We start from the raw sequence: 144,179 nt of genomic DNA on the forward strand, positions 1-144,179 counted from the left end.
AGGGCAGGCACTTACCTTGTTCATCATTAACTCAGCAAATATTTTTAGTGCATACTATGTACAAGGCATAGTTTTGGGTGCTGTGTCTTTAACAGCAGTGCAGCATTCAGCACATGGTAGAGACAAATAAATATTGTCAGTATAAACCAATTTTTAAAGAATTAAATTTGATGTGGTGCTGTCTGCATCCCTCTCTCCTGCCCCCCTTACCCTGGCCCTATGTCAAGAGGACCAAATGTGATTTTCTTCTGTTTCTGATCCCTTTCCTCTCTTTCCATTGTCTCTCTTCCTTCTCCTTCCCTCACCTATTCCATGTCTGAATGTCTACTGACTGCAGGCACTGGGGATATGGATGTGTGTGTATCTTTTGACTAGAGATACACCATTTGAGAAATTGTGGCTCAGATTTGGCATAAATATTCAAAACAGAATGAGGAAGATTTTTACTACTGAGGACACAGACTTTTCTTTTAGCCAGAGAAATTTTTAGAGATGAACTTGATGGCTCTTGGAGAGCTGACCAATGAGTAACTGCTTTTTAGCTTTGGAAACTTTTTTTTTTTACCAACAGTTTCCTTGTCTATACATTTATGAGTCAGTAAACAGCCCCTGTGTGCATAATGAATTCTGACATCCTAGGTCTATGGCACTTAAAACAGCAAATTAGGCAGCAGTGCCAACAGCAGTACCCCCTGAGGCTGCATGGATAACCTTCCCTGCTCCAATGTTTTATAATGAGCCTTTCTATAAAACATTCCCTGGCTTTTTCTGTCTTTAGTGAGGCCTGTGCTTCATGGTCCAAGTCATTTCCTCCCCTGCCTCCCCAGGGTTATTAGAATGACATGCAGTTGAATTTTAAAAAACCACCTAGTTTAGACACCTATCTTCCATTTTGGCTGTGGGTGCAAGGTGTTTTTTAGAAGGAGTTTTGTAATCCTAATCTAATAGTATGACAGAGAATGGCTTTTTCCCCAGGTATCTGACAAAGCCTGGTGACTTCTTTCTTCCCTCTTGCTGTTTGTCACCCAACCTATGATCTATGAAATTTTGGAAATTTTATTTGAATGAGTGAAGAAAATATAAAAGATGGGTGGAGGAGGAAGAGCTGGGATTTAGTGATGAGTTTTTAATTCTTAGTCTTTATTCTTTCTTTTTTCGTAAAATTAAAAAGGTTTTGAACAGACGAGTATCAGAAATGAATGATTTTCCTGTGAGTGGAAGAATCCTTATTTTAGAGTTGACAATAATGAAAGCACAGGAGGAGTTGCAGTGATTAGATTTTCTATCATTAAGCTTGGCGTTCCAACCCCTAAGTCCTTCTGGAACAGTAATGAAGAGTTGGCATGGTGGATTGGAGTTTATAGAAGTGACTCTTATAGTGAGTCTTGTTGATATTTGTGTATTGATCACACAAAATATCTGACAGTTACATGTAAACCACTTAGAATATAAACATTGGTTTATTGTCAAATAAGCATAAACTCTCCTATTTTTTTCTGTCCAACTTGATAGTGCTTCTCACTTAAAATGTTATTCAGAAAGTCTCTGTTTTGCAAGTCTCTGTTTATAATTCCTAGATTATAAATTGGTCTTTTATCTTTCTTTGAAAATAGAAAAGTATGCCTAAGGGCCCATCCTTTAAAGCTGCAGGAATATCACAGCTTTGTGAGGTGGGGGTAGGTGTATAAGGGTAGGCTGGTTCAGGATTCCAGTTCCCCAGACATGGGAGGGGCAGGTGATAAGAATCTGAGCCCTGACCCCAATCAGTGATGGTGGCAGTACATTGGGCTGTTCTTGGGTTGACTGCTGGGTAGAGTCATGTCTTCTACACCTGTCCCTCTAGAGATGAACACCTGGCGAATCGAGGGGGTCAATGGCGATGGATTTCTATCACACAAAGGACAGCAGGGAGGAAGCTACTCCATCTTTTGTCTTGTTGTATTTGGCCCCCGAGGATGCAGCCAGTACTTCTTTGTCCAATGTCTGCTTTGTTCTCTCGTTGTCCTCATTTTTTACTGTAAATTGCTGTTTGGTAAAAAGACTTCTACAAAATTTTTGTTTCTCATTTTGAATTAGAGACAACACTGGCTCTAAGGTTGTTATTCTGAGGACCAGAGCCACACTAAAAACAAAGTGACTTTGTTTTTAATGTCTTGATGAAAGTTTGCTAAATTCCTTATTTTTAAAAGAATTTCCTTTGTATTAGGGACAAAGAGAAAAAAAACCCAACCAAACAAACAAAGAAATCAAAGGTTTCCTGCTTTTATAGGTTGTCACAATTTGAATGTGAAAATAAGATTTTCAAATACTTTTTGTTTTGAATGAAATTCAGATGAATGGTCATCTGGGCACTGGTGTTTCCCTGAAGCAGAGGGAGTCTTTCAGGACTTCACACATAGTTGAATTGCCTTCTCTTTTGCCCAGATCTGAGCATCTGTGGTCGGCACATATTAGGTAGGTTCTCTTCTTTCTCTAAGAATATGTTTTATCTTGGAAAGTCTGCCGGCTGCATACTAGTTTTCTTGGTGGTATCATTACTACTATTTATAGGGGGTGGGCAAACAATCTTGATCTGGAGCCTCACTGCTTCTCTGGGTGCTGTGCTGAGTTGGGTGGAAGGGGTTTTCTCACTTCAGAGCCACACTGTGAGCTTTCACTTCCTAGTTACTTATTTACTTTGGAAAAATCACCTAACCAAGGCTTCCAAACCAGAGCAGAGACCCTTAAAGCAGAAATCTGAAACATCTGAGATTTCATTGACTTAGTTCCTGAAATATGTAAACACTTTTCAAAAAAGCGTCTTTTCCCTTTTACTTTTCCAAAAGAATCTTCTTTTTCTCATGTTTCATTGTTCCTGAATAGGTTATCTCTAGGTCAGTGGGTTTCCAGGTTGTTTGCATTTCCTAAAATTGTGCCTTTCCCCAACTGTGGCGCAAGAGATTGCAGGCTTCTCTATGAAACAGGGCAGCCCACCAAGGCCAGCACAATGCTGCTATTTCTGTTTCAGATGCTCCCAATAGAGGTATTTTAGGACTCTATGGTGTTTTAAGGAGACAAAAATCAGTAGAGAAAAATCCTGCACTTTTCAGCTTCCAGCCAATTTTTTGGTGTTCAGAATAACTTAAGACTTTTTTCTATGACCTTTAAGAAGCTGGGTACATTTTGCAGTACTTTTCCTTTTGATGAATCATTTTCCAGATACAGTGTGAGTAGGACTTTCAGTTTAGATACACAGGCCATACAACTCCAGATGCTCATGCACATGCTAATGAGTTCATGGAACAGATGATTTAAATGTTCTGTCTTTGCTGGATGCCTTGACAAGATTCCTTTTTTCTTTTTCCTATAGAGAGGGAGATTTGCTTAATTTCCAGCTTTAAACACACTTTAAAGGAGTTAATTTACATATGAAATTGAATCATATGTGAAGAAACTTTGACCAAAAAACATTTTCTTTTAATCTGTGGATTAAAAAATGTGTACCCACATGCAAACTTATTTTTCATTGTAGAAGGCTTTAGTTCATGTAAGGCACCATTTAAAATAAACTTTATTCAAAGAATGATTCAGGAGAGTTCTGGCCAAGATGGAGATGTAGGTAGGAACCCTTTGCTTTCTTGCACAACCAAAGGAGGGTAACAACCAATCTAAAATCAATAAACAACCAAAAGCACCAAAAAATCAAACTGCATGGAACTCTGATAACCAAGGAATTAAAGAAAAATTAGCCAGAACAACCAGACTGGTAAGGCGGAGGACTGCTCAGGCTACCTCAGAAAAACTGAGGGACATCTTTGATCTTGGGGGTGAAGCTGGTTGCTGAGCTTGGGGAGTTGCATGGGACAGGCTGACTTAAGGGGAAAACTGAGACTCAGAGCTGACTGTGGACTACTACTGAGGTTGCCACGGTGGGAGTTTCTCCAAGTCTTACACAAGAGTTCCTTGAAAAGTGCACTAGAGACAAGCAGGCGAGGTGCACTGTTCCCTCACTGGTCCCTCCCCCCAAAGGCAGCACCGCAGCTCAGCAAGGAGGGTTACCTTTCCCTGGGTAAATGAAAACCAAAAGCCCCACTCCCTTACAACATACCAGCTGTGCCAAGACAAAGAAATATGGCCCAAATGAAAGAACAGAGCAAAATCTCAGAACTAAGCAGTGAGGAGGTTAAGCCCTGATGGAGAATCTAAAGCCCTGGTAATCAAAATACTCACAGATATGATTGAGCTTGGTTGAAAAGTGAAAAACAAATGAAGGATACCCAAAGTGAAATAAAGCAAAATATTCAGGGAACCAACAGTGGCAGGAAGGAAATCAGGACTCAAAGCAACGATTTGGAACAAAAGAAACAAATAAACCTCCATCCAGAAGAAAAGAAAGAAACAAGAATTCAAAAAACAAAGAGAGGCTTAGGAACCTCTGGGACAACTTCAGATGTTCCAATATCCGAATTATAGGAGTGCCAGAAGGAGAAGAACAACAGCAAGAAACTGAAAACTTATTTGAACAAATAATGAAGGAGAAATTCCCCAATCTGGCAAAGGAAATAGACTTCTAGGAAGTCCAGGAAGCTCAGAGAATACCAAAGAAGTTGGACTCAAGGAGGAACAAACCAAGGCATATCATCACTGAGTTACCCAAGATTAAAGACAAGAAGAAAAATCCTAAAAGCAGCAAGAAAAAAGGAAACAATCACCTACAAAGGAATTCCCATTAGACTGATTTCTCAGAAGAAACCTTGCAGGCAAGAAGGGGCTGGGGAGAAGTATTCCAAGTCATGAAAGGCAAGGACCTACATCCAAGATTACTCTATCCAGTGAACCTTTCATTATATTGGAAGGGCAAAATGCTTCCTAGATAAGGTCAAGTTAAAGGAGTTCATCATCACCAAGCCATTATTATATGAAATTTTAAAGGGACTTATCTAAGAAAAAGAAGATAAAAATATGAATAGTAAAATGACAACAAACTCACAACTGTCAACAAATGAACCTAAAAGAAAAGAAAAACAATGAACACAAAAACTAAGCAGACAACCAGAGCAGGAACAGAATCAGAGAAATGGACATCACATGGAGGGATTTCAGTGGGGAGAGGGAAGGGAGAAATAGGGGGAAAAGGTACAGAGAAGAAGAAGTATAATTGGTAGGTATAAAATAGGTGGGGAGAGAGAAAAACTGGTATAGGAAACAGAGGACTCAAAGAACTTATATGTACAACCCATGGACATGAACTAAGGGGGGATACTAGAGGGCTGGGGGACCAGGGTGGAAGGGGGATAAAAGGGGAAAAATTGGGACAACTGTAATAGCATAATCAATGAAACATATTTTAAAATAAAAATAAAATAAACTATACTCAACATTTAGCAACATTGTAAATTGGCCCTAGTCCTCATTCTGAAAATGATACTTTGAAAGTTTATTTATTTCTTTTATTTTTAAAATAAAAGTGAAAATGTTGAGTAAGTTCATAGAATAATTTCATCACAAAAATAACTTAAGGCTTAATAATTCCATCATATGATAATCTTTTGGCTCTAATGCTTTAAGGTGATTTATATGAGAATAAATTATTGTTATGCTGTTATAGAGCTGAGTCACTTCAAGATAAGATTTCTAGGTTTTACTAATTTTAATCTTTATGATGCTAGTGGCTCTATAAGTAAATATTTATAAAATTTAAGGAATATGCATTGAACCATTGCTATGTGCGAGGAAACTTTGCTAAGTGCTATAGACTCAGAGGTGAACAAGATGAAAAAAATTCAAGAGATCACAAATGGATAGCAGGAGAGATAATGGTCCTGGTTGAGTCATGTTCCCTCAAATTCCTATGTTGGAGTCCTAATCCCCAGTGCTTTAGAAGGTGACCATTTTTGGAGGTGGGACTGTTTAAGTAGTACACATATACAATGGAATACTACTCATTTATAAGAAAAGATGAAAACTGCCATTTGCAACAACATGAATAGATCTTGAGATTATCATGATGAGTGAAATAAATCAGACAAAAAAGGTCAAGAACCATATGATTTTACTCATCTGTGGGATATAAAACAAAAAGCAACAGCTCTGGCTGGTGTGGTTCAGTGGATTGAGTACTGGCCTGCAAACCAAAGGGTCGCTGGTTTGATTTCCAGTCAGGGTACTTGCCTGGGTTGTGGGCCAGGTTTCCTGGTGCAGGGCACATGAGAGGCAACCATACATGGATATTTCTCTCCCTCTGTTTCTACCTCCCTTCCCCTCTGTGTAGAAATAAATTAAAAAAAAAAACAGAAAGCAAATGGACAGACAAGAAAAATAAAGAAAACTTATAGACATGCTCTGGCTGGTGTGGCTCAGTGGATTGAGTGCTAGCCTGTGAACCAAAAGGTCACTGGTTTGATTTCCAGTCAGGGCACATGCCTGGGTTGCAGGTCCCCATTGTGGGTGCACTAGAGGCAACCACATATTGATGTTTCTCTCCTTCTTTTTCTCCCTCCCTTCTCCTCTGTCTAAAAAGAAAAATAAATAAAATCTTTAAAGAAAACTTATAGACACAGACAACTATATGGTAGTTACCAGAAGGGAACTGGGGGAGGTAGCAAAGGGTTAAATGGGGTCTGATATATGGTGATTGAAGGAGACTAGATTTTGGATGGTGATTACACAATGCAATATATGTCATATAACTGTACACTTGAAATCTATGTAATTTAATTAACTAGTGTTACCCCAATAAATTTAATAAAATTTTAAAAAGTGGTAATTCAGATAAATGAAGTCAAACAGAAACAAAAACTAACTAAGCAAATAACAAGAGCATGAACAGATTCACAGAAATAGAAATCACATGGAGGATTATCAGTGGGGAGGGGGAAAGGGAGGAATGGGGAAAAGGTACAGAGAATAAGAAGCATGAATTGTAGGTATGAAATAGACAGGGGGAGGTTAAGAATACAATGGGAAGTGGAGAAGCCAAAGAACTATATGTACGACCCATGCACATGAACTAAGGTGGGGTATGATGGTGGGATGGGGGTACAGGTTGGAGGGGAGAAAAAATGGGACAACTGTAATAGCATAATCAAAATATATTTAAAATATATAAAAATAAAGTCATGTAGTGGTCCCTAATCCAATCTGACTGGTTTCCTTAGAGAAGAGATTAGGACCCAAACACAGAGGGAAATTTGTGTGAACACAAAGAGAGAAACTCCCATGTACAAAACAAGGAGAGAAGCCTCAGAAGAAACAACCTTGTTGACACTTTGATCCTGGACTTCTAGCCTCCAGAACTCAGAGGAAATAACTTACTGTTATTTATGTGATCCAATCTGTGGTACTTTGTTATGGTAGCTCTAACAAAGTAATGCAGGTAGAAAGTTCCCTTATGAAACAGGCAAATAGTACTTAAAAATAATGACTCACATGTCAGTCTCTGTCATCTTTTGGATCAAATACAATGCTATAGAAAGTATGTGCTCAATTTAATGCTAACATTTGCCAATCAAGCCTGCACTTCATAAGGTGATGCATTACCCTTATTTTCACTACCATAATAAATAATTTATTAATATAATAATAATAATAATTTTAATTTTAATATTATTATTTGTAGAGCTCCTGAAGCATAGGACTGATGTCATATGCTGGACCTTATCTTTGTACTTTCCTGTTTAAGAGTAAGAAAGTAGAGGTGGCATTTGATACCAATGTTAAGAAAATCACTCTCAACACTGAAAAATTCTGTAAAGAACAATGGGAAGTTCTTTTCAAGTAAGGGAGGAAGGCAGATTTGTATTGTGAATACCATTCACACCATCTCTTTTACTGGGAAGAACTTGAAGTCCTTTTCAGGCATGTTTTTTTGTGTGTATGGTAAGTGGATAAGTGTGGTTTGTGTCACTCAGAGCCTTGGGTATGTCTTATAGGATATTTCTGAAATGTGCAAAGTTCAGCAGTCTGGAGCCACAGTGTCTCCATTATTGAGCCAATATAGTTCAAATGTTTATATTTCACCTCCAGCATGGTGTGCCTATGTGTGTTGTTGACAATGCAGTTGAACTGCCCCCAGAAACTGAAGGAAAGCTGCACAGAAGCAATAATAATATGTGGACTGCCCATGGATGTCTTTTATGTTTTGGAAGCCTAAAGTTTCAGAAGTCCCAACAGCACATGAACATTTATACTACTTTTCTTGTTCAGAGACTCAAGACCCTGAAGCCTGTTTAGAACCTCAAAGGCTGTAGGCAAGCCCAGGTATCCTATGCCTTGATTTTCTTCTATTCCTTGGATTTCACTTATAGGACCAGTTCAATCCAGTATCCCTGAAGCTTCTAAGGGAAGTCATTTCAAAATGTTCTCAAAATATGGTCTATGAATCTCTGGGGTCTCTGGGACCCTTTCGGGGGGTCTGGGAGGTCAAAATTATTTTCATAGTAATATTAAGACAATATTCAATCTTTTCACTGTCATCTTTGCATTACTATATGATGGCTTTTCTAGAGGACACATGGCCTGTGAAGACAACATTACTCAGATGTCTAATGGAATGTGTATTAATCTATTCTTATGTTTTCTAGAATGTTCTAAATTCATAGGGTTAATGTGTACATGTGTACATTTTCAGAGGCGAACTCAGTTCTTAGTAATTCTGTGTTTTTACTTACTACTTCTCTTTTATTGTACCTACCCAAATCTTCGTATTTTGTTGTTTTGAAATTTCAAGTTTTCTTTGACAAAAGCTGTCATTAAAATTATTTATATTGTGAAATATTAAGAATACCTCTCTTAAAATCAGTAATTAGATAGATACATTCTATAATTTATAATGTTAAATATTTTTAAAGATATATTAATAAAAATAGAATTTTAAATTTCAAATGAAATGCTTGTATACAAAGAAAATGCAAGAGATTTAGTAGCAAACCAATTAGTTTAGAAGAGGGTATTTAATATAAAAATAAGGAGAGAGAGTTCTTATTCACTGCAACAAAAAGTTTTAAATGTGTAAACAGGTCCTGAGACAAGATGTGAAAAACACAGCTCTAGGATTTTGATGAGACCAGATCAAATCAGTCCCACTAATTTCAAGAAATGGATTTATTCTTTGAGTAGTCACTAATCTGCCTTGACCCAAACCCGTTAATTCAATTCAATTGGCATTTCTTAAATTCTACTATGTTGGTAGCATGGTAAGTGATGACACAAAACCAGAAGTTTGAATTCAAATTTCAAGGAAATGGGAAAGGGTGGTCCTTGGATCACAAGAGAGGTTGACTACTTTGAAAACTGAAGCCACAGTGTACATAGGTACAGATTCAGGCAGGTTGGTGTATTTGGTAGTGAGATGAGGAAGACTGTCTTTTTGGATGGTTTGTATTTGCAGAATGAAAATAAGGAGATGGGAGGGTATGAAGGCTTAAGGAAGAGGAGGTATAAAATAGTCTTGCATATTTCTTGCTTTTACAAATTATTCAAGCCATATTGTAATAATGTACATTGACATTTAAAAATACAGATACTATAAAAAGGGGGTAAAATCTGTAAGCATAAGAGAGATAAAAGGCTAATACTCATATTTAACATGTACAAATAACTCTTATAAATACTAAAGACAAACTACCTGATAGAAACATAAGCAAAACACACAATTTGGCAATTCATAGTTAGGAAAATCCAAGTTACACATCGATATGAAAAGAAGCTCAATGAAATAGGGAAATGCAATTTAAATAGTGATATTGTTTTCACTAATCAGATTGGAAAAATTCAAAAAGAGTGAGACAGATAGAATTCAGAGAAATAAGTTCTCTAATACATTGTTGCTGGGAAAGTGAATGTACTACTTTTGGAAAACAATATGGCAATATCTAAAATTAGGGAATACACCCACATAACTTTGACACAACAATTCCATATTTGGGAATCTATCCTTAGAGAAAATTCATATTATGTAACAATACATGACATGCATAAAAATGTTCATTACTACATTTTTCATTTTATTGAGATACAATTCACATTCTATTCACATTCATTTAAAATGTACATTTCAGTGATTTTTTTGACTTTTAAGTATGTTTAACTTTTTAAAATTAAAATAAAAAACATTTAAATTATAGTTGACATTCAATATTACTTTAGTTTCAAATGTGCAGGTGATGTATGATTATGAAAATGTCTAGTGGTTAAACATTTATATAACTTATAAAGTGATCTCCCTGATAATTCAATATTGCAATAATATTATTATAATATGATTGACTATATTCCCTATGTTGTATATTATATCCCTTTGATTATTTGTAACTGCCAATTTGTACTTCTTAATCCTTTCACCTCTTTCACCTAGCCCTCAATTCTCCTTTCACCTGGCAACCACCAATTTGTTCTCTGTATTTATGACTCTGTTTCTCTTTTGTTTATTTTGTTTTGTAGATTCTATATGTAAGTGAAAATATGTGGTATTTGTCTTTTTCTGTTTGACTTGTTTCATTTAGTATAATACCCTCTAGGTCCATCCATATTATTGCAAATGGTAAGATTTTAGTCTTTTTCATGGCCAAGTAATATTCCATTGTGTATATGTTCTACATCTTCATCATCCATTTACCTACTGATGGACATTTGGGTTCTTTACATTTCTTGACCATTGTGAATAATGATGTAATGAACATAAGGATGCATATGTCTTTTCAAATTAGTGTTTGGAATTTCTTCAGATTAATACCCAGAAGTAGGATTGCTAGCTCATAAGGCATTTTTATTTTTTTATATTTTTGAAGAACTTCCATACTATTTTCCATAGTACCTATAACAATTTGCAATTCCCCCAACAGTTAACAAAGGTCCCCTTTCTCCACATCCTTATCAACATTTGTGGTTTTATTCATTGATGATAGTCATTCTAACAGAAGCAAGGTGACATCTCCTTGTGGTTTTAATTTGCATTTCTCTGGTGATTAGCAATGTTGAACATCTTTTCATATGTCTTTCAGCCATCTGTATGTCTCTTTGATGAAGTGTCTATTCAGATCCTCTGCCCATTTTGTAATTTTTTTGTGCTAACTTGTATGAGTTTTTAAAATAAATTTTAGATGTTAACCCCTTATCAGATATATCATCAGTGAATACCTTTACCCATTCTGTAAGTTGTGTTTTTGTTTCTACTGATGGTTTCTTCTTTTTTGTATAAAAACATTTTACTTTGATATAGTCCCGTTTGTTTATTTTGTTTCCCTTGCCTGAGGAGACATACGAAAAAAAATTCCTAAAAATAGTATCAAAGAGTTTGCTGCCTATATTTTCATCTTCTTCTTTTTTTGTTGTTGTTCAAGTACAGTTGCCTTCATTTTACCACCACCACTTTCGCCCACCACACCACCCACCCCCACCTCCCACCTGCCATTCTTCCTCCTCTGGCTTTGTCCATGAGTCCTTTATACCTGTTCCTTGATGACTCTTCCCTTTCTTTCCCTGTTTTCCTCTAAGAGTTTTATGGTTTCAGGTCTTATATTTAAGTCTTTTAAAAATGTTTTAATGTATTTTTTAAACATTTTTTATTGTTGTTCAAGTACAGTTGTCTGTATGGACCCTCACTACCACTCCCCCAACCCCAGCCACCCCCCACTTCCCACCCTTGATTCTACCCCCCTTTGCTTTTGTCCATGTGTCCTTTATACATGTTCCTGAAAACCCTTCTCCCTTTTTCACCCATTATCCCTTCCTATCTCCCCTCTGGTTACTGTCAGATTGTTCTTAATTTAAATGTCTCTAATTATATTTTTTGCTTGTTTGTTTTGTTGATTAGGTTACATTGATTGGTGAGATAATATAGTATTTGTCTTTCACCAACTGGCTTATTTCACTTAGCATAATGCTCTCCAGTTCCATCCACACTGTCCCAAAGATAGGAAGAGCTCCTTCTTTCCTTCTGCTGCATAGTATTCCATTGTATAAATGTACCATGTTTTTTTGACACACTAATTTACTGATGAGCACTTAGGTTGTTTCCAGCACTTGGCTATTATAAATTGGTGTGATATGAACATTGGGGTGCATAGGTTCTTTTGGATTGGTGTTTCAGAGTTCTTAGGGTATAATCCCAGCAATGGAATTGCCGGGACAAAAAGCAGTTCCATTATTAGTTTTCTGAGGAAATCCCATACTGTTTTTCTTTTTTTTTTTTAAATTTTATTTAGTTATTTTTCAAGTACAGTTTTTTGTCTATTTTTCCCATCCCAGCCTCCCCTGCCCCTTGCTCCCCACCTCCCTCCCATTTCCCCCCCCCCTTAGTTCTCGTCCCTGTGTCCTTCCTATTTGTTCCTCCAAGTCCCTCCCCCTTTTTCCCCTTAACTTCCCTTCCTTCTCCCCTCTGGTCACTATCCCCTTGTTCTCTATTTCAGTGTCTTTGTTTTTTGGGTTTTTTTTTTTCTGCTTACTTGTTTGTTTTGTTGTTTAGCTTCCTGTTAAAGGTGAGATCATATGGTATTTGTCTTTCAGCACCTGGCCTATTTCACTCAGCATAATGCTTTCCAGTTCCATCCATGTTGTTGCAAAGGGTAGTAGCTCCTTCTTTCTCTCTGCAGCATAGAATTCCATTGTGTATATGTACCACAATTTTTGGATCCATTCATTTACTGATGGGCACCTAGGTTGCTTCCAACTCTTGGCTATTGTAAATTGTGCTGCTATGAACATTGTGGTGCATAGGTTCTTTGATATTGATGTTTTAGGATTCTTAGGATATAATCCTAGCAGTGGAATTGCTGGGTCAAAAGGCAGGTCGATTTTTTATTTTTCTGAGAAAAATCCATACTGTTTTCCATAATGGTTGTACCAGTCTGCACTCCCACCAACAGTGAACTAAGGACCCCGTTTCCCCACAACCCCTCCAACATTTGTTGTTTGTTGCTTTGTTTATGATAGCCATCCTGACTGGTGTAAAGTGGTATCTCATTGTGGTTTTAATTTGCATCTCTCTGATAGCTAATGATATTGAGCATCTCTTCATGTGTCTCTGAATGTTCTGTATGTCCTCCTTGGAGAAGTGTTTGTTCAAGTCCTTTTCCCATTTTCTAATTGGGTTGGGTGTCTTCTTAGAGTGGAGTCGTGTAAGTTCTTTGTATATTTTAGAGATTAAACCTTTGTCTGAGGTATCATTGGCAAATATGTTTTCCCATACAGTTGGTTGTCTTGCTAATTTAATACTGTTTTCTTTAGCCATGCAGAAGCTTTTTATTTTGATGAGATCCCATTTGTTTATTCTTTCCTTTACATTCCTTGCTCTAGGGGACATATCAGTAAAGAAGTTGCTGCGTGAAATAGATGCTAAAATCCTCAGCAAAATATTGGCAAATCGCATCCGACAACATATCAAAAAGATCATACACCATGATCAAGTAGGATTCATCCCAGGAATGCAAGGATGGTTCAATATTCGCAAATCAGTAAATGTAATACATCATATAAACAAAAGCAAAGACAAAAATCACATGATCATATCAATAGATGCAGAAAAAGCTTTCGATAAGGTACAACACCCATTTATGATAAAAACACTCAGCAAAGTGGGAATACAAGGAGCATTTCTCAAAATAATAAAGGCCATATATGAGAGACCTACAGCCAATATCATACTCAACGGGAAAAAACTAAAAAGCTTTTCCACTAAGATCAGGAACAAGACAAGGTTGTCCACTTTCACCACTTCTATTCAATATAGTATTGGAAGTTTTAGCCACAGCGATCAGGCAAGAAAAGGAAATAAAAGGCATCCAAATAGGAAAGGAGGAAACAAAACTGTCACTGTTTGCAGATGACATGATAGTGTACATGGAAAATCCTATAGACTCTACCCATACTGTTTTTCATAGTGGTTGTACCAGTCTGCATTCCCACCAACAGTGCACTAGGGTTCCCTTTTCTCCACATCCATTCCAACACTTGATGTTCATTGATTTGTTATAATGGCCATTCTGACCAGTGTGAAGTGGTATCTCATTGTGGTTTTAATTTGCCTCTGTCTGATGTATGGTGATGCTGAGCATCTTTCCATATGTCTCTGGGCCCTCTATATGTTTTCTTTGGAGAAGTGTCTGTTCAGGTCCTTTGCCCATTTTTTAATTGGGTTGTTTGTTTTCCTGGGGTGAAGTCATGTGAGTTCTTTATATATTTTGGAGATCAAACCCTTGTCCTAATTATCATTTGAAAATATGTTTTCCCATATGGTTGGTTCTCCTTTCATTTTAATACTGTTTTTTTAGCTGTGCAGAAGCTTTTTATTTTGATGATATCACATTTGTTTATTCTTTCCTTTATGTCCCTTGCTCTGGGGGACATATTGGTGAAAATATTGCTGTGTGGAATATGTGAGATTTTCCTGCTGATGTTTTCCTCTAGGACTTTTATGGTGTCACAATTTACATTTAAGTATTTAATTCATTTTGAGTTTACTCTTTTTATAAATAAAAAGAAAATTTATTTATTTTAGAGAGAGATAGGGAGGAAGAAAGAGGGAGAGAGCCCTCAATGTGTGGTTGCCTCTTGATCGCCCCTTACTGAAGTCCTGGTCCACAATCCAGGCATGTGCCCTGACTGGAAATCAAACTGGTGACCCTTTGGTTTGCAGACTTGCACTCAATGCACTGAGCCACACCAGCCAGGGCTTGTCCAGGTTTTTCAACACCATTTATGGAATAGACTATTCTCACCCCATTGTCTGTTTTTGCTCCTCTGTGAAATGTTCATTGGCTGTAAAGCATGGGTTTATTTCTGGGCCTTTTATTTTGTTCTCTTGATCTGTATTTGTTTTTATGTCAGCCCATGCTGTTTTGATTGCTATAGCCTTGTAATGTAGTTTGATACGAGGTAGTAGAAGACCTCCAACTTTTTTCTACTTTCTCAAGATTGCTTTGTGCTTTCATATAACTTTTAGGATTATTTGCTCTCGTTTTGTGAAAAATGCCTCTAGTATTTAGGGATTGCATCAAATGTATAGATTGCTTTGGAAATTATGGGCAGTTTTATGAGGTTAGTTCTTCCTATACTTGAGCATGGTATATGGTTACATTTACTTGCTTTAAAAATTTTTTTTCTCCAGTGTCTTAAAATTTTCTGAGTACAGTTTTTTTTCTTCTCCTCAGTTAAATTTACTTTGAGGCATTTTTTGATGCAATTGTAAATGAGATTGTTTATCATTTGTCTTTCTGATAGTTCTTTATTGATATATAAAAATGCAGCCAATTTCTCAATATTAATTTTGTATCCTGTTACTTGACTAAATTCATTTATGTTTTTTATTGTTGTTCAGTTACAGTTGTTCTTACTTTTTCCCATTGCTCACCCTCATTCATCTGTTTTTTTTTTTAGTTTTTATTTATTTATTTTTAGAGAGAGGGGAAAGGAGGGAGAAGGAAAGGGAGAGAAACATGATGTGTGAGAGAAACAGTGATCGGTTGCCTGTGTTTGGCCCCCAGCTGGGGACCTGGCTTGCAACCCAGGCATGTGCCCTGGTTGGCAATTGAACTGACAACCTTTCCATGCACAGGCTGTCACTCAGTTCACTAAGCCATACCAGCCAGGGATCGTTTATCTCTTTTAATAATCTCTTTTTTTGGTGAAGTCTTAATGCTTCTCTCTTATAAAGTGTCATGTCTTCTGTAAATAGTAACAGTTTTACTTTTTCCTTTCCAATGTGGATGACTTTTATTTATTTATTTTCTATTTTCTGAATGCTGTGACTGAGATTTCCAATATTATGTCAGTAAAGTGGTAAAAGTGGACATCCTTGTTATGTTCCTAATCTTAAGGAAACTGCTTTTAGCTTTTCACTGTTGAGTATGGTATTACCAATGGGTATGTCATAGATGGCCTTTATTACACTGAGGTATTTTTTCCTCTATTCCCACTTTGCTGAGAGGTTTTTTCCTCATAAATGGATGTTGAAATTTGTTGGATGCTTTTTTTATATCTAGCAATATTATCATAAGGTTTTTAATCTTCATTTTTAATGTGGTATATCATAGCAACTGAGTTGTAGATATTGAAACAATCTTGCATCCAGAAAAAAATCTCATTTGATCATGGTGTATGATTTTTAAAACTTTTAATTTTAATATCTAATTTAAAATTATACTTTATTTATTATATTATTACAGTTGTCCCAATATTTCCACTTTGTCACCCTCCACCCAGCACCCCCCTCTCCCTCAGGCAGTCCCCACACCATTCATTGTTCATGTCCAGGAGTCATGCGTATAAGTTCTTTAGCTACTCCATTTCATATACTGTACTTTACATTCCATGGCTATTTTGTAACTACCTATTCGTACTTCTTAAGCCCCTCATCTCTTTACCCATTCCCTCACATCCACCTCCTTTCTGGGAACTGTGAAAACACTGTCCATATCCATAATTCTGTCTCTGTTCTTATTTGCTTAGTTTGTTTTTTAGATTTAATTGTTGATAAATATGTATTTTTGCTGTTTTGTTGTTCATAGTTTGATATTGTTTTTCCTAACTAAATCTCTTTGACATTTCATATAATGATGGTTTGGAGATATTGAAATCCTTTAGTTTTTCCTTGTCTGGGAAGATCTTTTTCTGCCCATTGATTCTAAATGATATCTTTGCTGGGTAGAGCAAACTTGGCTATAGGCCCCTGCTTTTCATGACTTTGAATATTTCTTGCCAGTCCTTTCAAGCCTGCAAAGTTAGGCCATGCTACTAAGACAGGGAGTCATAGCAGCTCTACCTAATACATAGAAACAAACACAGGGAGGTTGCCAAAATGAGACAAAGAAATATGGCCCAAATGAATGAACAGATCAAAAATCCAGAAAAAGAAATAAATGAATTGGAGATAAACAATCTATCAGATGTAGAGTTTAAAACACTGGTTATAAGGATGCTGAAGGAATGTAGTGAGGATCTTTTCAGCATAAAAAAGATACAGTCAGAAATGAAGGATACATTAATTGAAATAAAGAACAATTTACAGGGAATCTGTAATAGAGTGGATGAAGTTAAGAATAAAATCAGTGATTTGGAACATAAGGAAGCAAACCCCTCGCCTCCCCACCCCCCAAAACAAACCACACCCATGCAGAACAAGAAGAAGAAAATCTAATAAAAACCTAACAAGCTTATTGTAAGCAACTTTTGGGACAACTTCAAGTGCCCCAACATTCATGTCATGGAGCTGCCAGAAGGAGAAGAGAAAGAGCAAGAAATTGGAAATCTATTTGAAAAAAATAATGAAAGAAAACTTCCTTAATTTGGTAAAGGAAATAGACATGCAAGTCTAGGAAGCACAGAGAGTCCCAATTATGGTGGATGGAAAGAGGCCCACTGTAAGACATATCATCATTAAAATGCCAAAGTTTAAAGATAAAGAGAGAACCTTAAAAGTGTCAATAGAAAAGTGGTTAGTTACCTGTAGGTAAGTTCCCATAACACTGTCAGCTGATTTCTCAAAAGAAGCTTTGCAGATGTATGATATTTCTAATGTATTGCTGAATCCAGTTTGCTAATGTTGTGTTGAGGATTTTTGCATTTATGTTCATTGAGGATATTGGCTTATAATTTTCTCTTTTTTGAAATATCTTTGGTTTTGGAATCAGGATAATGCTAGCCTCATGAGATGAGCTGTGATCCTCACTTCTTGTGAATTTCATGAATTAGTTTGAGAAGAATAAGTATTAATTATTTTTTAATGTTTGATAAAATTCACATGAGAAATGATCTATTTCAGGAATTGTGCTTGTTGGTAGTTTATTGATTACTACTGTTAGCAGTAATCACTCTCTTTGGATTTTTTGTTTCTTTTTTATTCAGTCTTAGATGATTGTATGTTTCCTGAAATTTATACATTTCTTTCAGATTTTCCAATTTGTTAGCATATAATTGTTCATGGTATTTTCTTATTATCTTTCATATTTCTGTGGTGCCAGTTGTTACTTCTCTTTCATTTCTAATTTTATTTATTTGGGTCTTCTCTTTTTTCCCTTGATGTGGGTGGTTAAGGTTTTATTAACTGTTTATCTTTTCAAAGAACAAAGTCTTAGTTTTATTGATCTTTTTTCTCAGACTCTATTTAATTTATTTCTGTTGTAGTCTTTCTTACTTCCTTCTGTTTACTTTTGGCTTTGTTGTTCTTTTTCTTGTACTTTTAGGTATAAGCTTAAATTGTTTATTTGATCAATTTGGGAAGTATTGCCCTCTAAACAGTATTAAGTCTTCCAATCTATGAACATGGACTGTCTTTCTGTTTATTTGGGTCTTTAAAAAATTAAGCTAGTAATGTTTTTTAGTTTTGATTTTGTAAGACTTATGCTAGTTTAATCAAATTCAATAAAATTTTATTATTTTTGATACTATTGTGAATGGGATGGTTTTCTAGCCTCATTTTTAGATTGTGTAATGCTAGTGGACAAAAATGCAATTGATTTTTCTATGTTGATCTTGTATCCTTCAACATTGCTGAATTTGTTCTAGTAGTTTGTGTTTTTATGTACATTCATTTCTATATACAAGATAATGCCAAATGCAAATAGAGGTAACTACCTCTGTTTCTAATCCAACTACTTTTTAATTTCTCTTTCTTGCCTAATCGTTCTGGCTAGACATCCAGAACAATGTTGAATAGAAGTGGTAATAACTGGCATTCTCTTGGTTATGCCAGGTTATAACCCTATGGGAAAGCATTTTTTCTTTTGCCATTAAGTGTGATGTTATATCCGGGTTTTTTAAATGCCTTTAGTAGGTGGAGTTTACTCAGTTTTTTAGTGCTTTTATCATGAAAAGGCATTGGACTTTGTCAAATTGTTTTTCTTCATATATTGAGATGATCATGTGGCTTTTGTATTTTATTGTATTGATGAGGTGTCTTGCATTAATTGACTTTAGATGTTAAGTCAACTTTACATTTCTGGAATAAATACTACTTGGTCATGCTATATAATTCTTTGAATATGTTGCTGGATTCTATTGGCTAGTATTTTGTTGATGACTGCTGCTTCTATATCTATAAGAAATATTCATCTATAGTTTTCTTGTGTTGTCTTTGGTTTTGGTCTTCTAGAATGAGCTGGGAAGTGTTCCCTTCTTTTCCATATTTTGGGAAGAATTTGTGAAAAATTTGTACTAATTATTATTTAAATGTTTGGTAAAATTTACCAGTGAAGCTAACCTGTCCTGAGCCCTTGTTTGTGGGAAGTTTTTGATTACTAATTTTATCTCTTTGTTTCAATTTTATTTAGATTTTCTAAAATCAGTTTTGATAGTTTGTATTGTTCTATAATTTTCCCATCTTATCTAAGTCATCTGATTTTTTTTATTTTAAGATTTTATTTATTTATCTTTAGAGAGGAAGGGAAGGAGAGAGGGAGAGAAATATCAATGTATGGTTGCCTCTTGTGCGTCTCCTGCTGGGAACTGGCCTGCAACCCAGGTATGTGCCCTGACTGGGAATTGAACTGCGATCCTTTGGTTCACAGGCCTGCACTCAATCCACTGAGCTACACCAACCAGGGATGATTTTTCTGACATATAACTGACATTACCTTCTATTTCTTATTTTTGTAATATAGACAATAATATCTCCTCTTATATTTCTAATTTTGGTAACTGATTCTTTTCTGTTTTCTACTCAATCAATTTAGCTAAGTATCTGTCATCTTTGTTGATCTTTTCAAAAAAACAACTTTTGTTTTATTGACTTTGTCTATTGTTTTTCTGTTCTCTATTTCATTAATTTCTGCTGTAACCTTTATTATTTTCTTCCTTATATATTTTTTTAAAGATGGAAGGCTAGGTTATTGATTTGAGATGTTTTATTTTTAATACAGGTGTTTGCATGTATAAATTTTTCTATGAAAAATTATTTTGCTGCATTCCATAAGTTTTGGTATGTTTGGTTTTGAGTTTACTCATCTTAAAGAATTATATAATTTTTTGTATGTGATTTCTTTTTTGACTCATTGGTATCCAAGAATGAGTTATGTAATTTCCTCATATCTGTAAATTTCCTAAAACTCCTTTTGTTATTGATTTCTAATTTTATTCTATTTTGTTCAGAAAATATGTTTTGTATAATATAAATTCTTTTAAATATATTTATACTTGTTTTATAAACTAACATATGGTTAGTCCTGGAGAAAGTTCCATGTGTCCTTGAGAAGAAAAATAGGTATTCTGCTATTAGCTGGAATTTTCTAAAGATGTTGATTAGGTCCAATTTTTAATAGTGTTGTTTAATTCTTCTATTTCCTTACATTGGTTTTTCTACCTACTTTTGAAAGTGGGATATTGAAATCTCTCAATCTTATTGTTGAATTGTTTATTTCATCCTTTAATCCTCTCAGCTTTAGCTATACATATTTTGGGGCATAAATTAATGTCATATGAAGATATCATACATAGAATGCTCATCAACACAAATTTATATTTATTGCTTTATAGAATGTCTTTCAAATTAGGCAGGCAAAAAAGAATTACAATGAAGATACATTTATACTTTCTTCTATATTTACCTATGGTTTTACCAAATATGTACCAAATTTACATATGGTAAAAACATAGGTAAATATAGGTTACCATATTGGTTACTTGTGGTCTTTAGTTTTTCATGTGGATTTGAATTACCATCAAGTGTCCTTTCTTCCTTCCTTTGTCCCCAACCCTCCCTTTTTTCTTTCTTTCTCACCCCCTCCCTTCTTCCTTTCCTTTCTTCCTCCCTTCCTTCCTCTCCCTCTTTTACATTCCTGCCTGTGACAGAATGATCATAATTAAAAATGATCATGTAATAATGTGCTTTACAATTTATCCAGGGATACATAAACAGCTGAATGCTTTATGAACATGATTTAATTAAGCCTTTAAAAGTTCCATGAGGATAGCTGGGAAACTGAAAGACTGGCTTAATCTCTGAATGTAGATAAGAAGACCTGTCAGGAGGAGCAGGGCAATGGTGCAGATGCAGACAGGCTAAGAGGTTAAATTGAGAAGGGGGATTGATGGTAGATGTACACTGAAACTTTTCTAACCAGACACTAAGCATGTACCTGGAGGAAATGCTCATATCCGAATCCTTTGGAAATGTACCAGATAAGTTTTATGTGTGTCACTCTAAAATAATAGCAATATTTATGTAATTCAATGTTAATTGAATAAATGATAAACGATTAATTAATTGAATAATTAATGTATTTTACAACACTCTAATTGTCTTTATAACAACGTGGATTGAAGAGCTAGCTTGGTCTGGACGCTATCAGTTGCCTACCCAGAAATAGTTATTTTTTTCCTCTTCCTTATGAACAGAACCCTCATTTTACTCAGTGTTGGGAACCACTCTGCCTGGTTTCAGGAGTTGTAACTGCCCCCCATGGCTAAGTCTGAGTGTGCGGCCTCTGGAATGTGAGCCACTAAGGAGACAAAACTTGTCTCTAGTAGCAAATGTCGCTTTTTTCTTCACCCCCTGCCCCCAATGCATGGTTGGATAGTCAATGACGAGTAAGACCCCTCAGAGTGGGGGCAACCTAAGCCAGACGGGATCATTTGGGAGACCATTATGGAAGGACTTGGGTGGTTGCGACAAAGAGGGAGCCATGGACCCTTGCCCCCCAGCTATTCTGACATAGCCCAAGTCCCCATGTCCTCTGGGAGAAGCGCTTCCTGTCTCTAATCCACGTAAGCCTGAAAACCTCTGATGGGGAGGTGGTGCAGCTCCTTGCCTTGCTAGAGCAGTATCTGGGGTAAATCTGGCATAAGAAACAATTCCTAAAAGTCCTGTGAAGCCTGCTTTGCTAAGAGTACTTTCATTCATATGTTAAGGGTCTGAGCAGGAATTGAATATGTCTCCCAAAGTCCTGCAATCCCCTTTCCTGACAGGCACTGACTCAGACTAAGCCCTCAGATTTCTTTGAAATGTTATCTACTGTTTAATCCTTGCTGCCTGTATTCCTGTGTATTACAACCCAATAAAAGCCCCTGGAGGAAGGGTCTCCTGGCCTTTTTCCTCTGAGAAACTGGCCACCTCTCCTTCCTAAGCAGATCATGTCTTGGTAGTGTTTACTTTCATCTGTGGTGGATGGGGGGACTTGAGGGCAAAGTTGCCCCCACAACTCAGGTACTTGGCTGCCTTGTTTTTGTTTCTTCCCATCTCCATAAGCCTCCTCTCTGGCAAACATCAGCTTGTTCTTTATATCTATGGGTCTGTTTTTGTGTTGTTTATTCATTTTTTTGAAGATTTCCCTTATAAATGAACTTGTATAGTATTTGTCTTTCTTTGAATTATTTATTTTACTTAACATAATGTTTTCTAGGTCCATCTATGTTGTTGCAAATGACAATGTTTATTCTTTTTTTTATTGCTGAATAAGTGTCCTTTCATTTTAGCCTAAAGATGTTCCCATACTATTTGTTCTAAGGCAGGTCTTTTAACAATATATTCTCTTAATTTGTATTTACCTGAAAAGCGTTAACTTCTCTTTCATTTTTGAAGGACAATTTTGATGAATATGTAATTTTTGGTTAATTTTTTTTATTAAGCACTTTAAATGTATAATATCATTGCCTATGCCATTTTTTCATGATTTTTGATGAAAAATCAGCTGTTAATTTTATTCAGAAGTCCATATACACAGTGGGTTCCTTCTTTCCTGCTACTTACAGGATGATATTTTTTTAAGATTTTATTTACTTTTATAGAGAAGGAAAGGGAAGAAGAAAGAGAGGGAGAGAAACATCAATGTGTAATTTCCTCTCGCATACCTCCTACTAAGGACCTGGCCTGTGCCTTGACTGGGAATTGAACTGATGACTCCTTGGTTCCCAGGCCGACACTCATTCCACTGAGCCACAGCAGCCAGGGCTGATCTCTTTGTTTTTGACTTAAGAAAACTTGATTTTGATGTTTCTGGGTATTAATTTCTTCATTCTACTTGGAGTTCGTTGAGGTGGATGTGGAGATTAGTGTTTTTCATCAAATTTGGGAAGACTTTCGTCATTATTTTTTCAAATATCCCTTTTTGTCCTTTTACTTTCTTTTTTTGGATGCCCATTATGTGTATGCTCAGTTACTTGATGGTATTCCAGAGGTCTCTGAGGCACTGTTCATTTTTCTTCATTCTTTTGTTTTTCTATTTCTTCTTCCTATTCAAAAACTGTTGAACTCCTCTGGGAATTTTTTATTTTAGTTTTTGTTCTCTTTCCTACTGGATTTGAAAATTAGTCTTTTTAAAAACTAATTTCTCTTTATTGATATTCTGTATTTGGTAAGAAATCATTCTAATACTTTCCTTTCCTGCTTAGACATATTGCCTTTTATCTCCTTAGACATATTTAAAATTGCAGATTTAAAGCCTTTGTCTAAATACAATGTGGTAAAGACAATCTATTTAATAAGCAGTGTTGATAAAACTGGACAGATACATGCAAACAGAATGAAACTTCTTTTTTAAAAAATGTAAGACCACATTTTTTATACCATATATTCTTGTATACCATATACAAGAATAAACTCAAAATGGGTTAAAGACTTAAACGTAAGTCTTGAAATTATAAAACTCTTAGGAAAAAATACAGGCAGTAAACTCTCTGACATTTCTCTTAGTAATATTTTTAATATATTTCACCAAGCAAGGGAAACAAAAGAAAAAACAAACAAATCAAACTAAAATGTTTTTGCACAGCAAAGGAAAGTGTCAACAAAACAAAAAAATCAACTTACTGAATGGGAGAAGGTATTCACTAATGATACATCCAGTAAGGAGGAATTTATAAAGAACTCATACAACTTAACACCAAAAAAAGATAAAATCTAATTACAAAATTAGCAGAAGACATGAATAGACACTTCATCAAAGAGGATGTACAGATTACCAAAAGACACATATGTCTCAACATTGCTAATCATCAGAGAAATGCAAATGAAAACCACAAGATATTACATCATGCCCGTGAGAATGGCTGTCGTTAATAAATCAATAACCAATGAACGTTGGTGAGGATGTGGAGAAAAGGGAACCCTCATGCTCTGTCACTGGGATTGTAAATTGGAGAACCCACTACAAGAAACAGTATGGAAATTCCTCAAAAAATTAAAAATAGAACTGCCTTATTACTTATCAGTTTTATTTCTGGGAATATATCTGAAGACATCTAAAATACTAATTCAAAAAGATATATTTACCCCTATATTCATTGTAGCATTACTTACAGTAGCCAAGAAATGGCAGCAATTCAAGTATTGTGGTAAATGTATATAATGGGATATTGACCATAAAAAGAATGAAATATTACCATTTACAACAACATGGATGGGCCTAGAAGGTATTATGCTAAGTAAAATCAGTCAGAAATAGAAGAACAAATACCATATGATCTTACTTATAAGTGCAATCTAAAAAACAAAATAAACAAAACAGAAACAGACTCAGATACAGAGAACAAACTGATGGTTGTCAGATTGGAGAGTGGTTGGGAAGCCAGGTGGAAGGAATTAGGAAACACAAATTTGTAGTTATAAACTAGTCGTGAAGGTGTAAAGTACAACATAGAGAATATAGTCAATAATATTGTAATACTTATGTACAATGCCAGGTGGGCACTAGACTTATCAGGAGGTCATTTCATAAATTATATAACTGTCTAAACACTATGCTGAACATCTGATACTAATAAATGACAGATTAAATGTCAACTGCAATTAAAAATAAAATAAAGTGAAATAAAATAAAATAAAATAAGATATAAATAAAATATCTATCTGGTAATTGTAATGACTGGCCTTCCTCAGGTATTGTTTCTTTCGTTTGCTTTTTTCCCCTGTGCATAAACCCTAATATCTTGTTTTTTTCATGACTTGTTACTTTTTTTGCAAAACTGGACATTTTAAATGCAATATGGCAACTCTGTAAATAAAATTCTCCCCCCACCTACTGTTTGTTTTTGCTTTTGTTTGTTTAGTGGATTTTTGTGCTAATTCTGTAAAGTCTGTGTTCTTTGTCCTTTGCAGACACTGAAATCTCTGCTCAGTGATCAGGTCATGACTGAACAACAGTTTTTGATGCAGACACTGGCCTGCAGTGTCCTTGTCATTATGGATGAAATGAGACATTCACACGGACTACCAAGTCCTGTGGAGGAAAAGGGACAGCATGGCTTCTCTCTCAAGGGGAGCAAAAGCCTCAGCCTTTGCCATGTCTGGCCTTTATTGGGTTTCTCAGCACATTACATGATGGTCCTTATTTACTTTGCACAGGTTGGAGCCAATGCCACTAATCACATCACAAAAGAGGGATATTTGCAAATGAAAAGGGCAAAAGTGGTTGGACTGGTTACACTCCTCTTTGAAAGGTTTAGCATGGATTTTAGGAAGTTATTTTGCAGTAAATGTTTGTCACTGGGGGCTGGGCCCACGCCACACAGAATTGTCTCCTACAAATTTTCCTAAATGTCAGCAAGCAAGAATCTTCCAGTTTTTGTCAACTGGCTTTTTTGTTTGTGTTTGGGCATGTCTTTAACACTCAGTAAGGGAGATTACATCTCTGTATGAGCTATTGCTTGCTGCTTGCACAGAGTTTCAAGGTCAGCCAGTGGGGAGAACTTAGGAACTTCTCAGGTCTTTTCTGGGATATACAGAGAACCCTGCACACCCATTTGACTTTCTAGACTCTCAGGATATGTTAGAGTTTTAAAAGCCTCTACAGACATTTCAGTCTCCAGCTTTTCCCTTTTTAATCTTTTTTGGTTTGCCTGATTTTTGCTCCACTTTTTAAGCACTGTGTTAGGCAGTCATGATGTATTACAGTTGCTACTGATTTATCTTTCATAAATACCCTTAGGAAAAAGTTTTTAGCACTTTGAGTCAGGTCAAATAAAGCAAGGTCTTTCAGAGAACCACCTGATAAACCACATAATGACAATTTTCTGAGATTGGAACTGTGAAGAAGTTTAAACTGCCTTTCAACCCCCATCAGTGGTTGCTAGGATGCTTGTTTCGCTATGATTTGGGGCTTTTGATGATGACTTTTTTTTGCCAGAGTTTTTATTGCTGTTATGGAGGAGAGGATAGTTGGAGGTCATTACTCTGCCGTTTACAGTGATGTCTACATTATTTTAACTTTATTTTTTAAAAGATTTTATTTATTTATTTTTAGAGAGAGGGGAAGAGAGGAAGAAAGAGAAGGAGAGGAACATCAATGTGTGGTTGCCTCTCACATTGCCCCCACTGGGAACATGGCCTACAACCTAGGCATGTGCCCTTACTGCGAATTGAACTGGTGACCTTTTAGTTTGCAGCCCATGTTCAATCCATTGAGCTATACAAGCCAGGGCTCTACATTATTTTTAACAACAACAACAAAAAACAACCTTATAACATGATAGTTTAACATGCCATGGAATATCCATATCACAGGATATTGTGAAACCTTTCAGAAGAATTAGAAGTGTGTGTCTTGACTTGGAGTGATATGCATGGTGTTTTAAATAAGACAAGTTGGAGACAGAATGAGTCCATGTTTATCTTTGTGTATAGGTATGCATTTATTCTAGTTTAAAAAAACATAACCACCAAAAGCCCCTATGAATGCATCTGTATTTTCCTTTGAGTTTGGGGACAAGTGTGTAAGGATAATATTGAGAAGCCAAGATTGACTGCAGTGAGATTTTGGAAATAAGTGGAGAGAGGGTATGTAGGGTAGTTTATTAACTTTTTATTATTTTTGCATTCTTTCAGAGACTGTGATGAGCATGTGTTTACAATTTCCATTTCTAATGATATATTAAGAAATATTTATGAGAATAAAGTTATTGGCTATTATATAATTTTAAGGGGTCTTACATGTATAGTTTTCTCTGCTTTTTATATCCAAATTAATAATTTTTCACAGTTACATTATAATTTGTATCATTCTTTTTCATGCATACCCATAAACTTTATAGTTTAAAAAGCTAAATATTGTATTGACTCTCCATGTATGTTAAGACTGTTTTTTAAATTCAAGAAAGATGAGCTATTCAGTTGATTCCCAAACACCTAGCTGTGCTTTCAGTAAAGTAGAGATGGTCTGAAAAATTGGCAGGGTCCCTTGCAGCTTTGCTGCCTGCCAGCCACTTGAAATCTTCAGGATATAAGGAAAGGAAGGGGCAGCTTTTCATGGAGGCTGGGCTCTGTATTGCAGAAGTCTTGTTGGATTCCTGTAGGACTTTGTGTTGTTCTGAGTACTCAACCCTCAAGTGACCACTCTGAAAGCCTGTTACCCAAGACCTCAAACAGATGCAATTTACTCTTCAAAGGAGGTTACAGGAGAAATTCAAGGTTCTCCCCTGCCCTACCCCTGCTTTGCTGCATGGGGGCCACATCTGTCCTGTATGATTCTACAGGTTCCAAGAGAGTCAAAGAAGAGCTGAAAGTACTGCCCCACCTAGTGCCCAGCTGGGGCCTGTGCTGCACCTGCCTGTGGTCTCTGGTAAGCCTTTGAGCAACCTATAATTTCCCCCGATACCCTAACTGCTTCATAGAGCAGTATCATGTCCCTACCACATTGTGTCTATGGATTCATTACCTAGCAGGTGTGTATGGGTCATAACAGACACTGTAGTACTCACTGTCTCTCAAGACTACCGTGGCCACAGTGGTACGGCACAGCTGTTTGAGAACTGTCTTCCATGCTGTTGCTCTTTAGCATTGCTTCTCCTGTCTCTTTTTTGTATCCTTTTCCCCTTCTAAGTCACACTTCTTTTCTTTTGTTTACAGCAAATATATTATTTAAATGGCGCTACATTCAGGACAATTACACTGTTCATTCTGTTGCCTGGATTTCATTTTCCATTTGTAAACACTGTTGTGATCTTGTGAGGGGTGAGGTGGAGGATGGGTTGCAGGCTGCAGTGGCTGTGGCATGGCTACTGATAGAATGTGAATTAGGATCACATTCCAATTCGCCACTTCCCTGGAGAAATTCACAGTGTCAGCTATGTGAAGTCTGCAATGCAGATGTGAATTAGCTAGGATGTTGACTCAAGCCCATGTTGAACCTGGAAGACCACAAGCATGTCAGAACTGCCAACTATCTATCTGAAGAATTTGGCAGGTCACTGGAGACATAGCCAGGTTAGAAACCTTTGGGGGCAGAGTCTATGACATTTTCCCCTCTGAGTCCCAGCGGAGCTTCTGCCCTCTTTAGTTATTTCATGTGATGTTTTCTCTCATGACAGTGATCACTTTTCATAAAGCGTCAACAGGCAGACTCAGTTCCACATTTCTTATGAGCAGGGCTTTCCTCAGGATTTTTGGGATCCATGGGCAACACAACTATATATGCAGCTTATGATATCAGTGTCAATTTCAAACACTTTTCCTGTTATTTCTATAAGTACATTTGTACTTGTTGGCATATGTCTTAATTCTGAAACTCAGAATATATGGTTGGTTTTATGAATAGGATTTTTCTGGACACTGTTCTCCTAAATATCTTACCTTTTCTACTGGTTTGATAATGTTGGAGTATATATGTGGGTATGTATGTATGAGTAATGGAGGGGAGGGATGGACTCTGGAAGGAGCTAGCCAGAATTTTAGCATACAGTTTACCTGACTTTGAGTTTAGGGTTATCTTTGTTTTCTTCTTTATCATGTTCTACCATTTCTTATTTTACTTGAAACATTAGTATATTTATTACTAGGTGAGGAAACAATACATTTTCAGTCAGTTTCTTTTAAAAGGAATCATACATTGAAAAAATCTATGCATTTTACATTTTTTGTTTGAAGGAAAAAATCATATTTTATTCTGAGAGCAGATTTGGTGTGGGAAAATGGACAAGCCCTTCTGTGGCTCTTGAATGGGTAAGGGTGCAGAGTGAGACATGGGAGTTAACTTTGAGGAGCAATCAGGACTCCAATAAAAAGAGCATGGAACTCAGATGAAAAAACAAGAATTTATCTACAGTCCATCTTATTTATAAAAACACAACACTTTACCCTACATAGGATTCAAATTCAGCAAAAGCTTGTAGGCACAAAGTCAAATACATACTTATTCAGCAACTTCCAGCAGTCATTATTATAAGGATGATTTTGAAAGCTCATCACAAAGCTCTTCTAACATAATGTTTTCAGTATTTTATTATTTTATTAAGACAGTGTTTTCTCTGTGGTTGAACATGGTTTTGACTTTTCTTTAGTTTTCTTTTTTTTAATGTCTGTGTTCAAAATTGTTACCCATTTTTGTGGATTTTGAAGTCATTCTTCTCAGGCAATGGTTTTCATAATGTGAACTTTGGACCAGCATCATCTATATCACCTTGAGCTTATTTGAAATTCAAGTTTTTGGGCCTCACCCAAGACCTAATGAATTATAATTTTGGGAGTGAGGCCCAGAAACATGTGTTTTCACAAGCCCTCTAAGGGCTCTGGTGCAAGCCAGGGTTGAAGAACTAATGGTCTAGAAGTGAAAAGTAACAGTGTAGGTAACAGATAAATGATGTACTAACTATTCTGAATTTGTGAGATATACGTACATACATACATATGTATATTTATTACAGAGGTCTGTCCAGAAGGCTTGCAGCCATGTAATATGAAAAATAGAGACACTGGAGAAGGTATAAGATACAAGAAACACTGTACACAGGACAATGATGCCTCACTCTCATTCAAGGTAGGCACCTTGGGACCTCACACAGTTCTCCCAGTAGCTATCAGTTACTCTTGTCATATTTTCCTGAATCTCATCTATGGTCTGAAATCTCTTCCCTTTCAAAGGTGATTTTAATTTAGGAAAAAACCAGAAGTTGCAGGGTGCCAAACCTGTGCTGTAGGGGGGCTAAGTCATGCGAGTGATTTGATGTTTTGCCAAAAAACTTGGTACAAGACATGAGGCATGAGTGAATGAGCTGTTGTGATGAAACTGCCAATCACCAGTTGCCCATAGCTGCAGCCTTCTCAATCATCTGAATAGTTTCTGTGGAGGAATGTTCAAGCTTAATGACAAAATTTGATGCAGATTTATTGCTCTACTTGCTTAGTCATTTTGAATATAATGGCCATATAGTACACATGCTCACTCAGTGGCATCTACCTCCCCCACTGACTAGCACAGTGAAGTCATCATTATTCATGCATGTGTATTCCAGTTCACTGTTTGGTTGCCAGGTTATGTTGATGTCATGCAAACTGTTTTTATTATATTATCAATGGCTGGACTTTTTCTGGACAGACCTTGTATACACACACATAGAAAAAAGGAGAAATGAGAAATATCACTGCTGTTTCATAAACCTTTGGATATAATGGGTAAGCCTATCTTGGAAAAATCAGAACAGAAATGCATGAACAATATTGAGTAAATTTGTTTAGAAAAGTCACAGAATTCCAGTAGAGCTTCATCTGGGAAATAGATCTATGACAAAAGCGGATAGTTGTGAAGAATAACCCAATAATAATAATAATATCTTTAAAATTAATTAAAAGTTTGCGGCTTTAACAAATGGGTGATTTCACATGGTGCCAATAATGTGTTTATCATGCTTAATTTCCTGCTTTGAGAATTTCATTTTAACACTCATAAAGACATCAGGGAGGCTGATGGAGTAGAGGGGCAGAAGAAAGAGAATTGGTTAGAGGAGAATAGAAGTGTGCATATGACAGCGTGTCTACTCATTTGTGTTTCAGAACACAAGATGAACATGCACGCTATTTGCAGCCATGGGGGGTGTTGACTGGAACTTTCATATTTCACATGAGGTTCCCATTTTGTCTGTGGGGCAGAGATGGGTCTACGCTGCCACTTACATTACATTTTCCAAACATGCTAAGTTGATAGCTTTTGCTGAAATCTCTAGCATTTCCTTTAAGGAGCATCTTAGCCTCATGTCAGGGTTGGTAATTAGTAATGACTCACTCACTGGTGATTAGTACTTAAGATAATACTTTATACATATACAGATAATGATACAAGTCTCACCAGAGTTAGACTGTACACATAGTTAGAATTGGTTAGGTGTTGAAAAACAGACCTCCAGATGTGTTTTCTGGGTTGGGGTCATGTCCTAGTTATTCAGAATGTCTGAAGAATTGAGATAGTCCCTTTCTCTGGAGGTTATCTGCTTATGGGACCTTCAGGAAACTAGCTCTTAGTCCTGGTTAGATTGGCTAATACATGAAATCACTCAAGTAGCCTGTGCCAACAGCTTGCTAGGGACACTTCAGTGAACAACACAGAAGCTTGCATGCTGTCTAGCCATACTGAAGTTTCACAATAGCCTGAGTTCCATGCCTGCCCTGCACTGCTATCCTAGGCAGCAGGCATGGGTTTGGGATTCAGAAAGTCAAGTTGGTTCTTGGTGTACAGGGCCTTGGAAAAATTGTTTAATTTTCCTACATACAGTTTCCTATGTGTAAAGTGGAGATAATAGTAGTACTGAGAACTAGGGTTATTAAACTATGAAAAGAGATGATATATGTAAGAACTTAACACTGTGCTCAGCACCTAGTAACCTCTCAGTAAATATCAGGTATCATTATTTTTGGACAGAAGCCTGGGGGAGAAGGTGAAGATGAATTTTTGAAAATTCACCACTATTATTAAAAGAATAAAAAGTAATATTATTATTTTTTTCTTTTCTTTTTTTAAACATTTTTTATTGATTATGCCATTACATTTGTTCTATTCCCCCCTCTTTTCCCCTCCACCCTGCACACCCCTCTCCCACCACTTCCCCCCTTTAGTTCATGAACACGTGTCTCAAGTTCTTTAGATTCTGTATTTCCCATACTATTCTTACCCTCCCCCCTATCTATTTTCTATCTAATGTCTGTGCTACTTATTTTCTGTACCTTCTCCCCCCTTCTCCTTCTCCCACTCCCCTGTTGCTAACCCTCCTTGAGATCTTCATTTCTATGGTTCACTACTGATCTAGCTGTCTTCTTAATTTGCTTTTGTTTTAGGTGCGGTTGTTGATAACTGTGAGTTTGCTGTCCTTTCACTGTTCATCTTTTTTTTTTAATCTTCTTTTTCTTAGGTAAGTCCCTTTAACATTTCATATAATAAGGGCTTGGTGATGATGAACTCCTTGAATTTGCTCTTATCTGAGAAGCACTTTATCTGTCCTTCATTCTAAATGAAAACTTTGCTGGATAGAGCAATCTTGGTTGTAGGTCTTTGGTTTTCATGACTTGGAATACTTCTTTCCAGCCCCTTCTTGCCTGTAAGGTCTCTTTTGAGAAATCAGCTGACAGTCTCATGGGAACTCCTTTGTAGGTGACTGTCCCCTTCTCTCTTGCTGCTTCTAGGATTCTCTCCTTCATTTTAATCTTGGCTGATGTAATTATGATGTGCCTTGGTGTGTTTCTTCTTGGGTCCAACTTCTTTGGGACTCTCTGAGCTTCCTGGATTTCCTGGAAGTCTATTTCCTTTGCCAGACTGGGGAAGTTCTCTTTTATTATTTGTTCAAATAGGGTTTCCACTCATGATGGTTCCTCTTCCCCTTCTGGTACCCCTATAATTTGAATGTTGGAGCTTTTAAAGATGTCCTGGAGGTTCCTAAGCTTCTCCTCATTTTTTGAATTCTTCTTTCTTCATTCTTTTCTGTTTGGTCATTTTTTTCTTCCTTCTGGTCTACTCCCTTGATGTGAGTCCAAATTTCCTTTCCATTACTGTTGGTTTCCTGTGCATTACCATTCATTTAAATTAGTTTAGCCTTCATATGTTTCTCTAATTTGTGACTATAATCAACCAGTTCTGTGAGCATCCTGATCACCAGTGTTTTAAACTGTGCATCTGAAAGTTTAGCTATTTCTTCATCACTTAGATTTATTGGCTCTGGGGCTCTGAGTTGTTCTTGAGCCATTTTTGGTCTGTTCGCGCCGTTAAGTAAGCGGAGCAAAGCCTTAGTTGTTTACTAGGACGGGGCCACCCAGGTCGCTGGTTTGTGATGCTGTGTGGGGGGGCGGGGTCAGAGAGGGAGCAATGGCGGTCCTCTCTGCTCGCCAGTCCGTCCCACCGCGCCTGGCCTGTTTATCTGAGCGGAAATGTGCGAGCCCGCTGCCCTGCACCATGCGGTCTCAATGCTCACCTCTTCACTGGTTTATCTGCACCCAAATGCTCTACCAACCGCAGACAGCCAGTCACGCCTCTTCCCTGTGTCCGCCCATAGCTAGCCCGCAACTGGGATCTGCACCTTCGGCTGCTTGCGCACCACCCGTTCGGGGATCTTTTTTGCCAACCTGCTCCGCTGCTGGCTCTGCTCCTCTCACCGGTTTAGCTGAGCATTTCGTTGTCTTTGGACTCCGTATTGTCGATTTTCTGTGTGGTTTGGTTGTGTTTATTCTTGTTAAAACTTTGTTTTTAGATTTGGTTGTGCACGGATGCAAGGTGTTTCCACCTACATCTACATCTTGGCAGAAGTCAATATTACTAACTTTTTAAAAAATATATATTTACTTATTTTTAGATAGAGGGGAAGGGAGGGAGAAAGAGAGGGAAAGATACATTAATTGGTTGTCTCTTATATCCACCTGGATCTGGGACCAAACCCGCAACCCAGACATGTGCTCTAACTGGGAATTGAATTGGCAGGCAATCATTTGCTTTGTGGAACAATGTCCAAGCAACTAAGATACACTGGTCAAATTGCATGTTTGTTTTCTTACTGTTTAGTTTTAAGGGTTTTTTGGATTCCAGTTTCTTCTTGGATATTTGCTTTGCATATATTTTCCCTCAGTCTATGATTTTTCATTCTCTCAAGAGTGTTTTTCAGAGAACAAAGTTTTTAATTTTGAATAAGTCTGACTTATCATTTATTCATGGATAATATTATTATTGTTTGTATATAAGAAGTCATTGCTAAACCCAAGATGATTTAGATTTTCCCCTATGTTATCTTTTAGAAGTTTTTAAGTTTTGTGTCTTACATTTAAGTCTGTGATTGATTTTGAGTTAGTTATTGTGGGAAGTCTGGTAAAGTTTTATTTATTTTTTACATGTGGGTGTCCAGTTGTTCTAGTACATTAAAATTTTTAAATTAAATCTATTGGGGTGACATTGGCTAACAATATCATATAAATTTCAGGTGTACAACTTACAATATGACATCTTTATACTCCATTGTATGCTCACCACTTGAAGTCTAGTCTTCTTTTATCAACATGTGGTTGATCCCTTTTATTCTTTTTGTCCTGCCTCAACACCATTCTTCCCTTCTAACTACCACTCTGTTGTATCTATAAGTTTGTTTTGTTTGTTTATTTGTGGATTTTTTATATTTTCACAAATGTGCAAAATCATACTATTCTTGTACTGAACCATCTGAGTTAGTTAGCTTAGCATAATACTCTCAAGATTCATCCATGTTGTTGCAAATGGTAATATTTTATGGCTGTGTAGTATTCCATTGTACATATGTACTGCATCTTCTATATTAAATCACATGTTGAAAGACATTGGTTTTCTCCATATCTTAATTATTATAAATAATGGTGCAATGGGCACAGAGGTAGATTTATTTTTATAGATGTTTTCAAATTTTAGGGGTATATACCTAGAGGAGGAGTTGCTGGGTCATATGGTAGCTCTGTTCTTAATTTTTTGAGAAACTTCCATACTGTTTTCTATAGTGGCTGCACCACATTCCCACCAGTAGTATACTAGGATTTATACTAGTAAAACTTTTGCTCCTCATTCTCTCCAGCACTTGTTATTATTTGTCTTATTGACAATAGCACATTAAGAGGTATGAAGTAGAATCTCACTGTGGCTTCAATTTGCATTTTCTTTATAGCTAGTGATATTGAGCATCTTTTCATGTATCGTTACATATTTCTTTTTTAATTTTTATTTAATTATTTTTCAAGTACAGTTTTCTGTCTATTTCTCCCATCCCAGCCCACCCTGACCTGTGCTCCCCACCTCCCTCCCATTTCCACCCCCTTTGTTATTGTCCCTGTGTCCTTTAAACTTGTTCCTCTAAATTCCTCCCCCTTTTTCCCTTTAAATTCCCTCCCCTCGCCCCTCTGGTCATTGTCCCCTTGTTCTCTATTCAGTGTCCTTGTTTTTATTTTGCTTGCTTGTTTGTTTTGTTGCTTAGCTTCCTGTTAAAGGTGAGATCATATGGTATTTGTCTTTCAACACCTGGCTTATTCCACTCAGCATAATGCTTTCCAGTTCCATCCATGTTGTTGCAAAGGGTAGTAGCTCCTTCTTTCTCTCTGCTGCATAGAATTCCATTGTGTACATGTACCATAATTTTTTGATCCATTCATTTACTGATGGGCACCTAGGTTACTTCCAACTCTTGGCTATTGTAAATTGTGCTCCTATGAATGTTGTGGTGCATAGGTTCTTTGAAATTGATGTTTTAGGATTCTTAGGATATAATCCTAGCAGTGGACTTGCTGGGTGAAAAGGCAGGTCGATTTTTATTTTTCTGAGAAAATTCCATACTGTTTTCCATAATGGTTGTACCAGTCTGCAATCCCACCAACAGTGAACTAGGGTCCCCTTTCCCCACAACCTCTCCAACATTTGTTGTTTGTTGCTTTGTTTATGATATCCATCCTGAACTGTGTAAAGTGGTATCTCATTGTGATTTTAATTTCCATCTCTCTAATATCTAGCGATATTAAGCATCTCTTCATGTGTCTCTGGATCCTCTGTATGTCTTCCTTGGAGAATTGTCTGTTCAAGTCCTTTGCCCATCTTTTAATTGGGTTAGTTGTCTTCTTAGAGTGAAGTCGTGTAAGTTCTTATTATATTTTGGAGATTAAACCTTTGACTGAGGTACCATTGGCAAATATATTTTCCCATACAGTTGGTTGTCTTTTTAATTTAATACTGTTTTCTTGAGCCATGCAGAAGCTTTTTATTTTGAAGAGATCCTGTTTGTTTCTTCTTTCCTTTATATTCCTTGCTCTAGGGGACATATCAGTAAAAATGTTGCTGTGTGAAATATCTGAAAATTTCCTGCCTATGTTCTCCTCTAGGATTTTAAAGGTGTCACAGCTTATATTTAAGTCTTTTATCCATCTTGAATTTATTTTGGTGTATGGTGTAAGTCTGTGCTCAAGTTTTATTTTTTTTGCACGTAGCTGTCCAGTTCTCCCAACACCATTTGTTGAAGAGGCTATTTTTACTCCATTTTATATTACTGCCCCATTTGTCAAATATTAATTAACTGTAGAGAGTTGGGTTTATTTCTGGGCTCTCTGTTCTGTTCCATTGGTCTATGTGCCAGTTTTTGTGCCAGTACCAGGCCTTGTAATACACTTTGATATCAGGTATTGTGATCCCTCCTACTTTGTTCTTCTTTCTTAAAATTGCAGCTGCTAATTCAGGTTGTTTATAGTTCGATATAAATTTTTGAAGTGCTTGTTCTATGTCTATGAAATATGCCACTGGTACTTTAATAAGTATTGCATTCGATCTGTAAATTGCTTTGGGTAGTATGGACATTTTGATGATGTTAATTCTTCCAATCAATGAACAAGGTATATGTTTTTATTTGGTTGTGTCTTCCTTGATTTCTTTCTTCAGTGCTGTGTAGTTTTCTGCATATAGGTCTTTTACCTCCTTAGATAGGTTTATTCCCAGATATTTTATTTTTCTTTTTGCTATATTGAATGGGATTTCTTCCTTGATTTCTGCTTCTGCTTATTCATTGTTGGTATACAAAAATGCCTTTGATTTCCAGATATTGACTTTGTAACCTGCTGTTTTGCCAAATTCATTAATTAGTTTGGTAGAGTCTATAGGGTTTTCCATGTACACTATCATGTCATCTGCAAACAGTGACAGTTTTGTTTCCTCCTTTCTGATTTGGATGCCTTTTATTTCCTTTTCTTGCCTGATCGCTGTGGCTAAAACTTCCAATACTATATTGAATAGAAGTGGTGAAAGTGGACATCCTTGTCTTGTTCCTGATCTTAGTGGAAGAGCTTTTAGTTTTTGCCCATTGAGTATGATGTCGGCTGTAGGTCTCTCATATATGGCCTTTATTATATTGAGGAATGCTCCCTCTATTCCCAGTTTGCTGAGTGTTTTTTATCATAAATGGGTGTTGTACCTTATCAGAAGCTCTTTCCACATCTATTGATATGATCATGTGATTTTTGTCTTTGCTTATGTTTATGTGATGTATTACATTTACTGATTTGTGAATACTGAACCATCCTTGCATCCCTGGGATGAATCCCACTTGGTCATGGTGTATGATCTTTTTAATGTACTGTTGAATGCAATTTGCCAATATTTTGTTGAGGATTTTAGCATCTATGTTCATCAGCAATATTGGCCTGAAGTTTTCTTTCTTTGTTGTGTCTCTATCTGGTTTTGGATTTACATGATGCTGGCTTCATAAAAAAATTTGGAAGTTTTCCATCCTTCTGGATATTTTAAAATAGTCTGTGAAGAATAAGGGTTAGCTCTTTCTTAAATGCTTTGTAGAATTCTCTTGTAAAACCATCTGGTCCAGGGCTTTTGTGTGATGGGTTTTTTTATCACTGCTTTGATTTTTTTTTGCTATTATTGGTGTGTTCAGATTTTCTGCTTCTTTTTCATTGAGTTTTGGAAGATTCTATTTTTCTAGAAATGTGTCCATTTCCCCTAGGTTCTCAAATTTCTTGGCATACAGTTCTTCATAGTAATTTCTTACGATCCCTTCTATTTCTGTGCTATCAGTTGTAATCTCTCCTCTTTCATTTCTGATTGTGTTTATTTGAGTTCTTGCAGGCATAGGGTTAGGTTGTTTGTTTGAAACAAACAAACAATAGCAATACAGGTAGGCCTGTATTGCTATAAACTTCCCTCTCAGGACTGCCTTCGCTGTGTCCCATAAGTTTTGGGTTGTTGTGAATTCATTTTCATTTGTTTCCAAAAACGTTTTGATTTCTTCCCTAATTTCATTCTTGACCCATTCGTTTTTTAATAGCATACCATTCAGTCTCCATGATTTTGGGTTCTTTGGGTTTTTTCCTCTGGGGTTGGTTTCCAGTTTCTGTCCCTTGTGGTCAGAGAAAATGCTTGGGATGATTTCAATTTTCTTGAATTTGTTGAGGCTCATTTGTGTCCTATCATGTGGTCTATCTTTGAAAATGCTCCATGTGCATTTGAAAAGAATGTGTACTTAGCTTCATTGCGATGAAGGGCTCTATATATATCAGTTAAGTCCATTTCATCTAGGGTGTTGCTTAATGCCACAATATCTTTGTTGATATTTTGTTTGGAAGAGCTGTCCATTTTTGATAGTGGGGTGTTAAAATCCCCTGCTATAATTGTGTTGCTGTCAATATCATTCTTGAAGTCCTCTAAGATTTTCTTGATATATTTGGGTGCTCCTATGTTGGGTGCATATATATTTATGGTGTTAATGTCTTCTTGGTGGATTCTTTCCTTGAGTATTATGAAGTGACCTTCTGGGTCTCTCCTTATGGACCTTTTTTTGAAGTCTATTTTGTCTGATATGAGAATTGCTACCTCAGCTTTTTTTTCCTGTCCATTTGCTTGGAAAATTTGTTTCCAGCCTTTCACTTTTAGTCTGTGATGGTCTTTTGTCCTGAGGTGGGTCTCTTGTAGGCAGTATATGTGAGGGTCATGCTTTCTTATCCATGCAGGTATTCTGTGTCTTTTGATTGGAGCATTTAATCCATATACATTTAAGGTTATTATTTATAGGTCCTTATTCATTGCCATTTTTCTATCTGTTTTCCTCTCTGTCTCTTTTACTTCCTTTCCTTAAAGCAGTCCTTTTAGTATTTCTTATAGGACTGGTTTGGTGGAGGCATATTCTTTTAGACTTCTTTTGTCTTGGAAGCTCTTTATTTGGCCTTCTATCTTGATTGATAGCCTTGCTGGGTAAAGTAGCCTTGGTTGTAGGCCTCTGGTTCTCATTACTTGGAATATTTCTTGCCATTCTCTTCTTGCTTGGAGTGTTTCAATTGAGAAGTCAGTAGCTAACCTTATTGGGGCTCCCTTGTATGTTCCTTTCTTTTTCTCCCTTGCTGCCTTTAAGATTCTCTCTTTATCTTGGAATTTTGCCATTTTAATGATGATGTGTCTTGAAGTGGGCCTCCTTGGCTTCCTCTTGATTGGGACTCTGTGTTTCCTGGATTTGTGTGACTTTTTCTCTCATCAAATTAGAAAAAGTTTCTCTCATTACTCTTTCAGATAGGGTTTCTATCCCTTGTTCTTCTTCTTCTTTTCTGGTATTCATATTATTCAGATAATATTACATTTCATATTGTCTTGCATTTCTCTTAATCCCTTTTCATTCTTTCTGAGCCTCTTTTCATTTTCTTGCTCCTTCTGTGAGATGTTTTCTGCTTTGTCCTCCAATTTGCTAATCCTACCCTCTGCCTCATCTATTCTACTTTTGAAACTTTCTATTGTATTCTTCAATTAGGAAATTATATTCTTCATTTCCTCTTGTCCCTTGATGATAGTTTCTATTTTTTTTGATGTTGATATAGGTTGTGGTGAGTTAATTGTAGCTCCCCTGTAGTTTCTGGTAGCTCATTGTGAGCTCTTTGAACTTCTTGACAACCAGTGATTTGAATTCACTATCTGATAGTTGATTAGCCTCTATTTCATCTAACATTCTTTCTGAAGCTTCTGCTTTTTCTTTCATTTGGGGATTGTCTCTTTGTCTTCCCATTGTTTGTGGGGCTCTTCTTGTTAGCCTCAGCTTCTAAAATTTATCTGTTCTGACTCCCAGGGTTTATGGTGTGAACTTCTGTGGTATACTGCCTGTGAATTTCAGTGGTGCAGACTCCTTCAGGTATCTTGATGTTCTCCGTTTCCACCTACTCCTTTTTTCGTGTGTGTGTAATCAGTTGGAGGGGGAGGCAATATGGTATATTGACAGCAGAAGAGTAATTTATGATATTTACAGTCATAGCCAGTAGAGAGGAGATAGGCAATCTTTAGGCTATATATAGTGTTAACTGTATTCTTCAACCCAACTTGCCACTTTTACGAAAGGATGGACAAAAGATAAGCCTCTTGTTGGGAGGGAAGCCTTGTGAGTCGGAACTAGAAAGCAGTGAGGTTGCAGATGATCATATTTTGAGGTAAGGTTATAGTAAGGAACAGTAATGTGAACAAATAGAGCTAATCACTACATTAATAGAATTCAGGGACCTGTATAATGGGCTAAGATTTGGGAGATGGGTTGTGAAGTATTTGCAGTTATATAGAACAGCTATTATTTACACTAACATTAGAGCAGCAATCATGTAACGAACTCTATGTGATCTGTCTGAGTAGGGGGTATAGAGCTTTGGGTAGTGTGCTAAAGGAAAACAAGTGGCGTGGAGTATAGAGGATTAGCAAAACACTGTGGAGGAAAGAACAGGGGAAACCTGTCTAAAAATACAATGTAACTATTCAAGACTAAGAAGCCTATACAAAAAGAGGAGGAATACAGAGAGACTATTAAAATATAAAAGAAGTGAGAATAATGAAAAAATGCAGCAACTCATGGCTTCTCTGCTATAGCAAAGTGAAATTTGTCTCTCTGTCTCTACTCTTGAGATGCCCCCTCTTTGGGTCCCACTCTGGTCTTTTCGTAGTTACCAGTTGTTTGTGTCTCTTGTGGGTAAAAGGAAAAAAAGCAACAAACAAACAAAAAGGCAGGAGAAGGGAGGCAAAAGCTATACGTTTGAGAGGAAAGGAAGAAGGACTAAAAAGGGAAAAAGAGAGGAAGAGAGTATAGAAAGATAAAGCAATAATAAAATTAAAAAATATAGAAGATTACTTTAAAAAAGTTAATAAAAAAGGAGAAAAAAAACAATAACAAAAAACCCCCTTCCCTTGTTGGTTGCAGACTGTCCAGACCAGTTTTTCTGGTTGCAGCAGGATCTCTCTGTGGGCTGCGATGCCAGCATGAGTGCGCACCAGCCAGGCTACCGGACTGGGGTGTGGGAGCCCGTGTACAAGCCAGGTTGCTTAGATCCCTTGGGTTCTGGCAGGGTCCTTCCCAGTCCTGTGGCAGGACTCAATCGCTTCTGCACCTGTGTGCACCCACCAGGCTGCCTGGGTCGCATGAAGCTGGCAAAGTGCTTCCTAGTCCTGTGGCGGGGACTCAAATGCCTCCGCTTTCCCCCTGGATCACTGCAAGGCTGGGTGGGAAGCAAGCCAAAACTGCCATGGCAGGAGAACACCTCAGTCCACTTTTAAAAAAACAACAAAAACCTCTCCAGACAGCCTGCCTCTCAGCCCAGCCCAATCCCCAGCCAGACCAGTGACTATAATACGCCTCTAAATTCTCCCGGGCTGGCAACCACAGAGTCTGCAGTTGAACACGCCCTCTGTCTTTGTAACCCTATCTGTTAATGCAAGCAGGCAAGCAGACAGGTCTCTGCCCGGTGTTGTCCAGCCTTGCTTAGAAGGGGAGTGGAGGAGCTGCTGGCCCGTGCTGGTCACCCACTGGGGTCGCTGGGTGCCCAGGCTCCTGTGGCAGACACCTCTGGTGCTGGTCTCAGACTGTTACCTCTGGACCCTGACCACAGAGGCAGCACCAGGGCCGCCTGGCTGGGGGCGCGGGCCCCGTCCTCTGCTTTGTCTTTACTCCAGTCCCCGAGAACCCACTGACATGCCGCTGTCTGATGTTTCAGCATCTGTCACAATCTCTGGTCTTTTAATTTCATAAATGGTGTGTAACCAATGGTTTATTGTGCTATTTCTCTGTAGATCTGCCAGGATTTTCACCCACGAGTATAGGAGCTAGAATCCGCTGTGTCCTACTCTGTCGCCATCTTCCCAGCATATCTATATGTACTTCTCTGAAAAATATCTATTTAGCTCCTCTACCTATTTTTTTATCTGATGGTTTGGGGTTTTTTGTCATTGAATTTGTATGAGTTCTTTATACACTTTGGATATTAGCTCCATATCAGAGATATCATTTGCAAATATCTTCTCCCATTTAGTTTGTGAACTTTTTCTTTTTTGGTTTCTTGATGGTTTCTTCTGCTGTGCAGAAACTTTGTAGTTTGACATAGTTTCATTCATTTTTTATTTGCTTTTACTTTTCTTGCCTTTGAAGTCAAATTTATCAAATTATGTCTGAGACCAATGTCCATAAGTTTAGTACCTATGTGGTCATCTATTGTTTCAGGTCTTATATTTCAGTGTTTGTTCCATTTTGAGTTAATTTTTATGTGTGGTGTCAAATAGCAGTCCAGTTTCATTCTTTTGCATGAGGCTTACCAAGTTTCCCAGCACCCTTTATTAAAGAGAATTTCTTTCCTCTGTTATACATTTTTAGCTCCTTTGTTGAAAATTAGTTGTCCATATACATGTAAATTAATTTCTAAGCTTTCAGTTCTGTTCTTTTGGTCTGTGTATCTGTTTTCTTCCAACAACATACTGTTTTTATTATTGTAGCTTTGTAGTATAATTTGAAGTCAGGGAATGTGACACCTTTGGCTTTGTTCTCTTTCCTCAGGATTGCTTGACTGTTTGGTGTCTTTTGTGGTTCTATACAAATTTAATGACTTCTGGTTCTATTTCTTTGAAAGATGTGAGTGGGATTTTGTTGCATTAAATCTGTACACTGCTTTGGGTAATATGACAATTTTAACTATGCTGATTTTTTTCAACTCATGAGCACAGAATATCTTTCTACTTTTTTGTGTCTCCTTCAATTTTTTCAATAGTGCTTTGTCATTTTGTTTTTTCTTTTTTTTAATTTTTAATTGTTCAAGTACAGTTTTCTGTCTTTGCTCCCATCCCAGCCCACATCCCCATTCCTCCCTACCTCCCTTCCATTTCCACCCTCCCTCCTAGTTTTTGTCTATGTGTCTTTTACACTTGTTCCTGTAAACCCTTCCCCTTTCCCCCTGAAATTCCTTCCCCTCTCCCCTCTGGTCACTGTCAGCCTGTTCTCTATTTCAGCATCTTTGGTTATATTTTGTTTGTTTGTTTGTTTTGTTATTTAGGTTCCTGTTAAAGGTGAGATCATATGGTATTTGTCTTTTAGTGCCTGGCTTATTTCACTCAGCATAATGCTTTCCATATCCATCCATGCTGTTGCAAAGGGTAGTAGCTCCTTCTTTCTTTTTGATGCATAGAATTCTATTGTGTAAATATACCATAGTGTTTTGCTCCATTGATTTACTGATGAGCACCTAGGTTGCTTCCAGAACTTGACTATTGTAAATTGTGCTGCTATGAACATTGGGGTATGTAGGTTCTTTTGGATTGGTGTTTCTGGGTTCTTAGGATATTGCTTTGTCATTTTCAATGTAAAGATTGTTTACAATCTTTGTCAAGTTTATTCCTAGATATTTTAGCATTTTTGTTTCAGTTGTAAATGAAATTGTTTTTTCATTCTTTTCTGATATTTTATTGTTAGTGTATAGACTGTATATTGATTTTTGTATACTGATGCTGTATCCTGCAACTTTATTATATTTGTTAACTATTTCTAATAGTGTTTTATGAAGTCTTTAGGGTTTTCTTTTATTTTACATTATAATAATCTTATTTACTAGAAAAATGTACATTCACAAGGTAAAAAACATTAAATTACAAATAAGTCTGCAACTGTAGAAAATGGTACCCAAAATATCTTCTCAAAATAACTTAATTCTTGAACAGATGCTGATAAGTAATTTATCCTCTCCAAAAACACAAATTACATACAGATTTATTTTTCTTAATGCAAGAGAAAAGTTTTGTATGAACTGGAGTTTATTTTAAATGTAGCCAAGTTTAGCAAGATAGTATGAAGAAGCTGTGTAAAGTTATAAACCCCTACATATATGATAATCACCCTTTATTTTTAAAAATATTTTATTTATTTATCTTTTAGAGAGAGGAAAAGACAGGGAGAGAAACATTGACATGAGAGAGACACCTAGATTGGTTGCCTCTTGCACACCCCCAACTAGGGACCTGGCTCATAACCCAGGCATATGCCCTGACTGGAAATAAAACTGTCAACCTTTCAGTTTGTGGGATGACATCCAACCCACTGAGCTACACCAGTCAGGGCAATGATCACTATATCTTAACAAGTTTAAGTTTAGGTTTTCAAAACATCTTTTCTTAAATATAAAATATTCAATATATTTTAATATAAATATAAAATATAATATATAAATATATAAAATATATACTCTAAGTATTTTATTGATTATGCTATTACAGTTTTCCAATTTTTCTCCTTTATCCCCCCCACCTTGCACCCCCAATCCTCAAGCATTTCCCCCACCCTTAGTTCATGTCCATGGGTTGTACATATGAGTTCTTTGAGTTCTCTGTTTCCTATACCATTTTTATCTCTCCCCATCTATTTTATGCCTAGTAATTATGCTTCTTTTTCCGTGTACATTTTCCCCCTATTTCTCCCTTCTCCCTCTCCACTGAAATCTTTCTGTGTGATGTTTATTTCTCTGGTTCTGGTTGTTTGCTTAGTTTTTGTTTTTGTTTTATTGTCTTTATTTTCTTTTAGGTTCATTTGTTAGTAGTTGTGAGTTTGTTTTCATTTTACCGTTCAGATTTTTAATTTTCTTTTTCTTAGATAAGTACTTTCACATTTCATATAATAAGGGCTTGGTAATGATGGACTCTTTTAACTTAACCTCATCTGGGAAGCACTTTATCTGCTCTCCCATTTTAAATGAAAGCTTTGATGGATAGAACAATCTGGTATGAAGGTCCTTGCCTTTTATGACTTGGAATACTTTTTTCCAGCCCCCTCTTGCCTGCAAGGTTTTTTTTGAGAAATATGCTGATAGCCTAATGGGAACAACTTTGTAGGTTACTATCTCCTTTTCTCTGGCTTCTTTTAGGATTCTCTCCTTAACTTTAATATTGGGTAACTTAATGATGATGTGCTTTGGTGTGTTCCTCTTTGGGTCCAACTTCTTTGGGACTCTCTGGGCTTCCTGGACTTCCAGAAAGTCTATTTCCTTTGCCAAATTAGGGAAGTTTTCCTTCATTATTTGTTCAAATAAGTTTTCTATTTCTTCTTGTTGTTCTTCTCCTTCTGGAACACCTATAATTCTGATATTAGGATGCTTCAGGTTGTCCCAGAGGTTTGTAAGAGTCCCTTCACTTTTTCCAATTCTTGTTCCTTCATTTTCTTCTGGATGGATTTTTTTCCCTTTTGTTCCAAATTGTTGCTTTGAGCCCTGGTTTTCTTCCTGTCACTTTTGGTTCCTTGAATATTTTGCTTTATTCCTCTTTGTGTATCCTTCATTTGTGTTTTCATTTTTCAAAATTTGGAGGAAATTTGGAGATGTTGGTTGAAGAGTACAAACTTCCTGTTGTAAGATTAGTAAGTCCTGGGAATCTAAGGTGCAGCATGATGATTTTAGCCAATAGTACTGTGTTATATACTTAAAAGTTACTGGCAGAGTAGATCTTAAATGTTCTCACCACAGAAAGAAAATAGTAATTATGAGATAGGATGGAGCTTCTACTTAATGCTATGGTGGTGATCATATTACAAATATATACATGTGTCAAATCAACATGTTGTAAACTTACACAATGTTATATGTCAATTATACCTCAATAAATCTGGAAACAAACAATCAAAAGACACAGGGAGAAGATATCCATCCACAAGCCAAGGAAGGAGACCTCCAAAGAAACCAACCCTGCCAACACCTTGATCTTGGACATCTAACCTCCAGAATCCGTGAGAAATAAATTTCTGCTGTTCGAGCACAGGAAAGTACTACAAATTTAGTGTAAAATGCAGAATATACTGTTTAGTCCCAGATTTGAAAATATTTACCCCATAGAAAACATTTAGAAAAGTACTTTGAAATATTTTTACTTTTTAGGTAGTATTGATTACCCAGGCATAAATATGGATGGCTTGTGTCCTCACCCAACCACATCAAAACTACAACTAAACTGTAGAACAACCATCCCTCAGAACCATCAGAAATGTAGTTGAATGGAAGTCTGACAACTATGGAATTAAAGAAACTACATCTATCCAGACTACAGGGAGATGTGGAACAGGCTGGTCCCACACCCACACATGGTGGATTAATATTTGGGAGGGATGTTTAGGAGTGAGGAGTCCCATCCCCATACCAGATTCCCCAGCCCAGGGTTCCAAGGCCAGGAAGAAAAGTCCCCATAACTTCTGTTGCAAAAAGCAACAGGGATTAAATCAGTGGAAGAAACTTCTAGAGTCCCAAGCAATTCCCCTTAAAGAACCCACATGTGGACTTATTCAGACTCACTCCCTCTGAGCTCCAGCACCAGGGTGTCAACTGAAAGGTACCAGTAGCATACAGTGAGGAACTAAAGTGTCTGGAATGAAGGCGCGAGTTGGTGGACAGCTTCCTCTAAGATAGAAAGGCAGTCAGAGGCCATTGTGTCTTTTCTGAGCCCTCCTCCCACAGAGCCACAGAGTTGGCATGGCATGCCATATCTGAGTCTCCATGAAACTGGCTAACACTTTATGCTCTGCCCTGAAGGCTCTGTCCCACTTAACTTACAGCTGTTAACAGTGGCTTTTCTGTATGAATGACTGATCTTGGCTCATGCTTCACAACTTCCTAAATCTTTTTAAACAAGCAACATTTGGCCTCAGGGAGCCATCAGCCCCTGTACCTATTGCTAAGTGGCCCCAGGCATGACACTAGTAGCAGCCATCCTAGATTCACAGGTTGGCTTTATCTAGGTATCTCCAAGCTCTGCACAAGGAGCAGCCATCTCAGATTGCTTTATAGCTCAATCAGGTTGTCCACAGGCAAATCACAGGTGGGGGCTGACCTTGGCCTGCACCAGGCGAAACCCCAGGGTGTACAACCAGTGGACATCTACAGACTGTGTCAAGGCTGCCCCTTGACACATCTGCTGCCCCTGCCCCTGCACAGCTGATTCTCCATGAAGGGTGGATTTTGGTGGCCAGTTGTCACAGCCAGTGCTTGCAGCTGACAGGGCTGGATGGGTAAATACCTCCCATTGACCTGCCAACAGCAATCAAGGCTCAACTGTAAGAGAAAGATGTACTCAGCCTAAACAAAGGGAAAAGCTTGAGTACCCTGCTTGTGTGATAGGGGAGACTGTGTCCTGGACACTACAGGACACCTACTACATTGGACCATGCTATCAAGAAAGAGAGTTACAGAAGCTCTACCTAATATATAGAAACAAACACAGGGAGCCTACCAAAATGATATGAAGAAAAGGCTCATGAACCAAATGAAAGAACAGATCAAAACTCCAGAAAAAGAACAAAACAAAATGGAGAGAAGCCATCTATCAGAGGCAGATTTCAAAACACTGGTTATAGCATGCTCAGGGAATTCAGTGAGGACCTCAACAGCATAGAAAAGATCTAGTCAGAAATGAAGGATACACTAATTGAAATAAATAACAATTTACAGGGAAACAACAGAAGAGTGGATGAAGCCTAGAATCAAATCAATGATTTAGGACATAAGGAAGACAAAAATGAAAAAACCAAGAAACAACAAACCAAAGCAAAAAACAACCAGAACAAGAAGAAAAAAGCAATCCAAGAAGACGAGGGTAGTGTAAGGAGCCTCTGTGATAACTTCAGGTGTTCCAACATTCACATCATAGGAGTACCAGAAGAAGAGAAAATAGCAAGAAATTTGAAATCTATTTGAAAAAATAATGAAAGAAAACTTTCTTAATTTGGTGAAGTAAATAGATATCCAAGTTCAGGAAGCACGGAGAATCCAAAACAAGATAGATACAAAGAGGCCCACTCCAAGACACATCATAACTAAAATGCCAAAGGTTAAATATAAAGAGAGAATCTCAAAAACAGCAAGAGAAAAGCAGTTAGTTACTGCTTTTGGGACTGACAAGAAATATTGAGTCATGAAAAGCAGTGATACAAAACCAAGACTGCTTTACTCAGCAACAATATAATTTAGAATGGCAGGGAAGATAAAGAGTTTCCCAGACAAGAAAAAACTAAAGATGTATGTTAAAGGAGTATCACCAAACCATTATTACATGAAATATTAAAGGGGCTTATTTAAGAAAAAGATCAAAACTATGAGCAATAAAGTGTCAAAAATACATTAACTGTCAACAATTGAATCTAAAAAACAAACTAAGCAAACAAGAACAGAGACAGAATCATGGATTCTAAGAGCATTTGATGGTTGCCAGATGGGGGGTGGGTTTAGGAGAATGGGTGAAGAGGTATGGGGAATAAGAAGTACGAATAGGTAGTTACAGAATAGCCATGGGATATAAATTGCAGTATAGGAAATGGAGTAGCCAAAGAACTTACTCGTATGACTCATGGACATGAACAATGGCGTGGGCATTGCCTGAGGGAGTGGGGGTATTAGATGGGGGCAGGCAGGGGAGAAAAATTGAGATAAATGTAATAGCATAATCAATAAGTATAGTTAAAATATTGATTATCCATATACATAGCTTTGTACTAGTTCCTTTGATCATAATTCAACTTATGTAGATATAGAATGTATACATAGAGATGGTACACTCAAAAAAACTCAGCAAACTGATAGATTAAAGCCATTTTGCTTCAAATATATATTTACTTGTCTGTCTAGTCTAGGGGTGAATGGTCCATTCAAATGTAAAATTCTGCAGTTCTGAATAGCTATGAAGACAGCCTGAAAACTATTGTGTTTGCCATGCTACTACTAAGAGATGGGAAAGTAAATAAAGTGATAGGTTTTTCCCCAGAATTATGGGAGTTGAAAAATGCCATTAAGATATATAAAAAAAAAAAAAAAAAAAAAAAAAATATATATATATATATAATACCACATACTTGGCTTATGTTTTTAAGGTGCATTACTTCTTAGCACTTGAAAGAAAAAAGTAGTTGGCCCTACTAAAAATAGTGAAATCCAACTTGATCTCTTAATCCTCCTTATTGCTCAGACATTAGAATTATTCATACTCACCCATTAAGTAAGGGATTACTTAGGGAGATAGGACAGAAGGTGTAGTATTGAAAATAAAGAAAGTAAGGTAGGATGGCAGGCATGGTAAGTGGAAAAATTAAGGGCCACGCTATTTATTTCATAAGGAAACTTGATAGTAATAAAAAATGCATTTTAGGAGGACTTCCGCCAAGATGGAGGCATAGGTGGAGATGCCTTGCCTTCTCACACAACCAAGTTTAGAGACAACTATATATTAGCAATAGAAAACACAGCCAGAACACAGAAAATTGAACTTTTCAGAAGTCTGTTAACTACAAATTCTTCAACTTGACCAGTAAGGGGCGAAACCAGCAGCTGGTGGAGTGGGGTTGCACAGGAAAACTCAGTCAGACGGACTCAAGCACTTGGAATCCAGGCGCAGGGTTGGACCTAGTGAGAGACCCAGCAACCGCGGGGAAACAGCGAGGAAGCAAGGCTGTGGGTTGACTGCGGTCGCGCATTCGTGCCTGGATATAGACAAGCGAGGGAGTGGGCGATTGGACGGGACCTAGTGGGTCCCTGCGGTGAGCGGCAGCGGAGGGCACCACCATTTACCCTCTCTGACTCCACCTCCACATACAGCATCATAACCCAGCGACTCTGAGTGGCCGGGCCCTGGTGAACCACCCAAGACTCTGCCCCTCACCCAGTGGCGCAAAACAGCAGAGGGGGCCGCCATTTCCCTGCTCTGACCACACCCCCACATACAGCATCACAACCCAGTGACCTGGGAGTCCAAGGCTCTGCTCCTCACACTAAGGGGCACAAACAGACCAAAAATGGCTCAAAAAGAACTCAAAGCCCCAGAGCCTATAAATCTAAGCAATGAAGAAATAGCAAAACTCTCAGACGCACAGTTTAAAACACTGGTGATCAGGATCCTCACAGAACTGGTTGATTATAGCCACAAATTAGAGAAACATATGAGGGCGAAACTAATTGAAATTAATGGAATTGCACAGGAAACCAATAGCGGTGAAAAGGAAACTGTGACTCAAATCAATGGAGTGGACCAGAAGAAAGCAAATGATGGCTAAACAGAAAAGAGTGAAGAAGCAAGAATTCAAAAAAATGAGGAGAGTCTTAGGAACCTCCAGGACATCTTTAAATGCTCCAACATCCGAATGATAGGGGTACCAGAAGGGGGAAAGGCACAGCCACCAGTGGAAAACTTATTTGAACAAATAATAAAGGATAACTTCCCCAATCTGGCAAAGGAAATAGACTTCCAGGAAATCCAGGAAGCTCAGAGAGTCCCAAAGAAGTTGGACCCAAGAAGGAACACACCAAGGCACATCATCATTATATTAGCCAAGATTAAAATGAAGGAGAGAATCCTAGAAGCAGCAAGAGATAAGGGGACAGTCACCTACAAAGGAGTTCCCATCAGACTGTCAGCAGATTTCTCAAAAGAGACCTTACAGGCAAGAAGGGGCTGGAAAGAAGTATTCCAAGTCATGAAATCCAAAGACCTACAACCAAGATTGCTCTATCCAGCAAAACTTTCATTTAGAATGGAAGGACAGATAAAGTGCTTCTCAGATAAGAGCAAATTCAAGGAGTTCATCATCACCAAGCCCTTATTATATGAAATGTTAAAGGGACTTACCTAAGAAAAAGAAGTTAAAAAAACATGAACAGTGAAAGGACAGCAAACTCACAGTTATTAACAATCACACCTAAAACAAAAGCAAACTAAAAGGACAGCAAGATCAGGAGTGGAAACAAGAAATGAAGATCTCAAGGAGGGTTAGCAACAGGGGAGTGGGAGGAGGAGAAGGGGGGAGAAGGTACAGAAAATAAGTAGCATAGACAGTAGATAGAAAATAGATGGGGGGGCAAGAATAGTATGGGAAATATAGAATCTAAAGAACTTGAGACACATGGTCATAAACTAAAGGGGGGGTAATGGTGGGGACGGGGGGTAGGGTGGAGGGGAATGAAAGGGGGGAATAGAACAACTGTAATGGCATAATCAATAAAAATAAATAAATTTTAAAAAAAGAAAATGCATTTTAAATAAATAAGAAATAGGTATTTAAAAATAAATGTACCTCTATTTAGGTAAACAGTTTTCATAATTTCATTTGGTTATAGGTAATTCTTACAGAATTCTCCATATGGTTTTACTGAATAGTCTCTCATTTTTAATGACTCCTCTGCAGTTTGAATTAAAAATACAATTTCATATTTATAGACAATTCACTCATGAGCTCATGCAATCCTTCCAAAAGTTATTAAATGAAAAATATTTTTGAGATAAAGAAATTATAACCCAGAATGCTTTTATATTACCTTATTATTCATAATTACTCACATAATTTTATTATTCTATATACATTCTTGTTATTCAGAATGTACAATATCCAAAGCCTGATTTTTGGAAACTGACTCATAGCAATTGTTCAACCAAGCCTTAGTAAAAGAAGTCCCTTATAGCATGTACTTTCCATCTTAATGTTAGCAAAGTTGCTTTTGAATCCTTCCATGCCTTATAGGAAAAGCAACAAGTTTTTTGTAAACTACTCTCCAAAGTGGGTTGATGAGTACCACTATTTCACATACAAGGCTGAATGCCCATTGTTAAATATACACTTGACCGATGAACACAGGTCCAAGAATCCCTGCTGCACTACCAGAAGCTGTTAACCAGCCCTTGTACATACCCTTATGTTTTGGTCCCAGAATTTTTTAATATAGCGTACAGAATATAAAATTGCAGAATGGATAGCTTATTTCAGTCAGCACAGCTGATGCGAAGAACTGGGCCAGGTCTTCTCTTGGTGACCTCCAAGAGTAACAATAATTTCCCCATATGTGGTATTAGGGATTCAATTAAATGTGAGCCTTTCCATTGTATTTAGGCAAACTGATTTCCCTGGGTAACAAGACAAAGAAGCCAATTCATACAATGATGAGTCCTCTCAGTAGAATAGTATGTTAGTATGCTTGCCAATCTTTTTTAAAGTGATTTAATACCTATTAAAATAATAACTGCCCCAACTCCAAGAGCAGCAAGTGTCATTGGGTTGGCCAAAAAATCCATTACATTTTTCCCATAAATAAAATAGACATTTGGCCTGGCTGGTGTAGTTCAGTGGATTGGGCGCGGGCCTGTGAACCAAACAATCAGGGTTTGATTCCCAGTCAGGGCACATGCCTGGGTTGCGAGCCAGTTCCCAGATGGGGATAGGGGTGGGGGTGGTGGGGGTGGGGAGCAGGAGAGGCTGCCATACATTGATGTTTCTGTCCTTCCCTTACCCTCTAAAGATGAATAAATAGAGATCTTAAAAAAACAGAACATTTAAAAAAATAAAAGACACACTTTTCATTTTCACCAACAACTTTATTGATTTGGGTATTTTGAGTGTGTTGGCTCTCTCCTGCTATTGGCTTCTAGTGAACAGAGGCCAGGGGTGCTGCTAAACATCTTCCAATTTAAAAAAAACAAACCTCACAGCAAAGAATTATTTGGCCAAAATGTCAATAGTACCAAGAAACTTTGCAAACCACTTTTGACATGTTTGATCAGTCACAGGACCTTCTTTATACTGTGTATATTTTTCTTTTGCATTTCAGTTTCATTTTAACCTTTCTTTAAGTAATAAAGCATAATACACCAAAAATGTTGCATATGTTTTTCCATCTTCAATATTAAAATGGCTGCACAAAATTCACCACTTTTGATAAATTTTTAAAATTAAAATTTTTGTTGTTTAGTTTTTATTTCATAATCATAAACTTAACTCTGCAAACCAGCTAGACTTGGAAGGGGTAAGGAAGGCATGGAACCCAATGAACTGTGTCAAGAGCATGAAGTTTATAGAATATTCCAAGTAGATGAGGTGAAGGGGTGCTCTCCTGAGCTACAGAAGGAATGGTCTGGTGGTTAAGATAAAAAAAACACAAGTCAAATTTATGAGAGTTGTCCACAGTCAGTATTGTGATCTTCTTGCTGGTCTTGCCATTCCTGGATGCATAGAGCTCCACAGCTGTCATAACATCCATGCTGTCCTTCACCTGGCTGAAGACTACATGCTTGCCATTCAGCCACTCAGTCTTGGCAGTGCAGATGAAAACCTGGGAACTGTTTGTGTTAGGTCCAGGATTTGCCATAGACAAGATGTCAGGGCCTGTGTGCTTCAAAATAAAATTCTCATGATCAAATTTCTGCCCTTAGATGGACTTGCCACCTGTGCCATTGTGGTGTGTGAAGTCACCACACTGACACATAAATCCTGGACTAATTCTGTGAAAGTGTGAAACTTTATAATCTAATCCTCTCTCCCCAATGCTCAGAGCATGAATGTTTTCTGCTGCTTTTGGAACTTTGTCTGCAAACAGCTTGAAGGAGACATGGCCTGATGGCTCTCCCTCAGCAGTGATGTCAGAGAACACAGTGGGGTTGACTGTGGCTGGGCATGGGAAGGTCTGAGGCAGCACTGGCAAGTACAAGGCTGATAATGTTTTTAAATGCATGCTGATATGACAGCTGTCACAATAAAATCTAACAAAATTATTTTGAATAACGTTAAAGACAACTAAGCACTACTAGGAGCCATCATACAAAAAAAATGCAATGGGCTTTTTGGCCAGCCCAATAGTATTCCATCATATAACACAGTCAAGGCATGCATATCCATTGCTAATGGAGTAAGGATGGTTTCAAAGAAGGGCAAAGGTAGATAGGATCATGGAAAACAAAACACTGGTAGTTGTAACAGCAACTTGATCAGTATTTCCCTGGGGAACCTGAACTTCATCTGTATTTGCTTCTTCAAAATTAATATTTTTACACTATTGTCCTGAGTCATCCACATGGTATTCTGTTAATATTATAAGGATCAGAAAAATATTTAGAAGTCCCAGGAAAGTACTAGAAGTACTAGATAAAACTGGTTTTGTATACATGTTTATCTGCTGCTTTATAGTTTCTCCGTCATGCCCTTTTATCCCAAAGAGTACAAAATAATTCTGAAAATCTGGACCTAGAAAAAAACCCAATGCTTGGCATGCATTTGTGTTTGCCAAGGAACTTATTCTTTCCTGAAGGAAAGTAACACCAGCAATATATAATGTTGTAATGGCTTTCCTGCTCTGAACCCCACTAATTCATTAACAACCAAGAAATAGTATTTATTGACTTTTTAAGGAATTATGCTTTTAAAAAATATTTTATTGTTCAATTACATTTGTTGGCATTTTCCTCCCACTACTCCCCACCCCCAGCCAAATGGACTTCCCTCCCTTGCTTCCACCCTCCTTCTTGGTTTTGTCCGTGTGTCTGTTATAGTAGTTCCTCAAAACCATTTCCCACATTGTTTCCTCCCCCCTCCCCTCTAGTTATTGTTACATTGTCCTTAACATTGTCACATTGTCCCTAATTTCAATGTCTCTGGTTATATTTTGTTTGCTTTTTATTTTTGTTGATGATATTCCAGTTAAGGGTGAGATCATATGGTATTTGTCCCTCACCGCCTGGCTTATTTTACTTAGCATAATGCTCTCCAGTTCTATCCACAATGTCCCAAAGAAAGGAAGAGCTCCTTCTTTCCTTCTGCTGCACAGTATTCCATTGTGTAAATGTACCACAGTTTTTTGACACACTAATTTACTGATGAGCACCTAGGCTTCTTTTAGCACTCGGCTATTGCAAATTGGGCTGCTATGAACATTGGCGTGCATATGTTCTTCTGGATTGGTGTTTCAGAGCTCTTGGGATATAATCCTAGCAGTGGAATTGCTGAATAAAAAGGAGTTCCATTTTCAGTTTTCTGAGGAAATTCCATACTGTTTTCCATAGTGGCTGCACCAGTCTGAATTCCCACCAACAGTGCACTAGGGTTCCCTTTTCTCCACATCCTCTCCAATGCTTGCTGTTTGTTGATTTGTTTATGATGGCCATTCTGACCAGTGTGAAGTGGTATCTCACTGTGGTTTTAATTTGCATTTGTCTAATGGCTAGTGATGCTGAGCATCTCTGGGCCCTTTGTATGTCCTCCTTGGAGTAGTGTATGTTCAAGTCTTTTGTTGTCCACTTTTAAATTGGGTTGTTTGTTTTTCTGGAGTGGAGTCATGTGAGTTCTTTATATATTTTGGAGATCAAACCTTTGTCCAAGGTATCATTAGCAAATATGTGTTCTCATATGGTTGGTTCTCCTTTCATTTTAATGCTGTTTTCTGTGACCATGCAGAAACTTTTTAATTTGATGAAGTCCCATTTGTTTATTCTTTCCTTTATGTCCCTTGCTCTAGGGGACATATCAGTGAAGATATTGCTGCCTGGACTGTCTGAGATTTTTCTGCTGATGTTTTTCTCTAGGACTTTTATGGTGCTATGACTTATATTTAAGTCTTTTTTCACCTTGATTTTATTTTTGTGTATGGCGTAAGTTGGTGATTGAGTTTCAATTTTTCTCCCAACACCATTTGTTGAAGAGGCTATTTTTACTCCATTTTATCATTCTTTTCCCTTCGTTGAATATTAATTGACCGTAGAGACTTGGGTTTATTTCTGGTCTTTCTATTCTGTTCCATTGGTCCATGTGTCTGTTCTTATGCCAATACCAGGCTGTTTTGATTATAGTAGCCTTGTAATACAGTTTGATATCAGGTATTGTGGTCCCTACTACTTTTTCTTCTTTCTCAAAATTGCTACAACTATTCAGGGTCATTTGTGGTTCCATATAAATTTCTGAAATGTTTATTCTATATCTGTGAAATATGTGATCATTATTTTGATATATATTGCATTGAATGTATAAATTGCTCTGGATAGTATGGACATTTTGATGATGTTAATTCTTCCAATCCATGAACATCATACATGCTTCTATTTGTGTTTTCTTTAATTGCTTTCTTCAGTGTTGTATAGTTTTCTGAGTACAGGTCAATTACCTGCTTGGTTAGGTTTATTCCTAAGTATTTTATTTTTCTTGTTGCTGTATCAAATCAGATTTTTTTCCTGATTTCTGTTTCTGATATTTTATTGTTGGTTTACAAAAATGCCTTTGATTTCTGAATATTGACTTTGTATCCTGCTGTTTTGCCAAATTCACTTATTAGGTTGAGTAGTTTTTTGGTGGAGTCTAGAAGATGTTCTATGTACACTATCATGTCATCTGCAAAAAAATGACAGTTTTGCTTCCTCCTTTCCAATTTGGATGCCTTTTATTTCTTGTTCATGTCTGAATGCTGTGTCTAAGACTTCCAATACTATGTTGAATAGGAGTGGTGAAAGCGGGCATCCTTGTGTTATTTCTGATCTTAGTGGGAAAGCTCTTAAGATTTTTTGAGTATGATGTTGGCTGTAGATCTTTCATATATGGCCTTTATTTTGTTGAAGAATGCTCCCTCTGTTCCCACTTTGTTGACTGTTTTTTGTCATAAATAGGTGCTGTACCTTATCAAATGCTTTTTTCACATCTATTGATATGATCCTGTGATTTTTGTCTTTGCTTTTGTTTATGTGATGTATTACACTTACTGACTTGTGAATATTGTACCATCATTGCATCCCTGGGATGAATCCCACTTGATCATGGTGTATGATTTTTTTAACATATTGCTGGATGCAGTTTTCTAATATTTTGTTGAGGATTTTTAGCATGTATGTTAATCAGCGACATTGGTCTGAAGTTTTCTTTCTTTGTTGTAGCTTTATCTGGTTTTTGGATTAGGACGATGCTGTCTTCATAAAAAGAGTTTGGGAGTCTTCCATCATTCTGGATTTTTTGGAATAGTCTATGAAGGATAGGGGTTAGCTCTTCCTTAAATGCTTTGTAGAATTCTCCTGTGCAACTCCCTGGTCCAGGGCTTTTGTCAGGAGTTTTTTGATTACTGCTTCAATTTCTTCTGCTGTTATTGTTCTGTTCACACTTTCTGCTTCTTCTTCATTTTTCCAGAAATGTGTCCATTTCCCCTAGGTTTTCAAATTTCTTGGCATACAGTTCTTCATAGTAATTTCTTACAATGCTTTGTATTTCTGTGGTATCAATCATAATCTCTCTTCTTTCATTTCTGATTGTGTTTATTTGGGTCCTCTTTTTTCTTTTTTTTTCATTCTTCTATGATTATAAAAAACATTCATTCAGAGGACCATTTAGAAATTATAGAAAATAGAAAATCACGATTCTCATATCAAAAATAACTGTTGTTAGAATTCTATTATTTTTTTTGCTTTTGTAAAAGTATTTTTATTGATTATGCTATTAGTTTGTCCAATTTCTTCCCCTTCTATCCCCTCCACCCTGTCCCCCCATCCTCCAGCATTCCCCTGCTTAGTTCATGTCCATGTGTTGTACATAAAAGTTATTTGAATTCTCTGTTTCCTATATCTTTTTTATCTTCTCTCACCTAGGTTATGCCTAATAAGTATGCTTCTTCTTCCCTGTACCTTTTTCCCACTATTGCTGCCTTCCCCTCACCACTGAAATCCCTCCATGTCATGTCCATTTCTCTGATTCTGTACCTGTTCTGGTTATCTGGTTAGTTTTTGTTTTCATTGTTTTGCTTTTCTTTTAGGTTCATTTTTTAGTAGTTGATGAATTTGTATTCATTTTACTGTTCATGTTTTTTATCTTCTTTTTCTTAGGTAAGACCCTTTAACATTTCATTTAATAAGGGCTTGGTGATGATGAACTCCTTTAACTGAACCTTATCTGGGAAGCATTTTATCTACCCTTCCATTTTAAATGAAATCTTTTCTGAAGAGAGTAATCTTGGATGTAGGTCCTTTCCTTTCATGGTTGGAATACTTCTTTCCAGCCCCTTCTTGCCTGCCAGGTTTCTTTTGAGAAATCAGCTGATAGTCTTATGGGAACTCCTTTGTAGGTAACTGTCTCCTTCTCTCTTGCTGCTTTTAGGATTTTCTCTTTGTCTTTAATCTTGGGTAACTAAATGATGATGTGCTTTGGTGTGTTCCTCTTTGGGTCCAACTTCTTTGGGATTCTCTGAGCTTCCTGGACTTCCTGGAAGTCTATTTACTTTGCCAGATTGAGGGAGTTCTTCTTTATTATTTGTTCAAATAAATTTTCAGTTTCTTGCTGTTGTTGTTCTTCTTCTGGCACCACTATAATTTGGATATTGGAATGTTTCAAGTTGTCCCAGAGAATCCTCAGCCTTTCTTCATTTTTTTTGGATTCTTGTTTCTTCACTCATGTCCAGTTGGATGTTTATTTCATTCGTTTTTTCCAATCATCATTGATTTGACCACTGGTTTCCTTCTTGTCACTGTTGGTTCCCTGAGTATTTTGCTTTATTTCATTTTGGGTATCTTTCATTTGTTTTTTCATTTCTCAACCAAGCTCAATCAGTTCTGTGAGCATTTTGATTACCAGGGCTTTAAATTCTCCATCAATTAGTTTGGAAATCTCCTCACAACTTATTCCTGAGGTTTTGCTGTGTTCTTTCATTTGGGCCATATTTCTTATCAGGTGTCTTGGACACCTGACAAGTTTTAAGTTGCCCCTTTTTTTCTTGACAAGTCTGCTTAAAGGCTTGTTGATTTTTTTATATATTCAAAGAACCAGCTTCTGTATTTATTGATCCTAACAATTGTGTTTTTAGTCTCTATGTCATTAATTCTTCTCTGCTCTTTGTTATTTCCTTCCTCTACTTGCTCTGGGATGTCTTTGTTGTTGTTCCTAAACTTCTTGTAGGTGTAGGGTTAGGTTGTTTATTTCAAATGTTTCTTTCTTTTTTAGGTAGGCCTGTGATGCTATGGAGTGCTCTCTCAGGACTGCCTTTCCTGTGTCCCATTAATATAGATTGTTGTGAGTTCATTTTTATTTCTTTCCAGAAAGTTTTTGATTTGCTTCATCTCTTTCTTGACCCATTCATTGTTTAATAGCATGCTATTCTATCTCCATGATTTTGAATTTCTTTCTGAGGTTGCTTTCTTTTTTTCCCCAAATTATAGATGAATATATTTAAGGTAGAAAGCCATAAATACAATTAATAAAAAAATCTGGAAAAAAGGAATCAAGTGAAGCTAATCTTTGATTGATTTACAATATGATGTTACTGAAAGGAATAAGCCATGTAATTTGGAACTGAACAAGAAAAGTCAGCACTGGGAGTTTCAGAAAAGTGTAAAGAAAGAATAGGTGATTCAGAACAAGGGCAATGGAGTGACTGTGTCATTTAAGGGTGAATGTGCCTACTGGACAACATGAACACTATGGCCAATAGCTTGGTGAGATCAAACCTGAAGTAACACACAATTAACAATCACAATAAACAGGAAGGGAGAAGTTTCTAGTTTCAATCCTCTTTGGTGGCAGAAAATGCTTGATATGATTTTGATTTTCTTGAATTTGTTGGGACTTTTTTTTGTACTATCTCGTGGTCTATCTTTGAAAATGTTCCATGTGCATTTAAAAATGTGTATTTTGATTCTTTGGGATGAAGGGTTCTATATATATCAGTTAAGTCCATTTGATCTAGGGCATTGTTTATTGACATGATATCTTTGTTGATATTTTGTTTGGAAGATCTGTCCATTTTTGATAGGGGGTGTTAAATTTCCCTGCTATAATTGTGTTGCTGTCTATATCTTTCTTGAAGTCCTCAAAGATTTGCTTTATGTATTTGGATGCCCCTATGTTGGGTGCATATATATTTACAATGTTTATGTGTTCTTAATGGATTCTTCTCTTTAGTATTATGAAGTTACCTTCTGGGTCTCTTTATGGTTCTTTTTTCTGACGTCTATTTTGTCTGATATGAGTATTGCTATCCCGGCTTTTTTTTCCCTTTCCATATGTTTGAAATATTTGTTTTCAGCCCTTCACTTTCAGTCTGTGTGTGTCTTTTGTTCTGAGGTGGGTCTCCTGTAGGCAGTATATTTGTGGGTCATACTTTCTTATACATTCAGCTATTCTATGTCTTTTGACTGGGTCATTTAATTCATTTACATTTTAGGTTATTATTGATAGGTACTTATTCATTACCATTTTTTTTGCCAGTGTTCCCCTCTCTTTCACTGTTTTTCTTCCTGTTTGTAAAGCAGTCACTTTAGCATCTCTTGCAGAGCTAGTTTGGAGGACGTATGTTCTTTGAGACTTCTTTTGTCTGGAAACCTCATTATTTGGCCTTCCATTTTAATGAGAGCTTTGCTGGATACAGTAGTCTTGGTTGCAGGCCTGTGGTTTGCATTACTTGGCATATTGCTTTCTGTTCCCTTCTGGCTTGGAGTGTTTCCATGGAAAAGTCAGCTCTTAGTCCTATCAGGACCCCATTGTATGTTACTTTCCTTTTCTCCCTTTCTGCCTTTAAGATTCTTTCTTTGTCTTGGAATTTTACCATTTTAATTATGATATGTCTTGAAGTGGGCCTGTTTGAGTTCCTCTAGAGTGGTACTCTCTGTTTCATGGATTTGTGTGCCATTTTCTCTCATCAAATTAGAGAAGTTTTCCATCATTACTTTTTCAAACAGGTTTTCTATCCCTTGCTCTTCTTCTGGTATCCCTATTATACAGATATTACATTATGTTTCATGTTTACGTGAATTTCCCTTAACCTCTCTTCAGTTTTTCTGAGCCTCTTTTTGTTTCCTTGCTCATTCTGGGTGGTTTTTTTCCTACCAGATCGCTGATCTGGTCCTCTGTTTCATCTAGCCTACTTTCGATTCCTTCTACTGTGTTCTTCAGTTCAGAAAGTGTATTCTTCATTTCCTCCTGGTCCTTGTTGATAGTTTCTATTTCCTTTTTCTTGGCGATATAGTTTGCAGTGAGTTCATTGTAGTTTCCCTGTAGTTTTCAGTAATTATCACTGAGTTCATTGAGCTTCCTTATAACCATTGTTTTGATCTCAATATCTGATAGTTGGGTTGCCTCTATTTCATTTAGCATTCTTTCTGAGGCTTCCTACTTTCCTTTCATTTGGGGATTGTTTCTTAGTCTTCCCATTGTGAGACTTTTCTTTTTAGCCTCTGCTTGTTAAATTGATCTTTCTGTCTCCCTGGGTTTATAATGTGAAGTTCTATGGTAGAAAACCTGTGAGCTGCAGTGGTGTAGTCTTGATCTCTTGAGCTTGCTGGTCTTAGGCGCATTTATTTTGGCTCTCTGTATGTGTCTGGGTTTTTATTGTTGTCATGTCTTTCTTTGGTGGGTATTTTCCTCCAGATGGTTAACTGAGGGTCACTCCATCCAAGAAGGTAACATTTATTAAGAGAAGCTGGGACATGGACACATGTATAGAGGCAGTTTACTGCCACTGAAATGAAGGTGGACACAATGAGAAGTTCTTTAGTTCGTTTGTAATTACACCACAAACAACGTGTAGATGAAGCTACCATTTGGTCAAAGGTTAACTAAACAACAACCCAGTCCAAAAAACTTGTATCGGCTGTCTGATCAATCTTTTGAAGATTTAGTTGTATTGACATTATTGTAATAGTAAATCCTACACTACTCAGAAACATAGCAAGATACAGAATCCAGCAATGCTCTTCAGCATTGCAAGATGCTGTAATTTCCTATTCTCACCAGGTCTCATGTGAGAGGCTGTCAGCTTCCACTGTTCTGGGACCCTTTGTTCTGCCCAGTATGGTTAATGCCAATTAAGGGGTCAATTCCAGTAGTGCAAGAGGGTGAGGGTGACTCCAGCCCACACTCACTTGTAGGATTTACTATATAAAGAATCATGTCATCTATAAATAATGAGAATTTTATATCCCATTCCCAGTTTGGTTGGCTTTTATTTATTTATTTTTTGACTTATTGCTCTGGCTAGGACCTCCAGTACTATGTTGAATAAAAGTGGTTACAGTGTTCATCTTTCCTTGTTCCTGATCTTAGAGGAAAAGCTTTTGGTGTTTTATCGTTGAGATTAATATTAGCTAAGGGTTTGTCATCTATGGCCTTTATTATCTTGAAGTACTTTCCTTTTATATACATTTTATTGAGTGTTTTAATTATAAATGGATGTTGTACATTTTAAAATGTTTTTCTATACCTATTGATGTGATCATATTATTTAGTATTTTGTTAATGTGGTGTATCACATGATTGTTTGCATATGCGGAAAAATGCTTGCATCTTTGGAATGAATCCCACTTGATCAGAATGTGTTATCCTTTTAATATGTTGTATTTCATCTGCTAGTACTATGTTTAGAATTTACTTCTCTGTTCATCAGAGATATTGCCTTGTAATTTTCTTTTTGTGTGTGTTTCCTTGCCTGGTTTTGGTATCAAGGTAATGTTTACCCCGTAAAAGGATTTAAGAAGTAATCCCTCCTGTCCAAATTTTTGGAAGTGTTAGAGAAAGATAGATATTAATTTTTGAACATTTGGTAAAATTTACCAGTGATGCCATCTGGTCCTGAACTTTTTTGGGGAGGAATTTTAAAAAATATATTTTATTAATTATGCCATTAGAGTTGTTCTATTCCCCCTTCATTCCCCTCCACCCTGAACACCCTCTGCCCCACCATTCCCCCCTTTAGTTTATGACCACGTGTCTCAAGTTCTTTAGATTCTATATTTCCCATACTATTCTTGCCCTCCCCCTATCTATTTTCTACCTACTATCTATGCTACTTATTTTCTGTACCTTCTCCACCCTTCTCCTTCTCCTACTCCCCTGTTGCTAACCCTCCATATGATCTTCATTTCTATGGTTCTGCTCCTGATCTAGCTGTCCTCTTAGTTTGCTTTTGTTTTAGGTGTGGTTGTTAATAACTGTGAGTTTGCTGTCCTTTCACTGTTCATTCTTTTCCCCCTGTCTTCTTTTCCACCCCCCTCCCCCCTTAGGGTTAATAACTTATTTTTTTTTTTTATAAGTCCCTTTAACATTTCATATAATAAGGGCTTGGTGATGATGAACTCCTTGAATTTGCTCTTATCTGAGAAGCACCTTATCTGCCCTTCCATTCTAAATGAAAGCTTTGCTGGATAGAGAAATCTTGGTTGTAGGTCTTTAGATTTCATGACTTGGAATACTTCTTTCCAGCCCCTTCTTGCCTGTAAGGTCTCTTTTGAGAAATCTGCTGACAGCCTGATGGGGACTCCTTTGTAGGTGACAGTCCCCTTATCTCTTGTTGCTTCTAGGATTCTCTCCTTCATTTTAATCTTGGCTAATGTAATGATGATGTGCCTTGGTGTGTTTCTTCTTGGGTCCAACTTTTTTGGGACTCTCTGGGCTTCCTGGATTTCCTGGAAGTCTATTTCCTTTGCCAGATTGGGGAAGTTATCCTTTATTATTTGTTCAAATAAGTTTTCAACTCGTGGGTATTCCTCTTCCCCTTCTGGTACCCCTATAATTTGAATGTTGGAACGTTTAAAGATTTCCTGAAGGTTCCTAAGACTCTCCTCCTTTTTTTGAATTCTTGTTTCTTCATCCTTTTCTGTTTGGTCATTTTTTATTCCTTCTGGTCCACTCCTTTGATTTGAGTCTCAGTTTCCTTCACATTACTATTAGTTTCCTGTGAATTTTCCTTCATTTCAATTAGTTTGGCCTCCATACGTTCCTCTAATTTGTGACTAAAATCAGCCAGTTCTGTGAGCATCCTGATCACCAGTGTTTTGAACTGTGCATCTGAAAGTTTTGCTATTTCTTCATTGCTTAGATTTATGGGTTCTGGGGCTCTGAGTTGTTCTTGAGCCATGTTTTGATCAGTTCACACCTGTTATGTATGAGAAGCGGAGCCTTAGTTGTTCACCAGGATGGGGCCACCCAGGTCGCTGTTTTGTGAAGCTGTATGGGGGGGGGCGCAGTCAGAGAGGGACAATGGTGGTTCCCTCTGCTGTTTCCTGCCTCTGGGGCCTGCTCAGTCCATCTTACTGCTCGCTCCCTCACTGGTTTATCTGCACGCAAATATATGACCACGGTTCGCCCTCAGTGGGTCCACCGCCGTGCGCCCTCAGTAGGTCTGTCTGCTTCTCCACACCTGTGATCCGCCCATGGCTGCTGGCACACCTGGGTTGTGCGCCCTGGTTGGTCTGGTGGATCTTTCCTGCCCAACCTTGCTCTGCTGCTGGCTCTACCCCTCTTATCGGTTTGGCTGAAGGGTTTGTTGTTGTCAGATTTCCGTGTAGTTCAATTTTCTGTGGTTTGGCTGCATTTTTGTTGCTAAAACTTTGTTGTTTTTAAACTTGGTTGCGCAAGAAGGCACAGTGCTTCCACCTACGCCTCCATCTTAGCGGAAGTCTCCAAGAATGTGAGCTGAATCTAGAAAACACAATGCTTTTGTGAGGTTAGATGTTGCAATATACTGAGAATATGGGATAGAAACTAGGTATATAGAATGCGAGAGAATAGAGTTAACCACAACTGTAATAAAGCTGAGGAAGATAGTTAAATGGGCCAAGACCAGGGAGGGGTGCTGTGTAGTATTTACAATAATATGGAACAGCAATTATTTACAACAATACTGGAATAACAATAATATGACAAGAAATATATGATCTGAACAAAAAGAATAGAAAGCAAAAGACCAAGAGTAGTGTACTAATGGAATACCAGTGAAGTGAAAGAAGAAAAATTGAAGTGCAATAAGAAAGAGAGAATAAGGAAAACCAGTCAAACAATGCGATTGAGCAAACAAAAAAACAAAATAGAAAGAAGAAAACCAAACAGAAAGAAAATAAGTAAATAATAATAAAATAAATATTATGATAAAATAATAAAAGTAAACAATAAAGTGCAAGTTCTATAGGATAGCAAAGTGAAATTTGTCACAGTTGCTCAGTTGTTGGCATCAGCCTTGTGATCCCTCTCTGGATTTGTCTTTGGTTCTTCCAAAGCTTCAGATCTTATTGTCTCACATTTGGGAAAACAAAAACAAAAACAAAAAACTAAACAACAAAACAAAACAGAAAGGCCCCTTGCTTACTTAAAACCGGCTAAGCAAGTTCTGCTGTCTTCCTGGATTCTGCAGGCATATGGAGGCTAGGCTTTGATTTTTATCTTTCCTGTGGTTTTTCAAGGATGAAGGCCAGGTCTAGTCTGCAATATTCACAGTTGCCCAGCATCTAGCACAAAAAAAGCGTCTAGCACAGAGCCTTTTTTTAGTAAATTCTTCTTGTTTGTGCCTGCTGTTCTTAACAAATACCTGGCTTCTCATACAGCCTAACTCTCTAACCAATCTGGAGACTATCTGATTCAGGGTCTGTCATGGCCCAATACTTACCCTTTTTCCAGGTGTCACCAGGCCCCCCAGTTTCTCTGTGCATCTCCTACTAAGTCCTATCTCTGTGCATCTCCCACTAAGTCTTTATCTTCCCCAGCAACTTTAAGCATCCATGTCTATGCGGGGCTGCCTTCCCTGCTCTGGTAGTGGAGGGAGCTGAGAAATTACAATTACAATGGCTAATCTGGCTCTTCCAAAGCTTCTATGGTAGCTGCTGGCCCCAGCGCCAGGCACCAGGCTGGGGACCACAGTAGCTCTGGTCCCAGTGTAGGTCCCAGGGACCTTACTGTCTCAATATAATCTCTGTACTGTCTGTTTTTCAATGTCCTTTACAATTTTGGCTTCCAAACTTCATATAAGCTGGGATTCCATTGGTGGTTCACTCTGTTCTTCAGAAGATTGGCTAGGTGTCCCAGTTGGGTGCAAAAGCCAGTGGGTTCAGCTCACACCTACCCCACTACCATTTTCAGCCTCTCATCTTTGTGTATCTTTTGATCTCACCTTTTATTTCTTCTTTGACCCAATAGTCTTTCAGCATCATGTTGAACATATTTGTGGTTCTCCTTGCTTTCTTGCAGTTAATTTCAGTTTCATACAATTGTGGTGGAAAATAGATTGGTATGTTTTCAATCCACTGAAATTTATTGAGACTAGTTTTGTGCCCTGAAATAAGATATATACTTGAGAATGTCCCATGTGCATCTGAAAAAAATGTATATTTCCATCATTTGGGGATGGAACATTCTATAAATATTGATTATGTGTGATTTAAAGTCAGTACTTCCCTATCAACTTTCTGACCTTTCCATTGCCCTCAATGGAGTATTCATGTTCCCTACTATCATTTGTATTTTTGCCAGTTTCTCCCTTTAGGTATGTTATTGATTTATATTTTTGGTGCTTCCAGGTTGGGTGCATATATATTAATGTGTTATGTCTTCTTGATGAATTTTTCTTTTATCATTATAAAATGTCCAACTTTGTCTCATGTTTTTCCCCCTGAAATTTACTTTCTTTAACATAAGTATGTCTACACCCACTTTTCTCTTGATGCCATTTGCTTGAAGTGTTAGCTTCTACCCCTTCACTATGAGCCTCTTTGATTTTGTAGCTGAGATGGGTCTCCTGAAGGCAACATATAGCAGGGTATTTTATTCAATCCATTCTGCTACTCTGTGCCTTTTGGTTGGTGAGTTAAGTCCATTTACAATTAAGGTAATTACTAATATATAAAGACTTACCACAGCCATTTTATCTTTTGTTTTCTGGTTGCTTTGAATACCCATTGTTTCTTTTCCCTTGTGTTTCTCTATGCTATTCTAGTTGGGTGATTTTTCTTTGATTTTTTTTCTTTTTTATGTTATGTGTTCCAACTGTAGAGTTTTTTATGATTATCCTTAGGTTTATGTAAAAAATGTTTCATACATATAATAGTCAGTTTTCTTCTGATTGTATCTTATCTTTACTCACCTGTGCAAGTTCAGTCCTTTTCCTCCTCTGTGGGGGTGACTTTTTCCACAAGTCCCCCATCTGCCATGGATGAAAGTCAACACTACCAAGACATGATCTGCTTGGGAAGGAGAGGTGGCCGATGCCTCAAAAGGGAAGGGCCACGAGCAGTGGCCAGTTTCTTGGGGGGAAAAGGCCTCAAGCTCCTTCCTCCGAGGGCTTTTATTGGGTTGTAATACATAGGAATACAGGGTGGCAAGGATCAAACAGTAGGTAACATTTCACAGAAATCTGAGGGCTTAGTCTGAGTCAGAGTGTGTCAGGAAGGGAGTTTTGCAGAAACTTTTAGGGTTTCCTGCTCGAACCCTTAACATATGACTGAAAACACTCTTAGTAGAGTAGGTTTCACAGGTTTTTGAAGAATTCTTTGTGATGCTAGATTTTTTTCCCCCAGGATCCACTCTCAGCAAGGCAAGGAGCTGTACCCCTCCCCATCAGGACATGGGGACTCAGGCTATGTCACATGGGGGGGGCATGGGTTTATTGCTCCCTCTTTTTTGCAGCCCCTCCAGTCCTTCCACAATGGCCTCCCAGTGATCATGTCTGGCTTAGGTTGCTCCCTGCTGTGAGGATACTTTCCCCGTCAACAACAGAGACCATGCTTTGGGGGCAGGGAGAGAAAACTGAGTCAGCATTTGCTACCAGAGAAAAGCCTTGTCTCCTGTGGCTCGCATTCTGGAGGTCACTCATTCATCCTTAGCCATGGAGGTAGTTACAATTCCTGAAACCAGGCAGAGCAGTCCATGACACTCTTCCTGTTTTATGTATTTTTTTGTCAAAAATTATCCCTTTTATGCTGTGTATTCATTGCCCAATTGTAGAAGTTAGTCTTTTAAAATGCTTTCCCCCTTTGAGACTTCCGCCAAGATGGAGGTATAGGTGGAACCACCTTGCTTCCGTGCACAACCAAATCTAAGAACAACTATTTTTAACAACAATAAACACAACCAAGCCACACAGAAAATTGACAATACGGAGTCCAAAGACAACTAAATGCTCAGCTAAACCGGTAAGAGGAGCGAAGCCAGCAGCGGAGCAGGTTGGCAAAAAAAATCCCCAAATGGGTGGTGCACAAACAGCCGAAGGCGCGGATCTTGGGCTAGCTACGGGAGCACACAGGGAAGAGGCGCGGCTGGCTGTCTGCGGTTGGTTGCACATCTGCGTGCAGATAAACCAGTGAAGAGGGGAGCAGGCGTGGGGCAACAGGCTCGCACAATTCCTATTGGATAAACAGGCCCAGGGTGAGTGGTGGGACTGGACGGACTGGGCTAGCTGAGAGGACCGCCATTGCTCCCTCTCTGACCCCGCCCCCACACACAGCGTCACAAACCAGCCACCTGGGCGGCCCCGTCCTGGTAAACAACTAAGGCTTCGCCCCGCTTACTTAATGGCGCGAACAGACCAAAAATGGCTCAAGAACAACTCAGAGCCCCAGAGCCCATAAATCTAAGCAATGAAGAAATAGCCAAACTTTCAGATGCACAGTTCAAAACACTGGTTATCAGGATCCTCACAGAACTGGTTGATTTTAGTCACAAATTAGAGAAACATATGGAAGCTAAACTAATTGAAATGAATGGTAATACAAAGGAAACCAATAGTAATGGAAAGGAGATTGGGACTCAAATCAATGGAGTGGACCAGAAGGAAGAAAAAAAATGACCAAACAGAAAAGAATGAAGAAACAAGAATTCAAAAAAATGAGGAGAAGCTTAGGAACCTCCAGGACATATTTAAACGCTCCAACATTCGAATTATAGGGGTACCAGAAGGGGAAGAGTCACGAGTGGAAACCTTATTTGAACAAATAATAAAGGATAACTTCCCCATTCTGGCAGAGGAAATAGACTTCCAGGAAATCCAGGAAGCTCGGAGAGTCCCAAAGAAGTTGGACCCAAGAAGAAACACACCAAGGCACAACATCATTACATTAGCCAAGATTAAAATGAAGGAGAGAATCCTAGAAGCAGAAAGAGAGAAGGGGACTGTCACCTACAAAGGAGTTCCCATCAGACTGTCAGCAGATTTCTCAAAAGAGACCTTACAGGCAAGAAGGGGCTGGAAAGAGGTATTCCCAGTCATGAAATCCAAAGACCTACAACCAAGATTGCTCTATCCAGCAAAACTTTCATTTAGAATGAAAGGACAGATAAAGTGCTTCTCAAATAAGATCAAATTCAAGGAGTTCATCATCACCAAGCCCTTATTATATGAAATGTTAAAGGGACTTACCTAAGGAAAAGAAGACAAAAAGAATGAACAGTGAAAGGACAGCAAACTCACAGTTAGTAACAACCACACCTAAAACAAAAGCAAACTAAGAGGACAGCTAGATCAGGAGCAGAACCATAGAAATGAAGATCATATGGAGGGTTAGCAACAGGGGAGTGGGAGAAGGAGAAGGGGGGAGAAGGTACAGAAAATAAGTAGCATAGACAGTAGATAGAAAATAGATAGTGGGGAGGGTAAGAATAGTAGGGGAAATACAGAATCTAAAGAATTTGAGACAGGTGTTCATGAACTAAAGGGGGAAATGGTGGAGGAGGGGTATGCAGGGTGGAGGGGAACGGAGGGGGGGAATAGAACAAATGTAATGGCATAATCAATAAAAAAGCTTAAAAATAAATAAATAAAATGCTTTCCCCTTTAACCTTTATGTTATCATTATTTAATATCATATTCTGAAATAGAGTTGCAATTTTCTGCTTCAATTTTTCCATATGTAATCTTACTCAAAGTTTTGTATATGTGTGTCTTGTAGTTATAGGTAGCAGATCTCCTTTTTACATTTTTTGTAATGCAGATGGTAAATTTCCTCAGTTTTTGTTGGTGTGAGAAGGCCTTTATTACTCCTTCATATCTAAGTGATAATTTTACTGGATATATTATTCATGCCTGGTGATCTTAGTCTTCAAATACTTTAAATATTTCATTCCACTTTCTCCTAACTTGTAAGATTTCTTCCAAAAAGTCTGATAACCCATTGGAGTTTCCTTTGTGAGTTACAGTCTTTTTTCCTCTGGCTAGAATTCTTTCTTTGCCATTAATTTTTGACAGTTTTAATATGTGTTCTTGAAAACAACTTTTGGCATTGAGATAATTTGGCATTCTGTTAGCTTCTCGAACTTGAGGGTCCAGCTATTTCCCTAGGTTTTGGAAGTTATCATTAATTATTTGTTTGAATAAACTCTCTTTCTCTTCTCTCTCCTGGTATAGCCATTATTTTTATGTTGCTCTTTCTAATGGATTTCAGATAGTTCTCACAGAGTTTTATTATTTTTTTTAACTCTCAGTTCTTTCTCTTCTTCAGTTTAAGTAGTTTCTAGATTTTGAGTTTTGAGCTTGCTAATCCTCCCTTCCATCTAGCCTGCTTTATTACCAATGCTCTCTAATGCATTCTTCATCTTATTTTTTTATTTCTCAGCTTCCAAAATTTATTTTTGGCTCCTTTTTTATACTTTCAATCTCTTTGGTAAAGTACTCCTTTTGTTCAGTGGGTTTTTTGTCTATTGAACAGCCTTTTTGAGTTTTCTTGCATCTTGAGTTTTTTTCAGAAGTGCTGTCTTGTGTTGTTTGTCACTTAAATTATAGTTTTCTATGCATTGGGGTTTGGTTTCTGAAGACTTTATTCTCTTTATGAGGTATCTTGTTATTTTGTTTATTCATGATACTTGATGGATTGTTTCTCTGCGTGGGAATTTGAGGTTGCAAACTCATTTTTTTAAAGTACTGTTTTGCTCTTAACAACTCAGCAGGTTGGTAAATAGAGGGTCTTTCTTTCATTTTCCAGTAGATGGTGCTATGGTGCAAGTTTTTGTAATATTACTGGTACCTCTGGGATCTCAGTAGGGCAGTGTCACCTTGGCCGTGAAATATGCCCTGTGTCTCTGAAGGTGGTGGACATCCTCTCTGTGTCTATGTTGCCTCGGTCTCAGGTCCTACTCCCATGGTGGGATGTGGTATGTGATGGGGCATCAGATCTTCAAGTGTCCTGCCTTACCTCTTTGTAACCAGATACTGAAGACTGCTCTGAGACATCTCCACCGCCTCTACCAGGTTCTGCCTTGAAGGTTAGGTAAAGAGGGTGTGTGTGGGTGGATGGGGAAGCTGGTTCTTGAGTCTGTGGTTTTCCTTCTTGTCAATAATGCCTGCTGCTAGTTCATGGCAGCCATACCACTGTGCTGTATGTTGTCTGTCACCAGCTTTACCTGCAATGGCCTTTATCTATTTAGGCCAGAATGTTTGTCCTGCTCTTCCTACCCTCAGTTGCCATGTGAGGGCTGCAGCCCAACTCCTACACTGCTACTATGTCAGCTCAGGCAGCTGTGGGCACTGGACTGGGCAATTTGTGGATTTCATATTTGTTTTTTCTATCCTGCCTCCTCTACTCATTCTGATATGCTGACTTGCAGATGTCTGGATGCATGGATATCTCTGATGTGTTTGTGTGTTGATTAGGGGATCCTTGTGGAATTATACTTGTCTGTCTTCTAATTTGAAGGGCAGAAATGAAGTGGTCTTCTCACTCTGCCAAAATGCTGATTTCACCCCCCACCATTTGTTAAAAGGACACTACTTTCTTCATTTGATTATCTTTGTGTCTTTTTCAAACTTGACTATATTTGTGTTGGTCTATTTCTGGACTCTCTATTATGGTCCATTGCTCTATCTGTCTATTCTTTCACCAATACTATACTGTCTTGATTACTAGTGTAGCTTAATAATAAGTCTTTAAATTGAGTACTGTCAGTCCTCTTACTTTGTTCTTTTCTTTCAACATTTTGTTGGTTATTTGGGATCTTAAGCTTTTTCAAATAAACTTTAAAATCAATTTGTTGATACCCCAAAATAACTTGTTTTGATATTGATTGAGATTGCATTGGCTCTATAGATCAAGTTGAGAAGAACTAATATTTTAATAATATTAAGTCTTTCTATCACTTCACATGGCATTTCTCTTCATTTAGATATTCTTTGATTTCTTTATTAGAGTTTTCCTCATAGAAAATTTGGATATATTTGTTGGGTTTGTAACTATTTTATTCTTTTTTGTGTTGATATAACTGATGTTTTAATATGAAGTCCCAATCATTTGTCATTGGTGTGTAGGAAATAAGTTGACAATTTTGTGCATTAACCATGTATTCTATAATTTTATAAAGTATTTATTAGTTGTAGGATTTTTTGGTTGATTCCTTGGGATTTTCTACACAGACAGTTACATCACCTTAAAAATAGGTCTCTTCCCAATCAGTATACTTTTACTTTCCTTCTCTCGTTTTATTGCATAGCCAGGACACTGCCATATTCAAAATAAGTCATAGGAGTACATCTTGCTTGTTCCTGATTTTAGGAGGAAAACACAGTTTCTCATCATTAAGTGTAAGTTTACCAGTAGGTCTATGTAGATGGTTTTTACCAAGTTGTAGTTTTAGTCATGAGTGATGTTTGATTTCATCAAATGTTTTTTCTATATGTGTTGAATGATAATGTGAACCTAGGCCTCCTGCTGTCTTTCCATTACTGATTTTCAGTTTAATTCCATTATGGTTGAAGAGTATACTTTGTATGATTTCTATTCTTTTAATTTGTTGTGATATACTTTATAGCTCATAATGTGAGCTATCTTAGTATATGGTCTATGTTAGCTTGTCAATATGTTTGCTGTTAGTTCATGGCAGCCACACCACTGATTTTTTTTTTTTATTAATTAAATTTATTTATTTTTTTGAATTGATTATGCTGTTACAGTTGTTCTATTCCCCCCTCCATTTCCCTCCACCCTACCCCCCAACCCCACCATTACCCCCCTTTAGTTTATGTCCATGCGTCTCAAGTCCTTTAGGTTCTATATTTCCCAAACTATTCTCGCCCCCCCCCATCTATTTTCTATCTACTGTCTATGCTACCTGTTTTCTGTACCTTCTCCCCCCATCTCCTCCTCCCATTCCCCTGTTGCTAACCCTCCTTGAGATCTTCATTTCTATGTTTCCACTCCTGCTCTAGCTGTCCTTTTAGTTTGCTTTCGTTTTAGGTGTGGTTGTTAATAACTGTGGGTTTGTTGTCCTTTCACTGTTCATGTTTCTTTATCTTCTTTTTCTTAGATAAGTCCCTTTAACATTTCATATAATAAGGGCTTGGTGATGATGAACTCCTTGAATTTGGTCTTATCTGAGAAGCACCTTATCTGTCCTTCCGTTCTAAATGAAAGTTTTGCTGGGTAGAGCAATCTTGGTTGTAGGTTTTTAGATTTCATGACTTGGAATATTTCTTTCCAGCCCCTTCTTGCCTGTAAGGTCTCTTTTGAGAAATCTGCTGACAGCCTGATGGGGACTCCTTTGTAGGTGATTGTCCCCTTAGCTCTTGCTGCTTCCAGGATTCTTTCCTTCATTTTAATTTTGGCTAATGTAATTATAATATGCCTTGGTGTGTTTCTTCTTGAGTCCAACTTTTTTGGTACTCTCTGGGCTTCTTGGATTTTTTGGAAGTCTATTTCCTTTGCCAGATTGGGGAAATTTTCTTTTATTATTTGTTCAAATAGTTTTTCCACTGGTGGTTGTGTCTTTCCCCCTTCTGGTACCCCTATAATTCGGATATTGGAGCGTTTAAAGATGTCCTGGAGGTTCCTAAGACTCTCCTCATTTCTTTGAATTCTTGCTCCTTGACTCTTTTCTGCTTGTCCATTATTTGCTTTCTTCTGGACCATTGCATTGATTTGAGTCCCAGTTTCCTTTTCATCTCTATGGGATTCCTGTGGAATTCCATTCATTTCCCTTCATTTAGCCTCCATATGTTTCTCTAATTTGTGGCTGTAATCCACCAAATCTGTGAGAAAGGTGATGACCAGTGTTTTAAACTGTGCGTCTGAGAGTTTTGCTATTTCTTCGTCATTTAGATTTATCTCTGGGGCTTTGAGTTCTGCCTGCGACATTTTTGGTCTGTTCTGGCCCTTTAAGTGGGACAAGCGGCGCCTTGGAGTCCCAGGTCGCTGGGTTGTGACGCTGTATGTGGGGGCATGGTCAGAGCGGGAAATGGCGCCCCGCCGCCGCCGCCGCCGCCGCCACCGCCGCCGCCGCTGCCGCCGCCGGGCTGGTCCAACCGCTCACTCCCTCACTCGCGCGCAACCAGGCCACCGCCTCCCCACTGTGTCGCTCCCCCGGTGGGCTGCTCGGCGGCTCACCAGGTCCAATCCTGGGTTTGGAACCCGCGTGACTGGATTCGCGCGCCGGATTCCGCGCCGGTCCGACCGAGCCCTCCTTTGTAAGTCCTCACCGGACACTGGTTTCGCCCCTTACCGGTCAGGCTGAAGAATTTGTTGTTAGCGGACTTCCGAAAAGTTCAGTTTTCCGTGTTCTGGTTGTGTTTTGTGATGCTAATATTTAGTTGTCCCTAAACTTGGTTGTGTGAGGAGGCAGGCACATCCAGCTAAACCTCCATCTTGGCGGAAGTCACACACCACTGATATTGAGCTTGAGAAGAATATGTATTCTGCCACTGTTAGCGTAGTCTGTAGATGTCAATTAGATCCTGTATAACTGATGGTGCGGTTCAGTTTGACTATGCTTTTCTGCCTTGCTACCTGAAGGATTTGTCAATTAATGATAGAAAGGTATTCAAGCTTCCAGCTATGATAGTGGGTTTGTCTAATTCTCCTTATAGTTTTATTTTTGCCTCATGTATTTGACACTCTGTTTCTAGGAACATATACAGTAGTTATATGTTCTTGTAGAATTAATCCTTAATCATTCTGTAATGCCCCTTCTACCTCTGATAATTTTTCTTGCTCTGAAATCTGCTTTCTTGGAAAATAATATAGACACTCCAGGTTTTTAAAAACTATTATTAATTATTACCATTGTACATCTTTCCCCATACCTTCACTCTTAATCTGTCTGTATCTTTATATTTAAAGTGGTCTTCTTGTATACAATATGTAGCTCATCCTTGTATTTTTGGCAACTCTGACAATCTTTCTCTCTTTTGATTGGTATAATTGACCATTCACATTTACAATGATTATTGATATAAATGGACTGATGTTTATTATGTTTATTACTGTTTTTTATTCTTGACCTTGCTTTTTCTGTTGTTCTTTCATTGTTTTCCTGCCTTCTTTAATTGACCATTTGATGTGGTTCATGTTTTTTCTCTCTCAGCATATTACTTGTATTTAAAAAATTTTTTCAGGGTGGTACTTCAGGTTGCAACATACATGTACTACTACTCAAATTCCTCTTTAAATAATACCATGCCACTTCCTATGTAGTACAAGTACTTTATAACAGCACGGTCCGCTTATCCCTCCTATCTTATATAACATTGCTGTCATTTATTTCAATTGCCCAATAGCTATAGTCAATAAACACTTTTTTGATGTTATTATTTTGAACAAAGTGTTATTTGTTAAATCAATTAAGAATAAGAAAAATAAAACTTTTATTTTACATTCATTTATTCCTTCTTTAATGTTCTTCCTTTCTTTATATAAATCTGAATTTCTGACCTATATCCTTTTCCTTTTCTTTGAAAAATTTCTTTTAACATTTCTTTCAGGACAGGGCTACTGGAGACAAATTCCTTAAATTTTAATTTGTCAGAGGAAGGCTTTATTTCCCCTTCACTTTTGAAGAAAAATTTTGCTGTATATAGAATGCTAGTTTGGTGAGGGGATTTTTCTATTAACACTTTAAATATTTCACTTCACTCACTTTTTGACTAGATGATTCTTGAAAGTCTGATCTTATTCTTCCTCCTTTGTAGGTAAGATGTTTGTTTCCCCTTTGGCTTTTTCCAAGATTTTTCTCTTTGCTTTTTATTTTCTGCAGTTTGAATATGAAATGCCTAATTGTGAAGCTGTTTGTCATGCTTGGTGTACTCTAGGCTTCCTTGCTTTGTGGATTGGCGTATGGCTTTAATTTAGGATATTTTTCTATCATTATTGCTTCAAGTATTTTTTTCTTCCTTCTTTTCCCCTTTCTCCCCTCTCTCCTTCTTCTGGTATTTCCATCAGGTGTATGTTACATCTTGTGTAATTGTACCCCTATTCTAAGATATTCTTTTATTTTAGATTTTATTTATTTATCTTTAGAGGGGAAGGGAAGGAGAGAAATATCAATATATTGTTGCCTGTCATGAGTCCCCTGCTGGGAACTGGCCTGCAGCCCAGGTATGTATCCTGACTGGGAATCGAACCACGATCTTTTGGTTCGCAGGCCTGCGCTCAGTCCACTGAGCTACACCAGCCAGGGCCTCTAAGATATTCTGTTTTATCATTTTCATCTTTACATTTCAGTTTTGGAAGTTTCTATTGACATTTCTTTAAGCTTAGTGAATTCTTTTCCTTGGCTGTGTCTAGTTTACTTATAAGCTCTTCAAAGGCATTTTTCATTGAAGTTACATATCTTTTGTAATATTTTTACTGTTTCCTTTTGAGTCTTAGTTTCCTTCTCTTTGCTTGCATTACCCATCTTTTTTTCTTTTATAATTGTTTTTCAAGTACAGTTTTCTGCCTTTTCCCCCACCTCTCCCCATCACCCCAGCACTCCCCTCCTCCCTCTCCTGTCCCCCCATTATTGTCCATATGTCATTTATAATTGTTCCTGTAAACTCTTCACCCTTTTCTCCTTTATCTCCTCCCCTCTCCTTTCTGAACGCCATCAGCCTGTTTTCAACTTAAATGTCTTTGGCTATATTTTGCTTGCTTGTTCATTTTGTTGATCCTTTTTTGAGGTTGCCCACATTTTTCCATATAAATCCTTAGCATATAAATCACAGTTTTTAAAAAATTTTTACATAATTAAAAAATGTTTTTTTATTTATTTTTAGATAGGAGAAGGGAGGGATAAAGAGAAGGAGAGAAGCATCAGTGTGTGGTTGATTCTCACATCCCCCTACTGGGGGACCTGACCTGCAACCTGGGCATGTGACCTAGACTGGCATAGCTTTGGTTCACAGGCGGCACTCAATCCATTGAGACACACCAGCCAGGGCAAATCATAGTTGTTTTAAATTCCCAGTCCAGTAATTTCAATATCTCTAACACATCTGAGACTGGCTGTGGTGCTTTCTCTACCTTTTTGAACTGTGCTTTCTATTTTTCTAATTTGCCTTGTCATTTTCTTTTTTTGTCAAAAGCTGACATGGTGTACTGGGAAAAAAGAAACTGGTCTTAGCTTTAATGCTATGTTATTGCTCTTGATGTCTGTTCCAGTGAGCTGTGAGCCTCTGTATCTGCTTGTCTGTCTCTCCAATTTCAGGATCAGCGGTTTTTCTTCTGATTGGAATTGTGCTAGGTCTAGAATAAGTTATTCATCTTCATTTCAGTTCTTTTTTTTTGTTTTGAGGATAAGAATAATTACTTCCAAACTCCATGCCAGACCAGAAACTGGAAGTCCTTCACCTATTACTGAGGTTTTAACAGGATGAATAAACAAAACTTGTCAAAAGATACCTTTTTGTATCTGAATTGGTACTTAGAACATTCTCTTGAATTCTTCTATCATTTCCTGGTACAAGGTCTTCCCGCTGGAACAGAAGAAAGTGGCAAGCTGAGACAATGCATGGAAATGTGTCTTTTATAGACAACAATGGCTTGAGACATGCTAAGAGATTTCAAAGTAAAGATTACTCCCTTTAAAATGGAGCATTTGATCCTAGAGACTACAGCTTCCTTGACCTTCTTTTGATTTTGAGGAAGAAAAAACAGGGAAGTATCTTTATCATTTAAACAGCAAATATAATTTTTTGAAAGTATGGAATTCAGATTGAACCTGTAGAAACAGGTGAAGAAGCTTTCACTACTGCAGAGTGAAAAATAGGATAATCACTTCTTTAGTACTGGCATTGAATATTGTTTAAATAAGGTATAAAATTATGTTTTAAATAAGGTAGAAAAGTATTTCATTTTAATTGTAATTTAAATTTAAGTTTCGACTAGATGATGCTTAATATGGTGTCAAATTCAAAAAGAACAAAAGCACTGATGAATGTCTTTTCGCCACCTCTGTTCCCCATCATTGGGTCCCTGGAGTCATCCTCATACACCTATGTGTATAACGGACTCATGCTTCATTGTTATGAAAATGGTAGAATACTGACACTCTATTTTACATCTTGCTTTTTCCACTTAAGAATAAATTTTGGAGGTAAGTATAGCTCCTCAGAAAGAAAGGAAACACTGCACAATAAGTATCTACATGATGATCTCAGATTAAAATTTTATAGAAAAAAGTGTTTGATGAGTGCATACCTTATGTAACAAAGATGGATTGAAAACCCTCAGTTGGGTTTTATACTAAAGCTATGAATATCCACAAGTCCAAAAAATTCCTGATTGGACACGTTGCTTGTACCTTCTAATGTTTTTTCTTTTTATTTATTTATTTATTGAAGTTGTTTTTCAAGTACAGTTGTCTCCATTTTCCCCATCTCCTCCCCCTGTCCCACCTACCCTCACTTCCCATCCTTAATCCTACCCCCCTTTGGCTTTGTCCATGGGTCCTTTATACATGTCCTTCTAATGTTTTATAAACTCATGATTTGACAACTCCTTTATTCTATTTCATAGAATGAACACTGCTTTTTTCATAGTTAAGTGTAACAGATCTTGATTATTTATGAAGTGAATCAAAAAGATTTTTACATTTTTTCTTGGAATGATGTGTTTTCCAGAGTGGGGACTTTTTGATTACTGGGCTACTGATCTTGTAGGACACTGCCAAATTAATGGGACCACTCAGATCCACGGCAACCCCTCATTCCTCTGGCCACTGACTATAAGGCATGAATAAAATCTCACATAAACTCCACATTGTACAATGCAGGTATATGTGTTTTGCTTATGGCTCTTAAATGCTGATATGGTAAAAAGTCACAAGCCGCAGTCTTTGCTGACATGGGGCATGTAGCAGAGAAGGAAGATGTGGTGAGAATGAGCAGGTGACTGGAGGAGAAGAAAGTCAACTTAGATATTTTATAGTATTAATTCTAGGAAGAGAAGATGAGCAGCATAAGCTGATAGCTCCTTGATGGGTGAGTTCCCACTATAACATCTGTGCTGCTTGGTGCCTTCATCAGTTTCCTGATTCTGGCAGGTGAAGGAAGTGCCATGGTGGGGCTCAGTAACCTTTAATTTGGATAGAATACTTGGGTTATTTTGAGATTAACCTTGCCTGTTGTGTATCCTTGGAGAAGAATGTGCAGCTGAAGCTGGGCTTGTACCAATTGGACTGAACATTTAGATAGTGGCAACTGAAAATTAACCACCAGCCAACATGGCTTGACAGGAGCAGACATCTTGACCTGAGCAGTATAACCAAATGTAAGCAAATTATCAATATTTGCACCCACATATATCTCTGCAGTAGGCAGAGCTTGGCAAAACAAAATCAGTTGACATTTGTGTCAGTTCAGCCATGGACACTTTTGAGCTAATCAAGGAAGAGGATATTACAAAATCCAGTGTTTCTGTCTAGGTCGGTGTGGTTCAGTTGGTTGTAGTATCATTCTGTAAGCCAAAAGGTCCTAGGTTCAGTTTCTGGTCAGGACACATGCCTGGGTTGTGGGTTTGGTCCCAGTTGGAGCACTTTTAAGAGGCAGCCAGTAGATGTTTTTCACACCAATGTTTCTCTCCCTCTCTTCCCCTTTCTTTAAAAATCAATGAGCATGTCCTCAGGTGAGGATTGAAAAAAATTCAGTGTCTCTGACAGTATCCTGGAGAGTCTTTTGGTTATAGACACAAGGCCATTGGAGTGCTAAGGGCTCCCTGGCCACTAGAACAAGAAGGGGGGCAGACTACAAGAAGGGAGATGGCAGGGTTAGGGTGACCAGGTCCTCTTCAGGATGTGGATACATTTAGGCAGGCTGGGTAAAATTTATTCCCTAAAATAGCACTTCTTAAAGTAATTGAAAGTAATTGAAAGCACTTGCATAGAAATCATCTGGTAACCTTATTAAAATGCAGATTCTGTTTCAGTATGTCTGGGATTGGACCTGCTACTCTGCATTTATAACAAGCTCTCAGATGATTTTTAAGTTAATGGTCAAAGATCTTCCTTAGTAGTAAGGCTCTAAATTAAATCTAAACAAAAATTGATATTTATTTCCTTTTTTCTTAAATCATTTTCTCTGTTTCCCCTATTATGTTCCTGCTTTAGAGCCTGCTCCAGGTTGGTATATTAAAAGTGTCTCCATTTTTATTTGAAGACTATTTTGTATTCTATGACTAGAGTTCCTTCATTTATTTAGCCCGTTTTCTGTTGATGGACATTGAAGTGGTTTCTCATCTTTGCCTTCACTAACCAGGCTGTGAACATTGTTCACATAGGTGTTGCAGGTATGTGTGAAAAGATGAAGAAATTATATAAGCACACTTGTATACTGAAAAGTATAATTATTTTAATTAGTGATGTCACAAAAGGTCACACTTTTTTGACAGGCTGCTTTTATTTTTGATTCAGATTGAGTTGGCAGTCACCCGAAACCCTGTCAGTTTTGCGTGTGCTATTATTTAACCACATTATCTTTCCCATCTTGTTCTTGTGCAATTGTTTTTCTGAAATCTAAGTGTGGGATTGATTTACACAGGCTGTTAAATTCCATTTGCTAGCTCCAGACTATTATTCCCACCTATCAAGATAATTTCGGTTGTCGACTCAGTCATCTAATATTTTCCACAACTCTCCTGGGTTTATGTTATCTTCATATTAGATAATCATGCCATATCCATCCATCCATCCACTATATATTGAATACCCTACAATAGGCTAGGCACTTTTCTAAGCTTTGCGGATGCAGTAGAGAATAAAACAGAAAAAAATCTCCATTCTTCTGGAGCTTTCATTTAAGTAGGGAAGACAGACACTAGCAAAGATAAATAAGTTACATGTATGGTATGATAATGACAAGTACCAAGGAGAATAATAAAAAAGGGAAGAGAGATAAGAGAGGTAGGGATGTTTTGCAGTTTCAATAGGGTAGCCAAAAAAAGAGACTTTCCTATAACTTGACATTAATCCATTAACTGGCATCTTTGGGGTACAACAAACTAATCCATTGAAACTCTCTGTCACTTAGGTATCTAGCCTGCATTTCTCTACACCATGCTCAAAGATATTTTTAGATGTACTAAAACCTGTATGTTCAGTATCTGTGCCCTTTCCCTAGGCTAGTGCCTAGGTTAGTCAAACTCTTACATAAAAGAAAAAAGCTTGATGTGAAAGATTATTTTTCCCTTGTTAACTTGAAGTAGCTCTTAGTGATTAGCAAGTACCATGTCTGAGTAGCGATGGCTGCTATGGGCAGAGGAAGGAGACTTGTGGGCCACTGTGTACACTTATGGACCTTGGCATCATCTGTGAAGCACAGGTGAAAAGGCTAAATTCTCTTGACAATATTGTGAGAAATTAAACTTTTTTTCCTCAGTAAGCTTTGGCAAATATAATTCTCAAGAGCAAACCACTCCTTTTGCTCTATCATTTCAGTCTAAACCCAAATTTTGCCTCTTAGATGCCATCTCTCTCTCCACCCCGTTTCTTTAGGAACACCTTTATTTTTGCAGGGGTTGAGGCTGTGAGGAGATGGAGGCCCCTGTGCTCTCAGGTAGCTCTGTCCAGGTGTACTGCTGTTATATTCAAATTTACCTGCAGGCTGTAGTGTTGCTGTGATTATTTCCTAGTCCATACACAAGGCTGCTTTCCAGGTGTACAAACAGGTTGGGTGAAGGTTTCAAGTAGACACTGAATTCATACACGAGAAAAAGAAAGTATGTGAGGTTAGCTATGTGCTCCATGAATAAACGTAAACTCAAGTGCCTTCATTAGGGCTCCACGATGTTTGCGACCAATCTTACCTCTCTCCTTCTCTGGTCTCAGTTTCTATGTTTGTACATCAGTTGACTAGACCTCACTATTTCTAAATCTAGTTCTCTAGCCCTAAAAGTCAAGTTCTGTGTATTTATTTAATTAAGTGACCAGGGCAATAATAATTTAGAACCCTGATTTCTTAAATATTCAGTCTGATAAAAAATAAAATGTGTGGCATATGAGGACAGCTATTTTGCTAAGAAGGAGAAGTATGGGATAGGACTAGAAACCAAGGAAGCCCAAAGGGAGGTACAATCCCAATTAGTGAGCTGAAGCCAGTGTGGTCAAATGGCATGCCTGTGACTCAGTGGAAGATTAAACACAGCGGCAAGAACAAGAAATGCAGCAGCAGGAATAGAAAATCCCCACAAAATTTGTGTTGTGCAGCAAACTCTTTGACATGTTTTTTTTCTCCCCACAACTCCAACTTTCCTTCCTAACCCCATTTACACTCTTACAGGAGAGAATGTGCAAGAAATGTGTCCTTTCTGGAAAACAAATACGGACAATATTAGAGTGCCTCTGTGGTCAGAATGTCCCTTTGTTCTGCTTCTTAATGACTAATTATCATGCTATGAAAAGGGTTATGCAACCCTGGTAGAGTTGAGCCCTCATGCCAGAGTGGCTGGAAGTGTGTAATTTTCAGAAAGCTATGACTACGGCCTTGGAGTTGCGTAAGAAGTCATTACTGAATCCAGCCCAGGCTTGCTCCTTATTACAGGCTCCAGGCTTTTACCCCCAGTAGCTTTACATGCTCGTTAATATTTAAACTGTTAAGTAGTAGTAGAATATTTTGTAAGCTTTAGTCATGTTTGCAGAGTTCAATGTGGGGCTAAGAGCAGAACAGGCAGGGCATGAGCAGGGCATAAGGGAGGAGGTCTTATTTGTTTATCTTAGAGGATTTTGTCCTTCTGTTGGCCCTTAAGTAAGTGTAAAATTTTCTCCTTTTTCATAAGAAAGTTAAAAAAAAAGACCTCTTCAAGTAAATTAAAAAAAACAGTTCTTAAAAAAATCTCTGCAGAACTACTATAAAGGACACATGGACAAAACCAAGGGGGAGGGTAGAAGCAAGGGAAAGAGGTGGGTTCGGCTGGGGTTGGGGGGAGTGATGGGAACAAAAATGCAGACAACTATAATTAAACAACAATGAAGTAATTTATGAAAAAATCTCTGCAATAATCTATTATTTTTTAAAAATAAACCTCAAATATGACTTTAATTTTTAAAAAATAATTGAAAAAAATACTGTAGCCTCTGGTTAGCTACCAGAATCTTAAGGGTAAGAACAAAGGTATTTTATCTGGTAGAATCTCACTCATACTAGCAAGAAAAACTGACAGGCTAATGTGCCCCAGACTCAGTCCAGAGAAGCTCTTCCTGAGAATCCTGATGGGCTCCTTCTCTTCAGAAGAAATGCTTCTTGACCTCTATGTATCTGTCTCCTCTCTGCAAAATCAGGGCAAGTTCTCTGTCTGCCTGTGTACTTCTGTGGTACCTATCACTGTGGTATCTAGGCACAGAGACAAAAACATCAGGCAAAATACAAACTTGTGTATTATGGGAGGAAATGCTGTCTGACTTCCTGGAGTCCCACTTGGCTTACACTGTCCAAGGACTTGATCTCAAGGTGGTTTTCAAAGACTCAAGAAAAGTGTAGACAAATTTAGCAGTATGGTACTTCCTTGTTTTCATTTATGAGAGAAGTAACAAGGTGGTGTTTGTGAGAGTGTGGTAAAATTACTGAAGTTTTAAAATGTGCTAATATCTGTCTCCTCTCCATCAAAACAGCTAAAAGGACTCATATCCTTAAAGGAATGAAAAAGTGATTTTTCTTTCTTCCTTCCCCACCCCACCCATGCTCATTACCTTATGCCTTCCCTCTCTGCTGTTTCTATTTCTTTTTCTCTTTTATTTTCTTTCCCTTTTAGTAAAATATTCTTGTTTAAACTGTAAGGTAATGCACATTAATGGTAAAAATATTTCTTCCAAATAAAATAAAATATGTAAGGTGAAAAAATAAAATATTTTCTCTAGAGTCCCAATCTCTTCAGTCCTATCGGTTACCTTCGAGGTAACTCTGCAATTTAGGCATTTCTTAAAATCTTTCTGAAAGTTCCCTCAACATGAACTAGCATTCATACATGAAGATATTTAATGTGCATGGGGCCCATAATCCATGCATTGTTCTGCAGCTTGCTCCCTCCTCTGCCCCCAACATAACAGATAGCTTCCTATTATAGGAGAGACCCACCTATTCACTTTATAACTGCTTAGTAGTCCATTATGTGGTTGTAGTCTAATTAATTTAACCAATGCCTTAAATTGGTACTAAATTTATTCCAGTTTGGGGGATTACAAACAACAATGCTGTTACACACATTCTGGTACACATGCACATTTTGCACAGTTGAGAGAGCATACCATTAGGATAAATTCTTAGCAATAGAATTTCTAGGTCAAAGGATATGTGCGTTTTACACTTTAATAAATATTGCCAAATTGCTCTGCAAAATGGTTGCACTCATTTACAACCCCATTAACAGAGTATGAGCAGCCTGTTTCTTCAAAACTTCGTAAACTTCATGTTCTATCAAACTTAAATTTTTGCCAATAGGCAACAAATGACAAGTCATTATTGTTTTTATTGATATTTTAATTATGAAAGATTGAATATTTTCATGTGTTTATGAACTATATGTATTTCTGTGGAAACTATCTGGTCTTGACTGCTATTCATTTCTACTTCATTTTTAGTAATTAAAAATTGATTCATAAAAGTGTTTTTTGTTATTAGCTTTTATTTTTCAGATAGATGGGTCACAAATACATTCCTTGTTTGTCTATTTTTTAAACAAATAGAAGCTTACAATATTTATGGAGTCATATTTACTTGCCTATTCTTGGATAGAATTTAGGTTTTGCACCATGTTTAAATGAACCCTGAGTATGCAAAGACTAAAGCTATTGCATGCTTTCTTCTAGCACTCACATGGTTTGCTTTATACAAGTAAATCTTTGCTATTTCGTACAATTATTTTGGTGTATGGAGTGAGGTAGGAATTCAGTTTGAGGCAATTCTATGGGCTCTATGTAGTTTTGCAAATCAGCCTATCAGCTATAGTGACATGTTGCCAAGTGAAAGTTTTGTACTTCCTTGGAAACAAAAGAATTCATTCAGGCTTTTTGCAGAGTCCACACAAGAACTTGGCAAAGTACTTGGCTATACTTTGAAGGAGGCCTTAATGCAAAAGAGAAGATGGCAAGAAGATCGAGAGAAAATTGGAAAACTGATAGATTCTGGTGGGAAGAGAAAAACCCAAACTTAAAATGAGAAAAATCATCTATGTGCATCAACTATGGGGCTAATAAGGCCTGTTTCTACTTGAACAGTATGAGCAATGAAGAGAGAGAATTACTGAGCTGTAGAAACAATGGAGCAAATGCATTTTGTTTATCTTTCTTCCATTTAGCTCTGCTCAAGAAGAAAAGAAGGAATACATGATGTTTTTGTTACTCTCATTTTAACAATATTTCTGGAGTGAGTGACTTTTCTTGGTTTAACAGATAAAATAATCTTATTTGAAGATAAAAAAATCTCATTCACTATATCTACTAGGTTTTCAATGTTCCTCCCATGTGTGGAGGTATTTTTCTTTTAAAGACCAAGTAAGTTAATTGCACAATGAGTAACATTAGGGATTTGTATTTCTTGGCATGAGTGATATGATGTGCATATTGGCAAAGATCTACATGACTTCAATTTGCAACATAAATAGTATCCTATTGTTCAAATTTTTGCTAATTTAGTTAAAAGGTACTGAAGAACTCTTTACCCACCTCCCCGCCAGGTGTCTACCACAATTTAAATTGTGTAATTTGTGTAATAATTGTAAGTCAATTGATGAAGATTTGATTTCATCATTAAAGTCTAAGGTGTACTACCACTACCATTAATACTGATTAACATTGGTGTCGTATACTATATACATACAGTATGCAACAAGTAGATGTGTGTGTGTTGTAATTTAATCCTAATGCCCCCTAGGAGGCCTACAAGACCAATTCCATTATGTCTACTCTACAAATGAAGAAACAGAGGCTCAGGTTGACTAAGAACCTAGTGTAAAATCACAAAACCGGTGAGTAGAGTTGAGACCTAACCCAGGATTTCATAATATCCCTCACCTCAAGGAGAGGTGCAGATACAATGAGAGGTGGGGCAATTTCCAGTGGAACTTTAATTCCACGTGAGCTTAAAAAATCAAAATTGATCATGCACTTTATTTCTCCACCTCTCCCCCTACCCAATCAGATATTCCATCTCCTTGTTGCTGCGGAAGCCTTACTTCTAAGTCCGAAGAGCCTCCATCTGAGTCTCCACTGATATTCCTACTGATATTCCATCTGCTATTTCAACTATCCCAAGATAGTCCACATGAAGGCTTGAGCAGGGCAGGAAGCCTCTCCCAGCCTAGCCGCATTTAGCTTCAGGCAGAATAAGGTCTTGCACAAGGATAAGGGGATGGGGTGGAAGAGGTCTGGCAGTGCCTCTTAGATCTCTACCCACTGGCCAGGCATCCATGATTAGCCCCTGTCTTGATTATAACTGTCCCTCAATCTAGCCCTTGCTACTACTTTTTGACCATCTGTAACCTCTTCTCTATCCTGATTATTCCCCAGTAACACTGAGGAATGTTCAGTATTTGTTTTTCTTAAAAAGGAAGAGTAAGCTTCTCTAGACTCTCTTTTCCCTCCAGTGTTTCTCTAATCTGTCAGTGCTCTTGAGAAGAATTGTCACAGTCACTGGTCCCATCCCTAGCCCATCCCAATCTGGCTCCCAGCCCCACCCAATTTCTCTGCAGTGGGGCTTTCTAAGGTCACTGTTGGTCTTGCAGGGAAGTTAAACCCAGTTATCATATTAGACGCATCCTCTTTTCATAAAATGTAATTCTTCCTAGTTTTTATGATTCCATTGTCCTGTGGTTCCCTCCTTTTCAGTTTCCTTTACTGGTGTATTTAATATGAATATTGACCTTGGCTTTCTTGCCTTCTTCCTTTGCTCCGGGGCACTTTACTATTAGCTTCAGGGACTGTGTTATTTCCCCTGTTCTTCCTTCACCCCATGACCCTGCCACTTATGTATATAAGTGTATATATAAGAAATATATATGTGTATTTCTTATGGAAGCTCAGTGTGATATTACTGTATATTTTTTCAACTGATTTCCCAAAAAGCATATTATACCCCCAGTTAAGCTCAGCTCACACTTCCCTGTCTTCACGGTTGTAAAAACTATATCCTGATGTTTCCTAATCTACATCTCCAGCCCAGATCTTTCCCGAACTTGAGATGTGTATATTTAAATGCTTACCTGATTGCTCCGCTTAAATATTCTATAGGTAACTCAAACTTAGTGTCTTCAAAGTGAAGCTCCAAACTGCACTCAAGGCTATGGTTAGCCTTTGAAAAAATTAGAAAAATATACATTTCTCAAAACGTTTTACTTTCATTTGGTAAATACTGTGGTAATTTATATGCAAAAGTATGACTGTGGTATGAATGTAGTCCCCTTTCTTTTTGCTGTGTATTAAAGACTGAACAACTGCACGCTTACACCCTCCAATGTGTAAGCACAGTTGGCTCCTTCTTGATACCTTTGCTGCATGGATGGTCTCACACCACCCAGAGTGCTTTTCCTGTTCCCCCACATCTAGTCACTCTCCAAGTCCTGGTTGCCCCCTCAAAGGACTTGGTAACCTGCCTACCCTTCATCCCCATTGTGGGCAGATTGACCACAGCATTTCCCCTGCACCATTGCATCAGCCTCTAGCTTTCCTCTGGTTTCCTCCCACCCATTCTCTTCTTCACAGGGCAGCCAAACTTAACTTTACAGGGGACAAAGCAGTATTTTGCTAAAAACACTCCAATGACTCCTCGGTGTCCTCAGAACAATGACCAATGTCCTTCATGATCTGCCTTATATTTACCTCTCTTCTAGGTTTCCTTTCCCACAGCCAGGTTCTGAAGTTCATGTATGCAGACAGTTTGCTCTTCCCCAATTGTGCTGTGCTCTCTCTTGCTGTTTCTTTGATTTGAAAAGCTTCTCTTTCACCCCTAACCCTTTGCCTCAGATTTATTCATAGTTCAGGATTCAGTGGAAATACCACAGCTTAAAGGAAGGCTTTTTAAAATCCCTGGTGCCTGGGAATGATGCACCTCTTATATGGCCACATGGCATCCAAGACTTGCTTCTGGTATAGCACTTCCACAAACTCACAGTGAGACCTGGAGGGCAGGGGCTGTGTTTTTCCCTTGCTTCATCAGTTCTAGTTACCTGGCATATAAGAAAGTGCTCACAAAGTTTGGGAATCGAGCAAAATCCATGGAAAAACTTCATTATAAGCTTAGATTTTCTATTCATATTATTTAACTGGAACCTTCTTGAGTCATTGAAAGCACTTGACAGACCAAAAAGTATAAAAGAAAAGTAAGGCATTTGCTCTTTAAAAATAGTTTCAACAAGAGACTGGTGCTGTGCACCCCTACCCCACAACGTCACCCAAATCGGTCTGCTTTCTAAGACTCGGGTTAAAAGGTCTGCTCCATTGCTTGTGGCATTAAATGTTTCTCTCATCAAGAGAAGCCTCTGACTCTTTTTCTCCCAGGATTAAGGTATAATTCCATCTGAATGAAATGTAGCATCTTCAAGAGGAAGAATACAGCTTCATTATGCTCTTAGGATCCTGGCTTATCAATTGCTCACTCCCATTTCTAAATAATAATAATTCTAAGTAGTGCTCACAAACTCTATGTGCCAGACACTATTCTAAGCACTGTGCATATGATAACTCACTTAATTTTTACAAGAACTTTGTGAGGTAATTACTACTGTCATTATTACTCTCATCTATGAATGAGGCAACAGGCACAGAGGTTAAGTAATTTGCCTAAGGTTACAACAGGTAAAACAAGGTACAGCTGAGAATCAGACCTGGGCAGTCTGGCTTCACACTTCATGCTCTTAACTATTACAGAATTTTGACCTTGAAATTTAAAAATCAGTTCTAGACATAGGAGATGCCACTGGGTTGAGGATCCCATCGTAGGGGTCTTTGTGACCAAGAAATTCAGTGATGTGGACACTAGCCCGCAGTGTCCACGTCATTATGGGTCGTTATGGATGAAATGAGACATTCACACGGACTACCGAGTCATGTGGAGGAAAAGGGCGAGCATGACTTTTCTCTCAAGGGGAGCAAAAGCCATAGCCCTTGTCGGGATGGCCTTTATTGGATTTCTTGGCACATTAGAAGATGGTCCTCATTTACTAGGCACAGGTTTGCTTTAGGTGGTTACCTTTTACAGAAAACACAAAGCCGATAATCACATCGCAACAGAGCGATATTTGCAAATGAAAAGGGCAAAAGTGGTTGAACCTGTTACACTGGTCCTAGGAAGGTTTAGCATGGTTTTTAGGAAGTTACTTTGCAGTAAGTGTTTGCCACAAATCCAGGTGAGGGAGTTTTTAGCAAAAAGCAAGACTCAAAGTGACCTAGGTACATAGCAGGCCTGATCCCCCATGGGAGAACCTATCCGTGGGTGTGAGTCCTCTGCATCTCCCAGTGCGAGCTGGGCCCAAGCCAAGCAGAATGGTCTCCTACAATTCTGTCCCTGGATGACAGCAAATGATGAGAGTAAGCCCGGTGCCTCAACACCTGAGCACCAAGGCTTTGGGATACCCACTCCATTCTGTGGTGTGCTAGAATAGACTCCTACGACCTTAGGATACAATAGTCAGTTGCTAACTAGTCAGGAAAGTTGTGTCCAGTGTTAGAATATTGATGGCTTGAAATCAACCATGGTAGGAGTGTTTACACCATGAAAATTGGCAGACACTACAAATCCAAGGCTGCATCCTAAGCAATGTCCCTGCTAGGAGATCCTAGTCTCTACTAAAAGAGCCTGGTGTGGGCCCAGAAGATAATTTTTATTTTCCCAGGGCCTGGCTAAATTGAACTAGATTAGATTTTTTTTTAACCCTGTGAGACATTTTCAGTTGCAGCATGAAGTCTTTTTTGATGGCACAAAATGCCACTCAGGTTAATAATGTATTACAGTTCAGAAATGCCAGTGAATCAACATTTTCCTGCCTCCTCCATCCTTCAAACATCTTCACCAAAGAGTCCCTTGTCCCTTTGGTCACTAGTAGCATCTTTTTGAGGTAGGCATTTTATGCTGTTCTCAGAATTTCCACATGGTCTTAAGCTCTAGTTACTCACAGTCATATTTCGCTTGATAACTAATCCCTTACTTGTTGCCTTCAATTTATGGGCTCAACTCCTTGTGCCCATCCTTGTATTTCTTGCACTTACCAAAAAAACTTGTAGTCCAATTCATTTCTGAGAGTACTCCCGGAGGCACCCCAACTAAGAGGGACTGAGTAGATGGACCCTGGTTCTGGCATTCAAAGGCAGGGAGTCCTGGCCTAGGAACTGTGAGGCCTAAGCCTCATTTGCTAGGCCTGCCTCTGGGCCTCTTGTATCTCAGAGATTCAGTTCTGTGGTTTGCTGGTTCTGCTGCCCTGCTTCATTGTGTGGTCCCTGTCTGCCGGTCATGCTACTGTGGGTGACGGTGCACTGCTGACTGCCCAGCCCGATCCACAAGCCAAGTGCCCATTTCTCCAGGGCACCTTGTAGCAACTAAAAGAGTTTTTCTCAGTGAAAGAGTGACATGAGCTCATTTTCATCATCTGATACTACCTGAGAATTGTTTCTCCGTGAGCCCAAGTAGATATTGCCTGTGTCTCCCTCCAGGAGGGCAGTGTGAATTTTTCTTGAGGAAGTACCAGCTCACATGGGTGTGGTAATAGCAAACATCCCCAGCATGATGTTTGAGGAAGCTGTCTGTTTGAACTGGTCTGTTCCCTGGTCTGGCAGGGAATCGAGATTTTGAGTTGATGTGTTTGATTACACGGATCCTATTTATTCTTTAGATTATTTCTGACTTAGAAATAAAGCCTGCCTTTGGCTACTGGAGGTGCTCAGTGCGAACAACATATTTTCATTTGGTAGAAGGGCAAATAGGGGAAATAAGGAGTAATTGAGGAGCCAGGGACTCAGAGCTACCGCTGGCCCAGAAGCCAAGCTGGAGGGCCAAGCAGGGGTATGGCTCATTCCCAAGTCACTAACATCCTGTCCCGGCTGTCCTACATCACTGTCATTTCCCTGGAGTCTGATTTCTAAATGTGGATTGTGATTTTTAAGTCCTGTATTTTCTTTCTAACTTTAGTAAAAAGCAAGGATCAAAATAATCTGTGGAAGGAATTTAAAAGTAAATTTATTCAAGTACAAAATGTATTATTTCACATCCTGAGACAAAGGAAATGTGACCATCAAGAGGGAAAACTGATTGTGGCCAATGGGCAGCAGAACTTAACATCACATTGACTGCATGAATTGAATTCACTGCTGGTTACCAGAAGTGTTTTATTTATACCTAATACCTCTGCTAATTAAGTATCAAAGATAAAAGTGTAACACTGACATCAGGAATTTTTTTTGTGCTGTGTTTGTCAATGGAAGTGTGTGTTTTGTGTATAAACCTTATGTACTTTAAGGCTAGCAAGTGGGTCCACTTGGACCCTGAAATTTGAATTAGCAAAGTGTGGGGAAGGGAAGTTGTGTTTGTAATGAAACAATGGTTACTTCTGTCTCCCCACCCCTTTTTCTTTTTTTTTCCTTTTAGTAGAATTTAAAGCCCATCATTATTATTATTGTTATTGTTATTGTTATTTACAATGTCTTTTTTAAAAGATTTTACTTATTTATTTTTTTAGAGAGAGGGGAAGGGAGGGAGAAAGAGAGGGAGAGAAACAGCAATATGTGGTTATCTCTTGCTTGCCCCCCACTGGGGACCTCTCCTGCAACCCAGGCATGTGCCCTGACTGGGAATCAAACTGGTGACCCTTTGGTACAAAGGCCGGTGCTCGATCCACTGAGCCATACCAGCCAGGGTACCAGACATCTCTTCTTAATAACAAGTCATTCTGGGGTTACATATTGGAAAATATGGGCACAGATTTATCTTTACTAGTTCCAAATTGGCTGACATCTCTTATTGACTTCACGCCCCTGTGTAAGTTGACAAGTATTTATGAAGCAAATGCTGGACTTTGTGTGCATGAGTGGAGAAGATTTTAGTCACAACTTTTCCTCTTCTTCAGTCTAGGCAGAGGCACCCTATGGGCTGGAGTCTGCTTCAGCCAAAATCCAAAATGAGCCACATCATTTTGCACTAAACAATGGTATGGTCTTTTATTTCATTTATACATGTATCCAGGAGACAATTCTCAAATGAGTTCAGCTAATAAATATGAGCACTAATAATTGTCTTGTTTCAGATTGCTGACTTGTATATCTGCTGTGAGGAGTCAAGAGTGTCCAGTTTGCTTGACATTTCCCTTGTGTTCTGACACTTATGATTACAGAATTGAGGTGCAGAGGTAGTGGTCAGGAAGCAAGGGGAATGAATTGTGTTTGTATGATCTCTTTCATTTTGGGGCAGCTTTATGAAATTTGGTGTTGTTAGGTGAGTATGTTTGATAGGTTTGGGTCATGTCATGTAACGCTGGTAGTTTCATCTTGGCTCCCTCTTTCAGTGGCCTTTCCTTGCAAGGGTGCTGGGCACTGATCCAGGTTTTAGAGTTTGTAGTATCCCCCAGGAGTTGCTTGCTCAACTAATCAAGGCTTCAGGCAGCCAGTGCAACTGTAGTAATCCTGTTTTTCCCTCCACTTGGGCTGTCAGCTCTTAGTCCTTTGTCCTTTCTCATCTAGGCAGCCAGATGAAGAAAACAGCATGTCTGAATGTGAGAGGAACACTCAAAGGGTAAGTCTTGGCATGGTGTCCCTTCTGGGTGGTTGTCTCTGACACAATTCCCATGTTGAAGTGGAGGGGCATCTATAGGCTGCATTGCTCAGAGTGGGAAGGGCCAGATAGGTGCTATGTGTGATTTAAGATGCACCAGGAAGTTTACTCCTCTTCTGAAAATATTCCTCTTAACTAACACATTAGTTTAAATTCCATAAATAAAGCTTAATTTCAGCTGTTATTTGGGAAATAGCCCTGGTTTGGGCAATACAGTAAGTCTTACCATTCATTCTTTATACAAAAGAATTTATTTGTTGGGCTATGTTATACTAAAATATAATCTACATAGCAACACATACTTTTTAGGTGTATAGTACTGAGTTTTGATCAATGTACACAGTCATGAAACCACTTTCATGATCAAGATGTACATTATTTCCATCATCCTCAAAGTTGACTTGTGCCCCACAGAGTCCCCATCCCAGTCCCTGGCAGCCACTGATCTGATTTCTGTCCCATTTGCCTTTTTCAGAGTGTTATACACATAGATTATATGGATGTAACCTATCAGGACTGGCTCCTTTCAGTCAGATGTTTGGGGTGTTTTGGAGTGTCCCTGTATCACTGAGATCAGTGGATTTGTTTTGCTAAGTAGCCATTCATTGTATGGGGTCCCCTTTACTTGTTGTTTGTCCCTGTAAAAGGGGAAAGAGCTAGCTGCGCTGTACTGACTGCCTGGTCTCCCACTTCACACGCCCTCTATCATCTGTGAACCACACATCCTCTTACTGGGAGTCTGTGGGTATCCAAGGAAGGCCAACAAGAGGAAAGAGTTCACAAAGGAAAGGGGAAAAGGGAGCAAGAGCAAGAAAGCCACACTGTGCCTGGGGTGACCATACAGGATGGTAAGGAGGTTACCAATGACAGAAACTCAAACGAATGTGAGGCAAATGGGACTGGATTGGAGGGATTTCCTTGAAAATGAGAAAAGACAGGGGGTCCCATAGCAGAACCTAATGGACCATTTTACTGGGGTACCAGGAACCAGTCAACTCAGCTCATGCTTGGTCCTTGAATCTCTCCACTCCTGGTTCAGAGTCCTGGGGAAGAGAAGGCCTGCTTGGCTTACCTTAGGCTAGGAGATGAACCTGCAGAGTGACATAGTATGGGGAGAGGTGGCTCTTCCTCAGGAAGTCAGGGTGCTGGGACCAGGACAAGGGGCAGATGCTGGGATGGCAGATAAGAATGTTGACTCCCGCAGAAAAAAATAGCAGCTCCACCAAAGGAAGGTGGGTCTATCTGCAGGGATCAGGTAACCCTTATAATTTATGCTTTATTTAGGCCTAAGAATGTATCTGGAATATACTTCATTATTTTCAGGGCTTTTCTCTAGTTTCCAGATTTGCCCTCATTTAGTGTTCCCACATTTATTTTATTTTAGTATTTAACGTTAGTATTTTTGTGTTATATTTGTATACATACATGTATACATTGGTTTCCATGCCTTGAATCCCTTAGTACTAGTTGCATTTTTAGGTTGTATTGACTCTGTTACTCTGAAAATTGCCTTTAGTATCTTTCAATTTTGTTTTTAAATAAACAAATGAAGAGCTGATTTGATCCTGTCATTCCAGGATTTGAGGCCTGGCCGGGGAGCCATTGCTAGAGCCAGGAAAGCTCCTTGGATGCCTTGCTTGTGATGAAACCTACTGAAAATAGAGCAACCTCTTTCAGCCTTAACCTCCTATCTATGAAATAAGCATATGTTTTACACTTAATTCTGAAAGCTAGGATTCTGCAAAACTTAAGTTGTTGAGAGCATGTTGGGAGAAAATGTTATTGGAAATACGTGGTATAATCCATTAGAATGACAAGTTGTACATGCCCATTGCACCCTAATGGTCTCAAATATGTTTTGTGGTGTATATGAGTATTTTATTTATGCTGAATAATTCTATAATGAAACTTGTTCCTGAAATACACATCTGATCCCATTTGATTGAGTTTAAGGGAAAAAAATAGCATCCATTTGTATGACATCTTGGATATTCTATGCAAATTTCATGGCTGTGAATTGTGAGTGGAGGTATGTGCCCATGTTCTATGTTAAAAACCTTAGTCATACTGAGGCTTAGAGGGGTGACCCTCTCCCCTAGTCACCCAGCTGTGAAAGCCAGAGCCATAATTTGGACTTGGGACTTCTTGGAGTTTTTATTTGGCATTCTTTCTTGAAAGGACCACTTCTGTGATTTGAATGTTACCAGACATTTAACTATGATAAGCATAATCAACCAAAGGTGGCAAAGCTTTTCTGCCTTTTCCCTTAATGGTTAGAAATTGGTGATCAGAAAAAACAAATATATGTCAGTGATATTGAATGCATATATTATTTTGAGCTTCAGATTTGATAAAATGCTTAGTTATGGCAAGTGTTCTAAATTAAACTTTTCCTGGGAAGAGCAGCAAAGAGGGCCCCAGAGTGGTAAGGGAAATGCTGTATTCTATTAATGTTTATATTTGGCTGTAGCTCACCAAAAATCAAGGTTAATACAGACAGTTTTCTCTTCCAGTCTGTGTATAAGTTGGCAAATGACAGGAACAACATTTGTTTCTAATCACCCATCCATCTTAATAATGCCAAACAGATACAGTACAGAAACTATTGCATGACAACCAGCACTTCATGACATCAAAATCTTTGCCAGTTTGAAAGAGAACCTCGAATCTGGGAAAAGTTACATTTTTATGCTTTTGGTCATGATCTTAGAAGACAATTAATAGGTCCATTGGCTGACAAGATTAGACATTAAAAATTATATTGTTAAAGTGTAAACATTTAATGGTTTCACTAGAGAACTATACTGTAATGTTTGAAAGCAGAAAATATTTACTGAAGGACTTTTTGGGGTCATATTTCTAGAACCAAGGCAAAGCTCAGCTATTATGGTCTAAAGAATTAGAAAAAATACTACAACAGAAGAGCAATATCTTTGTATGCATGATACCAACGAAGTTCCTTAATATGTAAGAAATTTGGCAGTCATGTGGAGGCTTTCGAGTTGGCTTTTTTTCTTAAGCTAGGGGAAGGGAATTTATCATAAGAAGTTTTAGTCTTTTTCCAATGTGGGAAAGGGGCCATTTTTGTTTTGGGCTTGTTATGGGAAAATAGGAGAGGTAGGTGTCAGGGAATGCCCTTTTGTTAGTGCTTGTTAGTTACACCCAGTCCTCCAGCAGACTCTCCTTTCTCAGCACAGACTTCTTGCTGCCTTTGGCAGGCACATGTATTCGGTGCTCTACAGAAATGAAAGAAAGCAGTACTAAATTCCACTGTGGCAGCGTGAGCACTCCCTAATACACTGAGGCAAAAAGGTGTAAGACACCCCCCATGCAGATCTCTCAGAAGAGGGGTGGCAGTGGCCTCTTCTAGAAAAGGACAATTAAGGGGGTGGGAAGAAAAGTTCTTACCAGCTTGGAAAAATCTGCTTACCATTGTAATACAAGTGAATTGAGGCTGTGATCTGAATAATTCAACTAAGTTCTCACAAAGTATGATTTGGTCTGAATTATCCATATAATTGTGTTACACCAGAAAAAATTGTGAACTGTTAGTTGGATCTTGGTTTCCACCTGGGTCTGCCACAAAGAAATGTTTAAGCTACTCTATGGGCCTCTACTTTTCATCTAGAAGATTATGGTCTATCCAAGACAAGGAATTTGACTTTGTAGTTTGTGTTTGAGTGCACATTTCCTGAGGCAGCAAAAATGTCAGTTTTGTGAAATTGTGCACTCATGGGACCAGAGAGGGCATAGGTAATTCTCTTTAGGCATGCTTCCAGCACAACAAGGTGAACCCTGGAAAGCCCCTAGAGTCCATCTGCGGGAATTTTTCTGATATCTCTCCCTCTCCTCTCTCCCTCCCTTCCTCCTCTTCTTCTCTTCTTCCTCTTCTCCTCTTCTTTCCTACTCCCCTCTCTTCTTTAGAATTCATGTGGAGTCAAGAATCTGATTCACAATCTAAAGGGAACTTTAGTTAGGTTGATTATCCATAAGCTAAGGAACTTGAAGTCAGCCAGCCAGAATGGTGGTTGAAGTTGTTCACTGCCTTTTCCTACACACAGGCATCAGAGGTAGGGCTTGGAATCAGGGCACATCTACAACCCAACCATACGCTACTATTTTACAGAAATTGTCTTCTACATTAGAAAAGGGAGGTTTAGACTGATCAGAATGTTGGGTGTCGATAACCAGAGAAGTTTTCAGCCCCCCCCCCCCAAGACAGCAGCCTTGATTCTTGGCTGTGGGAAGGGTCTGACGGGGAGACTGGAATGGGTCCTTAACACGGAGGCGAGGTTTATTGGGGGCAGGCGTGCATTTCTCGCAGATGTGCATTTCTCTCTTCCACCTGGCCGACCTGGCCTGGAAGGGTCTTCCTGGGTGAGAAAAACGAAACGGTAAAGAGTCAACTCGATGGTCAGAAGAGGGTTCTCAACTCTTATCCTTGGCTCCAGGCAAGGCTTACCAAAGGTCTTTTGCCAAAGTAAACAGACCCCCCCACCCCCACTCCGCAGTTCCTTGATTCTTGCTGAAGCCTTGCTGGGGTTCAGCACCAGCGCCATTTCCAGCCTGGGAGGGGCGAGCCGGGTGCTAGAAACGCGGTGGGGGTCTGTGGGAAGGGCGGGCTGTGTTAGAAATTTAGGCTGGGGGTTGGGGGAGGGACAGGCCCTGCCCTTGGCCGACCCACCCACGCGCACGGAGCCGGGGGCGTTCTCTGGCGCCACCGAGGAATCCGGTTTCCTGGGTGGACGCCAGAAAGAACAGTCTTGGCTGGGACGCTGGGTCCTGGCTTCCGCCCGGGGCCCGAGACCCGAGACCCGGGAGCACCACGGATACTCGTCGCTGAAGGCCCGACCGAATCTTTTTCTCGATGCGCGGTTCTGCGGAAGTGGAACCTTTCTGCAACTTAAGCATTCCTTTAACTTTCCGTGTTTCTCGTAGAAAACCCGGGCTTGTGTGGTTTACCCCTGTCTGGGCCTCCTCCACCCAGCAGGTAGAGGCTGAAACTGCCGGAGCTGGGGGACCTGAAGGAATGCCGGGGAGGCGTCGACAGAGCCCCTAACCCTCTTTTTTCCATACCCTTCACCTCCCAATGTGATTGTCATTTGAGTCGTGGAAGTAAGGGTTTGGTCATAGAACACCGACCTTGACCACTCTAGAAAACCTTACAGTTGGAGGGACAGCGCAGGGGATCCGAAGCTGAGGAGGGCACCCCAGTTAACCCGACTTAAGACTCTGGGGTATTCTGTAGGAAGGAAGGATTTTTTTGAAGGGAGAACAGCTATGATTTTAAAATCATCTTTGCCTTCTTCTTCTATTTTTATTTCGCTTGTCTGTGCCTTTTAACATAAATCAGTGGCGATTTAAAATCCCCATTTGCAGAACTGTCGTCATGTACCAGTAGAAATGAAAATAGTGCTTTACAAAACTTATGTAAGAGGTAGTGCCCTCCAGGAGGCAAGGCACACAGTTGGAGAGAAATGGCTACTTCAATCAGAGATGGGAAGCGTCTGAAGTTGCTGACGTCTGGCTCACCATCAATCTTAAGATTGTGTTTTCAAGAGAAAAACAAAGAATTGATCATGAGTCCTACTCATTTCAACTCAGTGAACTCATTGCCTGCCCCCCCCCCCCCCCCCCGCGCACGTTCCCGTCTTTCATTTTTATTTTCTGGCCTAATTATTTGTCTTGCAGGCACAAACCTCCACTTAAATGCCTACCTTTTGTCATAATTCAACCCTGTTTTTATCACTGTTCATGATAATAAGTAGATAGAATGAAAATCAGTCAAACTTGTTACTTGTTAACTAGACTTAGGGATGGGCTTTTTTTTTTTTTCTCTTCCCCGTTCTTGTCAAAAGAGCGTCCTGAAACAAACTCCACTTTCTTTGCCCACCTCACAATACGTTGTTCCAAATCATCCACTTGGGTGAGCTGAGATCTATCCAAGAATGGAAAGAACAATGGGGCTTACATTTCCATTCTCTGAATTTCTCATTGCTTGTATTACTCTTTAGAATATTGCAATCCATAAGTTGTTAGAATCCCACTGCCTTGAAATTTATTGGGAAACAGGTGTTCCCACTTTTCTGGCATCCCTCCGATCACAACCTCCCATTTTAATTAAGGAAATTGTCTCCGGCCAGCCTGAGTTAGCATGGTCTCTTCAGATCCCAAGTGAAATGGGCCCAGCAGCCCCACATCTCTAAATGCTCTCTTCATACCAAAGAGGAGAGTGAAACAAAAATATTACTAATAGGACTTTTTACATTCCTAAAATAGGTTTTCTTTTGAAAAACACATTGAAATTTAAGTTGCTCTTAAACTTGCCCTGAGAAAATCTTTGGTGTTTAAGATAATTGTATGCCAAGATTGTTTCCCAGCTTTTTGAGCTCCAAATCGACCAATTTGCCTGAAAAAGTCTACTTGACTAAAACTTGTTAATAGTGTTGGCCAGAGGATTCTTGGGCACACATCTTATGACCTGTTCTGGTAAGTTGTAGGAGAATTCTTACAGAAGTCATTGGTTTGAAGTTTTAAAAAATCTCATTGTTGGAAGTCCCAGCCTGAATATTTGTACAGCAATTTGCCAGGTAAGGAAACTTGCAGAATTCCTCTACCATTAATGAGTCATTCAGGAAAATATTATGGCCCACATGGAAGTTTCTAGAGAATCAAACCTGAACAGATTTTTGGGGAGTGGTGGTTAAAAACTCACCACCTCCTGTTACTACAAAGCATTAAAAGTCAGTTGCGAGTTTTATTTAAAAATAAGCATTATACCTGGGTTTCATAAAATTCATACATGACTATGTACATAGATACAAATAAAATAATATTAAAAATAAAAATCACACTTGCTTTCACATGGCAGTGGCCCTGGCACCCCACCTACATAATGTTAACTTTTCCTTTAAAGGAATTGCTTGGCCCAAGGAGGCCACAGTTAGAGATCACCAAGCCATTAATAAAGCTGTAGCCCATTGCCTGCAACATTTTCAATTCAGATTTCAAAAAATATAAATAATTTAATTACAAAACCCAAATATATAAAATATTTTGGCACAGTGAAGCATTGGTCAATAGCAGGGAAATGACTTAAGATTCTGTGACACCTCTCTCACATTCAGTCATACCTGTAAATTACACATACGTACTCATGGAACAGGGGCCCAATAAACAAACCCCAAACAGTAGTCATATCATTTATCATATGGAATAGTTCCCTGATGTGCTTCTTTCTCGTTTTTTGTTAGTAACAAATCCATGGAAAGTGCGACAAAAATAGTAGAGGTGAAGGGGTGCCTGGGCAGTAAGAATAGAGGAAAAGTCTGTGAAGGGTGGGAGGGAGATAGGGTACAGGCTTGGTAAAGAAATGCTAACAGTTCTGAAAATTTGCTTTGGTCTTCTGTCAAGTTACAAAAGAGGAAGGAAATATTCTGGACTAAGTTAAAGCACTTATGTCAAAAATCTTTAGCTTTAAGGCATGTTTGATGGAGCGTTTTCTTTTAAAGTTTCTTTTTCTGTGGAGAGAAAGTGCAAAGCCCTGAACCTGCAATAACGTCCTCGATGGCGGGAACCCCGGTGGGGCTCAGACGCGCTGCTCAGGCCAGGAGCGTCTCCATAGGGCAGGGCGGGTGCGGCCCCGGGCCCCGGCCCCCGGCGGAGGCTGACTACAGGGCTGCGGGCAGCCTCAGGGGGCAGTACAGGTGCGCGTCGCAGCCGGTCGCCGAGAAAGGCTTGGCAGGGGTCGAGGCGACGGGCGCAAGCAGGAGATAAGACGCTGGCTCCGCCACACCACAGCCGCAGAGAGGCAGTACTGCCCCGCCTGACGCGCTGGGGTGGACTGCGGGATATGCGGGCATCGGAGGGCAGAGCGTGGCGACCCACGGCAGCCGCACTCCAGGGGCCGAGTCTCCGTCTCGACGGCTGCGGAAAGGCTTGCTGAGGATGCTATCTATGGCAAAGGAGCTGGAGAATTTGCCCACGGGGCTGGCGTGCCCCTCCTGAAGGGTGGGGGACCTAGCTTGGGGAGAGCCCAGGGCGGCGGGAGCCAGAGGCGAGGCAACAGCCTCCTCCCGCCCTAGACCTGGTGCCAGGGCCGCCGCCCGGTGGCCGAGGCGCTTGCGGCGGCGGCGAAAGACCCCGTCGGCGAAGGTATACTCGCTGTTGGGGTTGAGCATCCAGTAGTTGTCCTTGCCCCAAGGCCGCGAGGGGTCGCGCAACACTTTGACGAAGCAGTCGTTGAGCGACAGATTGTGGCGCACGGAGTTGCGCCAGCCTGTGTAGCTGCCGCGGAAGAAGGGGAACTTGCCCATGAGGTACTCATTGATCTCGGCCAGCGTCAGGCGCCCGCCCGCGGAGTCACGGATGGCCATGGCGATGAGCGCGATGTACGAGTACGGGGGCTTGGGCCGCCGAGTGTACGGCTTGCTGCGCCCGCCCTCACCGACCGCTGCGCTCTCCGTCACGGGCCCCGAAGCTCCCGCCTCCACGACCCCAGACGTCGCAGCTGCCGAGCCCTCCTCCTCGGCCGCAGGTTCTCCTCTCGCCTTCCGTTTGTTGCCTCCCGCAGCTGGGCTGTTGGCCACACACTCCCCGTCCGAACCCAGCGAGTCATCGCCGGCTGCCGACAGCGGAGAGGGTGCGTCGCTACCGCCTGCGCCCTCCAGGTCACTACCCGGCTTGTCCCCGTGGGCCTCGGGGGGGCCGAACACCTCCAGCTTCATGCCCGCGCACCCCGTCCCTGCCCAGCACCCTACCCTTTTTCTCTGAGTGGTCTTGGGAAGCTGGTGCAAAAAGGCAGTGGTGGTGATTTCGGCGCCCGGAGTCCTTGACTTCCTCTAACGAGAGCGCTCCCCCCTCTTGGCGAGAGACAGTCACTTTACCATAGGAGAGTCCTCTTCCGCTGGAATTTTTCTTTGGAGGGGTTGTGCTTATTGGGTGCACTAAGAGCGGCAGAGAGGAAGGAGTTGGGTGGGCGCTGTCTTCAGTTCCAGGATAAGAGAATTCGGGGTGAATGTGTGCCGGGGTGCGGTTTCAACCTCTCGTTTCCAGACACCAGGGCCTTGAGATTTCCTGCTGGAAGAAACGTACGCATCTGCTCTGGTTCCAAGAGATCAGGAGGGTTTCTTCAATGGACTTTCCAGGTCCTCTGCAGGAGACTTCGGGCACGGAAATGGTGCAGGCTGTTGTGCGCGCCACCCTTGGGGGAAAGTCCGGTGTCTTCAGCCTTGAGCGCTCGAGGAGCCGAGTCCCTGAGGCTGTGGCTTAAGCAGCTGCCTTCCAGTCTTCCGCCTCTCGAGCAGCATCTCCGCGCTAGCCGGCTGCAGCTAAGTCTGACCTCCACCTTCCTCCCAGCCCAATATAACCCTGGGGCGACTCCGCAGAGGCGGGGCCTCGGCTCCGACAACAGAGGGATGGGGAAACTAGGTGGCTTAGGTAGCTGAGACTCTCTGGCAGGCGCTTACCAGGTTAAGGCCCAGAGGCTGCGCCACCTCCAAATAAAAACACGCAGGTTGTTTGTTTTGGGTCTGACCAGGCCCGCCCTCTGCCTCTAGCCAATGGGGTGCGTGCGCGCGGCTAGGGTGTGCGAGTAATTGTGAGTTTGTGTGCGTCTCCGTGTCCTAGCTGGGCCCTCCCGCTCCTCGGCTCAAGTGTGAGCACCCCGCAGTCCCAGAGAGGTCTCTGCGCCCTGGAGCGATTTGAGAGGGAGGGCAAAGCTTGGGGGTGGGGGCAGGGGAGGCGAGGGGGGCGTACCTGGAAGGGCTGGGCCAAGTTAGCAGGGAGTATGCTCAGGCCTGTAGCCTTCCTAAGGTGCACGCGGTGCGTGTTTGTTTCTCTGGTGATGAAAACAGTGCGTTTTCCGAAAGTAAATGCCTCTCATCCCTAACTAGGTGCTGAACCGCACAGACCAAACTGGACACACCTTTGCAGTGACCACTTACTGAGCCACGTTCTGTACCCTTTCCTGTGATTCCCTTTTAAGGACGATTTTTGTCTTCTTTCCTTTTATAAAAAATAAAACACTGGGCTTGAAATCGTATACATACGCCTTTTGATATGAACTCGATTCTTGCTTGCTAAGGATCTCCGACTTTCACTTTTCTTTTGCCTTTACCTTTTTCTGTACCTGGCTGGTGGCTCTTGGGAAAGAGAAGTAGTGTCCCCTCTTCCCCTGGGGCAGCTGTGCCTAGAATCTAGAGCGGGATGCCCAGCTCTGCTTTCCCGCGTGCCCCTCTAGACTCGGAGCCTTTTTGTTCGTGGGTTCGCACAGTCAACAGGAATGACTGGGAGGGCGTGTACCCAGGGGCAGGCGCTCAGAACACGATGTGTTTGCAGCCATTTCTTTCCAATCCTTCTGGTGAGGAGTTTTTCTGTGGTTTCAGTGGCACCAGTGTCTGACAGCCAGGAAAAGGGAATATACCTTTTCTTGCTCCAGGAAGTTGAGGACCTGACGTTTGGTGGTGTCAATTCTTAAGAGAGGGGATCGCTGACCCACAGAAGATTACATTTCTTACCCTCTGCCCTTCCGCACTGAAGTTTCCTCCTTTTTCCTGTCTTTGTTGAAAATAGAAAAAGACTGCAAGTACATGGGAGCTCACCTTTGATGTTTATTTTACTATTTTCCACCATTTGTGTGATGTACACAATTCTCTCTTATCTTTATTCAGGAAGTTTTAAAGGCATTTAGTCTGGGATTGGTGGCAGAATGACAGACCCATGGAAGGTTCTGTTATTTTCGTGTTTGGGGAAATGACACATTTAAAGATTAAACTGACACTTATTTTGTGTTCCAGTGAGGAGCGGGTGGGATGTGGCTTCTTTTGGGGGGTGTGCTGCCCTAAAGAGGATGTTCTCATCACTAGCCCTTGGAGTCCATTCACCCTTGGACCTGGAGAGGGGAATGGGTTTGGACAAGAGAGCAGTCAGGTAGAAGTATCAATCTGACTAGGGATAATAGGCACTCAAAATGAGTGTTATCCTATTGTGAACTCTAGAAGTGGGCAGGGCACTTGGATGAAGGCCTATTTTTATGGATACGATAAGTGTAAAGAAGGCCATTGAAAGACTGCAGGGCCAAGGTTTTGTGTCTATCCCCAGTTCCATCTTGGAGACCACACAGGGGAGCTGTCCTATAGGCGTGAAGCCACTCATCTTCCACAACACCCTTGCCCCCATGTTACAGAACAGATCCAGGGGTATGTGAATGATATATTATGACTGAAAGGACCCAACCCTTTTTTGCTCTGCCCCCCCCCCTACTAGGTTGCCTTGCTTGCCCCAAGGAGAAAGACATCTCTCAATACCAGAGATTGGTGAAAAGGAATTATTTATTTAAAAGTTATAGAGACTTAAGAGTAATGACTTGATGTCTTCATTAAAAATACCGAAGTCTTTTAGAATACCCACAGATGCACACAATCCTTCCTTCTCCCTCTGCCCTAGTCTGGGGTACGGTATCTCAGGAAAAGAAGTAGAAGTCCATGATTCAGGCTCCCAGCATCATCAGCTACATTGATGCCATGATCTCCAGTTAATCCAAAATCATGTGGCACCTTTACATGGCCCACCAGCAAGAATCCCTTCACCCCTTTTCTTCCTGGTGAAGTCTCTCCTGCTTCCTAAGCCATGTGGCAAAAGGGAGCACCCCAAAGCCTCGTGGTCCCAACCTGGCATGGCTGTCACACCTGGGTTTAAATGCCAGTGCCAATCTTCCTCTGCAGCCCCATTTCCGACTCCTCGGAATCAGTTACACCTGCCAGCATTCCCGCATTGGTTCAGCTCTACTGGGCTGCCATAGCAAGTCAGGGCAGGCATGGCCCCACGGCATGGGGCCAGTCATCTTCAAGCTCTCACACAGGTGCTGTAACCAGGGGGAGTTGCTTCTCAGTTACATCTTGGGTGGAAGTCACTTCCATCCCCCTGGCTCAAAGCATGGCCACAGCCATTTAACATATCCATGAAACCAGTTAAAGGTTATAGATACATTAAATGACCATTCTAGAGGTTATCTGAAAAACTGTTTTTATTCAAAGCAACACTCAACGGCCCTGCTCCATGTGACCCATCCTCCAGCTCAGACTGGTGGGGCTGAGGACAGCATATATGTATTTTTTTCCTAATATTTCCTGGACACCCTGAGTTCTAGACTCCATTACAAATCCCTATGTGGGCCCCCCCCCCCCCGGCTGCACCCTGTTACACCCATGCAACCAACACATCCCCAGGTTTGGGGCATCACTTCACTCTGTTTATAGCAACCTTGATCCTAGACCCACCCACTGAGTGGCTTCCTTAACCCCATGAAGCACCCTCCTATCTCCATTACCCTTCCTTCCCCAGATTGCCCAGCCCGGCTGCTCCAGGGTCCTCAGGTTAGTCTGGGGGGTTCCAGCGAGCCTCTCTGCCTGTTGATAGGTATATTGTTCAGAGAGGAAAGACGACTGCACCACAATATGTCCTGCTGACACTCACACATGACTGCATGGGCTCTTCCTCACCTGAAAAAAGATGCCAATTAGAATGGATTCAAAGTTTTCTTTCAGATTGTTTTTAGGCACTAGTCTTTTGGGGGGATTGAATATATATCAGGTACATTTCTCCATTGTTGGTGACTTCTCTGGGCCATCTGGTGTGAACTCCCAGCTAACCAGACTAGAGCAGCCCAGGATGCAGGCCTGGGGAGAAGGGTAATGGGGTTGTTGTTCTTTCAGGAAGGCAACCTGGGGTTGGGGTTATATCCCCAAATCTCTCCCCTCTTGCAGACAAAAGGACTATTGGTCACTGAGAAGGAAGGTATACTCCCCCCATTTCACTTTTCCTTTTTATTACCCAGAGATCTCCCCATTACACAGCAGCAGCCTCTCCTTACTCTTTTCTCAGTTAGAAAAAGGATCTTCCAATCACTCCTATAGGATAGCCCTTCACTTTGCCTCAGGGCTGAGCCCCTGGTGAGCTGCTATCTGTAGGCTTGAAGCCTATAAAAGTTTAGGAGGAAGGGAGTGGAATAAGGTAGGAGAATTCTCAGCAGGAAAACCTTTTCTATTTTCAGAATGACTCAGACATTGAGAGATAGGCAGTGTAGTTTTGGAAAGGAAGGCCCATCTTAGAATGACTGGCAGGGTGACCCCAGAAGGGATTAAATTATCCCCAGGAACTAGAATGTAAGCTCCATGAGGATAATAGTTTTGTCTTTTTCCTTCAATACTGTACCCCCAGTCCTTGCCGCCAGAATGACTGTCACATTGTGCCACATACTGGGAATACGCTGCATTTATAATCAATTAAGATCAGTAATAAAACAACTCTTTCTCTCTGTGGTTAATTCTGTTGTTATTATCTTTAACTATTGTTTTATAGCTGGGAAGCCATTCACCTTTTGCAGATATAAGAAAAATGGGAATGGAGGGGAAATACATTCATTCACTGCACCTCTGTCTACAACATCCTCAAAACTATGAACCATTTAAGAGCTCAGACACTGAAAAAAATTCACATCATATTTTGCTAGTTCATGAGTTCCCCAGAAATGCTGGGAGATTTCTGTCCCCTATTCCTCAGTCCTTTTTAATGGGGGGTCTACTATTGATGGGTTATAATAAATGCCTGTAGGTAGAGCCTGACTTAACTACTTACAGCTACAAAAGACCCACTAACTAATTTTGACTGTTGCCCCTTAATTTCCATGGGAATAAGTGAATAAACTATGGCAAAGGATGAGTTCACATTTCCATGATTTCCTGGCCTCCCTGAAGTGGTTTTAGGCAAAAGAAGTTAATGCATTTATCTTTAGATACCAAGAACTAATTTAATTAACTATGGAAACTATCTGCCATTTTAAGACTTTCTGTAATTTGATAATGCTTCACTGAACCAGTTCCTAAACACTGATGTGGGAAGGATATAATTTAATTCTTAACATACCTAAGGCCACCTGGTACACTGGAGGTTGAGTCCTAGTGGCAATATTGATGACTTGCTATCCATTAGAAGAGCACACAGGCTGCTAGCACAAAGGGAACTATGGAATCAACTTGATAACATGCACCTGGGCAACCTGGAAACAGCTTTGAGTTTCTTGCTATGGTAACCCTTGCCAGTAGAGCCACAGTTGTGCCATTTGTGTCCGAAGCGAAGGTTAACTTAAAATTGCCTTCCTGTGAAAACCAGCGCCTCTGGAGAACTCTGCTATAATGTTAAGAACTGAGGAGACTCAGGCATAGAGAACATGCTAATGTTGACAGCTCTAGGACAAAACCCATGGCTCTGAATCTATGCAAAATCTCTGGTAGAGCAGAGAGGGTTGAAAGTCAGGCGGCAATGCAGGTCCTCTTCAAAGATAAAGCTGGGCTCCCTCTCTATCCCCCCTTTTTTTCAGTGAAAACATATGGGAAGAAATGGAGTATTTTGTACTCTGTTCCAACTCCCAACTCCATAATCTGGCTGGTCCCTTGTAGATGCTGAACACTTGTGAAGAATCCTGCAGAGATGGGGGATTCTTCATCTCTGAAGGATTCTTCATCTCTGATGGAGGATTCTTCTATGTCTACTACCACACCCACCTGTAGAGGTCTCTCGCATTGATGCGAGAGAGAACACCTGTAGAGGTGGGTGTGGTAGTAGACATAGAAAAATTAGGTCATTTTACACATCTATGGAAGAGAATCAGGCTTGTTTATTTGCTGCATTTGTTCAAGTAGCGAGAGGTCAAGGCTTAATCAAAGAATCCCAGGGTATGTCTGGGCATTGTTGACCAGGTGCAAATCCAAGGACTGTACCTAAAGTTTCTTCTGAGAATCCTAAAGTTTCTTTTCCAGGGCTGTGGAAAATTTGAAAAGAATTTTTGAGCACTCCTAAAAACATCAGTATTCTTCATTGCCAAATTTCCCATCATAACTTGTACATTCTTCTCTTTTAATATAGTATCACCAGCACTAGTCTTTATTTATTAACCATGACTGGAATTACTTTCTCATTTATAGGTATAGAGCTTAAATGAGAAGAAAGATGGAAGAGAAATAACCCAAATTCTCTGAGGAGGGATTGAAAATGATAAAATTATCTATTCCTCGAAATCTTTCCCTTATCTGGTACTATTAGTTCACTAGAAAATGGCTAGATTATAGTCTGGCCTGACAACGAAGCTAGCCTTATGGACTTTAAGTCAAGGCCGTGTGCAGAAACAACTGACATGTACAGGACTTTGAAAGTTAAGAACATAAATTTGAAGTAACAGTAGTAATATGGACAGATGTCTCTACTGCTATAACTTGGGAAGAACTTGGTACAGAAGTTATAAATGTGCTGAAGGGATTAAGAAGTACAAATGGGCAGTTATAAAAATAGTCACAGGGATGTAAAATATTGCACAGGGCTTATAATCAATAATATTGTAACAACTGTATAGTGTCAGATGGATACTTAGATTTATGGGGGGTGATCATTTCATAAGTTATATAAGTGCCTAATCACTATATTGTGTACCTAAAATTAATATAAAATTGTCTGTCAGCTGTAATTGAAAATGTTTTAAATTATTTTTAAAACCTGCAGATGATTCAGTGAAGCCTGTTAAACTGCAGACTCACAACCTCACTAGGCAATGGTAGTTCATTTCCTAAGGTCAACATGACATGTTTTTTGATCAAGGAGAGCCAGGCTAATGCTACCAGTGAATTGTCACCCTTTGAGAAGAACCATAGATCCCCTTCTACCATGCCTCAAACACGTTTATAGCTTCTTTGGACAAAGCACCAATTCCCTCAACATAAAAAAAAAAGTTGATAATGAATAAAGAAGAGGGTCTATTTCTAAAAAAAACCCAAAACCCCAAACAAACAAAAAATTAATTTGTAGAAATTCCGCTAAGCTTAAAAAGGAGAATTACAGCAAATCATTATCAGTGTTACACAAAGCAGGTTATTTGTAGTTTTGCAAGGAAATACATTGATTCAGTCTCCATGGCCAGCATGGTTTCTTTCTTTCTTTTTATATTTTTAGTGGTATTTATTTATTTATTTTTAGTTTTAGTTTTATTTAGTTGTATTTAATTTTTTCTTTTTTAAATTTTAATTGTTGTTCAGGTACAGTTTTCTGCCTTCCCCCGCATCCCAGCCTACCCCTAGCCCTCCCCACCTCCCTCCCTTCCACCCCTCCTTGTCATTGTCCATGTGTCCTTTATACTTGTTCCTTCAAATCCTTCAGGTTTCTATACATTATATACAGTGGTTAAATTCTGCACAGCATTTTGTGATGCAGCCTTATATAATTCTGTCAACCATTTTTAGGTGGTCAGACTATACCAACAGATTGGGATGCAGTCTACTTTAGGTAATAGCACAGTTTCTATCTTGGGAACCTGAGGTAATTAAAAAGTAGCTGACAAGAACTATTTTTTTATCCTCATCCAATAACTTTTTTTCAGTGCTTTCAGAAAGAGAGGGAGAGAGAGAAAAACATTGATGTGAGAGAGAACATTGATTGGTTGCCTCCTGTATGTGCCCTGACTAGGGATCAAACCTGCGACCCTTCAGTTACAGGACAATCAGCTGAGCCACACCAGCCAGGGCAAACAGTAGCTGATAACTTCTTGAGTATACCAGTCTAGTTTTGGAAAGACAAAAACATGTCTTTTTCCCCAGCTAAAGTTTAAACCCAATGTCCAAGGCTCATGGGATCATTTATGAAAAGAATGGAGGAGTCCTTAGAGCAGGCTGATTCTGACTTAGCACCAGAATCTGCCAAAGAACTAATTGGAAATAATGTAGAATTCAGACTTCAAGCCATGCCTAAAAAATGACAGCCCTAATGTTTTTGTACCTGTCAGCCAAGGAGAATGGACTGCAATGTGCATGCGTGATCAATGATGACTTTGCTGCACTAGTCACAGTAGGCAGTAGACCTGCTGAGTGAGCTTGTATGCTGTGTGACCATCACATTCAAAATGACTGAATGAGTAGAGCAACGAATCTGCCTTAAATTTTGTGTTAAGCTTGAACATTCCTCCACAGAAACTATTCAGATGATTCAGAAGGATTTCAGGGACGATGCAATGAATACAGCACAAATAAAAGTGTGGCACAAATACTTCAAAGTTGGTCAATAATCTGTTGAAACTGATCCATGTTCCACAAGGCCTGCAACAAGCAAAACATCTGAGAATGCTGAACATGTGTAGGCTGCAATCAACAAAGATCGGTGACTGACAGTGCAAGAACTAGAACCTAATCAGGGGATTCCAAACACTACTGTGTCTGAGATTTTGATGCAGGATCTTGGCATAAAATGTGTGGTGGCAAAATTTGGTCTGTGGCTTCTGCTGCTAGAGCAGAAGGGACATTGTGCTGCAGTTGCTAATAACTTGATTCAAACCACTACCAATAAACCAGATTTTCTCAAGAAGGTCATAACCAGAGGTGAATTGTGAGCCTACAGCTGTGATCTGGAAACAAAGGCCCAGTCATCCCAATGGAAATCGCCTGCTTCTCCATGCCCAAAGAAGGTGTGATAAAGTCATAGGCAGATCAAGACTATGTTAACTGTGTTTTTGCTTTGGAAGATGTTGTCCATCATTAGTATGCTCCTCCAGACCAAACATTATAATAAAAATCATTAATAAGGATCGCTGCTTCAATGTTCTTTGCCAGCTGAGAGATGCAATGCAATGAAAACAGCTGCAGCTATGGGCAACTGGTAATTGGCAGCTTCATCACTACAATGTGTCTACTCATGCATCATGTCTCATGCAGAGTTTTTGGCCAAACATCAAGTTACCCAGGTGACTCAGCCCCCTACATTCCAGATTTGGCACCCTATGACTTCTGGCTTTTCCTAAAACTACAAGCACCTTTGAAAGGGAATAGATTTCAGACCATTGATGAGATTCAGGAAAATATGATGGGGCAGCTGATGGCAATTCCAACAAAGGCTTTTGCAGAGTGTTTTGAACAACGAAAGAGATGCTGGGGGAACTGTGTGAGGTCCCAAGTTGCCTACTTTGAAGGGGACTGAGGTGTCATTGTCCTACATACAATGTTTCTGGTATCTTGCATGTTCTTCAATAAATGTCTCTATTTTTCATATTAAATATCTGGGTACTTTCTGGACAGATCTCTTACACTTCTATGACCATCATCATAATCAAGATATAGAACATTGTTATCAATTCAAAATTGGCTTCATGCTCCTTGCAGTCAATCCTACCTTCCCTCCCCATTCTCAGGCCCAGACAATAGCTAATCTGTTTTTTGTCACATTTATATTAATGTGTAAAAATAGAAATATATATATTTATCTCTGTTTTTTGTCCACTTAGAACATTTCCTGCTTATAATTAGTTTTCAGCAATTTGATGTTTCATGATGTTTCTTGCTATGGTTTGGGTTTAACCATTTTGCATATCATTGAGCTTCTTAGATATGTGGATTTATTGTTTGTATCAGATATGAAAAAATTTCAGTCATTTCTTCAAAAAATTTTGGTTTTGCTACTCATACTGTATCGTATTCTACTTCTCCTTCTTATTAGACTCCAATTATATGTATGTTTGAGTGCTTGATATTGTTCCACAGGTTATGGAGTTTTTCTGTGTGTTGTTTGTCTGTTTTCCTTTTTACTTATCATTTAAATATTTCCTATTGTAATGTATTCATCTTCACTGATAATTCTTTTGTGGCATCTGTTCTGTTGTTAAAATTGTCCAATAAAATTTTCCCCAGACATACTGTGTTTTTCTTTGAAATTTCCATTCGATTACTTTTTTATATTTTTCATTTGTATCCTTATTCGCGTTTTTCTTTAAAATCTTAAATATATGTTTAATAGCTTTTTTGAAGTCCTTGTCTTCTATTTCTAAATTTTTTGTCATTTATGGGTCTTCTTATTTTGACATTTCCTTCTTGTCATAATTTGCTGATTTTTTGCATGTGAAGTAATTTTTGATTGTATGTAGAACATTGTGAGGCTTATATTGCTGCATATTTTGATTTTTTCTTCTTTTAAGAGTTTTGAAATTTGTTTTGGTAGATAATTAAGAAATCGATTAAACCTTACATGACTTGTTTTTAAAGCATTGTAAAGGGCAGTTCTAGAATAGTCTGTACTTTGGGGGAAATTATCCTTACTACTAAGGGGTGACCCTTTAGGTGTCTCTACATATTTCCATAGTGTTAAATAAGAGGAGTACAAAAGGGTTAGTTAGACTCTATGTGCTTCCCAGCCCTGTGAAAACTCTGGGAACTGTGCTGGTTGTAGTTCTTCATTTCTTTGTCCAGCCTTGTAGATTTTTACCCTATAAGTGTGCAGATTAGTATTCAATAAAAGACCCAACGTATTCCCTGTGCAGATTTCTGGAACTCTTCTTTGCATGGTTCAAGTCTCTCTGGTACTTTATCACAAATTCCAACAGGCTTAGCCTTGCTAAACTCTGATCTGTTTATCCTCATCAATGAGAATGCAGAGCTCCTCTTGGATTTTTCTGGTTCTTTGCTGTTGTTATCAAATTGCTTTCATGCAAAAATCCAGGATGATTGGAAAACTCAGCTCCTTTGTTTCATTTTCTCAGGGATCATAGTAATATTTTGTAATTATCCCTTGTCTGAAAATTAAAATATTTTGTCAAATTTCTACTTGTTTTGGGGAGGAAAAATATTCAGTACCAGCTTCCTCTTCATGGCCAAAATTTTAACTTCTGATTTTAAAAAACAGTTAATATATTTGAATCAGGACTGAATACGGGTCACACATTTTGCTTGGTTGGTGTGTATATTATCTTTACTTAATAATTAAGTCCACCTGTCATCTTCTTCACTGTTTCTTTTTCCCTTTATTTTCTTTTGCTGAAAAAAAAAAAAAAACCCTGCAAGATTTGCATGTAGAATTTCCCACACTGTGCATTTTACTGACTGAATTCCTATGGTGTCTTTTAATATATTTCTTTCTTTTTTCTGGTTTTGCTCCACAGATTTTCTCCCTATTTAAAAAAAAATTATTTAATTAGTGTTCAAGTACAGTTCTCTGTCTTTCACTCCCATCCAGGCTCACTTTCCCAGTGCTCCCCACATTCCTCCCATTTCCACTCCCCTTAGTTTTTGTTCATGTTTCCTTCATACTTGTTCCTGCAAACCCTTCTGCCTTTCCTGCAATTCCCTCCCCTCTCCCCTCTAGTCACTGTCAGCCTGTTCTCTATTTCAGTGCCTTTGGTTCTATTTTGCTTGCTTGTTTGTTTTGTTGTTTAGGTTCCTATTAAAAGTGAGATCATATGGTATTTGTCTTTCACCGCCTGCCTTATTTCACTCAGCATAATGCTTTCCAGTTCCATCCATGCTGTTGCAAAGGGTAGGAGCTCCTTCTTTCTTTCTGTTGCATAGAATTCCATTGTGTAAATGTACCATAGTTTTTGGATCCATTCATTTACTGATGGGCATCTAGGTTGCTTCCAACTCTTGGCTATTGTACATTGTGCTGCTATGAACATTGGGGTGCATACGTTCTTCTGGATTAGTGTTTCAGGGTTCTCAGGATATAATCCTAGTGGAATTGCTGGGTCAAAAGGCAGATCCATTTTTAGTTTTCTTAGAAAATTTCATACTGTTTTCCATAGTGGTTGTACCAGTCTGTAATCCCACCAACAGTGCACTATGGTCCCCTTTTCTCCACAACCTCTCCAACACTTGTTGTTTGTTACTGTGTTTATGGTGGCCATTCTGACCTGTGAAAAGTAATGTCTCTTGTGGTTTTAATTTGCATTTCTCTGATAGCTAGCGATATTGAGCATCTTTTCATGTGTCTGGATCCTCTGTATGTCTTCCTTGAAAAAGTGTCTGTATAAGTCCTTTGTCCATCTTTCAATTGGGTTCCTTGTCTTAATAGAGTGGGGTCATGTACATTCTTTGTATATTTTGGAGATTAAACCTTTGTCTGAGGTATCTTTGGCAAGTATGTTTCCCCATACAGTTGGTTCTCTTTTTATTTTAATACTGTTTGCTTTAGCCATGCAGAAGCTTTTTGATGAGATTCCATTTCTTTTATCTTTTCTTTATGTCCCTAGCTCTAAGGGACATATCAGTAAAAATGTTGCTGAGTGAAATATTTTAGATTTTCCTGCCTATGTTCTCCTCTAAGACTTTAATGGTGTCATGGCTTATATTTAAGTCTTTTATCCACCTTGAATTTATTTTGGTGTATGGTATAAGTTGGTGCTCAAGTTTCATTTTTTTTGGACATTGCTGTCCAGTTCTTCCAACACCATTTGCAGAAGAGGCTATTTTTACTCCATTTTATGTTGCTGCTCTTTTGGTCAAATATTAATTGACTATAAAGACTTGAGTTTGTTTCTGGGCTCTCTGTTCTCTTCCACTGGTCCATGTGCCTGTTTTTATGCCAGTACCAGGATGTTTTTATTACAGTGGCCTTGTAATACAGTTTGGTATCAGGTATTGTGATCCCTCCTATTTTGTTCTTCTTTCTCAAAATCGCAGCAGATATTCAGGGTCATTTATGGTTCTATATAAATTTTTGTGTTTATTCTATGTCTGTGAAATGTTCCATTGGTACTTTAATAGTTATTGCATTGAATCTGTAAATTACTTTGTATAGTATGGACATTTTGATGATGTTAATTCTTCTGATCTATGAACATGGTATATGTTTCCATTTGTTTGTGCCTTTCTTGATTTCTTTCTTCAGTGTTGTGTAGTTTTCTGCATATAGGTCTTTTACCTCCTTGATTAGGTTTATTCATAGGTATTTAAATTTTTTTGCTGTATCAAACAAGATTTTTTTCATGATTACTGCTTCTGCTGTTTCATTGTTATTGTTAGTATACAAAAATACCTTTGATTTCTGAATATTGATTTTTTATCCCACTGTTTTCCCAAATTTATTTATTAGGTCGGGCAGTTTTTTGGTAGCGTCTATAGGATATTCTATATACACTATCATGTCGTCTGCAAACAGTGACAGTTTTGTTTCCTCCTTTTCGATTTGGATGCCTCTTATTTTCTTTTCCTGTCTGATCACTGTGGCTAAAACTTCCAATACTATGTTGAATAGGAGTGGTGAAAGTAGACAACCCTGTCTTATTCATGATCTTGGTGGAAAAGCTGTTAGTTTTTGCCCATTGGGCATAATGTTGGCTATAGGTCTCTCATACATGGCCTTTGTTATGTTGAGGAATTGCTTCCTCTATTCCTACTTTGCTGAGTGTTTTTATCATAAATGGGTGCTGTACCTTATTAAATGCTTTTTTCACGTGTATTGATATAATCCTGTGATTTTTGTCTTTGCTTTTGTTTCTGTGATGTATTACATTTACTTATTTTTTAATATTGAACCATCCTTGCATGTCTGGGATTAATCCTACCTGGTCAGGGTGCATGATCTTTTTAATGTATTGTTGGATGACATTTGCCAATATTTTGTTGAGGATTTTAGCATCTATATTCATCAGCGATATTGGCCTGAAGTTTTCTTTTCTTGTCGTGTTTTTGTCTGTTTTTGGAATTAGGATGATGCTGGCTTCATAAAAAGAGTTTGGGAGTCTTCCATCATTTTGGATTTTTTGGATAGTTGGTGAAGGATAGGGGTTAGATCTTTCTTAAATGTTTTGTAGAATTCTCCTGTGAAACTCTCTGGTCCAGGGCTTTTATGTGTCAGGAGTTTTTTGATTACAGCTTCAATTTCATTTGCTGTTATCAGTCTATTCAGGCTTTCTGCTCCTTCTTCATTGAGTTTTGGAAGATTCTATTTTTCTAGAAATTTGTCCATTTCACCTAGGTTTTTAAATTTTTTGGCATACAGTTCTTCATAGTAATTTCTTACAGTCCCTTCTATTTCTGTGGTATCAGTTGTAATCTCTCCTCTTTCATTTCTGATTGTGTTTATTTGTGTCCATTTCCTTCTTTTCTTGATGAGTCTGTTACCGAACAACAAGAGGTCCGAGGGAGGGGCAATACAATATTTGGCCCACCTAGGGATGCCCAAAACTGTTATACAACAGGGGCCCCTCCCGAAAACAAAATACTAAAATCTACTGGGCCCTTCTGTCCGCCGCCAATTGGAAAGACATCTCTTAATGCCAGAGATTTGTGAAAAGGAAACAAAATGTTTATTTAATGCTATTCAGGCCTAATGCCTCCACTAAAATATCAAAGTCCTTTAGGGTATACACCTACACCCACACAGCGCTCCCTTCTCCCACTGTTCCAACTCCAGGTACCGTAAATCAGGAAAAGAGCACACGTCTGTGTTGCAGGCTGCTGGCACCATCAGCTGGGTCACTGTGCAGGATCTCGAGTTAATCCAAAGTACTGTGGTACCCTCTCATGGTGCACTGGCAAGAGTCCTTTGTACCCAGTTCCAGTCAAAGTCTCTCTTGCTTTTTCAGGCCCCGCAGCCAAAGGGGGCACCCCACAGCCGCGTGGGCCTCTTCTACCAAAGCTGCAGGAGTCCGCAATCCACCAAAAGCATGTGGCTGTCTTCTTCACCTGGCTGCAGGGATCTCCATTCTGGCAAAGCTGCGTGGTTTTTCCCTTTCACCTGGGAAAGAGGGGGTCCACACCCTGCCAAAACCACGTGGCTCCCTCTTTCACCTCACCAAGAGGGGGTCCTCACTCTGCTGAAACCGCGTGGCTCTCCCTCTCAATGGCTGCGGTGTCTGGCTTTTAAATCCTAGCACCCATCTTCCTCTGCACCCCTATTTCCGACTCCTCCCAAGATCAGTTACACTTGCCAGTATTTCTGTATTAATACAAGTTTACTGGGCTGCCATCGTTAGTCTGGGCAGTAATCATCCCATGTCCTTGAGCCAATCTTCTCCTAGCCCCTATGCAGGCGCTGTAACTTGGGGGACCTGCCCCCAGTTACATCTTGGGGGAAGTGACTTCATCCCCCCCTAGCTCCAAGCCTGGCCACAGCCATTTAACATATCCAAGTGACCGCCAAAGGCTATAGATATGTTAAAAGACAATGCCATGGATTAGCTGCAAGGCTGTGGCTGTACAAAACTGTCCCTTCCCCCCAACTCACACCTGTTGGGGGGGGGAGTGAGGACATCTTATATGTCTCTCCATTATTCCCATACACTTTGAATTCAGGACACCATTCCAAATCTTTTTTGGGGGCCCCCCCCTGGCTGCACCCTGTATCAAGTCTACTTACTTGTCTATTTTGTTTATCTTTTCAAAAAACCAGCTCCTGGAATCATTGATCCTTACAATTGGGCTTTTAGTCTCTTTGTCATTTAATTCTGCTCTGATCTTGGTTATTTCCTTCCTTCTACTTGCTCTGGGCTGTCTTTGTTGCTGTTCCTCAAGTTCTTGTAGGCATACGGTTAGGTTGTTTGTTTGAAATGTTTCTATGTTCTTTGGGTAGGCCTGTATTGCTATGAACTTCCTCTCAGGACATCCTTGCTATGTCCCATACATTTTGGGTTGTTTTCAGTTCATTTTCATTTGTTTCCAGAAACTTTTGATTTCTTCCCTAATTTCATTCTTGACCCATTCATTGTTTAATAGCATGCTAGTCAGTTTCCATGATTTTGAATTTTGGGTTTTTTCCTTGGGGTTGGTTTCTAGTTTCATTCTCTTGAAGTTGGAGAAAATGCTTCATACAATTTCAATTTTCTTATATTTGTTGAGGCTCCATTTGTGTCCTATCATGTGGTCTATCTCTGAAAATGTTCTAAGTGCATTTGAAAAGGATGTGTATTTAGCTTCTCTGGGATGAAGGGCTCTATATATATCAGTTAAGTCCATTTTATCTAGGGCATTGTTCAATGCCACAATATGTTGATATTTTGTTTGAAAGATTTGTCCATTTTTGACAGTGGGGTGTTATAATCCCCTACTATAATTGTGGTGCTGTCAATATCTTTCTTGAAGTTCACTAAGATTCTCTTTATGTATTTGGATGCCCCTATGTTGGGTGCATATATATTTAGGTTGTTAATGTCTTCTTGGTGCATTCTTTCCTTGAGTATTATGAAGTGACCTTCTGGGTCTCCCTTTATGGCCCTTTTTTTGAAGTCTATTTTGTCTGATATGAGTATTGCTACCCTGGCTTTTTTCCTTTCCATTTGCTTGGAAAAATTGTTTTTAGCCCTTCACTTTCAGTCTGTGATGGTCTTTTGTCCTGAGGTGGGTCTCTTGTAGGCAGTATATGTGTGGGTCATGCTTTCTTATCCAATCAGCTATTCTATGTTTTGTGATTGGAGCAGTTAATTCATTTATGTTTAAGGTTATTATTGATAGGTCCTTATTCATTGCCATTTTTGTACCTGTGTTCCTCTTTTTCTCTCTCTTTTCCTTCCTTTCCTTAAAGCAGCCCCTTTAGCATCTCTTGCAGAGCTGGTTTGGTGGAGGTGTGTTCTTTAAGACTCCTTTTGTCTTGGAAGTTTCTTATTTGGCCTTCTATCTTGATTGAGAGCCTTGCTGGGTAAAGTAGCCTTGGTTACAGGCCTCTGGTTCTCATCACTTGGAATATTTCTTGCCATTCTCTTTTGGCTTGGAGCATTTCCACTGAGAAGTCAGCAGCTAACCTTATCAGGGCTCCCTTGTATGTTTTTTTTTCTCCCTTGCTGCCTTTAAGATTCTCTCTTTGTCTTGGAATTTTGCTATTTTAATTATGATGTGTCTTGAAGTGGGCCTCTTTATGTTCCTTTTGATTGAAACTCTCTGTGTTTTCTGGATTTGTCTGACTTTTTCTCTCATCAAATTAGGGACATTTTTATCATTATTTTTTCAAATAGGTTTTCTATCCCTTGCTCCTCTTCCTCTCCTTCTGGTATCCCTATTATATGGATATTATTACATTTCATATTGTCCTGTATTTCTCTTAATTCCTTTTCATTCTTTGTGAGCCTCTTTTCCTTTTCTTACTCTTTCTGTTTTTTTTTCTACTTTGTCCTCCAGTTCACTGATGCGATCTTCTGTTTCATCAATTTTGCTTTCAATTCCTTCTACTTTGTTTTTCATTTCAGAAATTGTATTCTTCATTTCCTCTAGACCCTTATTGATAGTTTATATTTCCTTTTTCAGGTTGATATAGTTTGGAATGAGTTCATTGTCATTTCCCTGTAGTTTTCTTTAATTCTCTGTGAGCTCTTTGAGCTTCCTTAACCATTGCTTTGAACTCAATATCTGATAGTTGAGTTGCCTCTATTTTATTGAGCATTCTTTCTGAGGTTTCCTCCTTTCCTTTCATTTGTGAATTATTTCTTTGTCTTCCCACTGTTTGTGAGGCTCTTCTTTTTAGTCTCTGTTTGTTAAATCCATCTGTTCTGGCTGCCTGGGTTTCTGCCGTGAAGTTCTGTGGTAGAATACCTGTGAGATTTAGTGGTCTAGTCTCCTTAATCTCCTGAACTTACTGTTCTTGGGCTGTTGTTCATGTTAGCTCAGCGTTTGTCCTTGGATTTTGATTGTTTTTGGATTTTTCTTTGGTTGGTCCTTCTCACCAGCTGGTTAACTGAGGATCACTCTGTCTACCACCTCTTCTATTTTGTCATGCTGGTGTAGTCATGTTCTGTTGAACCTGGTTCTTCCATGTGTACAAGATTTTGAGAATTCTCTTTTGTTCTTGTTCAGTTGTTGCATTGGTAATTTCTTCACTATTTAGTTGTATTTCCAGATACGTCATGGATTGAGGTTTGTGTGGTTTCCACTCCCTCTTTCACCTTCTTCTGTTGTTATCTGTTGGTGGTTCCTTCATTTTTGGGTTTCCTATTCCAGTGGGCATCCTGGTGTTCACCGCTTCCACCTACTCTTTTTTGTGATCAGTTGAAGGGGGAAGGCAAAATGGTTTAAGACAGCAAGAGAGTAATCTATGATAATTACAGTAGCAGTCAGTATAGAATAGATAGGAGTTTTTTGGCCATGTATAGTGTTAATTATGATCTTCCACCCAGCTAGCCGCTTTTTAGAAAGGATGAAAAGAAGATAAGACTTTTGTTGTGGAGGGAAAGATTGTGAGTTGGATCTAGAAAGCAGTGAGGTTGTGGAAAGTCAGATTCTGAGTTTATGTGGGTGTGAAGGATAGTAAATAGGTGTAGTGTGAGAGAGAATAGAATTAATCACTACATTAATAGATTTCAGGAAACTGTGAACTGCGCTAAGATCTGGGAGGGGTGTTATGAAGTATTTACAATTGTATGGAACAGCTATTATTTACAATAATATTAGAGTAACAATCATATGACAGAATCTATGTAATCTGGATTACAAGAATGGGTAGTATAGGACCTTGAGTAGTGTGCTAAAGGAACACAAGTGACGTGAAGGACAGTAAATTAGCAATAGACTGTGAAAGGGAGAACAGGGGAAACTTGTCAAATGACACAATACAACCAGCCAAGCAAAAAAGACTGTACAAAAAGAGGAGGAATACAAAAATACCGTTAACATAAAAGATGTAAGAATAATGAAAAATAATACATATATTCCGTAACTTGCAGGTCCTCTGTAATAGCAGAATGAAATTTGTCTATTTGTCTCAACTGTTGGGATGCCCCCTCTTTGGGTCCAACTCTGGGCTTTCACAGTTCCAGGTTTTTTTGTCTCACTTGTGGGTACTTAAAAAAAAACGCAGGAGAAGTGAGGAATAAGAGATATGGAAATAAAGGAAGAAGGAATAAAACAAAATAAATAAAGGAAGAAAGAAGAAAAGAGAGGAAAAGGGTATTCAAAGAGAAAACAATAGTAAAAATTCACAGAATAAGAGATTATTTTAGAAAGAAAAAAAGAAAAAAGAAAAGAAAAAAAAAAAAAAAAGAAAGAAAGAAAAAACGCTTGGTTTCAAACTGGCCATATGAGTTTTTCTGGTCTTGCTGGCTGAAGCAGGGGGGGATTGGTATGGCTTTTCTCCCTTTCCAAAGAGCACTGGGCCAGTCTTGCAGGCTAGTCCATAGAGCTAGTCTGTCACCTCTCCCCGGTGTTTTGGGTGTGGGATCTAGGTCTTCCTTAGAAGCTCCTTCCCCAGGGTTACTGCTGTGGGCTGGGGTGTAGGCTCATGTGCCTGGCCAGGCTGCCTAGGTCCCTTCCCAGTGCTGTCACTGCTTGGCTAGGGAGGGAGGAGGCCGAATGGCTGTTGCAGGAGAATTCCTCAGTTTTTCTTTTTGAGAAATTCCTCCTACTCAAGCCTGCTGCTCCAGTATAGCCCAATTCTCCAGTCAGACCAGTAACTATTGGGGTAAGTGCGCATCAATACAGGACTCTCAACTCTCCCAAGCCAGCAACCACAGAATCTGCGGGTGATCACAACCTTTGTGTGTTTGCTTCTTTGTCCTTATTCTCCTCTCTATGACTTGAAGCAACCAGGTCTCTCCTGGTGTTGCTTAAGCCTTTTTTCCTCAGGGACAGCAGGAGCAGTTAACTCAGCTCTCTCCCAAGGACTCTGGCAAGCCCATGGCTCTCAAGTAGTCTCCAGGCCTGGAGCTACTGCCGCCCTGATCCCCGAGCTGGTCCCTGAGACTTTATTGTCCTGAAGCATTCTCTTTACCATCTGGTTTTTCAGTGTCCGCTACAATTTTTGGTCTCCTATTTTCATATATACTGGGGTACTGTTGGCTGTTTGCTCTGTTTCTCCATAGATTGGCTAGGTTTTTCTCCCGAGTGTAGGGCAAATTGGAATTTGCTCCTTCCTACTCCACCGCCATCTTCCTTCTTATTTAATATAGTTCTTCATATGCATTTTTGGTAATTAGTAACTGAATTTAGAGATTTGATGAGATTCAGATGATTTTGTAAATAACTTTAAAGGTGTTGCTTTGCTTTTCCCCCAAGAAGCACATGTCTCTTTTTGTAATATTAACAGCCATTATGCTAAATGACTAGATCAAAACACTTTTTTTAATTTGTTAATTTATTGTAGATATTGGACTTCTTCTAGATAGAATTTCTAGACTGTGAAACTGGGACTATTATTTCTAGCCATTCACTTGTTTTCAAAATATCGATGACAAATTTTAGCTCAAATGAGAAATGGAATGTTTTTAGACTCGCTCAAGGAAAAGCTGACCCATATATTGATCATATATGCTACTTTCAAGGTTATGCTCTAACTAAAGCTGGGTTCACATGTGCTACCAAGAGGGAAGACACCTTTAGGTCTCCTCAGTGAGAGGCAAGAATGGATTTTCATATCAGTCATAAGACTGGGATGCTTCTGTAGTGCTTAAGGGCATGCAAAATCTTTTTGTAGAATAAATTTGTTCAACTTTTTGTTAAAACTAGTTTGTGGGGTGTGGTGGCGACCTCTCTGTGACATCCCCCAGTGCCACAGACACGTGTGAAGGAGTAAATATGGCCAAGACATGCTGGATCTGTTTGGCGATGGAGGATTGGGCTGTGGCCAGTTTCTCTGGGGAGAAAGAGGCCAGCAGCAGCCAGTTTCTCCGAGGAGAAAAAGGCCTTGAGCGCCTTTTTCCATAGCCTTTTATTGGGTTGTAATACACAGGAATACAGGGCAGCAAGGATCAAACAGTAGATAACATTTCAAAGAGGTCTGAGGGTTTCAGTCTGAGTGAATGTCTGTCAGGAAGAGAGTTGCAGAAACTTTGGGAGACATACTCATTTCCTCTCGGACCCTTATCATATGAATGAAAGCACTCTTAGCAGAGCAGATTTCACAGGTTTATCAGCAAGTCTTTGTGATGCCAGATTTTTCCCCAGGGCACACTCTGGCCAGGCAAGGAGCTGCACCTCTCCCCATCAGGTATTCAGGCTTAAGGGGATTAGAGTCAGGAAGCGCTTCTCCCAGAGTACATGGGGACTCAGGCTTTGACAAAGCTGGGGGGCAAGAGTCCATTGCTCTCTGTTGCAGCCCCCTGAGTCCTTCCATGAAGGCCTCCCAGGTGATAAAGTCTGGCTTAGCTTGCCCGCCCCCCCCAGCCCCCCCCCCCCCCCCCCGTGAGGGGTTTTACCCGTCATTGACTTCTGACCAAGCTTTGGGGGCAGGGAGAGGAACTGAGGCAGCGTTTGCTACCAGAGACAGCCTTTGTTTCCTGAGGCTGGCATTCCAAAGGTTGTCTCTCGCCCTTACCCACAAGGGGTAGAGATACAATTCCTAAAACCAGGCAGAGTGGTCTACTACAGTGGGGCTGACTTACATAAACTCTGAGCATAGGATTTTCTCAGCAAAGATGTCTGTCCTAACTCTCATACTAGTAGATATACAATTATTTATTTTAACAAATAACTTTCTACTCTCTCTTTTTTTTCTTCCTCAGGATTTTCTGATATTTTCAGTCTAATTTTGTAATACGACTTGGAAACTGGGGCACACATAATTCAGGGACTTGGAAAAGTTTATTTATTCAGGGCTCCCTGCTATCAGTCCCCTTGTTGTTTCACAGCTGCACTCCATGCTATAGAACATGGTGGGTAAGTTCTCTTTTGTCTCCTTACACACCACATCTGTGCACAAGAACCAATGTCAGTGCTTTCTGAGTAGCTTTTGGGATAGTTATCATAGGTGGAGCCTGCTTGTGGTGTCTTACTTCGAACTTCATTTCTCTGCAATGCCTGGGAAGATCTAAAACATTTTTTCTAGTATGTTGGTTGATCTTCACTGGTATGCTCAATAAATTGTGAGTGTAGGTATACTCTCCAAAATGGTCTAAGCCATGCAGGCAGTTGGTCTGGTTGCTTATGTTCATCTGCATCTAACCCTTTCCTTGTGGAATGTTCCCAAGATGTTTTGCATATTTGGTAAAGCTAGTATTGGTTTCTCAATCTCTATTCTTTGTGTTTATTTTTTGAGTATTGCAAATATTTCAAATTAGTATTCTTTCTTCCACCACACTCCAGGTACAACTTAGAGGGTAACTCCTCCTCTGTAAGTTAAAATGTTTAGTGTGAGATTTTGATCTCAACTTTTTGGAAAGTATGTTTCAAAAGTTGCTTCAGCAATCTCAGCTCAGGTGTGGTGATAACCTCTCAGCATTGACGTGGCCCGTGGTTAGCTTACTGCCAAACTAGACCTGACATTCTTTGCCTCTTTGTCTCACTCTCTGAGGGAAGTAAAATTAAACTTGATTTTTACCATTCTTGTAGAATTACAGCAACCATGCATTTTACATTTGGGAATAGTCCTACTTCAAAATCTCTGACTAGTTCTTTACACTAATTAACAAGACGCTCTGGAATTCTGCATATTTCAGTGCCCAACCCATGTCTTCCAAACTGTGTCCTTGGAAGTAGAAATGGCAGAGAAACATCTTTTGTGAGGTCTCATGTCCTGTTAGTTGATTTTAAAACTATGGTTTATTGAATTGTACTGCAGAAAATTATTTGTCTTAACCAAGTGATTTGGTTGTGCTGAGGCAGAACCTGAAAGAGAGGCCTGCATGGAGGTATTTTATGAGGGAAAAATAATGTCAGGGATCAGGAGTGAGGAGCAGAAAGAGGAGACAGGGAAGGGATGCTCCCATATGATGCACTGTGGAGAGGACACTAGCTCCAAGAAAATGCCTCAGCTGCCTTAAGAAATGTATCTTGGTACTGCCTGCTTCCCCCCACAAAGGATGAAACATTTACTATGGCTTCATTTCCCATTGGTCAAGGGTGGCCCAGTGGGTGTTAAGCCCCTGAACTTTTTTAGTGCCCAGAGGCCCCAGTAGGCTTGGAGAGACTTGGAGTGAGGTGTTGTTGAGACACCTTTGTTCAGGGCTATGGCATAGGATGGAATGAGGTGTGGGCACAGAGGTGGACAAAGGGGAATTTCAGTGGGGTCAGATATTTTATTGGGGGGAGGGGGAAAACAAATGCCAGATATGTATTTTAAATGAAAATATCTTTTAGCCTTGGCTGGTGTAGCTCAGTGGATTGAGCGCAAGCCTGTGAACCAGAGGATTGTGGTTTGATTCCCAGTCAGGGCACATGCCTGGGTTGCAGGCCAGTTCCCATCAGGAAATGCACAAGAGGCAACCATATATTGATATTTCTCTCCCTTGATCCTTCCCTTCCCCTCTAAAGATAAATAAATAAAATCTTTAAAAAACTGAAAACTACTGTTTAAAAAATATATCTTTTAAAATTTTACCAGATCTCAATTTACATTGATATGTGAGTACAGATGAAAGAGAGCACCAGCATTTATAGAGCTACTAGCAATTCCCTCCCAGACATTCCACCTGGGTTATCTTTTGAGGGTGCACTTGGCTCTGACACTGGGAGGAAGCACAGGGCTCATAGTGAATGCACATGTAAGCAGTAACAATTTTCAAGGGCTGCGTGGTTTACCCTATGCAGTTCAAGCAAATTGTGGGTACTTTTTCATATTGTCTTTATCTTTTATTTTTAAAGGTCATTTAGGATCACTAGAATTGTATGAAGGGACTTGTACAATTTAAAATATTCTTGGCTGTGCACAAGCATTTAATACTAGTCAAGGCTGCGTCAAAGTGAAAGTCCTCAAAGGACATCCTTTTTCACATAGAAGGTAGATTTAACATTGCAGTGGAAAACCAGCCAGTTATTACCCAGAATTGAATAGGTATGAGGGCCATGTTAACTGAGAAATGCCTCCTGTTTTCTCCAAAGTTCTACCAGGGGGATGAAGGTATGAGCTGGCATGAGAAGGACAGAGTTTCAGAAAACAAAATGGCAGTAACCTACAATCAGTGAATCTACTTTTTACTGAGCAGTTATGAGGTGGACTACCCAGAAAACCAGAATTTATTTATAAAAAATTATGTATTTACTTTTATATATTTAAACTTAAGTCGCTTTAAAAGTACTCTTCATTTGATGGTATATACCTATCGAGATTTTTTCCACTTCTCAAAATAGTTTTTGAACTCATCAATTTTGATGTCTTTTAGTGCTTCTGCTACTTTTGTTTTATTTTGTTTTGTTTAGCCTCTTCCACATTGGCAAAATGTTTCCCTTTGAGGACTTTTTTAATCCTTGGAAACAAAAAAATGTCATTTAGGACAAGATCAGGTGAACAAAGAGGGTAGGGCATGGGGGTCATGCCATTTTGGTCAAAAACTGCTGACTACTCATCATGGTGTGGTCAGGTGCACTTATAAATTACCCATTATAAAATGGGCAAACAGGTTGAGAGTCTTCAAAAAAATTCACTGAAACTGAATGTAGCCTCTCACAACAACACCAGCTGGTACACTAATACAGAAGGGTTTTTAGAATATCCACCTACTGAGGGAAGCCTGCACTACAACAGGCCTGCTCTGCAGAAGATAATTCTACTTTTTTGGGGTCTCTCCTCATACTATTTGCTAGTCATTACATTAATCTCTTTATCTAATTTAATATATCCAACCCTTATAATAATCCTGAGAGGGTGATATTATTCCTCAGTCTACAAATGCTGAGAAGAAAGCTCAAATATCTTGTTCCAGGTGGCTGAGCTAGTCAGTGGTGAAGTGGCATTTTGACTTAGGTCTGGCAGACCAAACATGGGTTTCTGTCTTTTCTATCAGTATAATCCTGGTGAGTTGTAATCTGTCAGCAGTTGTCTCCTCACTGGGAAAAATGATTAAGTTAAATATGATAGTGTTCCTGAAATAATCAGTTTGGAACAACTGCTCAGTAAATGATGAGGATTTTAGAGAATAAGACAGCAATTTATGGGAGCCATATAGTCTGTGGTGCCAAATCCTTGGCAGCCCCTGAGGAGACTCACTGAGTCAATGAGCTGTGTGTGACTTGCCTGTACTGGAGGCCTCTTGTGAATTTATGCCACTTGCATGATGTTTATAGTTTGAATTTGGAAATGCTGAGCCTGGGCCAAATGTTTGGCCCAGACATTTCATACAAACAAAGGGTGTGTGTGTGTGTGTGTGTGTGTGTGTGTGTGTGTGTGAAAATTGAGGGGTGGGTAGGTGGGTAGGTGTACTTTGGACATTGAATCCTTGCCAGTGGTGACTTCTCACAGTGGACTCCACAACACATGGGTTTTTCCTGTCTCACTGCTCTTGCTTCGGGTATTTCCAGATCTGAGGGATGTTTTTGAGCTGAACTTTTTTTTTCATTAGACAGGTGCAGTACTATGCATGTGAGACCCCAGAATGTCTGAGTTTGTTTTGAGACTAGGCCATTGTGTGAAGTGTCTTCCATGCTCCTCTGGTACAATTTGGTCTTGTGCCCTTGGTCCCTGAGAAGCTATTGTTCAGAATGTGTGAAGAGAGGGGAAATCAGGGTCTTTCCATATCTTCCCCTAGACACTGGACAGAATCTCTGGGAAACAATGACTTTAGTAGAATCTCTTAAAAGATGTCAGGGTCTTCACCTCAAGATTTCACTAGGGTGGAAAAAAATATTCCAGCATCAGGCCTCTGGCTCCATACTGGCTCAAAATGTTGTCTCAGCTGACATAGGGTAATTACTGTCCTCTAGGACATTATGATCTCATTGGGAAGAGCAAACCCAAATGAAACAACCCGAGAATGCTTAGAAAGCAACTTAACAAGGTGGAGGGCAGCGATGTAGAGATCAAGTGCTGTGTATCTACCAGTGTAGGACCTGTGTGGGTCCCTTCAGAATCCTGAGGCAAACACTTCCTACTAGGCAAGTTTGGGAATGGTCTTGAGAAACTTCCTGTCCACAACTGTGCATTGATTGTGTGCCACACCCAATGTCCTGGTGCTGTGAGATTATAAACTCACCATGAGGAAGAAACTGCAGATCTGAATTTTTGGAAAGGAAGGTGAAGATGGTGCATTTCTCCATCACATGCAGATCTCAAAGTTGGTTGCCATTCTGTTTGTTTAGCACAGAATCGGGCAGCAAACATACACGATCTCATTTATTTATTGCGATGGCCCACGTGTATATGGACTCCAGAGTGGAGCAAGAGTAGGCAAGCTGCCCAAAGTCGAGAGCAACGTGGTGGTCTCAGCCCATGTTATCTGACCACAAAGCCTGTGCTCTTCACACCAAGGTCTTCTGTTTGAGAAATCCCCAGACAGGACATGTTTGGGAGCTGCAGTGAGCCAGGCAACATGTACAGCCCTATGTGCATGTTGCACTCATTCACTTAATAGCTGTATAGCTCAGTACTGTCATTGGTCTATCAATTGACTAATAGGTACAGATATAAAACTGAAAGTAAACCAGTTCCCTCCTGATGCACAATGATTCTCTCAGTAAGCTTCACGGTCAGCCATGTGACCTGAGTTATATTCCTTCTTAAAAGTCCATAAGGGCTTGATGAAGATGTGGGCTATGGAATCTGATGCAATGCACAAACAAGTGTGTGTGTATGCATGTATGTATGTGCATATGTAGGTACTTGTGTGTGAATACATACATAGATGTATATGTGTATTATGAAAGAAGGAAAGAAGATTGGAGATAAGTTTGAATGCTTAGAAATATGTATGAGGATGTTATTGGAGTTTTGCCATCTGATTTCTGGTCATTTTTCTGCCATCGATCGGCTATATAACTTTGATGAAGTCACTTAACCTACTTGGACATTTATTCAATCAAATGTTAAACATAGGGATTAGACTGGATTTTCCCAATGAGTCTTTTAAGCTTAAAAAGTCTGTGATTCCAGTTGAACACTCCAAAGCCTTAACGATTGCTCACTGAATTCAGCTTAAAATGTCTGTAAGCTGAGCGTGTTGGTGCATTCTCTCATAGACATGCTGTGCTTGATAGCTAATCCCCTTGAATAATGCAAGGTACATGTGCTTCATTGTGCTAGCTATTATTGTAGTTTTTTCCTAATTCTTCATTTTGGCAACATTTATTTTGGCTGCATTTCTGAATTTTCTCCTTAAGAATTGTGTTTGGTTTTACATTCTATCATGTGAGTTGCATTGATCAACTTTTGTAACTGAACTAAACTGGAAATGATCTACTGGGATAGGCTGAAGCCAAAGTGAGTACCTGGGGAAGAAGGGTTGAGAAGTCCAGAACCTTTGAACTTCATTTTCGTCAGTGAGTTGGTCAACACAGACTTAGACCTTGCTGAAATGTAGCCTCTGTGTCTTCCTTCAATGGGAAACTTCTTAGTTGACTATATGCTCTCTGGCAGGTGCCTGCCACAGTCTGGCTGTGGGCAGCTGCCTGGTGGGGTGTAATACCATGTCTGGGGTCCTGATTCCACCTTGGTGGCTGAGGAGGCACATTCTGCAGCCTCTTTCAGCCTCACATCAGTAAATGGAGACAACAGAATCTGTGCTACTTAGAAAAATTTAGGGGAAGATCAAGGAGATACTGCATGTGAAAGTGCTTTGTAAAGTGCAGATGGCAAGGGCATGAATGGCATGATGGGCACAAAGGGCAAGTGGACAGGCACTAGGAGAAGAAGGGGGTCAGATGCATCTGGGTTTGAACTGCACTTTAGTCATTGTCTAGTTACGTAGCTTTGGGAACTGCTCAATTCTCCTTAGTAAAGTGTTTGGCCGAGTAGGGTTCAGCACATGGCAAGTCTGTTTCCTTTTAAGTCTTAAATGCTTTACAAAGGAAGAGTATTATTCTAATAAACATAGCCTAAGGCCAAAGGAGGAGTGTGGCAGGGAGTCAGGAGGGATGGCTGGGAAATAATAAGCAGGTATCAGCAAATGATGGGGTTGTTTTGTTTATAATAATATAATAAATTAAGGGGATCAGTCACCTTTTCTATCTATCTTCCTTGGAAGATATTTGGGAATTTCCAAAGATATTGGGAAGGTATTTGGGAATTTTCTCTGAATGAATACTAATATTATTTCATTTAAATTGTAACTCTACTATCTTGTATGATCAAAGGCAAAGATAGAGACTTCTGGGCCTGTGTACTAGTTTAGGAATAGCCACTCAGGCAAATGATTGTAGATAATAGGGATAGGAGGCAGGGAAGCACTTCAACTACCTCCACAGGGACTGTGAGGAAGCCAACTGGAATTAGGTTGTTTGGTTGATAGTTGTCTTGCTATTTAGCTCTCAAAGTGTCTTGTGGGACAATTTTTGAAACACAAAAACTGAAGTTCTAGTTTAACAGCAGGGCAGCTGAGTCATAGCAAGCCTTTACTCTCCTGTGAGTGCCCAAAAGGGTTCTCTTTCCTTTTCATGGGTGTGATCTTTAAGAACCTCTGGGTGGGGACAGAGGGCAACCTGCTGAGCACTCAGGGTCCTATAGGGCACCAGCACTTGATGACACATTATACCCATTTTGCTAGTGAGAAAACTAAAGCTAAGACAGTGAAACAACTTGCTCCTGGTTGCACAGAAAGTCAGTTCCTGGCCAGGTCCAAGTCTGGATCTCTGACCCCACACCATCTCCACTGCACATCCCCCACTTTCTGGAAAATGTCCTGTAGCCAAAGCTTAGCATTTGTTTCAACCAAAGGTGATGTGAGTTTGAGAATGAGACTAAGAGATTTTAGATCCCTATAAACATACCATATGATAAAACCCCACTTCTTGGGGTTGGCAGAGTGGCACAAAAAGTCTCGCTAGGGAGAAAAAACTCTGAAGAGACTTATTAAAGGGGAAATTGCTACTTCATGACTCAATCTGACTCTTTCTCTCTTTTACTTCTGCCCTTTCTTCCAGTCCCGTGCACTTTGTTATCCAAACTCCTTGGTGTCAATGATCAGGCTACTAGCAAAATCCAGCAGCTTCAGCTTGGCTAGCCTACCTCTGCTCATCTATACATTAGGGGCACTACATCAGTTTTATTACAGTCATTACTCAAATTCTTACACTAATTATAAACACAAGTGAAAGTTGTAAACTGGGTTTAAATACATTCCATAGAGAAAATAATGGTAGCAAAAATGGCAACGAGTTAATATTCTTCATATATGAAGATATATTTCTAATTAATAAGAAAAAGATTGAGGGGGACAGGTTGGGAGGGTTGGCTGGGGTGGGAGTAAAAGACAGAAAACTGTACTTGAACAACAATTAAAATAAATAAATAAAATAAAATAAAGAAAAAGATTGGAAAATGGACAAAGTATATAAACACATAAAACTCATACATAAAAACATGCATAGAAGAAATACAGAATTAGCAAACTTGCATATGGAAATCTATAATGCCCTGTTCAAAAACGTGGCTTTGGGGCAGATCTACCTGGGCTGAGTTCTGGGTTCATTATTTATTAGCTCCATGACCTTCAGGAAATTAACCCCCCCAACACTTGGTTTTTATCTATGAAATAATGATAATAATTGTACATACCTAGAAAGGTTATTCTGAGAATTAATGGAGTAATTCTGTAAAGTGCTTAGCACAGTGCCTGGTCCATAGTACAGTTTTAATGAACATTAGCTATTATCACTACTCTATGGGCTTTGATAACAAGTGATATTAATAATTTAACACCTCAGTGGATTAAAGAAATGCAGTTAAAGTGGCAGTGGAATATTATATGTTAACTGTCAAACTGGAGACAAGTGAAAGAAATGATAACATCCACTCTTGATAAGATGTGGAGAAAGGGGTTCTTTCATATATTGTGGGGGCTATGGGATTGGCACCCCATTTCTACAGGGCAATTTGGCAATATGCATTAACATTACAAATGCAGATAATTTTTGGTTTGTTCTTCTTCTGGAAATTTATCCCAGGGGATAATTGGACAAGTGCATAATGATGAATAAATAAGAATGCTTAATTTGGAGTTGTTTATACAAGCAACATTTATAAATGTACCAAATCAACACATTTTAAACTTAATCTTTTATGTCAGTTATATCCCAATTAAAAACTCAGAAGTAACTTGTGTCATTCAGAAAGATTTATTAATAAATTATGCTGCATCCATATAAAGAAATGGTATACAACTACTAACAACAGTGTTCTAGCTCCTCACTCACCATCAAGGATCAAGCTCTCTGACATATTGATGGATAAAAACAGTGGGTTGCAAACTAGCATCTGTACAATGTCTCCTTTTATATCTAGTTACCTGTTTGTTTGGTAAAACAAAGAGGTTTGAAATGATGTACTTTACAATGCTGGCAGAACTTTCTTCTTGGAAACTAATTTTAGTATTTGAGTTTATGTGTGTATTATATTTTTAATTAGAAAAAAAGGAAAGAAATGAACTTTGTTTTTGTTCTTAAATGCTGACATTCCTTTCTTCTTGGGAACTTTTATTATTTGATTTTTGTGCATGTATTAGGTTTGTAATTAGGAAAAAGAAAGGGAATGCACTTTTTTTTGTCCTCTAGCATGTACCCTAAACAGAGATCTACATGTTGATTTTGCTCAACTGACTTGGAGTTGTGTTCCAACACTGTATCATCATAGCTTTATTTCTTTTATTTTTTTTCTTGTTTGCCATTCAGAAGTGTTTCTTTATACTTCAGTCTATGATTTACACAAGAAGACATTAGAACCAATGTTTTGCAAAATCTTTTCATGAAGTGGAAAGAACATTAATGTTTGCTCCAGTAAGAGGCCTGCACATAATATTGTCTTGTTTCATTAGTGAAAGATGGACTTGCATGGATTTATTACAACTCTGCTGGGGTGGGGTGAGATCAGCCAGAAAGAACTGGTCAGCACTAGAGTCTCAGGTGCTATGAAATCCTAGCCCTAGGGCCAATGATGCCTAACAAAACAAACTTAAAACTCCTTTTGCTTAGAATCATTACAGTAGAAGGATTCCTGAGGCATCGCCTGGATTGTGTCAACTAGTTGGACACATAGAGAATGTCATATGTGGTAATTTTGGAGATCAGTAGCATTTCCTGAACCCCCCAATAACTCCCAAACAATTTTATTATCTATCTCTTCCTGATATAAACCAGGATTTCAAAGTGGCTTACATCAGCCTTGTCCTTTAGTGTGTACAATGTTTCATTTGAGCCACACAGCAGTCCTGCGAGGTTGGCAGAGCAGGACCTATCATCTTTATTTTATAAATGAGGAAATGGCTCAAAGAGATTATGGGGCTTGGCTGGGAACACAAAGTGTGGCCAGTACTAGAGTCCATATTCTCTGTCCCCACTGGATTTATTTATTTATTTATTTATTTATTTATTTTTTTGTGACTTCACAGCTTTTCTGAAAACTATCATGGACTGAGTACAGCCCAGAACTAGCTTGACTGACTGCCCTCAGTCTATCTCTCAGTTTCCTAATTGAGACACACAATTTTAAGTTGTAATTCCCCCAACTGTCATACACTTACAAATACTTAAACAAAACTTTCAAGAAGCAGTGTATTCAATGACTCAGGTTTTTTTGAGTCTTTTCATTCCATTAGATTCTATTATTTTTTTAGGTAAAAGAGGAAAGAAAAGGTTGCCCATGACTAAATGACTTGATTTCATTACACCTGGTTATGTCCTTTGATCACATGCTGCACCAGTGCACAGCAGGGGTACTTTGATTCCTGTGTACACTTGGAAAGACAGCCTACTTGGCCCATTGTGGAGAATGGAATCAGAGAGAAGAGGACTGAGATTCACTGTTAATCTCTGTAGGAAGGAAAGTGTGGCTGGAGAGAGTGGGTGCAGCCTGATGTGGGTAGCTGTGGATAGGATACTTCAAGGAAATGGTCCCAAAGACCTACTTCATTTTTATGGCTTTCTGTCTTTTTTTTTTTTTTTGGTCCCTGGAGTCAGAAAGGGCCTTTAGGTGGCCTTTGGGCAGAGTCTAAATGGAATTATGTCTCCATAGAGTACCACCTGGCTCTTGGCAGGTGAAGGCTAAGGGTTCTTAATGTTTTCAGGTAGCAGATCACTTTGAGATCTGATGAACACTGTGAACCTTTTTCTTACAGAAAGAACACATACATGCACATATGTAAGAAAATTGCATAAATTTCTTGGGTTTCAGAGATGTTGGAGTCAGTTTCTCGTCCAAAGTCTTGAATGGGATATGGATCAGGAGGATCCTAAAAGCCAAAATTCAAAGATAGTAACAGAAAATGAATTCACAAAGAAGAATTCTTCCCTGTGAGTCGACTTACTTCTATCTAGATTACCTACTGAATCTTGCTATCAGTTTGATTTCAGTGTCAGAAAATTAGCTCTCTTTGTTACCATACTCTTTCCTAAATATCTTGCAAGTTTTCTTCTGATTTTATGCTGTTTATAATTTATGCTGGCATCTGATTAAATAAAGGAAGAACTTGGTTGCGTCAAAGCACTTCTCCCCTTCACGCTGCAGGAAGACTGCCTGGGGTTGGGTCTGGCTACAGCCACCTCTTGTTCTAGATCTGTATCCATATCTATAAAATAGGGATAAGAATACCTTCTCATTATGTTTTCCCATACAGTTGGTTGTCTTTTTATTTTAATACTATTTTCTTTAGCCATGCAGAAGCTTTTTATTTTGATGAGATCCCATTTGTTTATTCTTCCCTTTATGTCCCTTGCTCTAGGGGACATATCAGTAAAAAAAAGTTGCTGCGTGAAATATCTGAGATTTTCTTGCCAATGTTTTCCTCTAGGGTTTTAATGGTTTCACGGCTTATATTTAAGTCTTTTATCCACCTTGAATTTATTTTGGTGTATGGTGTAAGTCGGTGCTCAAGTTCCATTTTTATGCATGTAGCTGTCCAGTTCTCCCAACACCACTCGTTGAAGAGGCTATTTTTAGTCCATTTTATATTACTGTCCCCTTTGTCAAATATTAATCTACTGTAGAGAGTTGGGTTGATTTCTGGGCTCTCTGTTCTGTTCCATTGGTCTATGTGCCTGTTTTTATGCCAGTGCCAGGCTGTTTTGATTACAGTGGCCTTGTAATACAATTTGATATCAGGTATTGTGATCCCTCCTACTTTGCTCTTCTTTCTCAAAAATGCAGCTGCTATTCAGGGTCATTTATGGTTCCATATAAATTTTTAAGTGTTTGTTCTATGTCTGTGAAGTATGTCATGGTACTTTAATAGGTATTGCATTGAATCTGTAAACTGTTTTGGGTAGTATGGACATTTTGATGGTATTAATGCTTCCAATCCATGAACCCGGTATATGTTTCCATTTGTTTGTGCCTTTCTTGATTTCTTTCTTCAGTGTTGTGTAGTTTTCTGCATATAGGTCTTTTACCTCCTTGATTAGTTTTATTCATAGGTATTTAAATTTTTTTGCTGTATCAAACAAGATTTTTTTCATGATTACTGCTTCTGCTGTTTCATTGTTGGTATACAAAAATACCTTTGATTTCTGGATATTGACTTAATTGCGAATGATACCTCAGACAAGGGTTTAATCTCCAAAATATACAAAGAACTTACATGACTCCACTCTAAGAAGACAAATAACCCAATTAAAAAATGGGAAAAAAACTTGAACAGACACTTCTCCAAGGAGGACATACAGAGGATCCAGAGACACATGAAAAGTTGCTCAATATTGCTAGTTATCAGAGAGATGCAAATTAAAACCACAATGAGATACCACTTTTCACATGTCAGAATGGCCATCATAAACAAAGCAACAAACAACAAATGTTGAGAGGTTGTGGGGAAAAGGGGACCCTAGTTCACTGTTGGTGGGATTGCAAACTGGTACAATCATTATGGAAAACAGTATGGAATTTTCTCAGAAAAATAAAAATGAACCTGCCTTATGACCCAGCAATTCCACTGCTGGGACTATATCCTAAGAACTCTAAAACAGCAATCCAAAAGAACCTATGCACCCCAATGTTAATAGCAGCACAATTTACAATAGCCAAGAGTTGGAAGCAACCTAGGTGCCCATCAGTAAATGAATATATCAAAAAATTGTGGTACATATACACAATGAAATTCTATGCAGCAGAAAGAAAGAAGGAGCTCCTATCCTTTGCAACAGCATGGATGGAACTGGAAAGCATTATGCTGAGGGGAATAGGCCAGGGGTTGAAAGACAAATACCATATGATCTCACCTTTAACAGGAAGCTAAATAACAAAACAAACAAGCAAGAAAAATAAAAATGACACTGGAATAGAGAACAGGGGGACAGTGACTGGAGGGGACAGGGGAGGGAATTTCAGGGGAAAAAGGGGAAGGATTTACAGGAACTAGTATAAAGGACACATGGACAAAAACTAAGGGGGTGGAAATGAGAGGGAGGTGGGGGTACGGGGAGGTGGGCTGGGACGGGAGTAAAAGACAGAAAAATAAAAAAGTAGTTGAAAAATAATTAAATAAAAAATAAAAATAAATAAAAAATAAAGTAGAATAGCTTCCACAGTAAAAAAAAAAAAGTATACCTTCTCACAAAGTTATTGTAAAGGTTTGAGATCATTTCTACAAAATTTTGGCACAGTGCTAAGCACATAGTAAGTGTTCAATAAATGCTTATTATTGCTATTGTTATTATCATTAGTACTGTCTTCATTTTGAGACTTGGCATGAACTGTATTCCTTCATCTGCACTCAGCGTCAGGACAGCCTTCCTCTCACATTACTAGAGCAAATGGTTAACCACTGACATTTCACTTTTACAGAACCTGTTCATATGCGGGGTGGGGGCAAAAGTAGATTTATAGCTGCTCATGTGGAAAATAATAATTAATAAATAATTATACAAGAATAAACTTTGTGTTTCATGTCTCACAACTGTAAACTTACTTTTGCCCCATGCTGCACATTTTTAACTGTACATTTATACTGCTATCCAAGCAATGTTTATAGAATGGTTTCTACCTGTTGAGCACTGTGCTTGGCATTTCTGCATGTGCTACCTCCCTTTATGCTCAGAACAGCATGTGGAGGTAAGCATTACTGTCCCCATGATTGAATGCTCAGAAAGCAAGTGGCATGACCAGTGTTGCTGGCTAATTAAGTGGTCAACTTGAAATGTGACTAAGCCTTCATGTCAGATCTATTGCCCTTTCTACTATACTACCGGACTACCTTAAATTCTACTTTCAGAAAAAAAGTACAACTTGATATAAACTTTAGAGTTTTATATGAGTCATACTGAGTACTCACAGTAAGTCTGGGATGCTCCAACATCACTGTTAAAATTTTCCTTATGGCCATGTTCTCTGTTGCAAGGAGTGAAAAAGTTTCTTTGATATATAAGGACAGTCTATGGCCATACCACCCTGAACATGCCCGATCTCATCTGATCTCGGGAGCTAAGCAGGGCCAGGCCTGGTTACTACTTGGATGGGAGATTTGTAAGGACATTTGTAGACTATTATTATTGTTCTATATTAATTTACATGTAAACAGACATAATTTCTGATTCTGATTTCTGCTTTAAACAGAAACACAGAAAAAAATCAATATTTAAAAAATATGTAGCCCTGGCTGGTGTAGCTCGGTGGATAGAGTGTGGGCCTGCGAGCCAGAGGATCGCGGTTCGATTCCCAGTCAGGGCACATGCCTGGGTTGCAGACTGCTCCCCTGCAGGCCAGTTTCCAGCAGGGGGATGCATGAAAGGCAACCATACATTGATGTTTCTCTCCCTCTCTCCTTTCCCTCTATAAATAAATAAATAAAATCTTTAAAAAAAATATGTAGCCCTGGCTGGTGTTGCTCAGTGGGTTGAGTGCCAGCCTGTGAACCAGAAGGTTACCAGTTTGATTTCCAGGCAGAGCACATGCCTGAGTTGCAGGCCAGCTCCCCAGGTAGGGGCAGGTGAGAGGCACCGTTTGATGTATCTTTTGCACATTGATGTTTCTCTCCCTTCCTCTCTCCCTCCCTTCCGCTCTCTCTAAAAATAAATTAATACAATCTTAAAAAAAAAGAAGGCCTGCAGGAGTTCTGGTGGCCAGAGACCAGAAGGTGCAAGGTCTTACTGGGCTCTGAAAGAATGTTTGTTTTTTTAAAAAAGTATGTGGTTTTCATAGAATCATAAGAAAAATTTCATGGCTGTTGTCTGGGAACTTGAGAGCAGTAATCACCATGTATTTTCTTTCCATGGCTTCTAAGCTCCTAGTACAGTTTAGAACACATATCAGACAACTAATGCTAAGGGACATTTACCAAATGATCACTTCCCATTTTATATAATGTAGTAGCTGTGGGAAGAATGCATACATTAAAAAGATAGAATAGCATGGTCAAAGAGGCCTATTTCAGAGTAGGTTGAGTCATAGCCTGAGGCCTTGCAGGATAGGCTGGGTCTCTGTTCACCCAGTGTCTCCCTAGCATACTACCTCTCTTCTGTCTAGAAGATATGTGCTTTGGAATAGTCAGCAGGGAGAAAAAAAGCTAACTATTATGGTCGGTGCATTGAATGAATGAAGAATCTAGATCACTACCAGATGCTTGTAATTTGGGGCAAAGTATCTGAGATGTGGAGGCTTCTGCTGTCTTTATGGGGGAGACAGATGTCATGACTGATACAGGGTTCTGGACTGCGTGTGTCAGAAACTTGTTGAGTTTTGGTTAGTAGTTAATGATACAGAACAAATGTAAATAGGCCATGAGAAATCAGAGTGTAGATGATTAAAATTGGACAGTCTGTTTATTCAGCTGAAGAATGTGTTATTTTGTATTCTGGCCATTTCCCCTTCCTCCATGATATAGAAAAATGTGGTATGAAGAGGAATGTGCGTCCTGCAATGCAGGAAGCTTTTCCTGCTTTAAGAGAGTCATCATGAATCACTTAGCAGGTGACATGTTTAATTTAGAGAAAATAGAGGACATAGCAAGAGCTTCTCCATAATTTTGTTGCTTGTAACTATTAGGAGTAAGGTTAGTTATTAGTAATAGAAAACATAAATTAACACTGGCTAAAACACAAAATGTCTGAATCACCTTTAAAAAGTTTGGAAAGTTGAAAGTCCAGTGCTGATATGGCTATTGCATCAAGTCCCTAGAGATCCAGGCTCCTCACAGGTTTCTGTGCTGCCACTCCCAAGGCTTCATAATCCATACTGGATGCTGGAGCTCCTGCCATCATGTCCATATTCCAGCCTGTGGGAAGGAGAAAGGGGCAATGAAGTGGCCCTCTCCTTTGTATGTAGTATTTCTCAAGATGTGCATGTTATACTGCTGCTTGAACTTCATTGACCAAAATTTGTTCCCTTGGCCACACTAGACAAAAGAACCTGAAAAATGTAGTTCTAATTAAGAGCAAAAGAGGACTGACAAAAAACTGGGAGTTCTGCCGCATTAAAAAATATGAAAGAATCTGTTATAGGAGTCTGATATTCAGTTTCTGGCACAGTGTTCTTGGGATTTGAGTGCATACCCAGATGTGGGACTTACAAGGTCCCATGTGAAACCCTAGGAGGGTAAATTTTTGTAAACTTAAACTCTGCACTAACAGAACCAAAAAGCTGTGTATGACTGGCCCATGCCTTGGGTCATGGCCTTTTTAATTCTGTGCACTGACCTAGGCTGTGTAATTGAGAGTAATCAATTTGGTGGAGAGGTAGGGAGAGTCAGAACTCTAAGGAGATGATATTTGACAAAGCTATCTACTGCAGTAGAGAAACAAAGGCTTTGCAGTTATTCTACACTTGGATTTAAACCCTAGACCTGTTGTATAATCTTAGGCGACTTGGTTGATTTTTAGAAGCTTCTATGTCCTCATCAGCACAATGGGAATTCATCTAAGAGTTTTAGGCAGTCTTAGGTCAGGTGATGTGTGTAAAGTGTTTAGTCCAGAATATGGAAAGATGTGTTCCATAAATGGTGTCCATTTCTACAATTGTCAACTTGGGGGCCAAGAAAGGGGAAGTACAGCTGGAAAGCCCTTGGAGCTGTCTGGTTAAGGGGCCACCTTGGGGGTGATCACAGCATACCTGTTATTCATTTGTTCTGTCACTATGGGTGCTGGTGGTGGAAAGGTTACTGCACTGCTGTCTTTAGTTTCCCCTCGGCCACTCACATCCAAGTTATCAATCCCTTAAATATATATTTTAAAACTATCCAACTCTGTTGATTATGTTCCAGTTAAAGGTGATATCATATGGTATTTGTCCCTCACTGCCTGGCTTATTTCACTTACCATAATGCTCTCACAATAAAGTAATTTAAAAAAATATACCCAACTCTGTCTCTTCTTGCTCACTGCAGCAGTCCTTTTTCAGATCCTCATTCTTTCTTTGGAATTACTGCAATAGACTTAGAATGCTGACCACTTCTCTAGGCCACCTGCCCAGTCACCACTAGCATAACTATCTTTCTGAACCCCAAGTCATCTACTTGGTTATCCTTCCACAGCTCTCTATCATCTTTAGGACAAAATCCCAAATCCTTTGCTGGATGTCCATGTTCTTTGACCTCAGGTACATGGGTAGGCTTTTCCCATAGCCCCTCTTCCTAACTGAACCCTACTTTAGACAAATCAAACATTTCCAGACATGCTAAGTTCTCCCTTCTTGGTGCTGCTGAAAAGCCCCTCCCTGCAGCCTACAAAGCCCTTCCTCTGCCAGGTGACTCCTGGTCCTTATAGAAGCACTTCTCTCAAGAGAACTCCTCTGTGTTTATTGGAACTTAGTTGTTGCCTCTTCCACAACCCACAGTGCCTCAGGCAAACTCTGTTATAGTTATTGATATTGTTTGCATGTCTATCATATCACTTATCTGTGAGTCCATCCATCCATCCATCCATCCATCCATCCATCCATCCATCCATCCAAGTTTGTATGTATTTCCTTCTTTGTGTAGAACTCAGTAATTTCCTCCACTTGGAAACTTATTATGGTTTGGATACAGTATGTCTCTCCTCTGTGCTCCAATAGAAACTGTCCTTGCATTATATGTTTATTACACTGTACTGTCAGATATGTATCTGTTTTCCTTACTAAAGAGTGACCTATTTAAGGATAAACTGGAACACTTTATGAGAGAATGTATGTGTATGTGTGTGTATTTATGTGAGTATATATTTGTATGTATGTGTATATATGTATGCATGTGTATGTGTCTCCTCAGTACCTAGCAGAGGGAGTTGATCTACTCAAAATAGTCTAGTAGGATCTCTATAGGAGAGATTCACTTTGCATTTTTAAGACCCAGAGTACAAAGTAATTTGGGAACATTGTTAAGGGAACAACATATTTAGTTGCCAAGGGGTTATAGCGGGAAAGGGTTTCTACAGCTATAAAGGAACTCTGTTTAGCAAGTCGTTTGATCTGTTGTTAAAGAAACTTGTTTCATTGTGGTGACAAAAACATTCAGTGTACTAACTATCTTATGTTAAGAACAGTGATGTAATGATTAAAAAGAATAACCTTCATGCTTCTGGAGAATGTGCTAAACCAGTTCTGTCAGAATACAACTAGCAGACACTGGTGATTATATTTAGAGTTGAATGTGAGGAACAGAAAAGGGAGAGAGAGCAATGTCTCCAAATTAATTGTTGAAGTAATTTCCTGGAGGGCATTAAATAAAGGCTTATTTTGCTTAGCAAGCCTCACAGTTAAGATAACAATGTTGTTTCTGTGAAGTATTGTGAGGTTCAGGTATTCACAGCAAGACATTTGACAAGGACATGTTTGATGTTCAGCTAGTGGGCTGACCAGGGAAGCTGGCTCCAGAGCAGTATAATGGGGTTTTTCTTCGGGCGATAATCTAAATTGATTACTTAAATTGTTCCATAAAACATGAAACAGGATTATGGTGTATAATTATGAGGAGCAGTACATCAGGAAGCTGAGGGTCCTAACTCTGAGTGAAGGGGCCTTGTGTTCTGTACATGGTAACATTTTAAAGAAGTTTTCCAGACTTGTGGTGATGTAGAGGCTTTCTGAACAAAAGGACTGCTGCTAATAGTTTAAGACTGACTCTTCAGCAGAACATTGTGGTGCTTCAGAGCTTGGTTCAAATTATGCAGATAAGGTTCAAATATCAGCTCTGCCACTTCCAAGCTGAGTGACCTTGGACACGTGGACCTAAGGTCTCTAAACCTCAGTTTATTTGTTTATTTATTTATTCATTTATTTTTTTTTCAGCTCTTAGAAAAGGTTTTTTTTTTTTTAAATAAAAGCGGGGGAAGGGACTAGTCTAAGGAATTCAACAAAAGGGAATAGGTACCTTTTATGAAAAGGACTTTTAAGCTCTCTGAGCCCACAATTTAAGTTTAGTCAAGTGTCTCCATGGAACACAGAGCACCTTCTTTCTCTGCAGCAGCTGGATGGATGGGGTCTGTGTACACAGAACATCCACTTAAAATGCCCTCGCTGGAAGCAGCAATTACGGCAGAAGTAAGGCTACTTTTTACTCCCTTAAGCCAAATCCACAGTCGTCCAGGCTGCCCCCTGCAGAATCAGCTGTAGGAGAAGCAGTAGAGGTCCTGCTGGACGGCCATGAGCAGCCCCGGCGCCCCCTGGGAGCCCCCGAGCCTAGAAGAGAAGGCCACACTGGGAATGTTGGTCCTGGAGGCGGGGTGTGGGGAGGGTATGGTTCTGAGCAGCTGGGCATCGTGGAGGCTCCAGATTCTCGTGTAGCAGTCCTGGCCCACTGCCACCATGATTCCTTCTTCTTCGTGCACGTGCAGGGGCAGGAGGGCGTACTCGTTCACGTGACCTTCGTACTGCTTTACACACTTAGTGGTCCTCAGGTCCCACAGCCATGTCGGATGCCATCAAGCATTGCTCTTCTTGGAGGATCTGCACAGATGTCACTGCTGAGTGGTGAAACAGGCGGGTGGCCTTCCAGTTCTTGCCTTCGTTTCGACAACGCATATCAATGGCAAAGATCTCCCCGGAGCGACAGCCATTAAACAGCAAAGGAGTCATGACAGCAAACTGCTGGGTCAAAACATCACTGCTGGTCCCAAATGATAGCCGGTGTCCCGTCACCACGTTGGTCACCAGGACCCACCGGGACAAGCCTGTACTGAAGCAGTTGTTGACCTGCGCGTTCATGGACCACGCGCAGGACCAGGCCCCAGGGATCCGGAAACTGCAGAGCATGCCAGGGCGGTCCCCTGAGGGAGAGCATCCAGCAGAAGGAGATGGAGCACAAACGGCTGCGGCTGCTGGAGGAAGAGGACAAGCAGAAAAAGAAAATAACCAGAATGGGATTGAATGCCTATTCCTTGCTACAAAAAAGCAAGCTGGGTTTTCTCAGTGTCCCCAGTTATTGCCGTTTAGCCCATGAGCTTCGAGTTAGCTGCATGCAGAGAAAGAAGGTTCAGATTCACAGCTCGGATCCCTCTGCTTTGGCAAGCGACCGATTTAACCTCATACTGGCAGATACCAACAGCAACCGGCTCTTCACAGTGAATGATGTCAAAGTTGGAGGCTCCAAGTATGGCATCATCAGCCTGCATGGTCTGAAGACCCCCACACTCAGGGTGCACATGCACGAGAACCTCTACTTCACCAACCGGAAGGTAAACTCTGTGTGCTGGGCCTCGCTGAACCACTTGGATTCTCACATTCTGCTCTGCCTCATGGGGATTGCCGAGACACCCGGCTGTGCCACCCTGCTCCCGGCGTCACTATTTATTCATTTATTTATTCGAGAGAGGGGAAGGGAAGGAGAAAGAGTGGGAGAGAAATATCAATGTATGGTTGCCTCTCAAGCGTTCCCTGCTGGGAACTGGCCTGAAACCCAGGCATGTGCCCTGACTGGGAATCGAACCGTGATACTCTGGTTCGCAGGCCCGCACTCAATCCACTGAGCTACGCCAGCCAGGGCTAAACCTCAGTTTTCTTAATCTGCTAACTGAAGGTAACAATAGTAGGGATCTCAGAGGATTATGGTGAGGATTAAATGAGATGGTACAAGTGAAGTGCTCACACATGGCCTGCTACATAGGAAGAGGATGTCTGTCATCACATTAAGCTGAGCTGCATACTTTGAGCAGGGATTAAAGAAGGGCTATGTGAATTTAGGTTAGTGTGGAAGGAAAACATAAATGTGTATATCTCTGTGCTAATTGCGGATAATCAAATGAAAAGGACCTGGGCAAGAGGACATTTAAGTGGCTCAGTGCAAAGATTTATCCTTTCAATTTTAAAGTTAACTTGAAAGAACAGTACAAACACTTATTTTCCTCAATAAAACAGGAGCATCTTCCTCTTCCACTGTGGTGGTGTGGGGCTGGGAGGCAAGAAACCTGGTTGATCTCAGCTCCAGTATGGCCTTAGGCAAGACCCAAAGCATGAGATTCTCCTGTAAAATGAGGCCATGGGCTTATAAATTTCAAAGTGACTTCAAGTTAAAAAATTCTATGGCTTCTTAACCTAAAGCTGTTCAACACAATATTGTGGCACAAGGCATTTATTTTTTATTTTTATTTTTTAATTACAGTTTACATTCAATATTATTTTGTGTTAGTTTCAGGTGTATAGCAGCATAGTGCTTAGACAATCATATACTTTACAAATGGTTTCCCCGGATATTTCCAGTACCCACCTGGCATAGTATGTAGTTATTACACTGTTACTGACCATATTCCCTATGCTGTGTTTTACTTCCTTATGACTATTTTATGGTTCTCAACTTGTACTTAATCCCTTCATCTCTTTTACTCAGTTTCCCAACCCCCTCTCTCTGGCAATAATCAGTCTAATCTCTGTGTCTATTAATCTGTTTCTATTTTGTTTGTTCATTTATTTTGCTCTTCAGATACCACATATAAGTGAAATCATATGGTATTTGTCTTTCTCTGTTTGACTTATTTTACTTAGGTCCATCCACATTGTTGTAAACATAAGATTTCATTCTTTTTTTACAGACAAGCAATATTCTCTTGTCCGTATGCATCAGGCTTCTTTATTCAATCATCTATTGTTTACCTGGGCACCTGGGTTGCTTTCATATATTGGTTACTGTAAATAACACTGCAATGAACATAGGAATGCAAACATTTTTTAAATTAGTGTTTTGGATTTCTTCAGATAAATACCCTGAAGTGAAATTGCCGGGTAATAAGGTAATTTTATTTTTATTTTTTTAGGAAACTTCATTCCGTTTTCCACAGTGACATCCCAGACTGCATTCCTACCAATAGTGCACAAGAGTGCCCTTTTCTCCACGTCCTCCCCAACATTTGTTGTTTGTTAATTTATTGATGATAGCCATTCTGACAGGTGT

At 39.3% G+C, this 144,179-nt stretch overlaps 2 protein-coding genes and 2 pseudogenes across 2 annotated transcripts; all 4 read right to left on the reverse strand.

Moving 5' to 3' along the window:
* Positions 1–51,358: 51,358 nt before the first annotated feature.
* Positions 51,359–97,237, reverse strand: LOC119062909 (major facilitator superfamily domain-containing protein 8-like; annotated as a pseudogene).
* Positions 52,815–53,377, reverse strand: LOC119062907 (peptidyl-prolyl cis-trans isomerase A-like; annotated as a pseudogene).
* Positions 97,238–98,914: 1,677 nt separating the features above from the next.
* Positions 98,915–101,825, reverse strand: FOXQ1 (forkhead box Q1). The gene has a single exon (XM_037163984.2). The coding sequence runs from the start codon at positions 101,050–101,052 to the stop codon at positions 99,997–99,999; it is 1,056 nt and encodes a 351-aa protein (XP_037019879.2). The 5' UTR covers positions 101,053–101,825; the 3' UTR covers positions 98,915–99,996.
* Positions 101,826–141,148: 39,323 nt separating this feature from the next.
* Positions 141,149–142,233, reverse strand: LOC128627145 (DDB1- and CUL4-associated factor 4-like). Its single transcript, XM_053663650.1, is given in 3 exon segments — positions 141,149–141,703; positions 141,705–142,113; positions 142,230–142,233. Coding segments are annotated over 3 exon segments (717 nt in total). The 3' UTR covers positions 141,149–141,399.
* Between the last annotated feature and the right edge of the window lie 1,946 nt (positions 142,234–144,179).

The sequence above is a fragment of the Artibeus jamaicensis genome, unplaced genomic scaffold (assembly GCF_021234435.1).
Source record: "Artibeus jamaicensis isolate MK-2021 breed Jamaican fruit bat unplaced genomic scaffold, CSHL_Jam_final contig_3238, whole genome shotgun sequence".
NCBI classification, from domain to species: Eukaryota; Metazoa; Chordata; class Mammalia; order Chiroptera; family Phyllostomidae; genus Artibeus; species Artibeus jamaicensis.

Excerpts from the sequence above, each read along its gene's own strand:
- FOXQ1 (XM_037163984.2), bottom strand. The coding sequence starts at position 101,052 with ATGAAGCTGGAGGTGTTCGGCCCCCCCGAGGCCCACGGGGACAAGCCG.